This window comes from Ichthyophthirius multifiliis (assembly GCF_000220395.1).
Source record: "Ichthyophthirius multifiliis unplaced genomic scaffold scaff_1120509251330, whole genome shotgun sequence".
Classification (NCBI taxonomy): Eukaryota; Ciliophora; class Oligohymenophorea; order Hymenostomatida; genus Ichthyophthirius; species Ichthyophthirius multifiliis.
The window spans coordinates 1-104,564 of NW_004085979.1; the positions used below are offsets into that span (position 1 = coordinate 1).

The 104,564-nt window shown below is 16.1% G+C and overlaps 22 protein-coding genes and 1 non-coding gene across 23 annotated transcripts, besides 175 other annotated features; 14 read left to right on the plus strand and 9 right to left on the minus strand. All coding sequences in view use genetic code 6, as the record gives it.

The window, feature by feature from the left end:
* The first annotated feature begins 805 nt into the window (after positions 1-805).
* Positions 806-867: a microsatellite.
* A 316-nt stretch (positions 868-1,183) lies between these two features.
* Positions 1,184-1,276: a microsatellite.
* Positions 1,185-1,287: a microsatellite.
* Positions 1,186-1,222: a microsatellite.
* A 624-nt stretch (positions 1,288-1,911) lies between the features above and the next one.
* Positions 1,912-1,963: a microsatellite.
* Positions 1,963-2,005: a microsatellite.
* A 699-nt stretch (positions 2,006-2,704) lies between these two features.
* Positions 2,705-2,793: a microsatellite.
* A 131-nt stretch (positions 2,794-2,924) lies between these two features.
* Positions 2,925-2,974: a microsatellite.
* Positions 2,975-3,142: 168 nt separating this feature from the next.
* Positions 3,143-3,181: a microsatellite.
* A 345-nt stretch (positions 3,182-3,526) lies between these two features.
* On the plus strand, positions 3,527-4,910 carry IMG5_182900 (hypothetical protein; the record flags this gene model as incomplete). Its single annotated transcript, XM_004027401.1, has 6 exons — positions 3,527-3,621; positions 3,701-3,816; positions 3,870-3,985; positions 4,038-4,130; positions 4,344-4,385; positions 4,542-4,910. The coding sequence occupies 6 exons, from the start codon at positions 3,527-3,529 to the stop codon at positions 4,908-4,910; spliced, it is 831 nt and encodes a 276-aa protein (XP_004027450.1).
* Positions 4,230-4,291: a microsatellite.
* Positions 4,231-4,271: a microsatellite.
* Positions 4,231-4,279: a microsatellite.
* Positions 4,242-4,299: a microsatellite.
* Positions 4,903-4,947: a microsatellite.
* Positions 4,914-4,946: a microsatellite.
* A 194-nt stretch (positions 4,948-5,141) lies between the features above and the next one.
* Positions 5,142-5,175: a microsatellite.
* A 38-nt stretch (positions 5,176-5,213) lies between these two features.
* Positions 5,214-5,283: a microsatellite.
* Positions 5,284-5,430: 147 nt separating this feature from the next.
* Positions 5,431-7,008, plus strand: IMG5_182910 (hypothetical protein; the record flags this gene model as incomplete). Its single annotated transcript, XM_004027402.1, has 3 exons — positions 5,431-5,838; positions 5,994-6,662; positions 6,715-7,008. 3 exons carry the CDS (start codon positions 5,431-5,433, stop codon positions 7,006-7,008), a joined length of 1,371 nt encoding a protein of 456 aa, XP_004027451.1.
* Positions 5,902-5,985: a microsatellite.
* Positions 7,008-7,061: a microsatellite.
* Positions 7,062-7,077: 16 nt separating this feature from the next.
* Positions 7,078-7,146: a microsatellite.
* Positions 7,147-7,216: 70 nt separating this feature from the next.
* On the plus strand, positions 7,217-9,109 carry IMG5_182920 (hypothetical protein; the record flags this gene model as incomplete). Its single annotated transcript, XM_004027403.1, has 3 exons — positions 7,217-7,830; positions 8,136-8,248; positions 8,346-9,109. The coding sequence occupies 3 exons, from the start codon at positions 7,217-7,219 to the stop codon at positions 9,107-9,109; spliced, it is 1,491 nt and encodes a 496-aa protein (XP_004027452.1).
* Positions 8,055-8,125: a microsatellite.
* Positions 8,253-8,312: a microsatellite.
* Positions 8,253-8,324: a microsatellite.
* A 162-nt stretch (positions 9,110-9,271) lies between the features above and the next one.
* Positions 9,272-9,319: a microsatellite.
* A 6-nt stretch (positions 9,320-9,325) lies between these two features.
* Positions 9,326-9,362: a microsatellite.
* Positions 9,326-9,376: a microsatellite.
* A 1,772-nt stretch (positions 9,377-11,148) lies between these two features.
* Positions 11,149-11,207: a microsatellite.
* Positions 11,208-12,086: 879 nt separating this feature from the next.
* Positions 12,087-12,158: a microsatellite.
* A 694-nt stretch (positions 12,159-12,852) lies between these two features.
* Positions 12,853-12,893: a microsatellite.
* A 162-nt stretch (positions 12,894-13,055) lies between these two features.
* Positions 13,056-13,109: a microsatellite.
* A 109-nt stretch (positions 13,110-13,218) lies between these two features.
* Positions 13,219-13,260: a microsatellite.
* A 235-nt stretch (positions 13,261-13,495) lies between these two features.
* Positions 13,496-13,550: a microsatellite.
* Positions 13,507-13,564: a microsatellite.
* Positions 13,565-13,793: 229 nt separating this feature from the next.
* Positions 13,794-13,846: a microsatellite.
* A 1,182-nt stretch (positions 13,847-15,028) lies between these two features.
* Positions 15,029-15,067: a microsatellite.
* Positions 15,029-15,071: a microsatellite.
* A 594-nt stretch (positions 15,072-15,665) lies between these two features.
* Positions 15,666-16,347, plus strand: IMG5_182930 (tld family protein, putative; the record flags this gene model as incomplete). The annotated part of the gene is made up of 3 exons (XM_004027404.1): positions 15,666-16,090; positions 16,147-16,217; positions 16,274-16,347. The coding sequence occupies exons 1-3, from the start codon at positions 15,672-15,674 to the stop codon at positions 16,345-16,347; spliced, it is 564 nt and encodes a 187-aa protein (XP_004027453.1). The 5' UTR covers positions 15,666-15,671.
* Positions 16,348-16,833: 486 nt separating this feature from the next.
* IMG5_182940 (hypothetical protein) lies at positions 16,834-18,289 on the plus strand (the record flags this gene model as incomplete). Its single annotated transcript, XM_004027405.1, has 3 exons — positions 16,834-16,842; positions 17,692-17,758; positions 17,838-18,289. 3 exons carry the CDS (start codon positions 16,834-16,836, stop codon positions 18,287-18,289), a joined length of 528 nt encoding a protein of 175 aa, XP_004027454.1.
* Positions 17,765-17,801: a microsatellite.
* A 135-nt stretch (positions 18,290-18,424) lies between the features above and the next one.
* Positions 18,425-18,501: a microsatellite.
* Positions 18,502-18,555: 54 nt separating this feature from the next.
* Positions 18,556-18,592: a microsatellite.
* A 351-nt stretch (positions 18,593-18,943) lies between these two features.
* Positions 18,944-18,987: a microsatellite.
* Positions 18,944-18,988: a microsatellite.
* Positions 18,989-19,083: 95 nt separating this feature from the next.
* On the plus strand, positions 19,084-19,716 carry IMG5_182950 (ran binding protein 1, putative). The gene has a single exon (XM_004027406.1). It carries the CDS (start codon positions 19,087-19,089, stop codon positions 19,642-19,644), a length of 558 nt encoding a protein of 185 aa, XP_004027455.1. The 5' UTR covers positions 19,084-19,086; the 3' UTR covers positions 19,645-19,716.
* Positions 19,677-19,733: a microsatellite.
* Positions 19,682-19,732: a microsatellite.
* Positions 19,706-19,765: a microsatellite.
* Positions 19,766-20,822: 1,057 nt separating this feature from the next.
* Positions 20,823-20,867: a microsatellite.
* Positions 20,823-20,881: a microsatellite.
* A 14-nt stretch (positions 20,882-20,895) lies between these two features.
* Positions 20,896-20,955: a microsatellite.
* Positions 20,912-20,999: a microsatellite.
* Positions 20,917-21,016: a microsatellite.
* A 4-nt stretch (positions 21,017-21,020) lies between these two features.
* Positions 21,021-21,067: a microsatellite.
* Positions 21,023-21,082: a microsatellite.
* Positions 21,067-21,098: a microsatellite.
* A 48-nt stretch (positions 21,099-21,146) lies between these two features.
* Positions 21,147-21,184: a microsatellite.
* Positions 21,185-21,225: 41 nt separating this feature from the next.
* Positions 21,226-21,278: a microsatellite.
* Positions 21,279-21,772: 494 nt separating this feature from the next.
* Positions 21,773-21,829: a microsatellite.
* Positions 21,830-21,840: 11 nt separating this feature from the next.
* Positions 21,841-21,873: a microsatellite.
* A 63-nt stretch (positions 21,874-21,936) lies between these two features.
* Positions 21,937-21,979: a microsatellite.
* Positions 21,980-22,250: 271 nt separating this feature from the next.
* Positions 22,251-22,291: a microsatellite.
* Positions 22,254-22,305: a microsatellite.
* Positions 22,306-23,099: 794 nt separating this feature from the next.
* Positions 23,100-23,135: a microsatellite.
* Positions 23,112-23,155: a microsatellite.
* Positions 23,142-23,193: a microsatellite.
* Positions 23,182-23,233: a microsatellite.
* An 18-nt stretch (positions 23,234-23,251) lies between these two features.
* Positions 23,252-23,318: a microsatellite.
* Positions 23,270-23,357: a microsatellite.
* Positions 23,271-23,364: a microsatellite.
* Positions 23,306-23,359: a microsatellite.
* Positions 23,365-23,952: 588 nt separating the features above from the next.
* Positions 23,953-24,016: a microsatellite.
* A 408-nt stretch (positions 24,017-24,424) lies between these two features.
* Positions 24,425-24,471: a microsatellite.
* Positions 24,472-24,507: 36 nt separating this feature from the next.
* Positions 24,508-24,572: a microsatellite.
* A 103-nt stretch (positions 24,573-24,675) lies between these two features.
* Positions 24,676-24,712: a microsatellite.
* Positions 24,713-24,739: 27 nt separating this feature from the next.
* Positions 24,740-24,765: a microsatellite.
* An 898-nt stretch (positions 24,766-25,663) lies between these two features.
* Positions 25,664-25,727: a microsatellite.
* Positions 25,672-25,731: a microsatellite.
* Positions 25,732-25,784: 53 nt separating this feature from the next.
* Positions 25,785-25,821: a microsatellite.
* Positions 25,822-26,627: 806 nt separating this feature from the next.
* Positions 26,628-26,674: a microsatellite.
* Positions 26,629-26,684: a microsatellite.
* Positions 26,685-26,686: 2 nt separating this feature from the next.
* Positions 26,687-26,759: a microsatellite.
* Positions 26,707-26,765: a microsatellite.
* Positions 26,755-26,807: a microsatellite.
* Positions 26,808-26,842: 35 nt separating this feature from the next.
* Positions 26,843-26,881: a microsatellite.
* Positions 26,858-26,912: a microsatellite.
* Positions 26,913-26,929: 17 nt separating this feature from the next.
* Positions 26,930-28,423, minus strand: IMG5_182960 (oxysterol binding, putative; the record flags this gene model as incomplete). The annotated part of the gene is made up of 5 exons (XM_004027407.1): positions 26,930-27,388; positions 27,432-27,500; positions 27,560-27,739; positions 27,792-27,913; positions 27,985-28,423. The coding sequence occupies 5 exons, from the start codon at positions 28,421-28,423 to the stop codon at positions 26,930-26,932; spliced, it is 1,269 nt and encodes a 422-aa protein (XP_004027456.1).
* A 94-nt stretch (positions 28,424-28,517) lies between these two features.
* Positions 28,518-28,618: a microsatellite.
* Positions 28,619-28,727: 109 nt separating this feature from the next.
* Positions 28,728-28,808: a microsatellite.
* A 514-nt stretch (positions 28,809-29,322) lies between these two features.
* IMG5_182970 (hypothetical protein) lies at positions 29,323-31,174 on the minus strand (the record flags this gene model as incomplete). Its single annotated transcript, XM_004027408.1, has 7 exons — positions 29,323-29,402; positions 30,029-30,118; positions 30,232-30,259; positions 30,452-30,566; positions 30,747-30,829; positions 30,908-31,042; positions 31,100-31,174. 7 exons carry the CDS (start codon positions 31,172-31,174, stop codon positions 29,323-29,325), a joined length of 606 nt encoding a protein of 201 aa, XP_004027457.1.
* Positions 29,546-29,578: a microsatellite.
* Positions 30,378-30,434: a microsatellite.
* Positions 30,380-30,405: a microsatellite.
* Positions 30,634-30,671: a microsatellite.
* Positions 30,662-30,704: a microsatellite.
* Positions 30,690-30,734: a microsatellite.
* Positions 30,695-30,742: a microsatellite.
* Positions 31,175-31,812: 638 nt separating the features above from the next.
* Positions 31,813-31,861: a microsatellite.
* Positions 31,862-32,190: 329 nt separating this feature from the next.
* IMG5_182980 (hypothetical protein) lies at positions 32,191-34,114 on the minus strand (the record flags this gene model as incomplete). Its single annotated transcript, XM_004027409.1, has 7 exons — positions 34,024-34,114; positions 33,747-33,953; positions 33,235-33,683; positions 32,969-33,180; positions 32,668-32,800; positions 32,284-32,613; positions 32,191-32,224 (listed from the first exon to the last, which is right to left on the minus strand). Coding segments are annotated over exons 3-7 (1,066 nt in total), but the record flags the coding sequence as incomplete, so codon positions are not given.
* Positions 32,803-32,846: a microsatellite.
* Positions 32,803-32,888: a microsatellite.
* Positions 32,838-32,879: a microsatellite.
* Positions 32,838-32,887: a microsatellite.
* Positions 34,115-34,515: 401 nt separating the features above from the next.
* Positions 34,516-34,570: a microsatellite.
* Positions 34,543-34,595: a microsatellite.
* A 240-nt stretch (positions 34,596-34,835) lies between these two features.
* Positions 34,836-34,908: a microsatellite.
* A 328-nt stretch (positions 34,909-35,236) lies between these two features.
* Positions 35,237-35,281: a microsatellite.
* A 189-nt stretch (positions 35,282-35,470) lies between these two features.
* Positions 35,471-35,528: a microsatellite.
* A 351-nt stretch (positions 35,529-35,879) lies between these two features.
* On the plus strand, positions 35,880-36,573 carry IMG5_182990 (hypothetical protein). The gene has a single exon (XM_004027410.1). It carries the CDS (start codon positions 35,917-35,919, stop codon positions 36,457-36,459), a length of 543 nt encoding a protein of 180 aa, XP_004027459.1. The 5' UTR covers positions 35,880-35,916; the 3' UTR covers positions 36,460-36,573.
* A 7-nt stretch (positions 36,574-36,580) lies between these two features.
* Positions 36,581-36,634: a microsatellite.
* Positions 36,581-36,688: a microsatellite.
* Positions 36,581-36,691: a microsatellite.
* Positions 36,608-36,640: a microsatellite.
* A 749-nt stretch (positions 36,692-37,440) lies between the features above and the next one.
* Positions 37,441-37,488: a microsatellite.
* Positions 37,489-38,208: 720 nt separating this feature from the next.
* Positions 38,209-38,260: a microsatellite.
* Positions 38,261-39,183: 923 nt separating this feature from the next.
* Positions 39,184-39,224: a microsatellite.
* A 1,898-nt stretch (positions 39,225-41,122) lies between these two features.
* IMG5_183000 lies at positions 41,123-41,195 on the plus strand. Its single transcript has one exon. It is a non-coding gene; the product is annotated as a tRNA-His (tRNA).
* A 249-nt stretch (positions 41,196-41,444) lies between these two features.
* IMG5_183010 (hypothetical protein) lies at positions 41,445-42,925 on the plus strand (the record flags this gene model as incomplete). Its single annotated transcript, XM_004027411.1, has 2 exons — positions 41,445-41,786; positions 41,857-42,925. The coding sequence occupies exons 1-2, from the start codon at positions 41,596-41,598 to the stop codon at positions 42,923-42,925; spliced, it is 1,260 nt and encodes a 419-aa protein (XP_004027460.1). The 5' UTR covers positions 41,445-41,595.
* Positions 41,788-41,836: a microsatellite.
* Positions 42,926-43,415: 490 nt separating the features above from the next.
* Positions 43,416-43,479: a microsatellite.
* Positions 43,480-44,103: 624 nt separating this feature from the next.
* Positions 44,104-44,154: a microsatellite.
* A 355-nt stretch (positions 44,155-44,509) lies between these two features.
* Positions 44,510-44,538: a microsatellite.
* A 523-nt stretch (positions 44,539-45,061) lies between these two features.
* Positions 45,062-45,612, minus strand: IMG5_183020 (protein kinase domain protein; the record flags this gene model as incomplete). The annotated part of the gene is made up of 3 exons (XM_004027412.1): positions 45,062-45,174; positions 45,231-45,341; positions 45,468-45,612. 3 exons carry the CDS (start codon positions 45,610-45,612, stop codon positions 45,062-45,064), a joined length of 369 nt encoding a protein of 122 aa, XP_004027461.1.
* Positions 45,182-45,226: a microsatellite.
* Positions 45,613-45,835: 223 nt separating the features above from the next.
* Positions 45,836-45,890: a microsatellite.
* Positions 45,847-45,895: a microsatellite.
* Positions 45,896-48,356: 2,461 nt separating this feature from the next.
* On the minus strand, positions 48,357-49,692 carry IMG5_183030 (hypothetical protein; the record flags this gene model as incomplete). The annotated part of the gene is made up of 4 exons (XM_004027413.1): positions 48,357-48,707; positions 48,785-48,819; positions 48,893-49,180; positions 49,434-49,692. 4 exons carry the CDS (start codon positions 49,690-49,692, stop codon positions 48,357-48,359), a joined length of 933 nt encoding a protein of 310 aa, XP_004027462.1.
* Positions 48,368-48,420: a microsatellite.
* Positions 48,369-48,393: a microsatellite.
* Positions 48,380-48,429: a microsatellite.
* Positions 49,693-49,694: 2 nt separating the features above from the next.
* Positions 49,695-49,720: a microsatellite.
* Positions 49,721-49,746: 26 nt separating this feature from the next.
* Positions 49,747-49,794: a microsatellite.
* A 105-nt stretch (positions 49,795-49,899) lies between these two features.
* Positions 49,900-49,944: a microsatellite.
* Positions 49,900-50,008: a microsatellite.
* Positions 49,902-50,051: a microsatellite.
* Positions 49,951-50,051: a microsatellite.
* Positions 50,052-51,584: 1,533 nt separating this feature from the next.
* Positions 51,585-55,661, minus strand: IMG5_183040 (hypothetical protein; the record flags this gene model as incomplete). Its single annotated transcript, XM_004027414.1, has 2 exons — positions 51,585-52,736; positions 52,852-55,661. Coding segments are annotated over 2 exons (3,962 nt in total), but the record flags the coding sequence as incomplete, so codon positions are not given.
* Positions 52,768-52,828: a microsatellite.
* Positions 55,662-56,017: 356 nt separating the features above from the next.
* Positions 56,018-56,095: a microsatellite.
* Positions 56,019-56,081: a microsatellite.
* Positions 56,096-56,420: 325 nt separating the features above from the next.
* Positions 56,421-56,489: a microsatellite.
* Positions 56,432-56,462: a microsatellite.
* A 211-nt stretch (positions 56,490-56,700) lies between the features above and the next one.
* Positions 56,701-56,749: a microsatellite.
* A 1,061-nt stretch (positions 56,750-57,810) lies between these two features.
* Positions 57,811-57,844: a microsatellite.
* Positions 57,845-58,736: 892 nt separating this feature from the next.
* Positions 58,737-58,815: a microsatellite.
* A 33-nt stretch (positions 58,816-58,848) lies between these two features.
* Positions 58,849-58,916: a microsatellite.
* Positions 58,917-60,153: 1,237 nt separating this feature from the next.
* Positions 60,154-60,218: a microsatellite.
* A 215-nt stretch (positions 60,219-60,433) lies between these two features.
* Positions 60,434-60,486: a microsatellite.
* Positions 60,436-60,495: a microsatellite.
* Positions 60,436-60,502: a microsatellite.
* Positions 60,444-60,494: a microsatellite.
* Positions 60,460-60,519: a microsatellite.
* Positions 60,481-60,574: a microsatellite.
* Positions 60,503-60,578: a microsatellite.
* A 3,569-nt stretch (positions 60,579-64,147) lies between these two features.
* On the plus strand, positions 64,148-66,504 carry IMG5_183050 (ubiquitin carboxyl-terminal hydrolase family protein, putative; the record flags this gene model as incomplete). Its single annotated transcript, XM_004027415.1, has 2 exons — positions 64,148-64,651; positions 64,705-66,504. The coding sequence occupies 2 exons, from the start codon at positions 64,148-64,150 to the stop codon at positions 66,502-66,504; spliced, it is 2,304 nt and encodes a 767-aa protein (XP_004027464.1).
* An 830-nt stretch (positions 66,505-67,334) lies between these two features.
* Positions 67,335-67,383: a microsatellite.
* A 263-nt stretch (positions 67,384-67,646) lies between these two features.
* Positions 67,647-67,687: a microsatellite.
* Positions 67,688-68,245: 558 nt separating this feature from the next.
* Positions 68,246-68,398: a microsatellite.
* Positions 68,399-68,579: 181 nt separating this feature from the next.
* IMG5_183060 (hypothetical protein) lies at positions 68,580-69,858 on the plus strand (the record flags this gene model as incomplete). The annotated part of the gene is made up of 4 exons (XM_004027416.1): positions 68,580-68,889; positions 68,979-69,119; positions 69,247-69,419; positions 69,463-69,858. 4 exons carry the CDS (start codon positions 68,580-68,582, stop codon positions 69,856-69,858), a joined length of 1,020 nt encoding a protein of 339 aa, XP_004027465.1.
* A 39-nt stretch (positions 69,859-69,897) lies between these two features.
* Positions 69,898-69,938: a microsatellite.
* A 1,148-nt stretch (positions 69,939-71,086) lies between these two features.
* Positions 71,087-71,144: a microsatellite.
* Positions 71,097-71,143: a microsatellite.
* A 1,336-nt stretch (positions 71,145-72,480) lies between the features above and the next one.
* Positions 72,481-72,540: a microsatellite.
* A 4,071-nt stretch (positions 72,541-76,611) lies between these two features.
* Positions 76,612-76,674: a microsatellite.
* A 683-nt stretch (positions 76,675-77,357) lies between these two features.
* Positions 77,358-77,402: a microsatellite.
* Positions 77,403-86,064: 8,662 nt separating this feature from the next.
* Positions 86,065-86,142: a microsatellite.
* Positions 86,077-86,142: a microsatellite.
* Positions 86,139-86,183: a microsatellite.
* Positions 86,184-87,092: 909 nt separating this feature from the next.
* Positions 87,093-87,160: a microsatellite.
* Positions 87,102-87,141: a microsatellite.
* Positions 87,102-87,179: a microsatellite.
* A 108-nt stretch (positions 87,180-87,287) lies between these two features.
* Positions 87,288-87,878, minus strand: IMG5_183070 (hypothetical protein; the record flags this gene model as incomplete). The annotated part of the gene is made up of 1 exon (XM_004027417.1): positions 87,288-87,878. One exon carries the CDS (start codon positions 87,876-87,878, stop codon positions 87,288-87,290), a length of 591 nt encoding a protein of 196 aa, XP_004027466.1.
* Positions 87,879-88,098: 220 nt separating this feature from the next.
* Positions 88,099-88,819, plus strand: IMG5_183080 (hypothetical protein; the record flags this gene model as incomplete). Its single annotated transcript, XM_004027418.1, has 1 exon — positions 88,099-88,819. A coding segment is annotated over one exon (651 nt), but the record flags the coding sequence as incomplete, so codon positions are not given.
* Positions 88,820-90,583: 1,764 nt separating this feature from the next.
* Positions 90,584-90,642: a microsatellite.
* Positions 90,643-91,838: 1,196 nt separating this feature from the next.
* Positions 91,839-91,874: a microsatellite.
* A 190-nt stretch (positions 91,875-92,064) lies between these two features.
* Positions 92,065-92,122: a microsatellite.
* A 2,583-nt stretch (positions 92,123-94,705) lies between these two features.
* Positions 94,706-94,747: a microsatellite.
* A 492-nt stretch (positions 94,748-95,239) lies between these two features.
* Positions 95,240-95,281: a microsatellite.
* Positions 95,282-95,966: 685 nt separating this feature from the next.
* Positions 95,967-97,087, minus strand: IMG5_183090 (tRNA-splicing endonuclease positive effector-related, putative; the record flags this gene model as incomplete). Its single annotated transcript, XM_004027419.1, has 2 exons — positions 95,967-96,925; positions 97,075-97,087. The coding sequence occupies 2 exons, from the start codon at positions 97,085-97,087 to the stop codon at positions 95,967-95,969; spliced, it is 972 nt and encodes a 323-aa protein (XP_004027468.1).
* Positions 96,987-97,031: a microsatellite.
* Positions 97,088-98,061: 974 nt separating the features above from the next.
* Positions 98,062-98,111: a microsatellite.
* Positions 98,112-98,757: 646 nt separating this feature from the next.
* Positions 98,758-98,820: a microsatellite.
* A 264-nt stretch (positions 98,821-99,084) lies between these two features.
* Positions 99,085-99,114: a microsatellite.
* Positions 99,115-99,245: 131 nt separating this feature from the next.
* Positions 99,246-99,287: a microsatellite.
* Positions 99,288-99,300: 13 nt separating this feature from the next.
* On the plus strand, positions 99,301-100,584 carry IMG5_183100 (protein kinase domain protein). Its single transcript, XM_004027420.1, has 5 exons — positions 99,301-99,390; positions 99,431-99,916; positions 99,958-100,105; positions 100,154-100,321; positions 100,367-100,584. Exons 1-5 carry the CDS (start codon positions 99,330-99,332, stop codon positions 100,461-100,463), a joined length of 960 nt encoding a protein of 319 aa, XP_004027469.1. The 5' UTR covers positions 99,301-99,329; the 3' UTR covers positions 100,464-100,584.
* Positions 99,316-99,350: a microsatellite.
* An 80-nt stretch (positions 100,585-100,664) lies between the features above and the next one.
* Positions 100,665-100,723: a microsatellite.
* Positions 100,666-100,721: a microsatellite.
* Positions 100,667-100,723: a microsatellite.
* Positions 100,724-100,778: 55 nt separating this feature from the next.
* IMG5_183110 (hypothetical protein) lies at positions 100,779-101,270 on the plus strand (the record flags this gene model as incomplete). The annotated part of the gene is made up of 1 exon (XM_004027421.1): positions 100,779-101,270. The coding sequence occupies one exon, from the start codon at positions 100,779-100,781 to the stop codon at positions 101,268-101,270; it is 492 nt and encodes a 163-aa protein (XP_004027470.1).
* A 260-nt stretch (positions 101,271-101,530) lies between these two features.
* IMG5_183120 (hypothetical protein) lies at positions 101,531-102,495 on the minus strand (the record flags this gene model as incomplete). The annotated part of the gene is made up of 3 exons (XM_004027422.1): positions 101,531-102,086; positions 102,132-102,162; positions 102,231-102,495. The coding sequence occupies 3 exons, from the start codon at positions 102,493-102,495 to the stop codon at positions 101,531-101,533; spliced, it is 852 nt and encodes a 283-aa protein (XP_004027471.1).
* Positions 102,496-103,870: 1,375 nt separating this feature from the next.
* Positions 103,871-103,917: a microsatellite.
* Positions 103,915-103,977: a microsatellite.
* Positions 103,923-103,988: a microsatellite.
* Positions 103,949-103,987: a microsatellite.
* A 402-nt stretch (positions 103,989-104,390) lies between the features above and the next one.
* Positions 104,391-104,443: a microsatellite.
* The last annotated feature ends 121 nt before the right edge of the window (positions 104,444-104,564 follow it).

Here is a 104,564-nt window from a genome sequence, read left to right on the forward strand (position 1 = left end):
TTATACTATATTATTTTTTTTTATATATTTTAATCTTATTATATATTTATTTTAATAAACATTTTTATTTAATTATTTAAACAATAAATTTCTAACATATTTTTTCTAATATAATTATTTTAACATTTTATATAAAATTTAATATAATAAATATTTTTTTAATATTTATAGACCTTAAGTAATTTTTATAAACAAATTTAATATATAATCTTATTTTATATTATCTAAAATTATTTTATAAATAATATAATACACATTTTTATATTATTTACTATATTATTATCAAAAAATAATAATAATTTTTTATTTAAATTATATAGTCTTATATAGTCTATTTTTTTCTTTTTGATAATTATAAATATAATATTATTAATTAATAACTGAAAAAAATATTGTAATAAATATTAAAAAAATTTAAATGCTAGATATTAAAAAAAAGTAAAATAAAATTTAATTATTCATTTTAAAAAATAATAAGTTAACAAACATAAATAAATATATAAATAAATTCTTAAAATCACATATAAGAATCCCTTTCTTAAATATAATAACAAATAAACTGTAAAGATATATTAATCTTAAATTAAAATGAAAAAATGTATATAACTTTTTTAAAATAATTTATTAATTTTTTTTACTTAAGAGATTCATTAAATGAAATAATAGAAAATTTGAATGAAAATTATAAATAAGAAATCAATAAGTAACTTCAAAATTTTTATCAATGAATCCTTTTTTTAAAAAAAAAATAAATAAATATAAAAATAAGTTAAAATAACATTTTATAATAAAAAGAAGAAATAATAAAATAAATTAAGTAAAAATACAAAACAGAAATAAATATGTAAAAATAAAAAACAGAAAATATATAATTCGAAAATATACAAAATTCAATATAAAATGAGGATAAAAATTAAAAATAAGAACAAAAAATAAATATTTCATATGAAAATTTAATAAAAACTGAATATTAAAAAAACGAAAAATAATTTCAAAAATTAAATGAAGAAATTCAATAAAAAAATATTGAAATTAAAAAAAATAAAAGCAATTAAGTTTAATTGAAAAACAAAGAAAATTCGAAAAAGAATTATTCCTTTAAGAATGTGAAAATATATAATAAGAAAATTATAACTTACAAGAAGAAATTAATACTTTAAATGAATAAAACTTACTAAAAACTTAATAATAAGAATAATAAATATAATAATAATAAGAAATAATACAATAACTATAAGAAATAATCAAATAAAATAAAGAAAAAACACAATAATAAGATGAATAAATCCAAATTTATATATAAAAACTTAAATAATAAGAAGAAAATATATAATTAGATTAAAAAAAAATATTATTATAGGAATAAGATGCCTTAAATTTGGAAGAATAAATAAAATAGTTAAACAAATAAATAGAGCAAAAGAACATAGAAGAAGAATAATAATTCATTAATATGACTATTTTATCAGAAGAAATATAAAGAATGGAAGAAATACTAAGAAGATAAGATAAACAAATATTAGAAGAAAAACAAAAAAATATAAAATATAAAAATATAATATTTAATTTAAACTAAGAAAATAATTCCATAAAAATAAAAGTTGTTTAAAATAGCGATTTATAAATCAAAATTAGTGATTTACATGGTATATGTTTCCTTTTATTTATTGAAATTATAGCTTTAAGGAAAAATTTGGAGGAAAAATAAAAAGAAATCAAAAATTTAAGACTTAATTCACTCCTTGTATATAAAAAAGGTATATAATCTTTATAAAAAGTTGTTATTAATAATAATAAGGAGACCAGAAAATATTCTAAAACTTTAAATAAGATTGATGAAATATGAATTATATTTTTATATATTTATTTTAAATAAATTTATACTAAAGTTATTAAAAATAAAATTATTCAATTTTTTATAATTATTTTTATTTTTAATATATAAATTTTTTTTTAATAATAATATATAAATATATATATATATATATATATATATAAATATATAATTTATTATTTTATTTTTTTCTATTAAAAAAAAATCAAATAATAATAATTTTATTATTTTTATTTTTATTTTATTGAATTTATTAATTATTATAAATATTAATTAAAATTATAATTAATTAATATTAAAATATATATATATATATATATATTTTATTTTTTATTATTAAATTGTATTTTTTATTTTATTTATAGTTGGTTGGGGGGGGAGCGGGGTATTATTTTATTTTCTATTTGTGTGATTTTTAACTTATGCGAGGAATAATTTTTAACTATTAGTGTTAATTTCTTAACTTTGCGTTTATTCTTTATAATTATGGTATAGGTTTTTCTATTTAATGGATTATTACTTTATATTTCTTGAGATATTTTTTTATTCTTGGATTTTTCTATTTCACTTATGGGGTTATTATTTTAATATGCGGCTTGTATTTTTTTATTTTAATTCTATTTTACTTATTTTTAATTATGGGTTTACTATTTTTACTTGCGGGGTTGTTATAATTACTAATGGGGTTAATACAAACTCTTATATTATAAAAATATTATAACTTTTTTTTTAATTTTTTATTTTATATATTTAAAAAATAATTCTGGGGTTATTTTTTACTTCTTCAATAACTTTTTTTTGCTTATGGGGTTATTTTTTTAAATTCTGGGGTTAATATTAAATAATACATTTACATTTACATTTTATTAATTATGGGGTTATTATTTTTACTTATGGGGTTATTTATTTTTACTTGTGGGGTTATTTATTTTAACTTTTGGGGTTATATATTTTCACTTGCGTTAGCATTTTTATTTATTATTTAAATTCTGGGGTTAGAATTATATCCTGTTATATTTATTAGTTTATAGATTTTTTATAAAATAATATTGTGGTTTTTTATTTTTTGTTAATCCTTTTGATATATGTATTTTTTTTATTTCTTTTGGTGTTTTTTTTTATGTTTTTTTGTTATTTTTTGGGGTTGGTTTATTTTAAACTTATTGTTTTATTTTGGGGTTATACATATTGCCTCAAAAATTATTTTGATTCATATTTTTTTTTTTTATTTGATTTAATTTTTTTGAATAAACTTGTTAATTTTTTTGTTTATTTCTTAAAATATATATATATATATAATTATTATTATTTTTTTTATATATTTGTTTTTTTTTTTTTAATTTTTTTGTTATATTAAGTTTAGTATATATTATTAAGAATTTAATTTTTTTTTTTTTTTTTTTTTTAAGAAATATTTATTATTTGAAATATATATATTTATAAATTATTTTCATAATTAAAAAAAAAATAATAAAAGAGATAATTTATATATATATTTTTTTAAAAATAATAAATTAATAAAAATTAAATTTTATGTAAAAAAAAAAAATTATTAATTTAAAAAAATATAATAATAATGAAAATTATATTTTTTTAATAAAACAATTTAAAAAATTTATTTAAAAAAAAAAAAATAATAAAATATTTAAATAATTTTTAAATATAAAAATTAATAAATAAATAAAAATAAAAATGGATTCATTACCTAAACCAAAATATTATGCCGATGTTAATTTATTAAAAGGACAAGATTATTATGATTATGAAAAAGTGGAAATTTAATATGGGTAATAATAATTAGTCAATAAATTAAATATTAACCTATATTTTTATTTAAACAAAAAAAATTATTTTAAAACAATTAAGAAATTTGAATAATTATTAAGTAATAGCAAAACTAGGTAGAGGTAAATATTCGGAAGTATTTTAAGGAATAAATACATTGAATAATTAAAAATGTGTTATTAAAGTTTTAAAGCCAAGTATTATTTTCTTTAAAAATAATAAATAAAATAATTATTTAATTTATAAAAAGTAAGAAAGAAAAAAATAAAAAGAGAAGTCTCTATTTTAATAAATATTTGCGGCGGGAAAAATATAATTACTTTATTAGATATAGTAAGAGAACCTGAAACAAAAACAACATGCTTAGTAATTTTATAAATTTTATATTAGCCAAATTTTAAAATTTATAATGTATTAGATATTTGAATATGTAAATAGTTAAGACTATAGAACATTATATCCTTAATTAAATGATTTCGACATAAGATATTATATTTATGAAATATTGAAAGTAAAACATATAATCATGTATATTCAAAAAAAAAAAAATTAATAATAAATTAATAATAATGAGCAATATAAATTTATAAATATAAACAAAATAAAAATATTATATATATAAATATTTATATATATTTATATATTTATATATTTTTATATTTATATATTTATTTTTATTTTTATCATTTAATTTTTTATAAATATTTCTGTATTATATATATAGACACTTGATTATGCTCATAGTTAAGGAATAATGCATAGAGATGTAAAACCTCATAATATAATGATTGATCACGAAAAAAAATATTAAGATTGATAGATTGGGGATTAGCTGAATATTATATACCTGGTTAAAATTATAATGTAACTTAATTAATACATAACCTTTTTAAAGCACATTTATTTTTTAATATATATAAAGGTTAGAGTAGCTTCAAGATATTTTAAAGGGCCTGAATTATTAGTAAATTATTAATATTATGATTATAGTTTAGATATTTGGAGTTTAGGAGCTATGTTTGCAGGAATAATTTTCAAAAAAGAACCTTTTTTTTAAGGAAATGATAATTATGATTAATTGGAAAAAATAAATAGAGTCCTAGGTACTGCTGATTTAACGGAATATATAAAAAGTTATGGACTTATCCTTGATAATAATTATAAAGGAGTTTTAGGGAGATATGAAAAAAGAAGTTGGTATACTTTTGTAAATAATGAAAATTAACACATTGCAAATGAAGAAGCAATTGATTTATTAAACAAAATGTTAGTATATGATCACGTATTTTGATTTTATTATTATTATTTTTATATTATTTTTATTTTTTTTTGAAGGCAAAAAGAATAACACCAAAAGAAGCTATGTTACATCCTTATTTTATACCTGTTATAAACTAATAAAAGAAAAAATAAATAAAATGAAATATTTTATAAATTAATTAATATTATTAATAAATACAATTAAAATAACATATATAATAAAAATTATATTTAATAATTTTTTTTTTTTTTTATATGTATTAATAAAAAATTATAATAAAATAAAATATTAAATATCTTTTTATTTGTTTTTTTTTTATTAAAATAAGTTTTAATATATATATATTTAAATATATATATATATATATATAAATATATATATATATATATATATATATATATATTTATCAATCTAAAATATTTTATATTGTTTATTACATTTAATTATTATTTAATATTTATAAAAATAAACAAAAGGATAAATATTTTATTAATATATTATACTTTTTAATATTTAATTTCTATATAATAAAATTTAAAAACCAAAATAAATGTCTGATTATAATTATGATGAAGACGTTGATGGATATATCGAAGATGACAATGGATGTGAAGGAATGGAAGAAGAAGATGATTTTGAAATATAATTAGAAAACGATTTTTATACAGCCGATGGTAAATAAGAAATTAATTAAAAAAATAACAATATAAAATAAGAGGAAAAACAAACTGATCCGTAAGGGGCAATCTTAATATTTTAAGGAATTATAGAAAGAGAAGAATCTAAAGATATATAATAACGAAAATGGACATTTAAATCATTATTATAGATAATTATATTAAGTGTGAAAATAAATCAAGTATAGTAATTGATATAAAACATAAGTTAAATTTTAAAAAATATGGAAGGAGTAAGTAAAAATGATGCGACAGAAGCTATTACACAGATAATAGAAACTGTAAATAATATATATAAAAAAATAAACAAATAAATATAATTAAAATTAAATATAATTTGATAAATATATATATTTTTTATATATATATAAAAATAAATATATTAAATATATTTATATATATATATATATATATATATATATATATATTTATTTAGATAATGAATTTATAAGAAAACGATACACGATAAAAAATATTTGAAATTATATTAGATTATTTAAAACATAAATAAATGATATAATTATGGTATAATGCATCCTTAAAATTATGTAAAATATTCTTCGAATCTTAAGATAAAAATAATTTAAATTTACAGAAGCTTCTCGAAGAAATAAAACAATCATGTAGACATCCTGATGGCTCTGATGACTTTAAAAAATCAGAATATCTATTGGAAGTATATTCTTTAGAAATATAAATATTAATTCAAAAAAAATAAATTACTAAGCTCAAAGATATATACTCACGTACCAAAAAACACTAATCCACTATTTCAGATCCTAAAATTATGGGAATAATTAAAGAAACAAACGGAAAAATGCTCATGTTTGAAAAAAACTACCATGATGCTGCCCTTGAACTATTAGAATCATTTAAAAACTATTAAGAAGTTGGAAATCCTTAAGCTAAAGTTGTTCTTAAGTATGTAGTTTTAGCTTCTATTCTTTCAGGATCATCAATTAACCCTTTTGATAATCGAGAAGCGAAAGTTTACAAAGAAGATAGGGAAATAATTGCTATGTAAAACTTAAGATATGCTTATGAAAATAAAGATATTAATATGTTTAATAAAATTATAAATGATAGATATTCTCATATTATGGATGTATATATATATATAAAAATTAATAAATAATACATATTTCTTTATAATAAAGGATGAATTTATGAAATAATTTACAAATTAATTAAAAAAAGTGATTTCTTTAGAAAAAATAATAAAAATAATTAATCCTTATGAAAGAATAAAAATAAAATATATAGGAAAATAATTAAATATAGAAGAAAATATAGTCGAAAATTATCTCCAAGAACTCATTTTAGATAATAAAATTTAAGGAAATATTAATAGTGTAGAAGGATATTATGAAAATGCTTTATATAAAAAGAATATTTTAGATAAAACTAAAGAAGATGCAATTAATAAATGGATTAATACTATTTAAGTTTGATTTTTTTTTTTTTTTAATATTATTTCTTTTTTTTAATATTTTTTTTTTTTTTTTTATAAAAATAAAATAAAATAAATATTTAAAAACTATAAATTATATATTAGTAAATAAAATATTTTAAATTTATAAATATTATTATATAAAACTTAAATTTTAAATAAAAAATTAAATAAAGTAAATAATATATATATATATATATATAGAAAAAATGTACCCTAAATATAATGAAAACAATAATTAAATTAAATTACAGGAAAATCCTTTTGAATAATATAAATAATATTAAACATAAATAAAAATTCAATAATAAATTCCTTATAGTGAAGATAATTTAAACCAAATAGTTTTATCATAAAATCCTTTATAAGAATTTCAAGAATATCAAAAAAAATAAACAAAAGAAAATAAAAAAGAAAATATAATAGTTATAAAAAAATAAAAATTGTATATTTTTTTAATTTTAAACAATAAACAAACAAAAAAGATATAAAATGCTCGAAAGGCAATAAACTAAATAAACACAATTAAAAAAGACTTATAAAATGAAGATTAAAAAGGAAATAATAATTTCTAATAATAACTAATTAATCAAAAAAATAATATTAATATATGGATAAAGTTAAAAGTAGAATAATAAATAGATAATTTATTATCAAAAGCTAAATCGTTAGTAAAAAGAAAAATTAAAGATCCGCAAATGGTATTAATTTAAAAAAAAAAAAAAATAATATAAATAAAGTCTTAATGTGTAAAATAATTAATTGATGATGCTGTTGATATAGATTGGCCTGAAATAGAAGATTTGGTAAAAATAAGAATTAGGTAAAAAAATATATTAATATTTAACATTATGATTAGGATTAATAGTTTTTTTATAAATTTTTGTTAAAAAAAAAAAGATTTTTTAAAAATAATTAATTAAAATTTTTTAATGAATTATGTTATTATATATGGTATAAAAAAGAAATAAAAGATAAATTATAATACAATTAAATATAAAAAAAAATATAAAAATTTCTATAAAATATAAATATAAATAAAATTAAATATGTATATATATATTTTTTATTATATATATATATATATATATATATAAATTATTATTATATATTTATATTTAACTTTAGAATAAAAGAGAAATAATAAATAGAAAAAATTCAGGAAATAAAATAAAGTATAACTTGTTATATAAATCCTTGGTACATAATAAGATCATGGTATTTATATACAGATCAACCATGTAAATATATAATAATATATATATATATATAATTATATATATATATATATATATATATATATATTTCTATAATAATTATTTTATTAATAAACTATAGATAATAAATCTTTTTGGCTAAAAATAAGATCTTTTTCATGGTGGTTTATATTATTAGTTAAACTTTTTCCATTTTATGGCGTTTAAAGTTTTTTACACATCATTATTTTTCTTTTTATAGATAAATCTGATGAATGGTAGTTATTTAATTACATAATTTAATTTAAAAAAGTGTAATTTTTTAGCATTGGAATGTCCGGTACATTAATAGGATATGCTCTTTTTTTTAACTGTACTACTTTAAACGATTATTCGAGTCCTTAAGACTTTTATAAATGCAAAACGGAAGGACCTGGATCCAAAATAAACGTGATAATAGATCTTTTAGGTTTTCTATTATAAATTGCCTTATGTTGGTTAAGCTTTTTGATAATTCCTTTCTCTAAATCAAAAGGAATAGCTTAAAAAGAATCAAATGAATATTAAAATTGCTGCTTAAAAATAAATTTAGAAAAAGGTGGAAGATTTAAAAACTTTCTTTTTTTGGACATGATTGCATTTTTTTTTTGTATAGGAATTCTCATGCTATTTATATATACTGGAAATGATTTAAAAAAAGAAATTTGGCAATATTATTAAGCTATTTATTTGGTGAAAACTATTTACGGATTACTAAGTTTCCCTTGGCTACTTTTTTTAATAGAGAAAATTCTTAAAAGTATAACGAAAGCTGAAGAAACTGGGGTAATATTTATTTTATATTATATATATATATATAATACATTTTCTTACATATATATATTTTTATTTTTTAAGAAAGTATGATTAATACGGAAACACTTAATTATTTAAAGGAAATTAAGAAGTTGAAATTATAAAAGAAAATTAAAACAATAAAAATGAAAATCAAGAAGAAAAGCAAAGTCTATTATAAAACATAGATATTGAGGAATTTTTCAGACAAACAAATAATGAATATTTATGAAGAAAAATAAAAAATAATAAACATATATAAAAATTATTAAATAAAAATAATAATGTTATATATAATATATAATATATATATATATATATATATTTATTTAAAATATAAAATTTTATCGACAAGCAAAATTTTTTATTGTCTATTTTTATTTTTATTTAATTTTGAAAATTAAAAATTACATAAAAAATAAAATAAACTTTTTTTAAATTAATTTCTATAAAATAAAAAAAATCAAACAAAATAAACTTCGCCATATTCTTTATGCTTCCTTTCTCTTGCTAAATTATTCATAAACTCTACTAAATTACTTTTCAAAAACTTATCTTTTTATTATTCCGAGAAATCTTTAATAATCTAATATGTATAATCTTTAAATTATTACCCCTATAAATTTAAAAACTCAAAAAGTTCCAAAAGATTATCTTTACATGATTAATCAATATCCGGATCATAAGTAAAAATAATCAACTTTAAAAATAAAAGTTTAGAATCTTCCATAATTTTCTATTAAATAGTTTCAAATAAGAACATTCTTTTAATAATTTCGGAAGCCAACGCGCACATTTCCCTTTCCAAAAGTGCTAAAAAGATATAACTTTTAAGTTTATTAAATATATAAATCCACACCTAACTATCTCTATCTTATAATTAATTATGTAAACACCCAATAATGATTTCTAAATGTTCTTTATTAAACTCTTTTAGATTTTATTAATTTACATAATTATCCAAAGCCTACGCAATTCCAACACTATTCCAATTAATAGGTGCTGAAGTTAATTTATATTTAAAAGAATTACATCCTCCCACAATTTACCCTTCCTCTTCTCCTTTTTAAGGATTAGTTAAAAGTACTTACTCTCTAATAGAAGTTTAAATCCTTAAAAGAATATCTAAATACCTATCACAGAATACTGGGTAATAATTTAAGACTGGAGCTAGATAAATCAATCCAATTCTGAGAATATTTTAACTTTCATGAATATTGAAAATAGAATAAACTATATTACTTAATTTCTCTCTTCTTTCTATACATAAATTTTACTCATATTAAATTTATTATATATTTTAGTCATTCTCTTTTACCAAATCTTCGAATTATTACTCTTCTTACGCTAAATAAAGTAGTAGATTTTAACAAATAATTAATATCTAAGCTTTTATTTCCCACCAATTATCATTTATGAGTTTATTTAAATTATCAATCAAACTAAGAACTGGTTTATAATCGAAAAAACAAATCTCATTTATAATTTTTAAACAATTAACCCTACTAATGGGTGAAGGAGAGCTCAATTATTTAACTGAGTACGAAAAAAAAATACTATACAACTCATTATCGAAATCTTCTTCATAATTCTCACATATTAAAAAAGATAAAATCGATACTAAATTTTTTAAGTCGCTTTTTAGTATTTTTATTATTTGTTTTATTAAATGTAATCTTGAAAGACTATCTTTAACACAAAACTTATATAAAATATGACATAAAGACTGCTTTTTATTCCCAGATCTTATTATTATATCTATAAGAGGCTCCAAGAGGATATTTTCGAACATCATTTAGGTACCCTGAGCATCAGTGTCTATTAATTCTTAGCCTACTGTTTTAAAAAGGAATAATGTAAGAATATATTCCTCGTCTGTAAAATTAAAATATTTCAATAAAGGAATAAACATAGTAAAGAATTTCTTAAAATCCAAAAAGTTATTATTTAATGTTTCAATAATTAAAGGTAAATTATTATCAAGAAAACACTATATTAATATTTTAATACTTTTTTTCTAAATCTCATCACATCTATTAAATAAATCAACTAATAAAAAGTGTTTTTTTTCATCAATATTTAAATTTCTAAGTAAAATATAATATGATTTTTATATATAATTATATATATATATAAATATATATATATATATATATTTTAAATATATATACTTAATATCTTATGCTATAGGATCTTTTTTAAATAATGTCGATGATTAATCTTAAAGAAAATCCAAGATCCCTTTAGCTTCCATTAATTATCCTTATTATTCTTTATTTTTTTTCGATGTTGAAGAATTATAAGATTTCAATTAGATTTCTCTAACTTCCGGTTATAAGGATTCTTATAAATTCGTATTATATTTTTTTTCTTTCCATTAATTCCTATTCTTCTTTCTTTAACTAATCTTCTAATTACTATCTTTTTTTAAATGTCAAATATTCTTTAATATTTGAATTTTCTTTTTCTTTTCTCACATTATTATCATGATTTTAAATCACTAATTTAGTCCTAGCCTCTTTTTCTTCTAAATCAATTATTCTAACAAGTTCCCTTTCCCTTGCTAAAGTTGTCCCAGTAGGCTTCATATACTCAGGTATCACATTTTCTTCCTAAATCTTTGGTTTTTATCTAAATTAAGCTTCTTTTTGCTTAAAAATTCATATAATTTGCACAAAAAAATAAACGCGGCATCTTTTGCTTAATTATATATTGGCTCGTAATCTCTTGGTTGAATATTAAAGCTTTTCTTATTTAAAATTTTGGATATTTATTCCCAATTATCTCTTCTTCTATCCATTCTTTATCCGTTATCAAATGTATATATATTTACTTCTCGAGGATAATATCTACTGAGTATTTCTGCTATTGTAAAGCCGTTTGTTATGTCTCTACGTACATTTTTTACAGAATATGCTAAATCTAATGAATCTAGCCAATTTATTAAATCTCTAGGTAGTGCTTCTCCTTAATTCATATTATTTTATATTAATTTTTTTTAAAAATATAACTTTTCTTTTTAAATATGAATGAATTATTAAATAAAATAATATTTATATAAATTATGTATATATATATATATATATATATATATATATATATTTATATTTATATACATATACAAATTATTATTATTTTATTAATATTTCAAAAAAAACTTAATGAAAAAAAAATAATTATTGACACCATTTAAAATTTTAAAAAACTTAATTGGTTTTTCAAATATTTGGTTAGCTTTATTATGGTTTTTCTTATATTTTATTATATCTAATAAAGAAATACCTGAAAAAGATAAAGAATTATGCGAAAATCTTTTATTCTATTCTTAAACAGCTAAATACATATATTTTTTGATTTTTATATTAAAACTAATATTAGAAAACTTTTAAACAAAATTAGATAGACATTTAAAAAGTATAGATAATTATTTGTCTGTATTTTCTTTAATCTTAGGATTTTATAATTTTTATATAGCCTTCTATATTGAAAGACATAAATGTGGATCATTAAATTCACTTAATAGATTTCATGGAATACTATTGTTTATTTATGAGTGTTTGGGATTGCTTTTAGCTTTTATGGTCTATGCCAATAATTTTGAAAGTAAAATAAAATATAAGAGTTTAAATCATAAATTAAAATAATATTAATATTGAATATTTAATCTAATGTTATGTTTTAAAGAAATTAATAAAATTTAAAAGAAAAAAAAATAAACTTATTTATATATTAATTTTTTTTCTTTTTTAAATATTAACATTATAATTAATTTTTTATGTAAATATTAATTATTTAAAACAAAGAACATAATTGACTATAAATATATATATATATATATATATATATATATATATATTATTTATTAATTTAGTTTTTATTTATTTATTTTAATATTCCTTTTTAATATGTAAAAATTTATAATTTTTATAATAAACTAAAGCATATAAACTTTATTTAAAATAAATATATTAACTTTCCTTTTAGAATTTTGTTCTTTTTATTTTTAATTTCTTTATAATTTTAGTTATATAAATAAAGTATTTTTTTTTATTTAATTAATAATATTTTTTTTATTTAATCTTTCTTATTATCTAATATTTTAAATAATTATGTTATTTCTAAATAACTTTAACAAGTTTAAGTCTTTATTATTAAATTTTTTTTATTATTTTTAAATCACTTTTAAATTTTTATATTATTAATTTAAATTATTAAATATTAATGATTATTTCAAAAATCATATTTTCCTTTAAAATTTAAAAAATATATAAGTATTTTTATATTAGTAACTATTTTATTTATAAAGTATCAAATTTTTAACAATATATAGACTCTATTTTTTTATATATTTATAATAATAAATTTATTTAATTAAGTCCTTATTTTTGAAAATTTTTATAATATTAAAAACCAAAAGTTCTTAATAATTTATATTAAACAAATTAATTTAAGAATTAATTAATATTGTTTTTTTTTTTATATATTCTTAATATTATTATTTTTATTTATTATTTTTCTTTTATTATTGTATTTCCCTAATCTTTTTTTAGATACAATTTTATCTATTTTTACTTTAACAAAAACAAATTATTATATAAATGTATTTTTTTAACAAAAAAATAGTTAAATTATCTCCCGTTATATATTATTTCAAACAAAGAATTAATTATATAATAATTTAATTCATTTATTATAATATAATTATTATTTTTTTTTAAAAAAAAAACTTTATTTTATTTAGATTTAATTTTACAACATTTTTTTTTAATTACTATTTATTAATTTTTCTTTTAAATTATTTTTTATTAAATAATATTAAAATATATATATATATCATTTATTCATAAAAAAATATATATTAAAACAATTTTTTTTTTTCCTTAATAATAATTAGAACTATATTATATAATAATTATCTTTATTATATATATTTTATTAAATTATGAATATTTTTAATATTAATCTAATTTAATTATATAATATGTATTATTTATTAATAAATAGTTTCAAATCTTTTAGATAATAAAAATATGTATTTTTTTTTGTTTAATTATATATAATTCTGTTTTTTTTTTTTAAAAAAAAAATAAGTAAATAAAATATACTGTATTAATATAAAACAAAAAAAAACTAAAAAAATAAAATAAAACTTAAATATTATATATTATTATTATAACTAAATGTCATATAACAATAAAACAAGTTTAAAATATGGATAATAATCTTATTAATACGGAGGTTTTCCCACAACTATATGTGATTATTGTAAAAACGAATCATAATTAATAGATAATTATAAAACAGGAACTGGAACATATTTATGTTGTGTTTTATGGTGTTTTGTTGGTTGCCTTCCTGGTTTAATACCATTTATAGTTAAAAAATGTAAAGACAAAATTATTACTTGTGAAGTATGTTAAGCAGAGATTTAAAAAATTCCTTTTGAGCCATGTGATTGTAAATGAAAAAAAGTTATGCTTTTTAGTAAAAATAGTGACAGAAAAATATTACTTTTTTTAACATATATTATTAAAAAAAAAAACAAGCAAAATATATTTACATATAAATAAAAAATAAATTTTATAATATATATTATTTATTTCTTCATTATATAAGAAATAATTTTATATAGAAAAGTGTGAATATAATAAATAATATGATAATTAATTATATTATTAATTGTTTTAATTAAAAAAATCTAATTTAATAATAAATAAAACTCTACAATAATAAAAAATGGGTCAAGAAAAATCAAAACTTCCAAAAGATAGTTTTTCAGATAAAGAATATGAAGACTTAAAGCAATTATTTTTAAAATTATCGTAACATGATAATATAAAATATGCTAAAATAACATAATCAAGTTCTATAGAGAATTACTTTTAACAAAAATCATTTAAATTTGGCAAAAACATATATTTATTTATGAAAAATATGAGTGAAACATAATAAAAATCCGAAATAAATTTCGATATATTTATATCATTTTGTAAAAAATAACAAAAAATAACATAAAAAAATAACAAAAAAAATAGTTTAATTTTTATTAAAAAAACCTTCAACATTTACTTATGAAAAGTTTAATAATTATTAACTAAATTCTTTAGAATTAATTTTTATAATATTATTTTATCCCGAAAAATGGTCTATAATATAATTAGAATAACTCGAAATAACACAAGACTAAGTTAAATACCTATTATCTTACATATTTGATATGTTTAGTATATAAAACAGTGATTAATTAATAGAAAAGATGTTATTATCAACACCTGAAACCCAAAATGAATAAAAAATAGGCTTATATTAATATTTTCGACATATATTTCATTAATTATAATATTTAAATAAAACCTTAAAAGAATACTGGTATTAATAACTATTCTTTTAACAAAATACTCCAAAGTATATCCAAACAATAAAATTATAAGAAAACTCAGACATAATAAATGACGATGTAATTCCTTTATTTTACTTAAATAGCGATATTTTCTAAAACTCAAAAGGACTTTATTTATTGTATTCTACGAATAAATCCGGAATAAGCTTTAATAGACTTTCCCATGCTGTATTAGGATATAATGCCCCCACTTTAATTTTAATAAAATATAAATATTAATAAAATAATGAAAATATGACAGGAATAATAGGAGCTTTTTAAAAAAATCAATGGAATAATCAACTTGGATATTAGGGAGATTCTTAAAATTTCCTATTTACTTTACATCCTAAATTTTAGTGTTTTTATCCTTATGAAGGACAAGGTGGAACTTTTTACTCTTATATGAATAATAAAGAAATTAATAAATCTAAATATTAGGTAGGCATGGGTTTTGGAGGAGATGATAATTTTAAAAAATATAGACTTTGGATTGATAAGGAAATTACAGAAAAATCATATGTAAATTGTTTTGATTTGACATATGGAGGAGGAAATTTACTGCCAAAAAGTAGTGAAACTAAGCTTGATATTAAGATAATGGAAATTTGGGGGATAGGTAGTGAAGAGAATCTCATATTCTAATAAGAATATAGGGAAAATGAAAGAAGAGAGTAATTTATTTGTTTATTAGTTTATAATTTTTTTTTTTTCTTTTTTATTTGTTAAGACTGGAAAGAATGAGAAAAGTTGATAAAAAAGCTATGTGGGATAATGGATTTGTTTAAAATAATATGCTAGGTTATTTTATGTTTAGTTTAAAATATATATTATTTTATATACAATAAAATATATAGGTAAATTAACTTCATATAAAGATTAAATGAGGGAAGAGGTCAAAAGACCAGATTAAGATGAATAAATATAATGATAATATTATTTTATTTTATTTTTTTTAAAAAAAAGGATATATAATTATATAATTTATATATATAATATATAACAAAATTATTTAATTATTGAATAATAAAAACAATATATCTTATAAATTTAAATATATAAATATATTAATATAAATTTATTGAGTATTATTTTTTTTTTTTTTGTTAAATATAAATAAATTCTTTTAATTTTTTCTAACAAAAAATCACAATAAAATTAATTAAAAAATTAAACTTATAAAAAGCATTATACAATATAAAAAAGTACATAATTTAAAGCTACGATATCTAGATATATTATATTTAAACTGGCTAAGAATTTCTTACTCCAAAAAAGGAGATTTAATAGTTCATTAACCTGCATTTTTGATATGAATGGAATTAGAAAATGTGTAAAACTAGAATATATAAAAGGGGCTAATAAATATCAAATTTTTAAAGTATAAGGTATATTTGATTTAATTTCTTATTATAAAATGTACACTGTATGAAAAAAAAGTAAAATTCAATATTTATTATTAATAGTCTAAAATTAAGATAATTTTTCTCAGGAAATTTAATATTGCTATTGTAACTTTATACACCGCCTTCCTTTAGGAGTTTTTAATAATATTTTTTTTTTTAAACAAAAAATTCTAGAAATATGTAAACTTAAAGAATTAAATATTAAAAATTTAGCTAAAATATATAGAATGTCAAAAGCTTAAATTATGATTTATCTTTTTATAGATTTTAGATATTTTTTTTATTTATAAATACTTCTGATTTAGATAGAATAAAGGAAAATTTAGAAAGTTTAAACCTTTAAATTAAAAGAAGTAGAGATTATTAAAAAATAAAGACTCAAATAAAATTAAAGAACCGAATGTAATTTTTTAGATAAAATATATTATTTTAATAAAAATGTTTTTATATTAATTTACTTTTTTATAAATATAAATTTTATATGTTTTGCAAATTATGTATTTTTTAAAAAAATAATTGAATTCTATTTATTTTTTTTGTTATAAATAATTATTTAAAAACAAAGCAAATACAATATATTTCTTATATATATAAAATATTACTTTATAAATTATTTAAATTAAAAAAAATAAAATAAAATAAAATTTAAATACTAAAAAAATTATTATTTTTTTAAAATAAAAAAATAAATAAAGATTTAATAATTATTAATAAAAAACAAGAAAAAAAAAAAAAAAAAAAAAATTCTCAAACATTAATTCAAAATAAATAAATAAAAAACTAATATATGTCTGTAAATTTAACACTGAAAGGAAAAAAAGTAGTGAATTTATCAATTAAATAAATAAACTTAATTTTCAATCAAAAAGGACTTAGATGATGCATTAAAAATTATAAAAGAAAAATCGAACGCTCAAATAGCCAACAACAAATCAGGTTAAAAATATAATAATAATTTATAATATAAAATAAATTATAAAAATCTTTTTATTAATAATAATAAAAAAACAAACAGTTTTTGGAGAAATAGATGATGATGAAGAAGATGAAAAACTAAAAAAATTCGTCTAACACGTCCCATCGGGAATAAATTTAAGTGGCTAAAATAAACGAGAATAATTTTACAGAGGATCAAAGACTTAAAGAGGATTTACTTCAAGTAGTTACATATCTGACGAGAATAATACTAATCATTCAAGATTACATAAGCCTAGTAGCTAATATTTTGGAGATAAATTATAGAAATTACAGAAAGATGAATAAGATAATAAAAATAAATAATTGAGTGACTAAGAATTATAAATTGCAAGAAACGAATTAAATAAAATCAAAGAGTTAATCATATTAGAAAAAAGTAAGGTCAAAATTTGTATGTTATGTAAGAGAAAATTCAGTAATCCAAATACTATGGCTTAACATGAAGAAAAATCGGAAACTCATAAAAAGTTATGTGGATAATTTAAATGATAAGTTAGAGGGGGGAAAAAAAAATATATATATATGAAATATTAAAAAAAAAAATATATATTTTAATAAAATTTATATATATAATAGTCTTTAGTTAATTTTTTTTTATTTATTTTAAATATTATAAACTATATATTATTTTAATCTTAATTTTTAAATATTTAATAATAATTTTTTTTATTTTATCAATTAATTTTTTTATTATAATAATATCTATAAATAAATATTTAATTTAATTAAATATTTCTTTTAAAAAGAATTGTTAAAAATATATATTATATATATAAATATAATTATATATATTTTTTTAATTACCTTTTTTTAATATTTTCAAATATTATTATTATTTAATTTAAATAAAATATTATATTAAAAACTTTATCTTTTTTCTTTAATATAATTTGCATATTTAAATATTATTCCTATAAATTTTATTAAATCTAAAAAAATTAATATTTTTATATATAAAAAAGTAATTAATAGCTTATTATTAAATATATATATAGATAATATTCCTTTTTTTTATAAATATAAAGATTTAGATTTAATTTATTTTAGCAAAATAAAAAAAACTAAATAAATATAATATTTTCTTTTATTTTAAAAATGTTTAAAAATAAAAAGCTAAATTTATTTTTATTTTATTCATTTAGCAAAAAAAAATAAAAAATAAAATAAAAATAAAAAAAAATATAAAAACTTTTCTAATTTATAAAAAAAAAATTATAAATAATTATAAAAAAAAAACAAAACTAAATAAATTTTTTTTATACAAAAAAAAAAAAAAACATAAAAAAATGGCTGAATAACACGAACCAGAAACCCACGAAGATGTAGATGAAAATTACGATCCCGAAGCCGAATGTGCTGGAGATTTCAAACCAGTATAAGAATTACCCGAAGTAGCTGTAGTAACAGGAGAAGAAAATGAAGATGTACATGATAAATTCAGAGTAAAATTATACAGATGGAGAGAAAACGAATTAAAAGAAAGAGGTGCTGGAGATTTAAAATTCTTAAAAAATAAGGAAACTAGTAAAATTAGAATTTTAATGAGATAAGATAAAACTCATAAAATTGTTGCAAATTTCCTTGTTTAAGGCGTAGAACCAATGTGCTAATTAGTTCCTTTAAAAACTCATGATAAATCATGGGTTTGGACTTGCTATGATGCTTCAGATGAATAACCTGCTGTTGAAAAATTATGCGGAAGATTTACTAATGCAGATGAGTTTTAGAGATTCAAAAAAGTCTTTGAAGAAACAAGAGATATTAATAATAAAATGATGAAAAATGAAAAAAAGATGAAGTAAAAAAGAATGATTGAAAAATAATTTCATATTTATATTGTTTGATTGTCTGTGAGTTTTTTATTATTATTTTTTTTTTTTTTTTTTTTTAAGATTTAAATGTTTATTTTATTTAAATTTTAATGTTTTTTTTTTTTTTTTTTTTAAGTTTAGATGTGTTTTTTTTAAGTCTTTGTTTTTTTACAAAATATATATATATATTTTTTTTAGCTTTTTATTTTTATTTTATTTTTTTAGATAAATATTTAATTTATTAATTATATTATTTTATATAAAAAAATAATTAAGATTATTTGTTTTTACTATTCTTAATTGAAAATATTTATTATTAAATATTTAAATATAATAAATAAAATATTATTTTTTAAGTTATTCATATAAATATATAGTAATATAAATAATTACATTTTATATAAAAAAGTTAATATTTTATATTTATTTCTTATATTATTATAAAAATATATATATATATATATATATAGAAATTTTAATTATAAATAATGTTTATATTATTATTTAAACATGCTTTTATAAATATTCAATTAATTTTATATTTATAATCAATATAATATTTACCTCTATTAAATATCAAAAAATATAAAAAAATATTAATATATATATAAATAAAACTTATAAAAATTATATTATATTAGCACATTATTTTATTAAAAATTATTGATATTTTAAAAAAGTTTTTTATCAAACTTTTTATATTAGACTATTATATTTCAAAAATATTTATAAACTTTTAAACATTTTAACATTTAATTCATATTTACAAATAAAATAAAAATTATCAAAAAATTATAAAAAAAACATAAAAATATTACAATTAAATTAAAAATTTCTAAAAGAGTAAAATTTATACATAATAATAAAATAATGGATTATAAATTATATATATTAAAAATAAAAATAAAAATTATATGTAATAAAATATGTAATTTATAATTAAAAATTATATAATAAATTGAATTAATATTAAAAAAACTTGTTAATTTTAGTTAGGATAAATATCATAAATAATATTATACAATATATTGAAATAAAAAAAAAGAGTAGGATAAAAAATATTTAGGTTATATTTATAAATATAAATAAAATAATATTATAAAAATATAAAATATATTAATAAATTATATATTATAAAAAAAAATTAAATAACTATTTTTATTATTATTAAAAAATAAAATATATAAGGAATAAATAAAAAATATATATATATATCAATAAAATTAATATCAAAAAAAAAATATCTATAAAATTAAATAAAGAAAAAATAATTTAAATTATATGTATATAAATAAAAATGTATAAATATATAAATATATAAATATATATATATTTATATATATATTTATATTTTTATAAATAATATTAAATATATTATATTTATATATCAAAAATGATATATATATTTTATAAAATAATAATAAATATAAAAAAATAAAATAAATAAATAAAAAAATTATATATAATATAAGATTATATATAAATAAATATCATAATTATTGCTTAGATAAATTTATTATATATTTATTATTTACATTTTTAAACAAAATTTATATTTTTAAAAATATATATAATATAAACATAATTATGTATTATATTAATATATAAATAAAAATTTTATTTATATTTATATTTATATTTGATATATATTTGATAATTATTTTATAAAATAAAAATTTTAAATTTATTATTAAATAAAAATTAAAATAATATCTTATTTATTTTTTAATTTTTATTAATAAATTTTTTTAATTATGAAATCAATTTTAAACTATTATTAATAAAGTAACCCAATTTCATCTAATAATTAATTTAAATCTTAAAAGTTAACACCTTTAACATCTACTGAAACTCCTATTATATATCTTAATTAGAATACCGAAGATTAAAGGTTAGTTACATATTTTAACGAATAATTTTAACAAAAAATTGATGAGATTAATATTCTTTAATTCAAAATTTAATAATTAGAATAATATTTATAAGAAGCACTTAATAAAATAAAAATTTACGAATAAACCTGTAAAGATTACAAATAAATTAATGAAAATGAATTTTAATAATTTGAAAAAGAGAAAAAAATAATTATGTAATAATTAAACAAAGAAATATAAAAGAATTAGATTTTAGAATAAATAATACAAGTAATATTTTTTTTAATAAAAAATGTATAATCTTAATATTTTTTTGAAAAAATGTATAATCTTAACATTTTTTTTTTTTAAAATAAAATAAAATAGATAAACAAATAATAATAATAAAATCTAGAAATACACAATTATTAATCCATTTTAGATAAAAACAACAATTAAATTATATAAGATGTAAAATATAAAAAAATAAAATATTAAAAAAATAAAATAAAAAATAGAATTAAAATGGTCTTTTTTTAATCAAAAATTAAAAAGAATAAGAAGAAAAATAAATGTCAGATAGAAGACATAATTCAAATATCCAAAAGCCTTTTAAAAGTGGATAAAGCAGCTATCCAACATTATAAAGTGATTATACGAAATTAACAATACCATAAAGATTAATTTAGACAAAAAGTACATCTTCTATTCTTTAATAATTATCAACTAATTAAGGAAGTTCTTATAGATTAAATGAGGAATAATTAAAGTAAATATATATTAACGAATTAAAAAAAGAAGAAGAAAATTAAAAATAAAAAGAAGAAGATGAAGATGAAAAGGAAGAAAAATTAAAGTAAAATTAAAATCTGGAAATATAATACTAAAATTAATACCAGAAAATATAAATGCAAAATTAGAGAAAAGAAATTTAAAAGAATAACTAAAATTAATTACAGTTAATAATAAAAATAGAAAATTAGATTTTTAAAAATAATGGAGGTTCCCTTTTTTTTGATTAAAATTTAGAAAACATATATACATTTGACTTATTTGTATATTTTTATGGTCCTTCCGGTTCTGGTAAATCATCAATTATAAATTCTATAAAAAAAGAATTCTTCGATTGTAAATATATATATTAATCTTGTAGAGGAATGATATAAATAAGTGAATATAAGCAAATGCAAAAAAAATAGGGTTTATTGAAAGCCAAAGTTTTTAAGATAAAAAAATAGAACAATTTTTATTTGGAATTTCTCAAATAAACGTAATATTATTTAATTAATGGAAATCTGAAGATAAAAATAAATATATGGATTGTATTAAAATGCTGCAAGATGAAAAAAGTTATGGGTCAGAACTAATCGTTATTCATAATTTTAGTAATGAAAATGAAATTGACGAATCTATAGAAAAATTTAGTTTATTAAAAGATGGAGTTTATAGAGGTAAAGTAGAAGGAAAATATAAAAAAATAAATGTTTATCACATTTTTCTATAAAAAAATTAAAATAATAATATTTATTTTAATAATTTTGACGAAACTATTGCTATTTGTAAAGGAACTATTAATGGTAAATTGTAATCAAAACAAGAAAAATAAGATTTATTTAAATAATTAAATTTATTTTTATAAAATTATTGAAAATAATAATTATTAAAATAAAAATAATAATATAAATATAAAATATATTTATATTCATATAAATAAAAAATATATATATATATATTTATATATATATTATAAATTTCTAGATATATATATAATTATACAATAATGATTATTATTATTATTTTTTTAAATTTATATTTTATTTATATTATTAATAGTATACTTTTATTTTATTTTTTATTTTTAATATATATTTAATATTTTATATATTTTATTTTATTTTTTTTTAAAAAAAAATTAATTTTTTATATTTTTTTATGACAATAGTTTTATAATTTTAATTAATTAAATTTTTTTAAATATTTATAACATATTTTTCTAATAAAAAAAAGAAATTTTATAAAAAAAATAAAAACAATCCATTATTTATATTTATTAATAAACAAGTAATCATAAATTCTTTATATAAACGTTTTATTCTTCTGATATAGTTTTAAAATTGAACATGCATTTATTTTCTATATATTCAATTGCCTTTTTATCATTATTATCAATAAATCCATATTATTACCAATTAATTTTATACATATTTTCCAGAATTTTTAAAGGTGGATATACACCTTTTGAATGTTTAAAGATTTCTTTTTCAAGAAATTTAACAAGTTCAATAGCATAAACTCTATATCCTGTACAATTCAAAAACTAAAGTATTCTTTTAATCCTAAAATCTGCATTAGTAAAAGGTCTTAAGAAAGTTTCCTAATATCTTTCTTTGTAATTTTCTCCTCTTTCCAAACTTCCACTTTTTTAATCTAAAATTACAATTCCATAAAAATCAAGCATTAATTCATAACTTTAAAAGATTCTTTTTCCAATCTATTTTTTTTATTTTTTCTATTTATTTTAATCTAATTTTTTTTTTTTACCACTTCATTTTTCATAAACATTTCTGCTCTTTTTTTCCCTGAATCACCTTAAAAATGAGGAAATATCCAATGAAAATATGAATGATTTATATCTAATAAATGATATTAACCTTTCCTTTTTTTTTTTAATAAAAAAAGTTTAACTATAGATATTTTTAAACCATTTATGCACTTCAATTATATCTACATCTATAATAGGTGCTTTGTATTAACCTAAATAAAATTCTGTTATTAATTAATTCATAGATGGTTTTTTAGGTTTTTAATTTTAACTTTTATTTCTTTCATCTACTTTTATATTATTTTAATTTTAAACTTTTGGATCTAATGATGCTGTACGTTTTCGATCTTTTAGATTTTTACTGTCATTATTGGAATCCTTTTTATTGTCTTATTTATTATCATCTTTGTAGTCCTCATTTTTATTTGATTCTTTTTTATTTGCGTCTTTTTTATTGGAATCTTTCTACTCGTTTTTGGAATCATTTTTGGAGTCTTTTCGAGAATTTAAATTAGAATTTTAATTAGAATTTTAATTAGAATCTTATTTAGAATTCTATTTAGAATCTTCTTTTATTACTGCCTTTGATTTTTAACCTTTTTTAGCATCTTATTCCGCTTATTTTGTTTTGGATTTTGTATACATTTTATTTTATTTTTAATTGAGTAGTTTTTTTTTTTTTTTCCTTTTTTTTTTTTTTTTTTTTGTAAGCTTAAAAAAAAAAAATTAAATAATATATATATATATATATATATATATTTTTTTTTCCATTTATATTATATTCATTGATTTTATTATTTTATTAAAAAATTTAATAATTTTTTTTTTTTTTTTTTAATTTAAAAATTAATTATTATTTTTACAAAAAAATATTTCCTTTTATAAATACTTTTTGTATAAGTTTAATTTTTAAGAAATCTAATCTTATTTTTAGTATATATTTAATTAACTATATACTTTTTTTTTAGAAGAAAAAGCTTATAAAATCATAAAAAATAAATATTATATATAATATATTTATAATATTTTTATTGTTTTTCAATATATAATAAAATTATGAAATTTCTTAATCATTTTAATATATAAAACTATTAAAAAATAGACAACATTATTTAATTCTTAATTTTTGATTAACATATAAAAAATATATAAAAATACTTATGATATATAAATATTCAATAATATTTATATTTTTCATAATAAAAAAAGCAAATAATTTATAAATAAAAAACTTATAATAATATATTTATTATTATATAAAAATAATTTTAAATATTTTGAAAATTCAAAAATACTTATATAAAGTTAATTAAATGAAACAAAAAAATTTACTATCTTTAAATTTATATAACTTTGAAAAAAAATTAAGTTTGCCTTAAAAAAATAATACAATAAACTATAATTGGTTATATATATATAAGTATATTTAAATTAATAATAAAAACATATATATAATTTAAAAAAATATATTTATCCTTTTCTAAAAATACATATATATTTTTAATTGCTTGAAATATATACATTATATTGTAAATAAATAATAATTATATATATTGCATATTTTTTAATTATTAATGAAAAATTATTATAATAATAAAAAATAGAAGCAAATTAGAAAATTTAAAATAAATTTTATGTTATAAAATAAAAACCTCACAAAAAAGTAAAATAATAATAATTAAAAATAATAAAATAATTATAAGAAAAAAAAAAAAATAATATATATATATATATATATTAAAGAAAATAAATAATTAAATAAATAAAAATATTAATTTAATTAAAAAAAAAAAAAAAATTAAAAATAAAAAAAAATGAATCCCACAAATAATTATTATAATACTTAATTAACCCAAACTACATCCTATAACCCTCAACAAACTAATTAATATTCTTATCCTTAAACACAATCTATAGAAAATAATAACACATACTAATTTTCTTATAACACTCAACCTTAATCTAACTACCAATATCAATAATATAATTAAACATTCGTTAATTAATAAAATGAGCCTTATTTAGCTTATTAAAATAGTTCAGAAGATTAAGTAAAAAGAACATAGAAACTTTCTTAAATAGAAAATAGTTATAATAATGTAAATGTATCATAGACAGGTGTATAATAAAATATCAGTTTTAATCCTGTAGGAGTATAAAATATAGGAAATAATATAGATGTAAGTGGAATAAATAATAAAATAATAACAGGAAGTTAATTTTAATAATTTGCACCTGAATTAATAAATAGTCAATAATAGCCAAATAATATTTAGTTTAATTCTTAATATTTGTAAACTCCATAGAGGATTGAAGATCCTTTAAAATAAAATAATAGTGGAACAAGAATTAAATATTTAACTCCAGGAAAATCACCTTCTTAAATAAAAATTATTTATGGAAGTAGTTCTCCTAATAGAGATATGGAATATGAATTGTAAAAATCAAAAATCCTTTAATAAAGCTAAAATGATTAACGTTCAATTAATGTTTTGAAAAATACTCAAAATTTTATCATTGATAATAATTGTTCACCGGAAAAAACATTAACAGGAAAATAATTACTTGATTTCTTTGATTAACCTTTAGGAAAATGAAATTTAAATAATAAATAGGGGTAGAATAAAAATATAAATATATTAAATAAAAATATATATATATATAAATATATATATATAGATTTTTTTATTTTAAATAATGTTTTTGTTTTATGATAAATATTTTTTTTTATATTTAATAATTTTTATTTATATAAATATAAATATATATATATATATATATATATATAATATATATATATAATAAAAAAAATTACTAATATAAGTTTTGTATATAAATATTAATTTTATTTATATTTTTTTTTTTATATTATTTTAATAAATATTTTTTTTTTGATAATAATTAATTTTTTTTATTTTATATATCATCTTCTTTATTTTCTTAAATTATTATCATATCTTTATGCTTTTTCAATAATTTCTTTCTCTATTTAAGCTTATTTAATATTACCTTATTTTAAAGTTATTAAATCGTTTCTTTTTTTGTGATCACTTGATAATGTTTCATCGTTTTTTTTCATTTCAATCTTTTATTTTAATTATATTAAAAAATATATATGAATAAATAATACTGCAATAGGTGTAAATTCTCTATGATCAAAATATCTTTTATCATTAATATCAATATATCCTAAATAAGTTCCTTATATTTAGCAAATTTATTGTTTGCCTTTATTAATTGTTGATTAGAAATAATCAGATGGTTTATTCTTTACTTTTCCAAAACAAATTTCACAATTTAAATCATTTTAAATATCTTAAAATACCATTTTTCCTATACTTTCTTATTTCAATGTACCTATTAATGTTCCACTATATTATTCCTTATATAAAATTTAAAACATAAAAACCATTTTTTTAATTTACATTTGGAAAATCAAAGTCTATTTTTTACCCATCATTAAATATTATTGATCTTTATCCTTTATTATAAATCTATAATATATATATATATTTTATGATTATTAATATATAATAATAAAATTTAATATTACACTTAAAGAATTTAAACCAGCTTTTGCATCATAATCATATCTTCCATAATATTTATATGAATTATTAGGTCCAAAAATAAGGAAATAACTTATAGGAGGATGATGAGAAATTTGCTCACAATATACTTAAGTTCCATCTCTAAATTCTGCCTAAAGTGTTTCTCCTAAAACAGGATTTAACTTTATTTATATATATATAAAATAAAAAAATATTAGTACATAATATATTTACTGGTTTAAGGAAAGTATTAGTATAATAAAATGATGAAATGGTTGTAACAATTACATATTTAAATCTTTCTAAAGGATCGCTTTCAATAGCTGCTTTATTTAAATAGAATGGGAAAAGACAAGCTTTATTTTTTAAGATTAAAAATAAAATATTAAATAATTGATATTTATTTTAATAATATAAAAATGTTTACTTGCATGTACAGCTGTTTCTAAAGCAGTTTTTGGAATCATAGCTTTTATTGGGAATGATATTTTAGTTAAATTTAAAGATCCTGTTAAGATTTTCCTACCTATTTATTTAATTACTTCTTTACTTATGGATCTTAATTTTCCTTACATTACCATATCTCCACATATTCTTCCTCCTTTTTTATGCCCTAATTCATGTCTTGTATCATCTGTTTATTAATATCCATTAAAATTGGTAAATAAATTAAGTATTTATTCCTTATCTAATACTAAATATCCTGGATAATCACATGAAAAATCAGTAAGTGCCTCTTCTTTTGAAGGTATGTCTTCTATTTAATCGACTGGATCTATTCCATTTATTTCTAATTCTTTATCATCTATTACATCTTCTTAAACAGATTATTCGGGTATTTTCTTTTTGGCAAACCATCCAAACATTTTTAATTTTTATTATTTTTAAAATTAGAGTGTATAAGTTTTATAATGTATATATTTATTTAATTAATAATAATAGTATATATTTTTATTTATTTATTTTTTATAAAAAAAAAAAAAAAAATATTAATAAAATTAAATATATATTTTTTAAAATAACAAAAAAAAATTATTCATAAATATAAAATTAATATTTTTAATTTTATACTATTTATATAAATGTTTTATAATATGATATATTTATAAAAAATAATAAAAAATAAATATTATATAAGAAATATTAACTATTTCATAATTAAAATTTATTTATATATATATGATTACATATATATTTAAATATATAGAAATATATATATTTATATATATATATATATATTTATATAATATAATTTTTATTTTGTTAATATAAGTATTTATATTATTCTAATTATTAAAATATTATTAATTATTTATATAGTAAATAATAAATAAGATATTTATTTAAATATATATATATAATTCTAATTATAATTTTATTTATAAACACATAAAATTATTATATATAAGTTTAATATTTATGTTTTTTTTTTATTTTTGTATTATTAAATTTAATTATTTACTATAATAAAAAAAAAAAATTAATATATATATTAATATTAATTTAATAATATAAATTTTATATTGTCTATATATATAACATTTTTGTTTAATTATTATTTTATAGATTATTTTAAAAGTTTTATTATAAATAAACTAAAAAACTATTTTATTAAACAAATAATTTATATATTTTTTTTTAAATATAAATATATATTTTTATTTTATTTATTTTTTTTTTTTTTTTTAAATAATAAATTTATAAAAATAAATAAACTTAATAATCCATTAAAGTTTTTAGATTTTTTAAATATTTTAAATACATTTCATTCATCATTAAATTAATTATTATCTAAATTTTTTTATTCATGTACAAATTTATTGTATTTATCCCAATATTGATTAACTAATTAATTATTATTTATTTATTATTTATTTTATTCTTATTAGTTATTAATTTAATACTATTCATTGTTTTATTTTTAATTATAAATATTCAATTTATTTGAAGAAGAATTTTATATATTTGCTAATCCGACCTAAAGCTTATTAAATTATTAATTATTTAACTTATTATTATTTTCATTTTCTAAAAAATTATTATCATTGTTTTCATTTTCTTATTTTTTTATTTTTTTTTAAGGTTATTATTCGCTTTCTTCTTATTATATATTATTTTGATTTTAATCTTTATTTTGTTAATATACAAAATTTGACAAATTTTGGAGTAAATTCTAATTTTATTAATAATAATTTTCAATTAAGTCTATATTTTAATCATCTAGATTTTAATTATTACAGTTTTAAGTATTTTCCTCTTTATAACTTTTAGTTAAATTATCTATTAAATTTTATGTAAAATTGTTATTACTTTTAAATGCTCTAAATTATTAATTTTAATTTAAAGATTTTTCATTTTAATTATTTTCAACTTTATAATTTTAATTTTCATCAACAAAGAAACTAGATTTTAAATGATCTTATTAAAAATCTATTTTTTTTTTATTATTTTTCTAATTTTATATTTTTTACCATTATCATTATTTACATTATTGTATAAAAAGTTTAACTCAGGAATTTATTTTGGACCCATATAAGTTAAAAATATACTAAAAAGTTTTTCTATTTTTTTTGATTATTTTATCTTGTTTTATATAAAAAAAGAAGATAATAATATATTAAAGAACAAAAAAACGATCATAAATATAATAAAATACTTTTTTTATTAAGTTCACTCCATAATAATCTATTATCAGCGAGAATCTATGCATTTTATGCTATTAAAACACTGCAAGCTTTTTCTAAATTTTCTTATTTTGATTGTATTTTTACAACTTATATAAAAAAATTTGATTAAGAATTATATTTAAAAAAGAAATAAATATATATATATATAATATATATATATATAATTATATATTTATTTATATATTTATATTTATTTTTCATATTTACTTCTTATTGTATATGTTATGTTGCTATTTGGTTTTATTCTTTTTAAGATTATGAAAATGTTTCTACTAGAATTTGATTGTCATGAATCTTTCTTTTGATTTCACATAATAAATGCCTTTTTTAAAAATAAATAAATAATATTGACAAAAATTTAAAAATAATTATTTTTTTATTATATTACAAAAAATTAAATTTATATAAAAATATAAATATTATATAATTATTATTATTATAAATTTATTTTATATATATATATATATCTATTTTATAAATATATATATATATATATATTTACGGATATCCTTTTCTAAATAATTTATGTCTCCATTCATTTTCTTCACTATCATGTCTAACTTTATGAAAGTCATACATATTTAACTAAAATAATTATAAATAAAATATAAATATTTTTATTTTTTTTTAAATAAAATAATATATTATAATTATTAATTATACTTATCTAACAAAAGATGCAAAATTATTAGTTTTGAAATATTTTGGCAATACTTTTTCAGCTAATTCATTTGGTTATTTTATCTTGAAGGCTTTTCCATCATCATTCCAACATATAATATCATAATATTCTTAATTCTTATTTATTTATTTTTTAAAAAAAAAAATTAAAATAAAATAAATTTATTATTTTACTTCTAAAATTTTATATGTTTTTGACAAAAAACCGGGAATAGTTTGATTCGTTCTTTAAGAAATTTTTTTTCTCATATCTTGTTTTTTTTATTTTGTTTTTTTTTAACCAAAATTTAATTTTTTTTTTTTATTATGAATAAATTTATCAAATTTATTTTATTTATATATATTTTAAATCAATTTATCTTTTAAAATTTATGAATTATTTATTACTATTTTTTTTAAAATAAATAAAATTATTAATTTATATAATAAAAAAAAATTCGCAAATCAGCCAGAATGTGTATCTAAATTAGTAGTTATAAATTTGTTATACTTACTATCCCATTTAGTAATAAAAGATTCCGGAATATTAGTATCTTTCTAAAAATAAATATAAATATAAATATATAATCAAAAATAAAAATACTTGGTAATCTCCATTTTCATTTAAGGCATAAGTAAGATTAACTCCTGAACTTTTACAAGTTATAACATCACATTATTTTTCTTTCATAAAAGTGACATGAACAGAATCAGATTTATCGATTTAAATACAAGGCGATCTTTAATTTAAAAATAAAAATAAATAATTAAAAAATATACTAATATCTAACAAATATTTAACAAGATTAACAATCAACAATTTCAACACCTGAAACAAGACTCTTTGATAAAACAAAAAAATATTTAAAATATATTAAATAATACAAATAATAATGATATATACCAAAATATATATATATATATATATATATATATTTATATATTTATATATTTATACATCGAATATTAATGCTGTTTTTTTACATTTATTCAAAAAAATAGATTTAATTTTCACTGAAACATAAATTTAACAATTATCGCAATTTTCGATTATTAAAGATTATTTTACTTAAATATCATTAATTGTAAATTCTATTTTTTCTTTAGAGTAATTTTCCTTTTTTATTTGAAATATTTTTTTAAAAATAAAACAAGACTTTTAAAATACCACAAACCAATTATCTTTTTAATATTTTTTAGGTTCTTTTTTAACAATTGCTTTTTGATTAATATTTTTTATTTAATTATTTCCGTGATTTTATTTATTTTCTTGTTTTTTTTCTGGTTCATATTTTTCTCCTTTTTTAACATGCCTTAAATCTATAAATTCATATTGATTTTTATAAGTAATTTAATTTAAAATATTTCTTTTATATTACGTTATTTTATAGCATCTTCTCCTACATTTAAAGCTGCAAACAGAGCAGCTCTCGAATCTTAATCATTATTATTAGTATTTTGATTTTAAAAATCTAATTTAATACCACCAGTTATAGCTTCAAAGCAGGGAGGAGGTGGAGGAAGAACGCCCATAGGAGTAGGTGTATGATGATTATCTATAGGTTGAGTACTATTTTAAACTTAAAAAGAATTATTATTTTAAGTAGAAAAAGGCTTATCTCCTTTTAAAACTTAATATAATTCATTATAATCAGAAGAACCTTTGAAATTCCAAATAATTCCAGTTGAATAATGTTATTTTACATAAGCTATTTTTTTATTTATTTATAAAAACAAAACAAAAACAATTTTTTTTTTTTTACGAATTAATGCTTTAAGAGTTTATTTAAAAGTATTATACCAAACAGTATATTCCGGTTTTTTTTGCAATAAAACTTTATTACCATAAAATTCAGATGATTCAATAGCAACATCAATAGATTAAATTGGAATATCCTTATAAATATTATATATTGATATAAATAATATTATGTATAAATATATAAACATATATATAAATATATAAATAAATATAAATTTATATCTATTTATTTTTTATATATATATATGTAAACATGTATTTAAGTATATAATATTATTTATAATATATTTTTTAAAAAATACACTAAAAATCCAACATATAGAATTTATTCCTTAACAAACTGTTTTGAAATGATCTCCAAAATTAATTGCTGCTTTTGCTTTATTTAAAGGTTTAAAAATATATTCTTGGAATAATTTTTAAAGTTCTGTTATTTATTCGGAACTTTTTTTAATTTTTTTGAATAATGAAGTACTATTTTCATTCCTTAGAAAGCTTTATTTATTAAATTAGTCTAATTTACATATATAAATAAATTAAAGTTAATTAATAATTTTTATTTTTTAACAAGTTCTTGTAATTCAGGTTCTAGTTATTTTCCTGCTTATATAAAAGCTTCTAAATTTTTATGAAATTCATTCATTTCAGGAATACAATTATCTTAATTATTTTATTATTAAAGTGTATTTTATTAAAATTATGATTATTAAGGATTTTATAATTATTGATTTTATTCTAATTGAATTTCTCCTTTTAATGCTTACATTAAAGTTTAAAATTAAGCTTAACCTTAAATATTCCATAATAAACCTGAGGAAAAATTATCCTATATGTATTCTATTTTTTGCAATATTTAAATTAAAAAAAACTTAAATAAAAATTACATATTTAAGATTTAACTGCATTAATAAAATAAGTAGTCCATTCACTAAGTTATGGATTTTTTTATTATTTTAATTTTAATCCGTTAAATTCAGCAGATTCAACACATCCTTAAACAGATAATTTTGGCATTTCCTTTATTGACAAAAAATTAAATACATATATTTTTGTGTGTTTTTTTAATATATAAAGTTATACTGAAAAAACCCAGAATATTGAATTTATACCATCTTATATCATTTTTGAATGATAATTATATTCTATACTAAATTTTGAAAAAGATATAGTTTTTTATTATATTAAGTTCTGTATTTCTTTTATTTATTCTTAATTTAATTTCTTACTGTTTTATGAAAATTGAATTATTATTTTTAACATATTGAATATATCTAAAGATATATGTGTCTTTTATTTATCATAATATATTGATATTTTAAAAAAAAAAAAAAAAAAAAAAATATATATCTAATTTTACCAAAGATAATATTTCTTTACTATCAAATTGTGATGCTATTTCTTTAAATTTCTATAAATTTTCATTTAAAATAGTTAAAGGAGGATAAGAAAAGTTTAAACATTATTAATTTTCATATTTTTAGCCAGTTTATACTGAATTAAATAATTAATCTATAATTAATTGGATGTCTTAAGGAAGTTAGTGATTTTTAGAAACTTTAAGTAACTATTCTGATAATTAATAAATTATATTTGACATAATTTTTTTTTTATAGGCTTTTATTTATATAGTAATAAAATATTAATATAAGAAATTTGGTAACAAAAAAATCTTTAATTAAAATATTAAAAAAAATTAAAAAAAATATAATAATAATAAATAAGGATATTTCTTTTATAAAATAATAAAATATTTATTTCATTTAATTTTTAATTTTAAATGAAATATAAATGAATATTTTGATTTTATATTAAAAAAAAATATATATATAAATAAAAAAGAATAATCTATAAAAAATATATTAATAGATATATAAAAAAAATATTATTAAATAAATTATATAAAATATTATAGATAAATTATATATAATAATTTATTTTAATTAAAAAATAATTTAATAATATTTATATATTTTTAAATTAAAAAATTATTTTGATTTACATTCTATATTTTATATTTAATATTAACTAAAAAAAAAAAAATAACATTTTTTTTATTATAAAAATAGTTTTTAAAAAAACATAGTATTATATTAAAAAAAATCTAAGATAAAATTAAATAAATATAAATATATAAATATATATGTAAAAATAATTTAAAGAGAAAAAAGAATATATATATATATATATATATATATATATATATATATATATATATATTTATTTATTTATAAAATATATATATTTTTTTTTTATATTTATAATATAACCATTTATTTATTGAAACATATATTTTTTCATTCATTTATTATAAAAATATTTTACTTAACAAACTTTTTTTATTTATTATTTTTAAGATTCATATTAATAATATCTTTTTTATCTTGTATCTATTATTGCAATATTTTTACTTCTTTTTTATGAAATTTAAATTAACCAACCAAAATTAATTTTTTTTTAATATGTTTGATATTAATATTCACGTAATAATTTAAATATAAAATTATAATTATAAGTGTTTTTAAATCAGTAATAAATATTTTTTTACAAATTATTTATTATTTTTTCTAAATATAATACTTTTAATAATATAGAAAATAATATTTTTTATAAATAGATATTTATTTTTAATAAGTTTGATATTATTTATATTTATATTTATTATAACTATTTTTTTTCATATTTACAGATGATTAAAATATTTTTTTATTTTTTTTTAATTTTTATCTAAAAATTTACAATAATGATATGTTATCATATATAATAATATAAATTAAATAAATTTAATTTTTTTATAAAACATGAAATTAATTTATTTTATATTAATATTTAATTTTTTAATTATATTTTATTCATATAATTAATAAAAAAAGGAAAATTAAAATAATTTAATTATTTTTCCAAAAAAAAAATAACTTTAAAAATTAAATGTTATTATATATATATATTATCGTCATATTTTTTTTATATATTTTATATTTTAATTTAAGAAATAAGGTTGAATATAAAAAAATTTAATTCATATCCTAAAAAAAAAAAGTTAAAATTAATAAAATTTATACATAATTTAACTTATTTTTAAAAATCCAATAATATATTAATTTAATTAATAAAAAGCAATATCCTATTTTTCCTTGTGGAAAAAAAAAAAAAAAAAATTAATGAAAAAAATATACTAAAAAAGAAAAATAAATTTAATTAATAATAAAAAAAATTAAAAACAATTAAATAAAAAAAAAAAAACCTTAAAAAAATGGGTATGTAAATTTCAAAGCTTTTTGATAAGCTCTTTAGTAAAAAAGAAATGAGAATTCTTATGTTAGGACTTGACGCTGCAGGTAAAACAACAATCCTTTACAGATTGAAATTAGGAGAAGTTGTATAAAGTGTTCCTACAATTGGTTTCAATGTAGAAAGTGTTGAATACAAAAATATAAAATTCACAGTATGGGATGTAGGTGGTTAAGATAAAATTAGATTATTATGGCGTCACTATTTCTAAGGAACTTAGGGACTTATTTTCGTTGTTGATTCTTCTGATAGAGAACGTATTGATATTGCCAAAGAAGAATTATAAAGAATGCTCTCTGAAGATGAATTAAAAGACGCTGTTGTACTTGTCTTTGCCAATAAATAAGATATGGGTGTCATGAATGTTACTGATATTACTGAAAAATTAGGATTACATAACCTTAGAGGACGTGAATGGTTTATCTAAGGTACTTGTGCACTTAGTGGAGAAGGTTTATTCGAAGGTTTAGAATGGCTTTCTAAGACTGTAGCTAAAAAAAAATGATTTAATTATTTATTTATTTTTTAAAAAAAATAAAATATATATTTTATTTGAAATATATATTGATTTTGTTTTTATATAATAATATAATAAATATTTTTTAAATTTTAAAATTTTAAAGAACTTTTTTATTTTTCTATTATTTTTTTTTTTTTTTTTTCTTATATTTTTTTTTTTTATATTTGTATTTTATTTTTATGAATTATTTATTTAAATTTTTTTTTTTATTTTTTTTGGGTTTTGAGAATTAAACAAGATTTTACTATTTTTTTATTTTTCTAAATAAATGGCTCTTTTTTTCATATTAAATAATTTTGTTATTTTTAAATTATTATAATTATATATTCTCCATGAAATATATAAAGTTATTTTTCCAGTATTTTAATTTATACTTTTAAAAAATTAAAAGATATATATCTATTTTGTAGAAAGAAAGAAATAATAAACATTAGAAAATATTTTTTTTTTTATAAAATAAAAGTATTATTATATCGAAAATAATGATAAATTTATATTTTAAATGAAATATTTAAATAATTATCAAAAAACTAATAAATAATATTTATTTTAAAAACATAAAAAACAATAACTAATTTTCATAATACATATATATTAATAAAAAAATTAAAATTAGTTGTTAATTATATATTATATGAATGCAATAACATAAATATTTTACTCTTAAAGATTTAAGCTAAAACCACATTATATTCATTTAATTTATTGATTTAATCTTAGTTATATTAAAAAAAAATATTTATTTTAATATAACTTTTTAAGGCTTACTTTAAATGAAATATTTTTTAATTTAAGTTATTAGATTAAATTTAAATATTTTTTATAAAATGTAATATATATTTATTTTAAATGGCTAATCTTTATTACTGTATTATATTTAAATCTTTTTAATTTTCGAATATTTATGATATAAATTTATGTATTTTTTCTATTATTTTATTAATATTTTTTTATTGTCAATTTGATGAGTATATTTATTATTTTATAACAGAGTATATTTATTTTTTAATAACAATAAATAAAATTTAATATTATTTAAAAAAATACTTTAAACTATTAACGAATTCTTCAAAAATACAATATTTATTTCCTTTTATTATTTAAAAAATGAATAAAAAATATTATAAATGAATAAATAGAAAACACTTTATATATATATATATATATATATTTCATAATAAAAAAAAAGGGATAGTTAAAACTTTATCCAATCAATAAATTAATTAAATTAAATAATAAAATTATGTAAAACATAAAAAATAAAATTAATAAATTAAAAATTTAAACCATAACAAAACCAAAAAAAAAATGAGAAAAAACACATAAAGTTATCATATTGCAAGTACTAGTACAATAAAAAAATAAAAAGAAAACATATTACGGCATTAAAATAACTAATAATAAACCGAAAAAAAGCCAAACACATCCGAATTCGTATTTTCTCCTTCAAAAAATATTAATGATGATAAGATTCCACGTCATTTAATCGTAATAACAAAGTAATCACCAAAAATTTTCAAATTATCAAATAAACAAGAAGAAAATAAAATAATAATATAATAAATAACGATTTATTATAATAAATACATAATTTAAATGATGAAATAATACGTTTAAATTGCCAAATAAGGGAACAAATAAAAGAAATGGTTATATTAAAAGAACAAAACAATGAATGGAATGAAGAAAGATAAGAAAAAACAAAAAAATCTTAAGAAAGTAATGAACAAGAATTAAGAAATAAAATAATTTATTTAGAAGAAAAATTATTATAATAAGAAAAAAAGAAAACGAGAATTTATAAGAATAAGATTGGAACGAAAAAATAAAAAAAATAGAAAAATAAAGAAATGAAGAAATCGAAATATTAAATAAACACATAACTTTGATCCAAGAATAAAACTTTATAGAAAATGCGAATACTTTTGAGGCTGAAAGAACTGCATATTAAATATAAATAAGTTAATTATAAATAAAAATAAAAGAATTAAAGGAAATTTTAGAATTAAAATTAGAAGAAAACGAAAAAATTAAACTTAATAATATAGAGCTTATTTAATCTAAATAAGATAATAATAATTATTATAAAAATTAATAATAAGTAATGTTTATATTTTATTTTGAAAATATAAATTAAGTTTTTTTTTTTTTTAAAAAAAAATAAATAAGTATCTTGTTGATTAAAATTCAAAAAACGAATAACTTGTTGATTAATATAAACAAATGCTTAGTTTATAATAAGAATAAATTGATTCTTTATTATATAAAATTTCTAATTATGGAAAAACAAACACTGAAAATAATAATAATTTTTCTTAAAATCAAATTAATAATTTATAAGATGAAATCAAATATTTGTATATTATATTATTTATTTTATTTTTATAAATAAAAAATAAAAAAAAAAACTATTTTAACTTATTTTTTTAATAACAAAAAAAAAGGTAAATGTAAAGAGATATGTATAAGTAATAATCCGAAAATAAAAATAATGAATTAAATTAATAAAATTAAGTACTTATTTAAAAAATTGCTTAATTAGAAAATATTACTCATATATATTAAAAATCAATAGAAAATATTAAATAATTAGAAATAAAAGTATTTAAATATATATTTATTATATTTTATTATTCTTTTTATAAAAAAATAAATATAGTTAATTCAAAAATTACAATAAGGTGATGGTTAAATTTAATGAACTAAAAATAAATAAGAAAAAATTCAAATAAAATACAAATTAAATAAGATTATAAATAGATTTATAAATACATCGATTCTTATATAAATTAATTATATAATTCAAATATAAAATTTTTATATAACAAAAATAAATATAGTTTCTTTATTTTTTTAAATTACATAATTAATTTTTTTATATAAAACCACTTTTAAATAAAAATTAGACTATTATTCGAATTAAACTTAAATAATAATTTAAAATTAATTAAAATCTTTCTAACTCATTCAAAAATTCTTTTAATTATATCATTTAATACTGGTGATTTTTCTATATATGATTATCAGACACATATAAATATAAGAAAAACTTTTTTTTTTTGTAGACCAATAGAAATAAAATTAGACATTTTTAAAAGACTTAACTATTATAGACTTAAATATTTAAATTTAAAACTACCTATATATGTAATTTTGACCAAAAATTCGTTAATTTTTTGTAAATAAATTGAATGTAAAATTGCCTCTAAATTCCCTTTAAATTTTAAATAAAAAAGAGTCGCTTTTGGAATCAATTTTTTTTTTTTGAAAAAAACCACTGTTTTAATTCAAATAAATAACGGAATTTTTAAAATATGATTAAAACAAAAAACAAAAACACTTTAGAATAAATTAATTTTTTAAGAGCAATAAAATTTTAATAAAAATAATCTTATTTAGGAAACTTTTAAAGACTATATTTTTTTTGTAAATATACGTTCTTTTTATTCGATTTTTTTAAAATATGAAAATCTACTTTTATAATTAAAAAATATAGAATTAGTAGAATCAAATAAACAATATTTGATGAAAAAAATCTTTATTTAAATTCAATAATATCGAGTTTTAAAAAATAATATCAAAAATTATATTAAATGCTTAAATAGAGAAAATTCAAAAAATAATTATTTTTTAATTAGTTTTTTTATTTTTATAAGTTAAAAAAGATTTTTAGATATCCATTAATAGTTAAAAATCAATAAAATATATACAATAAAAAGAAATATGTGAATTTCTAAGGTTCTTTTAAGTAAATATTTAATTAAAAAAATATAAAAATAGTCTATGTTTTTCAACTAAAATGAATGTTATAATTTCTTCAATTTAATTTTAAGAAAATATGTTCACATTAGGACTTTAAATAAATTTAATTTTCATTATTCATTATTTTTTTCTATTGATTTTTAAACCCTTTCTTTATGTAATTTGATTACTTGAGATCTTATTTTTTTGATTTTTTATTTCTCTCTTTTGGCTTATTATTAACTTATTTATTATTTTTAGTGAAGAGAACATATATTACTTTAATTTTTTTTTAATGTTAAAATTTAATGGTAAAAAGCATATTATTTGATTAAATAAATAAAGAAAAACAGAATAAAATCTAGAATATACGACTAAAATAATAATTCTCCTCTCTTTTTTTAATAAAATATTGTCTTGTTTTTACTATATATAAAAGTTGAAATAAAGCCTCAATATTTATTAAGAGCATTTAATAAATTAGTTTAATAAAAAATTATAATGTAAGAAGATCCTTAAACAGATTTAGAACTTTATTTTATATAAAATAAAAAGTAGATATATAATTAAATTTATAAAAAATATATACTTATGTATTTTAGCTTTAGTTTTTAATACTTTAATATTTTTTTTTTCATTTATAAAATTTATATATATAGGCAATGAATAATTTTTATCTTAATTAATAATTGTTTTATATAAATAAATATAAGAATCGATTTTTTTTTTTATTATTATTAATACATAATTAATTTATTAAAATATCTATAAAAATATATATTTAAAATTTAAAATATTTATTTTTGTTATTAATAAATTAAATTAAAAATGACTTACTTATATTTGACTTCAAAATCATTAAGATTTAATTAAATATTTATTTTAATTAAGTATAAATTAATATTATGTGGTTGTAGCTCAATCGGAAGAGTGCAAGATTGTGGCTCTTGCGGTAGTGAGATCGAAACTCACCAACCACAATTTTTATATTTTTAATTAATTAATATTTATTTAATAATTAATTAAAAAAAAAAATATTAATTTAAATCAGTTTTTTTTATTTATATATTTTCAATATTTTTATTTAGTTAAAAATATTTATATTTTTTATTAAAATAAATTACATTATTTTTTTTTACAAAATAATTATAAACTTTTTTCTAGAGATCAAAAATAATTCAATTAATAAATTTAAATAAAAAAAATTAATTTTAAATAAAAAATATGCATTAAAATTAAATATAAGAAGAAAATCATTATCACTAAACCTAAACTGATAATAATTTTAATCAAAATATATAACCAGAAGATTAGCATTAAATTTAAACTCGTTTAATTCGATAATAGTCACATCTAAACATATAAAACAACATAACTTATATGTAATTAATCAAATCAATGTATAAATTTGGTTTTTAAAGTGTTGGAGGCCCAATGATGTAAGTAAATAAATTAGAAATATTAGTAGTAAAAAATTTAAAATGGATAGATAAAGAATTATTTGATGAATTATATTAAATTTCATGTGCCATACCAGGTTCAGTTATTTCTTAAATGTGTATAACTATAAGGTAAAAAAAAAAAAAAACGCAATAAAAAAAAATACAAAACAATTAAAAAAGGTTCATTAGTAACAAATAGCCCATTAGGAGGATTAATTTGTTTTTTATTATTTTCGTTACCAGGAATGATATTTATGTCAATAATGGGATATATGAATGAATATTATACATCAACAGAAAATCATTAAGTGCATTGTTTTATATCTTTAGCTTTTTACGGTTTTTAAGCAGCATCAGTAGCAATTGTAGTATAAAATTCATGGAAATACTTATAATAAATAGAAAAAGATATAAACGCATATATAATAATGTTTATTTCAACAATTTTATATATAAATTATAATTCAACACTATAAATGATTTCTTTACTTTTAACAGGCTGTTTTGTAAATTTAATAATTCCAAATTATAAAGACAAGATAAAAAAGCCTTGTAAATAATTACGAGTTTCCTATATAGACGAAAAAAATGAAAATCCATTAGAATTCCTAAAACAATCTTTCCTTAAAAAAAGTTTATAAATTTACTTCACAATTCTTTTCATACTTGCTTTCCTTTTTTTCTCAACTGAAAATAAATTCATTAACTTCTCCTTTACTTGCTTTTATACAGGCTCTATTATTGTTGGAAGTGGCCATTTTGCTATACCTATACTACTTAAAGAATCCATATAATTTAATTTAGTTAATGAATCTTAGTTTTATAATGGATTTTCTATTGTTTCCGCTATTTCAGGACCTCCCTTGAATATAGCTTCTTATATAGGAGCTATTTCACATGGATTTTTTGGGGCTGTTTTTGGTTACTTGTTTATGTTTATGCCTTCATATTTTTTCATTTAAGCTATCCTCCCCTATTGGGATGATTATAGAAGAAGTACTAACCTTTAAAAATTTCTTAAAGGAGGAACATATGTATCTATTGGTATTGTAACTGCTACAGCTATTTTATTATGGATGCATTCAGGAAAAGAAGATATGACTACATCTTCTATGTTAGTAATTATGGCCTTTTTAATGCTTAATGTTTATGAATTATAAACACCTTATACTATAATAATGTGCGGAGTTCTTATTATTTGCAGATTTATGACTTTACATAATTATAGAGGAATATAAGATGATTATAGTAATAATTGCAATGGTTGAAAATGAGTTTTTTTTTTAATTTGTTTGTTTATACATATAATTTATTATTTTAAATTATTTAATAAAAAAATATAAGTTTAATTAATTAATATATATAATTTTCTGTTCATTCAATTAAAATAGTAATTTTATCTATTAATTGTCTTTGATTTTTTTTGATTTATAAAATTTTTCTTTTTCTTTTATTGTAAATAACTTTTTCACGGATTAAAAATTCTTTAAGTTTGCGATTTTTTTGAATAAGTTTTGTCTTTTTACTTTTTTATTTTTTTATTTTTATTTCTTCTTAAATAAAATCAAAACTATTAAGTCTAATAATTCCAAAATTATCATATTTTAAAAAAGGACCTAAAATTTAATTATCTTTATTGAATATAATAAATTATTTTTCATCACAACTTATAAGAATATATTTGTTTTATAAATTATTTAATATATTTTAATTAAAAATTGATGTTATTTAATTTACTTATATTTCAGCAATTATTTATTTATTTAATTTTCTTAAATCTAAAATGTTTTTATTATTTCTTACATTAAAAGTTTTATTTTATATATTAATTTAAGCTAATTAGTAATTCCTAACAATATTAAAAATTATTTTTTCATTTTCTTATTAAATTACAGTAATTTAATTATATTTTAATATACATTTTTCAAACTCTTTTTATTTCTAGTCCAAGTTTCTTTCGCTTTCATAAAATTTAAACATTCTTAATATTGATCCTTTATATTATTATTATTAATCATATTCATAAAAAGAATTACCATTTTATTTTTAATTATTTATTTTAATAATTTATCCAAAATAATTATATAAATTTTCGCTTTTGATTTTATCTTATAAATTAGATAATATTTAATGTTTTTTTTAGCAACATTTCTACTATTAATTAACATTATTTAATGAAAGATGTAAAAAATTATTTCTACATACATTAAAAACTAAATTTTTATTTTTATGTAACTCGATACAACTCATGATATGATTATAAAATTCTTTAATATCAGTAAAATGGTGAGATTTTATTTGACATGGACAATATAAAATTTCATTATTTTATTTTAACATGTTTTTAATTTTATAAATATTGATATTTTTATAAAAAAAATTAGCATAAATCAATTAATAAAAACATGTTTAGCCTAAAAATTAGTTAAACAAATATAATGAATTTTATAAATATATATATATATATATATATATATATATATATATATATATTATACTTTTTTATTTATTATTTCTTTATAAAACTATATACCACATAAATATTTAAGTTCATAATACAATTAAATAAATAAAAAATATAAAACTTTATAAATAAAAATTAATAAACACTATAAGTTTACTTATTGTATTTTATTATTATTGTATTAATAATTATTTTTTAATTATTCCTTTTTATAAATATATTTAATAATTGTTTAATTTATTTTATTTTTTTTAGTGCACTATTTTCTCATAAAAAATCTTATTTTACATATTATTATAAGAATATCTTAATAATTAGATTATTTAACTATTAAATTTAAAATTCCTCATCATTATAATTTAAATTTCTTCTTAATCATCTAATCTTTTATTTTTTTAAAATATTTTTTTACAAATAATACAAATATTCTAATATACTTATCTATATTTTTACTACTAATTTTTTATTGATCTTCTTATAAATCATTTTAGAAGTTACTATTATTAGCTTATTTAATTAAAGTATTTCTTAGAATATTAATTTATTAAGTTTTATTTTAATTTAATTATTGATTTAAACTACTACTTTTTTATCTATTAACTAAATTATTTTACATATCATCCATAAGTTCTACTGTACTTTATTTTGCAAATTGGTTTTTAGTTTTAGGCCTCGTAGGTGGACTATCTTTTTCTTAAGTATTTTATATTGAAACAAACGAAAACTTATTAAAACTTTATAAAGTAATTGTTTATCCTCTATATTAAGGATTTACCCAATATAAATATTTGCTTATTTCTTTTGATTCCGTAGATAATTTTAATTCGTGTAAGCCATCTAAAGATTTTTATCTAATTATTAAAATTAACTTGTCTTTTTTTTAATTAAAAAAAAAAATACTTATTGATATTATTAATTAATTATTATTAAAACTAATTAGTCAAAGATAAATCCATATATAATTCTTATTTAAAAAAGAGTGATTTAAACATTCTAAAGCTGAAGGTCTATGTAAAGGATTTTTAGAGAGCATTACTCTGATTAAATTTACGTCTTTTTTTTTAGTATTTTATTATAAAAAATTTAGTTTATTTTTTATAAAAAAATACTTTCTTCCGAAATCTCGGTTCTTTCAAGAATTTCAAAGTTTATTTCACATTTTTTATTAAGTTATATTTTTACCATTATTTTACCCTTTAAAAGGTTATTATCCAGTTAGTCTTTTTTTATTTTTTTTCAGTATAAAAAAATTATATTTAATAAATATTGATAAATTTAAAATTACAAAAAGTAATAAATTACTCCTAAACTAAAAATGTCAACTTTATTATCATACAATATATTACCTTCTTTATAATATAATACTTCAGGAGCAATATATCCAGGAGTCCCGCAATGGACATAAATATAATCTTTACAAATACTTTAATCAAATGTGGCTAAACCGAAATCTGCAATTACAATATTAGTAAGATCTTCAGGATTATTCATTAATATATTATTTGGTTTTAAATCTCGATGAATAATATGGTTACTATGAATTTATTAAATAGTTTAAAGAATATTTTTCATTAATATTTTAGCGTCTTATATATTATATTACTTTTTTTGTAAAATCTTATTAATTATTTCTCCTCCTTTTATAAATTCTAATATTAAATTTATTGAATTTTCTGTTTCATATACACTTATTAATTTCAAACACTTTTATATCTTATTTAATTTTTACATTATTTAAATTTCATTTTTTAATAATTACTATTATTTAAAATTAACTTAATTTTAATAATTTTTTAAAAAATATATCTTATATATTTTAATATTTGTTTTTTTACTATTCCTTATTTTTATTTAGAAATTAATTCTTTTTCAATAATTTTAATTGCATATTTTTAATTATTACTTCGAGAAACTCCGAGAAAAACCTTTTTGTAAAAAATAAAGAATAATATACTCAATATTTTAAGTTTTTATTAAAAAAATACTCTTGAAAAAGCGCCTTTTCCAATTAACTTTTATATAGAAAACATTAATGGAAAATCAAGCATAATACAACGTTATCTTAATAAATTTTGCCATTATTAATATATAAATAAGTTATCTGTTAATAGTTCCACGTATTATTAATTTTACCTTAAACATAATATAAATGTCGCTGTATTTAATATTTATACTTTAGATTCATAAAACTCTGCATAGACTTAGTTTAGTTACAAATAATCTTTAATTATAATACTTTTTTATTACTTAGTATAAAATTAAATACAATAAAAAAAAAAAATATATATATATATATTAATATATTTGATTATGATTTATTACTTCAGAATAGTATATAGTATTTTCTTTTATATAATAGAATTTTTTTAATAATCTATTTAATTATTTAGTGCGTTTATAAAATATGCACTTTCAATTTATTCATCTTTTTATTTTATTGAACTTATTTATAATTTACATTTTTTCCATATTGAATTATTTTTAATTGGAGTCTTATCATTTAGAAAAAACCAATAATTTTTTGAAATTTTCATTAAATTAGATTTTATTTTATTTTTTAATTTTAAAAATTTGTAAATAATCTTAAATTAGTGTTTTTTTGTTTATTATTTATTTGGTATACATTTATTTATAAATATTATTATTATTACATATTATTTTAAAAGTTAAAAAAAAAAAAAAAAATATATATTATTATATACTTTAATATCTCATAAATATAGATAAATATTTATATTATATTATAATTATTGGACAATTTTATTAATACAATAATTTTAGTTTTATACTTTTATTTATTATTTAATATTATAATTTATAAATTTGTTTGTTAAAAAATATAATTATTATTTAATTTTTTTTTTTCTTTTTATTTGTTTATGATATTTAAATATTGTCATTATTAAATAATATATATGTTAATTAAAATATATATATTTATCAATTTAAAATATATATTAAATATATTATTAATAAAATATATTACATTTTAAAATTAAATTAAACGAAACAAAACATTTTATTAAATAAATAAAAAAAAAAAAAAATCTATTTAAAATTTTTATTTAATTAAATTCAAATATACCAAAAAAAATTATAAATAAAAATATGAAATATTATTTAATATTTTCTTTATTGATAAAGTATATACTTTTTTTTATCACCTTCAATCACTATTATCAATACTTATAGCGTTTGTAACTTAAACTTGAAGTTTTATATCAACTAACTCATTTTATTTTTATATTAATTTAATTAAATCATCCATATTTAATTCCTAAAGTTGTTTAATTCCAATTTTTTTCGCCTAAAAAATAAAAATAATATTTTTCTTTACCAAAAAAATATAGAAAAAAATACCTTTAAAAGTCTTATTAAACCTTTAATATTATTTTTATAATTAATATCTATACTTTAATCAAGCTCCCTTATTTTATTTTCCACTTTGATACTTAAATCATATGCAACATTTTTATTAATTTAATAATTTTCTTATATTAAAAGAAATATTTTTTTGCATATTTTTTTCCTAAAATGTTATTCTTGATCTTTTTTTTAATCATTTAATAAACAGTTTTCGATTTCAGATAATTTTTAACATTAATCATCAACTTTTTAAATTATAATATTACAAATATTATTATTTTATTAAAAGCTATTTTTATCATCTGACTAACTTTCACAAGCAGGGTATGTGTAATCTAAATATAATATAATTGTTAATATTTATATATATATTTTTCATTAAATAAAAAAATGTATTTATATAACCATTTGTACTAGCAGACCTTTTTTTCTAACTTAATTCTAATCCAGAATTAAGTCCTAAAGCTTCAGTTAAAACTTTTTATTTTATATTATCTACTATTTATTGAACTCTTTATTTAAGTTTTTCAATTTCATTCTATTTTTTTTATTTTCTTAATGTTAAATATATATTATTTTACGCATTTTATTTAGCTAAGTAATAATAATAAAGAATTAAATATTTTACCGATTTTAGTTTATATATAATCAATACAATCTATATTCATTTATTCAAATAGTTAACATTAGACGTCTAATTAATTAAAAAATTCTTTATTTTATTATACAATTAAAGAACTTAGATTATTATATATGCCTTAGAGGTTATCTTCGAATTATTATAAGTTTAATTTTTTTTCTGTTTTAGTTTACTTTTCCTTTTTTTTTCTAACAAATTCTCAGTTTTTCTTTTATTTTTTGGTTTTCTTTCAAAATTTAAATTTTTTTATTTTTTTTTATTTTTTTATCGTTTTCTGTTTTTTATTTTTTTATGGCTTTTCTTCTTATGATTATAATTTTTTTTATTCATTTTTTTCTGTTTATATTTAAGTCATTTTTTATTTTATTTTTTCAAATTTTTTGCTTTCTTTTTCCTTTTCTTTTTTTTCTTTTTTGTTTATATTTTTTTATTCATTTCCTTATTCATTTGATATTTATTTTATTTATTATTATTAAGCATTTTCATATTCTAAATAATCTTCATCATCATATTCATCTTCATCAAATTCTAAATCATCTTCATCTTCTTCATCTGTATCTGCATTATTTTATGATTTTTTCTTTTTTTTCATTTAAATTTATGTTTTTTAATTGTATTTTTAATGCAAATAATTAAGAATATTTTTATTTTTTTTACATTTTACAATTTTTTATCTGCATTTTTTTTTTCTTCTATTACAATTTTTTTATTTTTAAAAAAATTAATTTTAAAAAAAAACATTATAATAAATAAAAAATGGAATACCTTCACAAGTTGATTTTCCTTCCAATATTTTTAATCCAATTAAAGCAGCTTATTTTAATTTAGTATTATTTTGATTTGCATTTTTAATATATTTAGAATAATTTTCTTTAAAATCGCAAATCTAATCAAGCTTTATTGTTGCACTTTTAATTATAGTAAGCAAAATAAAAATATAAATTATTCCAAATTAATATTTTATTTTATTTTTTTAAACAATTATAAATAAAATTACTATGAAAAATCTCCTAAAAATACTACTGTTACATCCTTTTATGTGTAATTTTGAATCTTTTTTTATTATAGATTTAAAAAAAAAAAAAAAAAAATATTTAAAATTATTTAATATTCAATAATTGTAAATATATATAATATAAATTTGCATTTTTTATTTATTATTAATATTTTATATAATTTTAATATTTATTATTGATTGGAATGTAAAACAGATAAATTTTACACATTTATTTATTATATTTATTTTGCCACATTTAGATATTTATATAATTATTATTTTTATCTTTTTATTTTTTCTTATTTATACATATGAAGGCCACCAAGGATATCCTTTTAATTTTGCCCAAATTAACTATTATTTTTTAATTATAAAAGTTGATGCATTTAGTTTTTTTTGTTTAATCTTAACCAAATAAATTTTTTATTTGATTATAATAATATATTTAAAATATTTGAAAATAAAAATATAAATAAAAGCAATATTATTAATAAAAATTTTAGAACATTTAAAAATAAATCATATAGAAATTATAATTTTAAATTATATATATTAACAAGAATGACATTAATATATATATATATATATATATATATTTAATATTGATATATTAGTTCTTTATTTTATATTTTTAATATATATTTTTTTTTTAAATGTATATTTATATTTTTCTCTTAATTATTATTATGTATGTAGGAAATAGAGATTTTTAAAAATAATAAAAAAATATATATTATATTTTAAAATAAACATATCAATAACACGAGACGAAAAGATAAAAAAATATATATATATAAATAAAAAATTATATATAAATAAAATTTTTAAAATAACAAATAAAAATATAAATATAAATAAAAAAATAAATAAAAATAAAAATTAAAAAAAAAAAACAAAGAAATAAAATAAAATAAAATAAAAAATAAATATCAATTTTCTTCTAATGGAATATGTTTAATTTCTTAATGACTTTATTTTTCATCTGCTTCTTAATAACTTCCAAACTTCGCAATATTTCTAACATCAGTTAATTCATAATGTAATTTTTTTTGTACTTTTTTATATTTTCTAATGAAATATATTAACGCGCTTGTAATACTAATTACAACCAAAAAAACTGAAATAATAATTATTACTGGAATTTTAGTTTTTGTATCTTTATTAGTATCAAATTGTTAAAGCAAAGTCATTCCATAAACATAATCCCTATAGAATTTCTTTTCAGTGTATTACTTATAGCCAAACTAAGCTTAAGCCTTAATAAAAACTTGAATTTGATCAGTTTAAACTAACGCAATAACTTTTTCTAAGATTTTTCTATCAACAGAAAAGTTAACAGATTATTAATCTGAATTAGTTAATTCATCAGCAATGCTTCTAATAGCGGCGACTTTAGGTTTAAATGCTGATTCTTCATCATTTAAAATTACTTATTTAAACTCAGTTTAAGAGAAAGATTCTACATAATCAATACTTGAATAAAATTTAACATCATTAGTAATAATGATTGAATAAAAGATTTTTTCAAGCACAAACTAAGAATCTTAAATTTTTTAATTTTTAAGCTTATCTATTTAAAATTAATAATCTTCTTTATTATTAATAAGCTTAATATACATATTATCTGGATAACTAAGATTATTAACAGGCAAAATCGTATCATAAGGGAAATAGTTAAATTTGATTTTTCCTTAACTATATTTTACTTAGTTTTAAAGAGAAATGAAAATGTTATTATTTTCTATGTTCATTATAAAAGTACTACCCATTACTTAATTATCTAATATTTATATATCAAAATGGCCGTCAAGTGCTTTTTCATATGAAGATGCTGCTTTTGCCAATACTTTTCCTTATGTGTCTTGAATTTAGAGTATGATTGTGCTCTTTTCTATTGGAGTTACTAATTCAAAGTATTGACTCTATTCAATTTAATCAAAATAAAATATTTAAGGATGTTCGGGCGATAATAATGTGAATTTCCCAGAAGCTACTATTTTTAAGTTTTTGATATCTAATTTTTTGTGAGTATTAAAAAGATTGATGTTTATTTATTTCTATTATTTTGGTATGTTATAAACTTTTATTAGTTTAAGAAAAGTTTTAGAGGATGAGTCATATTAAAAGTCCAATAATTTAGATTACAGCTTTGCTTTTTAGGATTCGTATTCATCTTATAAAGTTAATTCGGTTACATCGGAACTTACTTCAAATTAAAATTGATATTAAATAGTTAATTCATTAGTATTCATAGATTACTTATTTTTTTAAAATAATTATTATATTAATATATATATATATATATAAATATATTTACTATTATATATTATATTTTATCTTAAGATTTTAATAATTTATTAACTAAAGGAACATCATAATTAATTTATTAAATAGTTTCGGTTCTTTTATACGAAATGTAATATTTAGATTTTTTCTTTTTTTTAAAAAAATAAATAATACATATATAGTATATTATTTAAAATAAATACTTCTAAAGATTTAATTTCTATATAATAAAGTTAATTAGTATTTTAAAGAGGTTATAATGTATAATTATATGATTATTATCCTTTGAGTTTATTCTTATATTATATTTAATGAACTGTCAAATTTTCATCATAATAGAATATACTAACTTCCAATTCTCCATATTCAATTTGTAAATGTACAGCACTTAATTACTAAACATTAAATGTATGCATAGTAACATCATTAAAATATAATTTATTTTTCTATACAATATTTTCCAATAGATGCATTTCATTTTAACTATTAGTTTCCTCAATTTATACAGTTAATAAACTTCCGGAATGTTCCAAAGCTTAAAACTCTAGTAAATAATAACAATAAGAAATACATTAGTAATCATTATCTTAAGTATCTACTTCTATAACATCTTAAGTAGTGGAAATAAAAGTATCTTTTAAAGGCAACTTTAGCTCTGATTATTAAATTTTATCGTTATATTTTTAAATTTTTAGCTTTGTTTTTCCTTAAGTTAAATTCTACATTACTATTTTGAATGGTTTTCCTTTGATTTTATTTATATATTAAAAATATTAATAATCTTCTTCGGAATTTAATTATATTTTTGTTATGTTTCCAGCCTATATATTCTTTATTTTTATTTTTCCTTTCTCTTTTTAACTATAACTTATTTAATATATAATATCCTTTTAAATATTTAATGATTTCACTTCTATTATATATTAAGTCTATATTTTATCTATTTTAAATTCCTTTAAAACTTTATGATCTATTGTTAATTCTAATGATTAAACATTAGATGATGATTTTATTAATTAGTTTTCACAGTATATATCTATTTCTAGTGTATTTACTAGATATTCAGTTCCTTATACTGTAAATGACTCTATATCTTCATTAAATATATCAATTGAGTAAAATCTGGCCCCTTTAGTTGGAAGAACATCTTTAATTTTATCACCGATGTTAATTCTAGTTTTAGATTATTAGAGAGTTAAACTAATTTAATCAATTTTATCAGAATTCGAACTTTAAATGTTACTTGTATTGTCAACTAAATAAATGGCTAATCCACATTCTCTTTTATCAAATTAACAAGAAATTTAACTATCAATTATTTCATAGCTTTTTTTTTATAAAAAATAATAAAAAATGAATATATATATATATATAAATAATATATATATATATTTATATATATATATATATATATATATTTAAAAAAAAATATTTTTTTTACAAATAATTTTCGTCTTTTTATGTTTTAAATTTAATATCATATTCACCTTCATCACATCCTTAAGGATAATCCCATTCTTACTTCGGTATTTAATTATAGACTATTTTGGCACAAATTTCAACCGAGTCTCCATAGAAGGTAGAGCTTTTAAAAAGATTAAACTTTCTTGAATATAACTCTGGATAATAAAGATATTTATGTTATTAAAAATTAAACAAAATTATATTTGGGATATCTGAAAAAATAAATTAATGTTATAAATCTTAGTCGTCAGATTATATTAATATTGAGTTCTCTTTATTTGAAATTACAGTTAAGAAAATAAAGCAACTATCCAAAATTTTATTTTAATTAAGATTAGGACAGTTTTTTTGTAATTTTTATCCATCTATAGTAGTTGGGATATAATTTTACAATTAAACCACTCCTTCTTCTATTTTATGAGGTTGTGTAATTTTTTAATCACAAGAAGCAAATACCTTCACCCCATTTTCTAATTCTATATCTCCTACCAATATTTTCTAAATAACAACTGAGTTATAAGATTTAACTGCTATTTTATAATATTGCTCTCCTTTTTTCAGTTACAATTATTATTATTATCCCATTTTTAAATTGCTATGAACTAAATTACTTGTTACAAAACTTAAAGTAAACTACAAATTTTATTACGACTTATTTTCTTTTGGTCTAACTATTCCATACATAGTTTTTTATTCATTTTCAAATTACCAGTATTTAATCTAGAAATTAATTTAATTAGAACTGGACATATATTAATGAGTATAATAAATATTATCCCCTACTTATATGTCAAAAGATCCAACAATAGGTTCCAAAATGACTTAAACACTTATAAAATCTAAATTTTCATTTTAGCTTTAATCATCATTATTTTTTTTATTAACCTAAAATTGAAAATGAATTTCTTAATATTTATCTTTATCAAAATTAATTGTTTGACTTTAGTTTTCTAACAATTTATAATTCAGAACTTAATATTGTTTAATTCCTTTAGCCAAAAGACTATAAGAGCTGAAATTCGCATCACCCTAAACTCCTAAATAGATATATTTGGCAACTTGAAAATCACACTCTGATTTATAAACAACCAAATAATTCCAAAAAGACTTCTTTTAATTATTATTAATAGAAGGTTTACTTATAAGACAAGAAGCAAATAAACTCACTTATCCTTTCACATCTGAAATCTAAAAGCTCATTTCTTCCAATTCTTGATTATCTCCTACATAAATTTTATAATAATTAATTTTTCCGAGTTCAATTCCTTCATGGATTACCTAATCTTCTTTCAAAACAGTATGTTAGGCACTTGAGCTAACTAAAAGTGTATATCCGATTTAAATTTTATCATTATTAAAGACAGCAATCACATAATTACAAACATGTAAGCTATCTCCAAATTTAGTATTTCCACATTAAGTCGGATCATTTTCATAAATATATTTCAAAACATCTTTTTCGAACTTCGCCTGAATAATCTAATCCTCAGTTTTTGAAATTTTGCACGTTCCCTTATTATCAACACTGCATTTTTTCAATAATAAAATAGGTTTTCCCATATCTGCATTAATAGTAATAGTAAAATTAGATACACTGCTTCCATATATAGCAAGTTTATACTCAATAATTTCATCTGGTAATAGTTTTCCCTTTTCCGGATAATCAAATCCTATTTTAAGCCTTCCTTATGGAAAGAAACTTTTTAAAGTAAATAACGAAGAATCTGATTTACTTTAAACGCTAATATATAAATCTTTTCCAAAAGCCTTCATTTATTTTAATTAGTCTGCAGAAATAACTAACTTATCATCCATTTCTAATTCCGATTTCCATTCATATTCTTACACTTTATCAAATGGTCTATAATCTACAAAAAGATCCGGGTCTCCTGAGAACGGTATCAAACTAATAACTAAATTATTTTATAAAAAAAATGGAACATTCTTTTCTATTTCCTTACTAATTTACAATTAATACTTCATCTCTTTCGTTCCAATCATTGTAAATCCTGATACATTTTCAAAAACATCGATTTTTCGTACTTTTCCCCATCCAAAAGCCCTTATAGCGATAATAGCACCCTCGTGAGCTTCAATCATAGCTGTATAAACTGAAGGAGAAACGATATCGAACATTTATTTAGACTAAAAAATTACTCCCATACCTGCTCCTGAACCCCAGTTCAGTCCTATGGCATTATATGAATCCCTTGAAGGCACAGTGTCGCTATAGTTCATAAAAACATCAAATGTGTTTTTGGACTCTTGAGGATTAATAAGCTCAAATTCTATAAAAATATGTTCTATTTCTTCATTTATATCTTCTTTATTTATAGAAAGTTTCACTAATTTGTTCAATATTAAATTCGGATTATCTATATTAAGTTTTTCTGTATCTTAAAATATAGCATATTTAGTATTATTTAATCTTAATTAGATAACGTTTATTTCTTCTTCGTATAAAGCCGTCAATTTAAATGAACAATTATTCGAACTGCACTTAATTGTTATATAAAAAGTCTGATCTTCTTTAATATCATTTGCATGAATGTAGCAGAAAGCAAAGCCATAAGACTTACATACATATTAAGATTTATCTAAATGCTATTGTGTTTTAGATACTTTTGATTCTGTATTTATATATATGTCAGGTTCGCTATCGTAGAAACGTCCTTCTGCTATTATTATTAAAAATGAGTCTGGAATTTTCTTTATTATGTGAATATCATAGTCGAGATGTCCATCTGAATTTTTCAAAAAACCGTTTAGAGATTAAGAGAATTCCATTTTTTAGGAAATGGAATGATTCAAAATTAAAAATATTATTAAAAATATTTATAGATTAAGTTTTGACATTTTTTATAAAGAATTATATTTTATTTAATTTAAATATATAAATAAATATTTTAATTTATGTTTTATAAAAAGAAAATATAAATTATTTTATATTATATATACGATATAAATTTATATTAAAATTTTATTTTATTTTAGTTATGATTAATTTAGATTATTATACTTATAACATGTATTATAATATTACTATTATTATTTTTTTCAAGTTATAATTAAATTGAAATAAATAATTATAATATATTAAGAAATTTAAAAAAAAAATAATAGAAAAGATAAAAATAATAATAAAAAAAATATATATATATATAAAAAATATAGGATATATAAGAAATATATGTTATTAAAAAAATAAATATAATATATAATAAGAGTTTTAAATAATTAAATTTTTAAATGTAAAATTTAAAATATATTATTTTTTATTATCAAAATTTAATTATATGTTAAAAAAAATTGCTATTTTAATATATATTAAATTAAATGAAACGGTATAAATATAAAATTTTAATTATAGATAAAACAAAAAAAATATATATGCATAAAATATATTTTTTTATTATATTTCTTTAATAAATATATATTATTTTTAATTATTTGAAATAAAAATAAAAATTAATTAAAAATAAATAAAAAATATATTTAATTAAAATAACATATATAAAAATATATTTATTTATTAATTAATTTATTTATATTTATAAATATATATATATATATTATATATATTATATAAAAAAATATATAAATATATATTTATATTTCATTTATTTAATAAATATATATTACTTTTTTAATTTTTAAATCTATTATATATATTTATTATTTATAATAATTTTAATGTATTAAATATATTAATATATCTCATATATTTAATATTTTAAATATATTATATTTATTGATATTTTTTTTTATATATTTTATTGTTTAATAATAAATAAATATTTAAAATCATTTATTTTATATCTTAAAGTTTTAATTATTTATCTGCATTTTTTTTTAATATTATCTATTTTTTTTTACAATTTTTTTAAGAATATTTATGTTATTAAAATTTTCTTATTTTCTTCTCTTATAATTTTTATTTTTTTGTAATGCTTATGTTTTATAATAATCTACTTTTTCATAATTTTAATGATAATTAATGTATTTTTTTTTCATTTATTTTCTTTAAATTAACATTCTTTATCATTTAAAAATTATTATTATTTTTGAAATCAAAACCATTTTTTCTTAAATTTATTGTTTTATAGCATCTGAATTACACTATCTATTATAATTTTCCATATCTTTTACTAATTCGAATTATTTAATTAAATTTTCATACAATTTTCTTTTTTTATAAGTCTAATCTTTTTCATTATTTTTAAATATATCTCTATAAAAAATATAATTATTCCTTTATGTCCTATATAATAAGTCTAATTCTTAGAAATTTTTTCTAAAAAATATGTTTTTATACAAGTAAATTATTATAATTTTTTTAATTATATATATATACAATCTAATTCTCATTAATTTAAAAAATATAAAACATCTTCATCCTCCCCCAATTTAACTATATAATCTCCTGATTTAATTTTTTTTCTTTCATTGAATTTATAACTATTTTACTCTATTTATCGTCTAATACTGAAAACATAAATGATAGTCATACACATGATTTTATTTTTGCGGCTTTTTGGCTTTAAGGTGAAATTAAAAAGGCTATTTTTTAATTAAATTGGCCAAATACTTCGGCAGATACAGATTTTATAACATTAGCGTATATTGCCTTGCTTTTTATATTTATTTCTAAATCATCTTTTTGATCTTCTGACCTACTTGGTTATTCTTCGATTATATTTGTTTTAGCTCACATATATTTATTTTGATTTATTTTTGTTATAAATAATTATTTATTCATAATTTTAATATAATCTTTAATTAATATTTTGTAATTTTTTTTTTTTAATACATTAAAATATTAGGTATTAAATTGAATATATAAAATATTAAATTAATAAATTGATTATAATCATATTTTTATATGAAAATTAAATTATTTATAATTATTTATATTTATATAAAAAGTTAATTGTAAATATATATATATATATATATATATATATATATATTTTTATTATAATATTTAAAAATCTATAATATTTTTTAAAAAATAAGATTTTTATTATATTTATTAATAAAAAAATAAAAATTATATTCAATATGTTATATTTGCATAATAAAAATAATTCTAAATAAAAAATAATACTTTCTTTTTTTTTTTTATTTTTATAAAAGATTATAAAACTAATCTAACTTCAAAATGAAATTTTTATAATTTCGCCTTTAAGTTTATTAATACGAGACAAAAGTGAACAATCTAGGAAATTATTTCCGGAATACATTTAAAGTCCTCCTAAAATAGTAGGATCTACCTAATAAGTAACAGTAAATTATACACCTTAATTACCTCTTTTTAATCCATCTTCAACTTTGTTTTTTATTCTTAATTTAATTCGTTTGCTGATATTATAGTAATAGATTCTTATTTATTAAGAATTCTATAATATTCGATATATTTCTCGGCAGTTTTAGGTAAGCTATCTAGTCTTTTATTTTCTATTAATGTTTCTAAAAAATTATTTGTAACATTTGTAAAACTATCTTATCCTAAACATTATAATATTTACCTTTATTCTGTTCTTTTTAAAGATACATTGTTCAAAAATGATTTAAAAACTTCACTTTCTTTATATAAATCTAAAAAGTATTTCATATCTTCAGCTACTTTATTTAATAAATTCTATGAGCTTGCACTTGAAAATAATACACCTGCATATTTTCCTTAGATACTATCTTCAACCTTATTTTTATTATTTTATTAAATAATGAATTATATTTATATTTATTTTTTACTTATGGTGGCTTGTTTCCTTCTATATTTGTTATTTCTTAATGTGATTATCCACCTGTTTAAAAGTTTTTGACTATAATATTGGAAAGATATTGATTTTTAGAAAATACTTTTCTAATAGAAATCATATTTTTTAATTAATATTGTTTTTGTATAAAAAATACTATTTTTAATAAAATATATATTTTTTTTTTCCTTTAAATATTTTATTTTATTCTATATAAATTTTAATTATTATATTTATGAATAATTATAAATAGATCTTTATCAAATTTTAATTATATTTTTATTTTTTTACTTATAGGCACATTACTAAGAAAATAATAATTAGAAATAATATTTACCAATATAATGAAAACTTAAAATTTATAAATAAAATTTTTAATATAGTAATTTAATACAAAAAAAAAAAAAAAAAAGTACAAAAATTTCTGTCCAAATAATGTTTTTTATTTTATATTAAAAATAAATAATATTTAATAATCAACATAGCCATATTGAATTATAATTTCACAAAATTTATCTAAATTTTATTAAAATATTAAACATAATTTATAATATTAATTACTTTTTATATTAAAAATTTTGTATCTAAAATATTGTTTATTTTATAAATTACATAAGAGAATAAAAAGTATAATTATTTTTATAAGTTAAATAAGAGAATAAAATATTCATTTGTTTTTTTTACACTAATTTAGATATTTAATTAAATACGATATTAAAATATGGATTAAAATTTAAAGTATTTATAAAATGGTGTACATAATAATGATGATTAAAATATATAAAAAGAGATTTTTAATTAATTACAAATAAGCCAAAAAAAATTAAAACTTTTGGATTTATCTAAATTTTATTAACCTTTTTATTATGTTGATGTTTATTCAATTGGAAAATGGCAAGTAGGAAAAGTTATTGATATTGATTAGAAAGGAAAATTAAAAATTTAAATAAATTTATCAACTTAATATTATTAAAATAGAGAAGAAGTATTTATAATAAAAGCTTCAAAAATACATAATATAAAATTTAATTATATTAAAAAATATTAAAACTTATTTTTTTATTTTAGTTTCATACTTATGATTCTAAAAATTTAGCACCTTTTAGAAAAAAAATAGAGATTAAATTATATTCGTGTTCGATTCAAACTAATAATTCAATTAAAATATTATTTAAGTAAAAAAAATAAAAAAATCCTTTTTGATAATATTAATAAAGGAAATAGAAAAAATGAATAATTTAATATAATCAGATTTATAAATTGATGATCCAAATTAAATTAACTAATATTTTAGAGGAACTTTGAATTTTATGATAGAAAAAATTCTAAACTTAAATAATTTTATAATAAATAAAGATAACTAAGAAACAATAATTTACTTTTTTAAAAAATTCATCTAATTAACGAATAAATACATTCAAATACTACCCAAATATATACCTAATGTAAAAATTTCATTTTTTATCTTAAAAATTAAAATAAGAAATTAAATTAATAACAAAAGCATTTCTATATTTACAAATATTTTTATTTTAAATAATTTATATTATTTTTTTAAAAAATATTAATATTTTTATTATTAAATTACTATAAAAATAATAATAATAATAAAAGTATATAAATGCTATGAATATTGATATAGATTTGTTTATAGTTGATAGTTAAGTTGCTTTTGTAAGTTCATATTTTTAAATTTTCGATTCATTATAAAGTTTATTCGGAGGAATATAAAGAACATAGAAATTCTTTGTATTTAAAAAATAAAAATTTTAAAAAAATATATAATATATTTTTATTTCTAAATATACAAATATACAAATATACAAATATATATATATAAATATAAAAATATATACATATATTTATATATTTATTAATATATATATTAATTTATTTTATTAATATATATAATTTAATTTATTTTTATTAATATATATAATTTAATATTCATTATTTTAAAAAATATCTAAAAAAAGTCTCAATTTAGATATGATGGATTAACCTAAACATATTTATCAACAAAAAATATTTAATATTTTTATGATATATAAGGATATGAAAATTTATTTAATTTAATATAATGTGAATACTAAGGCTATAAAACTCCATTTAATATAATTGAAAAAATAAGTTATTTAATGAAGTTTTCTTAAAATAGAATACCATTAGCAATACATGATAATTTATGTTTAGAGTACAAAAAAGTAAAATTTTTAAAAAATAAATAAAAATTAAAAAAAACAAAAACAAGATTATATTGAAAAGAATACAAAAGATTTAAGATAAAGAAATAAAAGATATAAACTTATAACAAGTATCAAATATAATAAGAAGTTTAGATTCTATAAAAATAAAAAACATAGAAGGCCTTGATTAAAATGAGAATGAAATAAACGAGGCTTTATTTTTAACTAGAGTAATAAAATCCTAATATCTTGAAAAAAAAATTGCTGCATTAATATTATTTAAAGAGCTTATAAAATCCTGCATGAATATAAAACATATATAGACATTAATAAAGGAAAATTAGTTAATTTAATATTTACTCATTGATAATTTCCATCCTGAAATTTTTAAAAGGTCAATTCCTTTATTAGTATCCACAATCGATAATCGCAATTTTTAATAAATGGATGTCCTAATAAAAATTCTCCAAAATTAATATGATGTAGACTTAGTTTTAATTTATGAAGGTATTAATACTTTGACCTAATATTTGAATAGTGATTGTTTAAGTCTAATTATAGATTATATTTATTCGATTCCTTAAAATAAATATACTTAATAAACTTTAAATTTTATAAAATATTAGCTATTTAATTTATAGAAATTACAAGCCAATAGTTCTTCTAGTAGTAAAAGGAATATTGGCTATAGTGAAAGTAATTAAGAAAATCCAGAAGCAAAAGCCTATTCTAATCTTTTGAACTTATTAACTAAGCTTTATTGGGAAATTATTTAAGATTAAAACAAGTTAAATAATAAATTAATTGATTATGCTGTCGATTCTTTCATTTAAATTATTTCTTCTTCAAATTTTGCTTATTTTAGGGATAGTTGTTAGTAATAATGTATTAAAAATATTCAATAAAATGTACAAGTTTGTTAAAGTATAAAAATTCTAATTGAAATTTTTAAAGCTTAAGGTAAATAATCATAATCATATTATTATTATACAAATAATTTTGGTTCGTAAAATTAATTTAACTTTCTAATAAAAAATGATAAAAATATAAATTACTTTGAAATAGTTGCTCAAAACTTATGCACTTTATTACAAAATACAAAAGATTAAGTTCTAATTAATGATTAAAAACTGGAATAAGTATTTTTTTTATATATATTTTATTGTTTATACAAATAAATAAAATAAGATTATTATAGGAAAATATAATTTAAAATAACATATTTAAATAAGATTTTAATTTTTAACTTTTATTCTGAATTATTCAGAAAATAAAAAAACTGTTTCTATAAACCATATAAGGAAATTATGGGAAAATATTATAACAGATAAATATGATATTTAAATAAGAAGAATATTTTTAAAATGGATATGTGTAATAAATATTATACAATATATTTATTAATATTTAAACAAACAAAAAAGTAAAAAAGAAACAATTAAAACAAAAAAATGATTTTTTCAAAACAATTAACATATTTTATTTTTGAAGAAATATTCTAAAATTAATAGTTAACAATTTTTTCTGAAATAGATTAAGATATTTTTACTTGTATTAAAAATTATTTTATAAATATAAACGAATAAGAAGATAATATTTAAATTAATTCGAAAGATAATAATATAATTTATTGCAAAAGTCAAAATCAAATAGGAAAAGAACTATTTTGGAATATATTACAATTTTCTTAAAATTAAGATGTAATAAATTAAACAACAAAGTTATTAGTATATACAAGCTGTAGAAAATACAATCAATAATAAATAGATTTATAAAAACTATGGAATAAGTTTATGAAAAAATGTATTGAAAATTTTCAAACTACAAAAAGTTCAAGTTTCAAAGAAAAGCTTTTATATTTAATTTAATTATTTCTATAAGAGATTGAAGGGAGATATTATATTGGATAATAAAATATGAAAGTAATAGTTGTAATTGAATATAATGGTAAACATAATTTTTATATGAAAAAAAAAAAAAGGTTTAAAAAGAAATTCAATTTCCCACTTAATGCCACTTTTTTATTTATTAAAAAATAAATTATTAATACATTTTAAATTACAAAAAACGATTTTTAAATTAAATTGCCTTTAATTATAGCTGATTAGGGATATTACATATACAAAAACTAATATGAAGATACTAATTTATATGAAGTTCTTTAATATTAATATGATAAAAAAGAAATTTAAATATAAGTGGTTAATAGTGATAATGGAATAAACACAGTATAAAAAATTTATTAATTATATATTAAATTAATATATCTATATAAATAATTTAAAATAAAGAATTTAAAAGAGTATTACTTAAACGAATTTAAAAATTAATTAATAAACAGTTAAGTATTTTTAGATATTTTATTTGATTCTCTTCAACAATAAACAGTAAAAAATATCAAAATATTTGAATATTCATGGAACATATTGTAAATATTACCAAAAAACAAAGATATAGTTAATAAGATATCAAATATATAAGTAATTTTTTTGAAATAAAAATAAAATAAAACATATTTTTTCTTTTTAAAAAATAAATAAATAAATTAAAGAATAATAGAAAGTTAAATTGGGAAGACTTTTTTTAAAATTAATAACTTTAAAAGTTACAATATTATTTATACATAATAAATAAAACGTTTTTGAATTAATAATAATGGTGTATAAAATTCATAAATAAAGGTGGATTTTAACATTTAGTATAAATATATGCAACCTAAGGTGATAAAATAAATGAAAATTTAATATTTTTTTAACTTCTTGCTTAATTAATGTCATTTATTATAGAAACTTATTTAAATGAAGTTAGTAAATATTTTGGATAACTTTAAAGCTTTTAAAGTTTTATAAAAGCAATAACAATATATACATTTAAATATATAAATGTAGTTTTGGAAACATAATATGAATAAGACGCACTTTATTTAAGAAAATTCATTTAATATGGATATAACTTAATTAATATTTGTTTATAATAAAATTCTGAAACTTTTTATGAACTTTAATAATAAAGCTTTATATAGACTATAATTATTAAATTGTTATTAAATAAATAAGATGAAACATTAAGATAATTATCAAGCGTATTTATAGAAAAATTAGTATATTAATTAAAAAAATAAAGGAATGTAATAGACTGTATAGAACTATAATTCAATTAATTAATATTTGAGAACAATTAACTGATTATATCTGAATACTGTGATGTCTGTTTTTTTTTTACAATGTTTATTCAAAAATAATGTAAGATTTGTAAATAAACTATGTTTAAATGTAAATGAAATTTGATAAAAGTTTGCTTTTATTTAATTAAAATCTGTTAAAAAATGATGTTTGTATTAAATGTTTTAACTTGTTTTATATTTTTAATTTTTTATTTAAAATAATAAATAGAAGCTTAGTATTTCAAAGGAATTTTACTTATCTTTAAAAAGATAATAGAAATTGAAAATTCATTTATTGAAAAGTTGGTTTCGAATAATTAAATAATCTAAAATATAATTGAAAATTATCTATTTAGTGTAATATAAATAGAAAATAGTATTTTACAACCAAAATGTAAACATCAAGATATAAGAAATTTAATGTATAATCTTTTAATAATAATCCAATAATACTAAATTAAATAAAATATATAATCATATGATATTTATGATTTTATTAAAAAATTTATTTAATAATCATTTTGGCGTATCAAATAGAAAATAAATTGGCAAATAAGAATAGAATAAGAATAATAAAACGAGTAAAATACAAATTAATTTGTTGGATTAAAAAATTTAGGAAGCACATGTTATATGAACTCATTAATATAATAATTATATATGATTAAAGTAATACTTATCATTATTTTATTTTTTAACAAAATAAAAAAAAAAAAAAATAGGAATTTTCATAAAACCTTATGAAAGTAAAAATAGAAGATGATAATCTTTAAGAAAATGTATTATTTTAATTAAACTAGCTTTTTAATAACTTAAATTATTCTTAAAAATAATACATAGAAGCAAAAGAATTTTGTTAAGCCTTCAAAGATTATTAAGGAAATCCAATAAATGTGACTTAATAAATGGATGTAGATGAATTTTTTAATACTCTAATGGATAAACTAGAAACTATTCTACAAAGAAAAAATCAAGAAAACATAATTAAAAACATTTTCGAAGGCTAACTTTCAAATGAATTAATAGGGGCTGATAATCCTTAGATAAAAACTTAACTAGAAAACAATACTTATACAAAAGACAATAGTGAATAAGGATGCTCACACAAATCTGAAAGAAAAGAAGCTTTTCTTGTTTTGAGTTTACCTATAGAAAATAAAAGAACTCTAAATGAATGTTTAGAAAGCTTTGTTTAGGGAGAAATGCTTTCTGGTGATAATTAATATAAATGTGATAAGTGTTAAAAAAAAGTAAATACTTTGAAAAGATAATCAATAAAAAAACTTCCTAATGTACTTATTATTGCCCTTAAAAGATTTAAATTTGATCTTGAAACAATGCAAAAAACTAAAGTAAATTCTTATTGTAAATTTCCAGATAAGCTTAACTTAAAATAATATACTCAATAATACATAAATGAACAAGAAAAAAGCAAAATAATAATCGACTAAGATGATTAAGAATAAGACAATAAAACAGACAAAGAAAATAATAATAATAGTATTAATGAAAATAACCAAGAAGAACAATAAAAAAACCCTGAAGAAGAAAAAAACAGTATTGAATAACAATCAAATATATAAAGTGATTATTTTATCTATGATGATGATTATTATGATTATAATTTAAGAGGTATTGTTATTCATTAAGGTAATACTGAAGCTGGACATTACTATAGTCTTATTAAACATTAAAATTAAAAGTGGTATGAATTTAATGATACTTAAGTAGTTTAGTTTGATGAAAATGAAATCCAAACTTAAGCATTTGGGTCTGACGAGAGTTAAGATAAAATTGGTTTTGGTAAAAAAAAAAAAAAAAAACATTATAGAAATAAAAGTATTTAAATAAAAAATAATTTTAAGAAGGGTCTAATAAAAACGCATATCTTTTATTTTATGAAAGAGAAAAATATATATACCCTGTTGAACAAAAGGCTGAAGATGAAAATTCAAATAATGAAGCATAAAATGTTCTTTAAGAAGTAATAAAAAATAATATATATATATATAATTATTATTATTTTTTTGGTAAAAAAAAAAAGAACACTTTATCATAAAATAATGAAATAATCTTAAATAAATATTTTTTTAGTTAAGATTTTATTGATTATAATATATAATTAATAAATATAATACCTTAATAAATTCAAAATATTTAATAGGTTGCAAATTAATTTTCTAAGCTTATAATAGTGGATTTCTTCTTTATAATTTTACGACAAATAGACAGATAAATAATTCCTTAATTTTAAACCAAAATCAAATAAGTTTTAAAAAATAATATAGAATTGTCAAATTGGCTTATTATAAACTCTACAAATGAATCTTTTATTTAAGAAATATTTGTAGATTGTTATATTGACGATTTTAAATATTTAATTGCGGGTATATTAATAGAAGCCTTAAATACACTCTTAAAAGATTAAAATTATATTTAAAATAACATTTAATAAATTAAAAATTTCACCTATTTAATTTATGGATTTCTTTTAAAACTTCCCGAAAAATCACAAAATTTGAATTAATTATATAGAATTTTAGCTTTCTTAACTGAAAATAATTAATAAGTTAAAGAATAACTTCTTAAATAAAAAATTATAGGCGCTCTATAGTCTTTGATATTAGAAATAAAACCTACTGGTCCAGGTTATTTGAGTTTCGAGAATTTTATAAATGTAAGTAATAATACAGAAAGTGAATTAAAGAACTGTTTAATTGAAAAAAATTAAACGAATAATTAAATTCAAAGTAAAATTAATAAAAATGAAGATTAATAGATAATTGAATATATTATTAATAAGGCAGATATAAATAATAAAATAATTAAGTAATATACTAAGTTTCTAAGTCATTATTAAATAAAGCTTTTTTATATGCTAATTAAAGAAGTATAATTTGATGATTCTTTAAATTTTAGAAAGTAAAAAGCTATAGATGATGATGAACTTTAATTTATTCTAAATTTTAATTATATTTAACATCTTGTTTTGATTTGTTCAAATACGAAGTTGTAAAGAAAATATTTAAGCTTAATATATTCTCATATATGCTTTAACAATAATTCAATATTTTATAGAATTATTTCATATTTCTAATCAATATTTGAAAATAAAAACATTGATTAAAATAATATTAAGATTTATTTTTGTTTAATTAAAGCTTTTATTTTAGATAAAAGTTCTGTTAAAGACAAAGTAAACTTTTATTAATTATATAGATAAAAATCCCGTATATTTTTTTTTTTTTTAAAAAAAAAAAAAAAGATTAAAAGTATAACAATAAATGCCTTAAATTTCTTACATAATAATTATAATTTTTATTTTGCATCTTCTATAGCATTCGATTAAATTTATAAAGTATTTATTTATATTTATATAAAGATATATTTATTATTAATATTTTTAGTTTTGTTCTTTAAATTATGAATTTGCTATGAATATATAAAGCTTTTTTTAATAGTACCCTTAGTTTTTATATAATATATAAGAATGGATAAAAAATACTTAAAATTTATATCAAAATTTATAAAAAGGAAATGTAAATTAAAAAAAATTCATTACATTTAAAATATACATTAATAAAAAGGTTTATTTATTTAGGAATGTTGAATAAAAATTTTTATATAACAATTAATATTTTACAAAATTTAGTTAAGAAATATAATTAAAATCATAATAAAGATATTAAAACCTAATAAAAATATGCGAAAAATAAAAAATTATTTTAGATTATGATTCAGATGAGGAAATAAATTAAAACTAATTATAAGTAGATTCTTTGATAGACGTGTAATTTTTTTTAATGTGTATATTTTAAAAAAATAAAAATTTTAAGTTTATATATAAATGAATATCAAACATGTAAAATAATATAAACAATGGGAGACATGATATATGTTCAATCATTATAAGATCAAAATTAAAAAAAATGGATTTATTTCGATGATGATACAATAGGACCAGCCTATTTAACTTCAAAAAATAATCCATTTAATACAAAAAATTTATATATTTATAATAATTAATGATTTAGAGTATTTAAAAATAAATAAATATATTAAGTTTTTCATTTAAAATATCTATATTTATTATTTTTAATTACTTACTTATAAAAGAATTATTTATATTTTGATTATTCGAAATTATAAAAAGCAATATATTTAAATACAATATTTTTACATTTTACGAAAAATAAATAAATAATTAATTTTAGTTTTAAATATTTCTTTTATAAAAATTGTTAAAATAGCAAAAATTATTATTATAAAAAATATGTTTATTAATATCTTTTGAATTCTATAATAAACTAGAATAAAATAATCTAAAAAAAATAATATATAAAATAGCTTTATAAATATCTTTTAAATTCTGTAATAAATTAGAATAAAATAATTTAAAAAAAATAAAATATAAAAATAAATAAAAAAAATGAATTAATTTAATCAAAGATTAAAATATTTACAAAAATTAGGAATAGAATAATAAAATTTATTTCATCCAAAAATAACCCAATAAAACTAAGAAATGAATTAATAAATTTCTATTAATCAATAAATAGACCCTAAAAATTTGACTTTATCAGTCTAAATACAAAGTATGGATTCATTTGAAGAAAATACAAACGAATACACGCATTAAAAAAGCGGAGAAGTATATGTCAAATATTTAGATAGTGTATTAATACCTTCAGAACAACAAAACAACGATACTTTTATTGAATAACAAGAATAAGAAACAAAAGAAGATAATGATTTAGAATTAGAATTAGAAAAGAGCTATACAAAAACTGAATGCGAAATATAATTGAACTTTTATACAAAATGTGATTAATTAAGAAACAAATATATAAATAAGCTAATAAATAATAAAATTTTAAAATAAAACTAAACATCAAAGCATTAGACAAGTACTTATTATATTATTTAAACAAATATAAAAAGATGATATAATTTTTAATTTATTATTATTTATTTATTTATAAAAAAAAAAAAAAAGTAATTATATTTGATTGGGATGATACTTTATTTTGTACAACAAGCTTACAAGCATAAAAGTTTGATTATATATCATAATAATAATCAAAGAATATATTTAATTTAGATATATCAGCAGTAAAAAATTTACTTTTAAAAATATGTAAATAAAAACGAATAATTTATTTATTTTAAATAAAAAAATATTTTTGCATTAATATAAAAGTGTGATATACTAAAATAAGCCTATGATTATGGAGATGTGTATATTATTACTAATGCAGCTTAAGGTTGGGTTGAATATAGTAGTAAAATTTTCATGCCAAATGTTTTTAATTTTATTACTGAATCTAAAATTTAAATTATTTCAGCAAGGACTAAATATGAAAGCTAATTTCCTAGTTAATCTCATTTATGGAAAATATTTTCTTTTAAAGATTTGAGAAAAAACTATGATAAATAAGTAATTTTTTGTTATTATTAGTGTTTGTTTAAATTTTATAAAGATTATAACTAATCTTATTTGTTTGGGAGATTCTTTAATTGAAATCAATGCAGCTAATATTCTTAGTAAAGAATTCGATATTGTTTTTTTAAAAACTATTAAATTCAAAGAAGCTCCAAAAATTGATGAGCTTGCAAAATAATTAGATTTAATTAAATATAAATTAGATTAGATTTATAAAGATTTTAAAAATATTACTATTAGATTAGAAAAGTATATTATTTTATTTTCTTATAACTTATATTTATATTATTTATTAATTAATTTATTTAATTAAAAAAAAAAAAAAAAAAAGAAAGCAGTAAATTTAATGATAAATTTGGCTTTCCTTTATATATTTTATAAAAAAGTCAAAAATATTATTTGTGAAAAAAAAAAAAAAAAAAAAGTTTATTGAATTTTCCAAATTATAATAAACCAAAATATTTCAAAAACAATTATTTATAATTTTTATATATTATTTATAATCATTATATAATAACTTCTTCATTTTTCAATTTTTCCAAAAGCTTTTTTTTAATAACAAATAAATTTAAAATATTAAAAAAAAACAAATTACATTTTATTCCAATTTATGAACATTAGTCAAAGCTTCTTAATAAACGAATTATGTCTTATCTAATTATTCTATTTTATCAATTAACTCTTTATTTTTTTAATTAATCTCGTAAGATTTTCTCTCAGATTATAGTTTATACATATCTCTTGATTATATACTTTTTTTAGATAAATAAAAATAATTAATATTAAATAATTTACATTTCTTCATTTGTTTTGCTTAAGATTTCTAATTTGTTTTTCAAAAGTTCATAGTCATGTTAGTAATTAGAATTAGAAGCCTAAGTTTAGCTTTAATATTTTACTGAATGCAGCTTTTTATTTTTAATACATAAAACAAATATATATTTATAAAAATTTACTTCATTAGAAATACTATTATTTTCTTATTTTAAACTCATTATTTAATTACTAAGTAATTGATTTTTATTTTCTAAATTTTCAATTTATAAAATAAGTTATTTATTTTAATTTTCCATATTTCTAATTAAATTTTGTTACTAATATAAGTCATCATTTAATTTCTATTTTTTTATATTTTTATTTACCAAAAAAGAAAAAAAAAATATAATTTAATATAATTATATGTTTTTATATATATTAAACCATATTTTATTATCTTAAATTTGTAATTTCAACATAAGAATTATTTCCTTAAATAAAATCATTTTTTTGTTTTTTAATTCTGTATTTTCTTTCATTTATTAAATATTCATAATCTAAGCATTTTATATTTCTTTATTTTTAATTTACAAACTTTCATTTAATTCAAACACTTTTATTTACAATTATTAAATTTGAGTACAAAAAGCAGTTCTTTCAGCTTCTTCTAAAGAAAAATTTCTTTGGAAATTAAGATTTTTAAAAGCATCAATGCTTTTTTACATATCTTCGATTTCCTATAATCTTTATTATTCAAATTTTTCAAATTTTTCTTTCCAAACAGAATAACCATTATTTTATAGGTCATCCTTTTATTCTAAAAATGCAATCTTTTATAATAAATTATTATTTTCGATTTATAATATTCTTTTCTCTTCTTAATTTTTACTTAAGATATCTTTTTTTATAATAAAAATATATAAATATATATATATATATATATATATATATATATATATATAACTTACAATCTTAGTTATTTTAAATCTTGTTGTTTTTTAATTATTTATCTAGTTCTTAATATGCTTATGCTAAATCTTATAGGTTTTAATCTTTAATTTAAATAAGGTTTTGTAATTTTTATATTTTCTAGTTTAACTATTAAACTAAATCTTCATTTTGATCTTATAATTTTTTATTGTCATTTCCTGCCTTTTTAATTTTTTCCATATTATCTAAGCTTTATTATTCCTAAACTATTCTAAAATTAAGTTCTTAACTTAAATAATTAATTCTTATTTAGGCTTCTTTTAATATTTACTAAAGAGCTTCTACTTATTTTTATAATTATAATTTATTTGTTAACAAACCTTCAACTATATTTGCTAATCTTTGAATTTCTGCTATAGAAATAATTAATTAACTTTCCAAAACTTTTATTTTTTCATTCAAATTTTAGTTTATATTAATATATTCTTATCCAGAATTTTCAATTTTTATTTTTAATTAATTTATTATTAAATTTTTTTCTTAAATTTCTTTTTCATAACTTTACTTTTCAATTAAAAAATCTTAGTATTACTTTTCTTACTAATTATTATTTTCATAATATAAATTTTATTTCTTTTGTTAATATTCTTAGTCTAATTCTTTCTATTTTTTCTCTATTTATATAGAATTAAATTGGTAATTTTATAAAATCTCTTAATTTTCTATTTAAATAAATGTTAACTTTTCTAAAAGATGTTCCTTTTCCATATTAGACACAACAAGTAATTCATTTAAATTTAATATTTCTTAAGTAAGCTTTTCTATTTATTATTTATTTTAATATTAAATCTCATTGTTTTATATATCATTTTATAAATGTCCTACTCTTGCATTTAAATTTTATATTTCAATATTTTTCGACCTAACTAATTCTTCATTTTCAGTCTTTAATTTCATTAAGATTTAATTCATAGATTGATTTTCTTACATTAATTATTATATATTTTACTCATATTATTTAACTTTTAATTCTACGTTCATGAATTCGTTTAATTTTTATATTAATTGTTAATTTTCATAACTTAAATAATTATTCGTTTATTAATTTGATTCTAATTATTTAACAATAATTTCCATTTTTTATAAATATTCCTTATTTTCATTTTCATATTATCTTAACTTTACCAAATGCATTTCACATTCTTTATTTAAGTTTATTATTATTAAACCTTTCTTTTCTATTTCTTATTATAAATGTTCATTATTTGAATAACTCTTATTTGTTATTGTGATTTCCGTTATTTAATTTTTTAAATTTAAATTTTCTTATTTTAATTCTTCAATAATCTTTTATTAATCATTCATTATATAATTAATTTTTATATTTTCTTAATTAAGAATTTATATTTTTTAATTAAATTATTCATATATTTATTCTTAGTTTTAGTTTTCACTTAATGTTTTTTTTAGCATATTATTTTCTTCTTTTTATTATATTATTATTTAATTAATATTTTAATTTTAATCTAAAAGTTCTTTTAATTTAGATTCCATTGAATAATATTGATTATTTTTATATTTAAGTTATTAATTTTCATTTTAAAGTTACTATATAACATTATTAAGATTTTATATTTAGATATTTAATTATTAAACTTAACTTTCAAATGAATTAATTGTTATTTAATATTATGAAGAACAATCTTTATTTTATGAAAGTCTTTTCGAATTATTAATTTCTTTTGTATTTTATTAAACCGTAGTACTTTATCTATTTTTATCTTATAAAAGAATATCTATTTAACTTTAATACTCCTAAATAAATTTCGAATCATTATTATTATTTTCCTTATATAATAATTATTACTATAAAATTTAATTTTCCTAACCAATTTAAACCAACAGTGTATTTAATTTTTCATTTTCAAAAAGTATTTCTTATATTTATTTCGAGTAATCTTTTTTTCTTTACAATTCAACTAAAAGATTATTTTTTTCAGAATTGGAAGCTTCTATCTAGCTTGAAAATTCTTTTCTAATTTTATTTTCCAATTCTCCTTATTAAAACTTTAAAACTTAATTTTCTTACAAAATCTATTCAATAGCTTAATTAAGTCTATTATTTTCATTCAAAACGGATTCCATTTTTATTTTGAAATCTTTTTTTATTTATTCTTCTTTATCATTTTCCTATAAGGATCTATATTGATTTTAAAATAGTACTTTTTCTTACTATTATTGGCTAATTATTAATTTTTATTTGTTAATTTCTTATTGTAAATATTATATTTCTTCATTTTAATTCATATTATTATTAACTTTTTATTAATATTCCTTTATTTATATTGTTATTCTTTAATATTCATCTGATATTTATTTTATAGTACTATTAAGTCTTTCATTTTCTTCTAAAAGTATCATTATTTAATTCTTCTTTTCCAATATTGCTAAACTGTCATTATTTTAAATTATATTTTCATTTTAAATTCTTGATTTTTCATCTTTTAAATTTTAAATACTTATTAAAAGTGTTTCTTTTTCTTTATAAAAACTATCAAGTTTTTATAAAAGATCATTTATTTTTAAATTTAAAGTACTATTATCACTCTAAAGTCTTTCGTTTTCTTTTTATATAATAATTAAAGAATTTTCTAATTCATTTTTATTTTAAAAGGCTATTTTTTCTTCTAAAATTTTATTAATTTATATATGTTTTTCTAATTATAATGTTAATATTGCTAATTATTCCCTATATTTTTAGTTATCTTATTGATATATATTAGATTTTTAATTATTTTAGATTTCATTTTTATACTTTTGGGTTATTTCCTCTTAAGTTAATTATTATAACTTTATGATTTCTTTTAATTGGATTATATCCTATTCTAATAATTAACAGTTTTTACACTATATTGAAGATGAATTTATTTATATTTAACTTATTTAATCGATTTAAACTATTAGTTATTAATTTCTAGCTAAAAGTTCTTGATTTTTTTATTATAAAATATACGTTTATTATTATAATTCTTTCATTTAATTATTATTTAGGCTTTCTTAAATTATTAATTTAGATTATTCTTATTATTTAAATAAACTTTCTATTTATGAAGTTTTTTAGTCATTTATTTCCGATAATTTTTATATTTCTTCTGTTAATTGATCTAAAAAAATATAAATTAATACATATAAATATAAAAAAAATTACAAGCTTTATTTTTTAATTATTCATGTTTAGTACAAGAATTGAATTTTTTAGATTATTCTTTAATACTTAACATTAAATTATTATTTTCCTTTTCTTTTACTTACTAAAGATTAGAATAACTATTTTTCCATTCATTAATTTCCAATTATAATTTTTTAATTTAATCTTCATATATCATCTTCAAAGAATTATCTTATTAAATAACTATACTTTTTTCTTATTAAAATTACTATTATTTTAATTTCTCTTCTAAAGAAAAGTTCTTTATGGTTAACTATTTTATCTCATCACTTTGTTTTAATAATATACTTGCTAACTTTTCAATTTCTCTAGTCAATTATAATGTTTAATTGGCATAATTTTTCTATTTACTACTTCTATTTACTTTTTGAGATACTAATTAACTGTATTAAATTTATATTTTATTTAATTCATCATTTTTATTTAATATTTATTATGTCAATTTTTATATTTCTGCTGTTAGCTCACATAATTATTTATCATCTTATTTATTTTTAAGCCTTCCAATTAACAAATCTTTTTCTTCTAACTATATTCTCATTTAATTAATATCAAATTCTAATTATTAAATAACTTTTGTATTAAATCCAACATTTATATTATTATTTTTCAATTAATTCATTTCTTAATCCTTTAATATTAATAATTTAGTAACTTTTTCTAATTCTTTTGAAAGTATATTCAAATCTTTTTTATAATCAGCTATTTAAATATTGATTTATTATTGATTTCTAAAATTATTTAAAAAAATATAAAAAAACAAAATATAAATGAATATTTTCTTTACTACTATTATTAATTTTCTGGTTTACATTATTATTAATGTTCTTTCCATATAATAATTTAACTTTCTAAAGAATGAAAATCATTTTAAATTTATATATATTTTTATTCTATTTTAGATTTTTCTTAATTCTAAATATTTATTTGATTTCTTAATTATTCTATTTCATTATTTCTTTAATTAATAATGACTTAAAGTGAGTTTAGATTATTTTCATCTTATAATTTTATTATTAAGGCAGTTAATTTTTCGCATTCTAAAAGTAATTTCTGATTTTAAATCTTAAGTTTTTCATTCTTTTCGACTATATATTTGTCTTAGCTTTGTACTGTTTATTTTAATTAATTTTAAAGATTGAAAATTTCAGTATTATATTTTATTTAAATATCTTAAAGATTTTTTTCCTTTTTGTTTTTTTTTTTTTTTTTTTAATTATATTATATAAAATAATATACATTATAATTGTTATTAATAGAATTTTTATCATTTTTATTCAACTCTTAAACCAAAAATTCATTTTATTTGCCTATTTCAAATAATTTACCTTGTAATAAACCATTAATTTCTAATAGTTAACTAATTTATTATTTAGAATAGTTTATTTATCCATTTAAAGTTAATTCATTTTATCTCAAAATCGATATTTCTCCATTTAGATGTTCTATTTATTGTACTAATACTATAATATCTTCATTATACTATTTTTTTTAAAAAAAAATCTCATTTTTTTTGTTATAATACATTTCCTTTATTAAATGTTGAAAGCTTCTTATTATTGTTGATTTGAGTTTGTAAAATTAAAATTTAATCATTTTAATCTTTTAATGCTTGATAAAAATAATCGTCGTTTTTATTAACATTAGTATTATTTTTATTAGGCGATACAGATATTGAGTGTCTTTTAAAGTTCATTACTCCTGAAGGTGTTTATGTGTTCATTATTTTTTCAGAAGTGGGGCCTATATCTGGAATTGGTCCTCTTATAGGATTGCTTGAAGGAAGATTTCTTCTTTAATGATATTCTTGTTTACTATTTGAAGGAAAATTCCCTAATTTAGATAAGATAGGAGATCTCATTATTTAAAACGTTTTTTTTTTTTTAAATATAAATTTTAATTAATAACTCGTTTTTTTGTTATTTTAAATTATAAATTCAGATTGTTTTAAATAATATAATTTATTTCTTTATAATTATTATTTTAATATTAATAAATAATTTTTATATAAATTATACTTACTTTTCTAAATATATTATAAATTACTTAAAAAAATATGAAATAATAATATATAAAAAATAAAACTACTGTTATATAAAAAAAAAAAAAACTTAAAATTTGAATTAAATAAAAAATATAGTAAATGAAAAATAAAAATTAAAAAATATTAAAAAAATCAATAAAATAATATTATTCAAAAAAAGAAAGAAAAAAAAATTATAATTAACATATTATAAAATTTTACATTCTTTTATTAATATGCTCAAAATATTTTTATTTATATAATTAATTTAATATATTTTTTATTTATTATAATTTTATATGATTTCTTATATTTCTTTAGTTTGTTTTGAACTTAAATAGTATTAAGTGCAATAAATTTTAAAGATAAATTTTATTTGGTAAAAATAATAAAAATATATATATTATTCAGTATTTTTTTATTAAAAATAGTTATATATATATAAAAAAATTATTTAAATCTAAATACTAAAATAAAATAAATATTATTAAAAATTTATTTAAAATAAATAAATATTCTAATTAAATATAAACATATTCCTTAAATTTATTAATTTATATGATATTTGTAATTAAAACATAAGTATTTTTTTAAAAAAGCAAATATAAAATATAATAATTTAAAAAAACAATTAAAAAGGAATAAAAATTTATTATATTATATATTATAAAGATAATTTTTTTATTTTAATTTATGTTATTCTTCTTTTTACTTTTTATTTTTTAATAATATACAAAAGAATAAGGAATATTGTTTTGTAAATAAATAAATCAAACTGATCCTTCAGAATGCTTAGAATGTGTAAATAAAAAAAAATATCTCAAAACAATTATAATAGTAACATAATTTATTTTTAAATCCATAAACCAAAAAATGTGATACAAATTGTCCTGTTTCATACTACCCAGATAATAATTTAAAATTATGTATATAATGTCCTTAAAATTGCATATAATGCATTAAAAATACATGCTTTGAATGTGTACAAAAAAATAAAAATTAAAATAAACAAAAATATAAATAAAAAAAGTAAAATAAATATTTTTTAATAAATAATAAATGCTAAAAATGTCTTCCAAATTGTTCTTAATGCGATTCTGAAAATTCTTTTATATGTTAAAAGTGTGAAAAAAATTATGTTTTAATAAAAAATGAATGCTTTACTTCTAATTAGAGTCCATTATTAAATGAATAAATAAAAACACAATAAATATAGCCTTAGAAATGCTCAAAAAATTGCTTATAATGTGATTTTTTATAAAAATGTAACATCTGTGCTTTAAATTATAAAAAATATTAATAAAAATGTATTAAAGAATGTCCAAAAAAAAGTAAAAAATGAAAATAGTTATATTTAAATAAAAAAAATTAATTTAAATTAAAAAAAAAAGCTTATTATAATAAAACATAAAATGAATGCGTTTTATTCTCTAAAAATATAATTGAACGTGAGTCTTTTACTGACAATCTTATAAAATGTGAATAAGGATTTTATTTAAATATTTAAAATCAAGAATGTATTTAAAAATGCCATTAAAACACTTATTTATATGACCAAAAATGTTTTCTATGTTCAGAAAATTGTTTAGAGTGTAAAGATGAAAATGATTGTAATTTATGCCAAAAAGACTTTTTTTTATATCAAAGATAGTGTATTTTAGAATGTCCTTTTGGCTTTTTTGCAAATTTAGAAAATTTAAAATGTTCTAAATGTGAAATGGAAGGTTGCTTAATATGTGAAAGTCTAGAAAAATGTATTTTTTGTGAAGAGAGTTACAATTTAGAATAGTTTAAATGTATTTCTTTTCAAGATAACAATAATTCTTTGATTTCGCTAAAAGAAAAAAATATCCAATCATTATAAGAATGTGAATTAGGATGTTAAAAATGTGATAAAGAAAGAAAATGTTTAATATGTGTAACAAAATTTTATTTATATATTCAAAATATATATATTTTTTTTTCATTTAAAAGACTTAATTCTATTATTTATTTAATGATTAATGTCTAAATAATTGCCCTAGTGGTTATATATAAGATGATGAATTTAATAAATGTATTTAGTGTGAAATAGATTGTTTTTTATGCCAAAAGATAGGAATTAATAAAACCTAATGTATTGAATGTGTAAATTCAAAAGTACTTACTTTAGATAAAAAATGTGAAAACTAATGTTAAGAAGGGTATTAAAAAGAGAAACAATGTCAAAAATGTGTTTTTCCATGTTTTAAATGTTAAAATGAATACCAATGCACTTAATGCTTAAATGACTATTTTCTATTTGTGGATAAATGTGTTTCCTAATGTCCTTAAGCTACTTATTTAAATTTATAAATAAAAGGTTAAAATTTCCTATGAAAAAAATAAAATATTTTTTTATTTAGAGTGTCAATATTGCAAAGAAAAAAACTGCTAATTATGTGATTAAACATAATGTTTAGTATATTGGAATGATTAAAAATGTAAAAAAAACTAGTTTTCATATTAAAACGAATGTATTTAATGTAATATTTATATATAAAATTGTTCTTAATGCTATTTTAATAATTACAATGTCATCTGTATTTAATGTGAATCTAATTATTATGTAATAAAAAAAAAAAAAAAAATTATACATTTTTTTTAATAATAAAAAGCTCTTAGTAAACTCCAAATGTACAAAAGAATGTCCTTTAACATTTTATAAAAACATAAAAATTTAAGAATGTTAAAAATGTACTAAAGGATGTTATAAATGTAAATAAATCTGTGAAAAAAATCCATTAGAATTATCTGAAAAATGTAATAAATGTGACAATTGTACTATAGGATTTTTAAAAAATGAAAAAGAAGAATGTGTTGAATTTTATGAAAAAAATCAAATAAATTTTTTGGAAAAAGATTAATATAAATGTATTTTTTGTAAAAAAATGTTTCCTTTTTGTTCGAAATGTATTTAAAATTAAATAAATAAAATAATTTGTAAAAAGTGTGAATACGGAATGTTCATTTTTTAAGGAAAATGTTAATAAAAATGTCCCAAAAAAGGTTATTTTATAAAATTAAATTCTTTTTTAGAAAAAAAATGTGTTCCTTGTTTACAAAATTGTATCCTTTGTATTTCTTAAAATTCATGTATTTAATGTATTAAAGGATTTTTTTATAATTAAAAATCTTAGAAATGCATAAGATAATAAGGTACTTTTCTAAACTTCTAAAGAATCTTAGTGGATTGTAATTAAATAAAATGTGAAGAATGTGAAAAAGATAGTATTGATATATGTATAAGATGTACATAAAAATAAGGTTTTTTATACTAAAAATAATGTAGAAATGATGAAATTGAAGGATTTTACTAAAATGCTTCTGATTTGAATAATTAAATATATTCTAAATGCCATCCTTATTGTATTTCTTATTAAAAAAAATAAAAAATTATAAAATAAAATGAAATCTTTTTTATAAAAAAAAGGCATAAAATGTACAGGATCTACCAATCAAGAATGTTAGAAGTGTAAGAATAATTATTTTTTTGATGAAAAAAATACTTGTTTAGAAATAAAGGAAATTCCAAAAGGAAAATATCCAGACTTTTAAACTTTTACAATATAAAATTGTCATAATTAATGGTAAATAATTTCATTATTAATAAAATAATTAAAATAAACAAGTTTATCATGTTTTGGCGGCAATAAATATAATAATTGTATTGAATGTAAATCTGGATTTTATTTAAATATGTCAGGTATATGTAAATAAAAATGTGATTTTGGGATTTAAAAAGATAATTATTGCCAATTCGAATAAAATGTAGCGTTTTAGAATTGCATTTAATACACACTAAGTTCATGCTAAAAATGTAATTTAGGTTATTTTTTGACTTTTTCGAAAACCGAATGTGTTTTGTAATGTCCTAATGGTTTTTTTGAAGATTTAAATACATCTGAATGCCATAAGTGCGACTTAAAATGCAAAAAATGCTTCGGAAATTTAAGTAGTTAATGCTATGAATGCTAAGAAGGTTTTTTTTTATAAGAAGAGAATGAGTGTGTAGATTAATGCAATAAAGGTCTTTTGCTTGATGTTTAATTAAAAATATGTGTTTTGAAATGCTAATATGGGACTTTTTATATTAAAAATAATAATTTTGTGTTAAAAAATGCCCTAATGACTTTCCTTTTGTTTTTGCTAACAAATGTTATTCAAAAGACAATTAAATTTCTGAAAAGTTACTTATAGACGAAGAAAATAGTACTTTTCTTTTAAAATTTTGCAAACAAGGATTCTTTGAAGATAATGGTTTTTGTAAAAAAAAATGTGATAATATTTATAATTAATATGAAAGCAAATGTGTTTCTTAATGCGGATTAGGGGGTATTTCTTTATTTTTTTAAGGCTTTCTATTATTTAAAAATGGAAATAAATGTGTTAATTAATGCCAAACTTCTAGTTTTTATCATATTGAACAATACTCATGTATAAATGAATGTCCATTAGGATATTTTATAGTAAAAAAATAAAATATAAATATAAAATAATTCATTTTTTTTAGAATTCTTTAAATAATTTTTGTATTTAAAAATGTGATTTTAATATGTTTTCTTCAGGTAATATTTGTCTTTTGCAATGTCCTTTTATTAATAATAATTAATTATTTGCAAACAAAATTAATTAATAATGTGTTTTGGCTTAAGATTGTCCTCCGGAAAATTATGCAGATACAAATACTAAAAAATGTGAAAGATGTCATGAATTTTGTTCCGAATGGTAAATAATAATAATAAATATAGAAAAATTTATAATATATAAAAAAAAAAAGTTTTGGTCAAAATTTTAATCAGTGTCAAAGTTGCAAACGAAATTATTATCTTGATGAACAAAATTCAATATGTAATATTTCTTGTCCTAAAGGGTAATTAAATATTAATAAAACAATAAAAATTAACACAAAAATAGCAAATATAAAGACAATAATACATCTAAATGTTAATAATGTGACGTTTCATGCATTGAATGTGAATAAAATTCCATTAATTGTCTTTCTTGCAAAGAATAATACTTTTTCAAGGACAATTAATGCATGTAAACATGTCCTGATGGTTTTTATGCTGATAATCATACAAAATAATGTATACATTGTCATCCTGATTGTTCTTAATGCATAAATGGTGGATATCATGTAAACTGTACAAAATGTAGAGATCCCTAAACATTTTTACTTTAAGGAAGATGTGTAAAATAATGTCCAAAAGAAGAATATTTTCCAAATACATAATTAAGAGAATGTGTTAAATGCTATGAATTATGTGTAAAAAATAAATAAAAAAAATACATAAATCAAAATAAAAAAAAAGCTTGAATGTATAAATAGTACTCTTAAAGGATGTATAAAATGTAAATAAAACTTTTTCTTTTTATAAAAAACAAATGAATGCTTTAATAGTTGTCCTTCGCCTTATGTAGGTCTAAGAGATTAATTTAAATGCTTGGAAAAGTGTCCAGGAGACTAAAAAATAGATCCAAAAAATCGAGAATGTATTCCTTTTTGTCCGGAACCATATTGGGTGAATAATAAAACTTAAGAATGCATTATTGAGTGTCCTTAAGGAACTTTTAAAAAACATGCTACTAGAGGATGTGAATAATGTGATTCTAGATGTGAAATTTGTACCGATTATACTCTTCAAAATTGTCTAAAATGTTCCTAAGGTTATTTTAGGGAAGATTCTACTTGTAAAAATGTATGTTCTGAGAATAATTTCCCAAATGAAATCACTAGAGAATGCGAAAGTTTTATTTTTTATGATTTTTAAATAATTTCTAGTGATGATAAATTCGATGTTTTTAAATTTTAGTTTACTTAAAACTTCAATAAAAATAAAATTCTTTAAAGCAAAGTTTAAATTTAGAAAAATACATAAAATTGGTCTTTTTTTGAATTCGATATATAAATTTTAAATTCTCAGTCTTTTTTATTATAAGTAGAAAAAAAAAAAAAAAAAACATATTTTTAAAAAAAATATTAAAATAGATAAATTATAAATAAACATTAATAAATGGAAACTTAATAATTGAATTTTAAGATGATATAGGAGAATAAAAAAAGAAAGTTAAACATATTTAAAAAGAAATAAAATTAAATCTCAAATTATAAATAAATGAAAAATAGAACTATTAAATACATATTCGTATACTTAATGCTTCTTTTATATTGTATATACTTCTATATTTATTCTTGAAAATATTTTCAAATAGCAATTATATGTTTTGGGATTTTATGAATATAACTCAAATGTATGGTTATATATTTTTCACAGAATTTATGAATACTTTAATAATGTTACCTTAAATGTATTTATAATAAATAAATATAATTACTACATTTAGATTTATTCCTTTAATTTATAATAAAGAAAAAGATGGAGATTTTACATTTTTCGGCTAAAAAATTATATAGTAAATACCTTCATAAAACTCATTTTATTTCAATAATTTCTCAAGCTCTTTTGTTGCAAATTCTATTTATTATTTTCTTTTTGTTGGACTACTCAAAGTTATTTAAGGAACCATATATGTTTTGTCAAAAAGATTTTCAAAAATGGAAAATCCTAAAGATTTTTTTAAATATAGATCAGTAAGATACTATTTTAATATGAGAGATTTCCAAATAAGGATACATGAAATATTTTTTCTTCATTTTTTTATATTTTTATTCTTATAATTATCTAACCTTGATTTTTAGAATGTTTTTAATATTTTCTCATTTGTATTTTTGATACTTGTTTCTATTTTTTATACATATCTTTCAGGATAATACATAAAGAAAATATCCATATTTATTAATAGTGATGAGATTTAATAATAAACACAAATTTTATATTACAAAGCTTTTTTAGGTGATAAACATTCTTTACCTTTTATAAAAGTAAATATATATTTTTTTTTTATATATATTTTTAAAAAAATAGAGAATATTCGTTTTTATTTAATATATTTTTTAAAATTTTATTTGCGAGTTTCCTTGTTTTTTTAGAGCCTTTTAAATATATATAATTTGGTTATATATTTTCTCTTTAAGTTATATATTGTATCACTCTTGTTATTTTTTAACCTTTTAAAAATAAAGTTTAACTTATAGCAAATTTAATTTCTAATATCCTTGTGATTTTTATTTACATATGCTTAATAATATCACAATTATATCTAAATAATTATTTAGAAACTGAAATAATTAATCCGATTCTTAAAATTATAGAGATATGTATATTATGTTTTATTTGGGGAATCATTTTATGCTTTTACATTTGCACTATAATCCATATATTTTAATTGTGTAATAAACTCAAAAATAATAATCATAATTGGAAATAAAAAGCCAAAGATAATATCTATTAAGCATTTTGTTGTGATAAATAATCAATTTCTTAAGAACTAAATTAAAGTAACATCTTATATGAATAAAATAGTGGAAATTAAAAATTTTAAGAAAATATGACTATATCAGCTTCTTAATTTAGTGATTAAATATGAGAAGTACATATTTATTTATTTTTTTTAAAAAAAAAAATTAAAAAATTATATATAATATTTTGAACATATACAACTATATTGATATAAATATATATATATATATATAATTATATAAAGAAATAAATAATACTCAAAATTAACAAACTTAAAAAAAAAAAAAACAATTTTTCCAATAAAAAATAGTAATAAATCAAACTTAATTTGAATAAAAATGATGATAACTCTAAGACTTTCTAGAAAAGCTAACATTATCTTATTTAAAATTTCCAAAATTATTATCACCAACACCACTCTGGAAATTATTATTATTATTAAAAGCTCCTTCCTAAAATCCAACTGAAGGAAACGCGAAATTTCCTTAACCTTAGAAATATTAACTCTAAGATCTTGATTTAATTAAAAACTAGTCTAATTAAAGTAACTAATTAAGCATTTTTTCATTATCATTTTTAATTTATCCAACAGATGTTTAAGAAATACTCTATTTAATTCCAGTACTAATTTATGAAACTTTCTAAAATTTTTCATTTCTTTACTTTTCTTGAATATTTTCGTTTTTCCCAAAGTTTCCAATAATAATATTATTTTTAGGATTATTTTCTATTTTATTTTTTTAAATGTTATTTTCTAAATAAATATTATTATTATTATTTTTTTAAGTTTTAGAGTAATTATTTTCGAACACATTTTTATCATTTAATTTTCTTATAATATCAGTAACTCCTTTATTAAAAGGAGTTTAATATATACTTTTGTTAATTTGTTTATTTTTCTTTAAAGTTTAATATGAGTTTTACAAAATTTATTATATTTACTACATTTCTAATTAATTTTTGATAATTTTACTTTTACTTTCTTTTTTATCATATTATATTTAATTTTACTTTATTTAAATATCTTTATTTATTTAATTTTTTTTTAACAAAATATTCTCTAATTCTAATTTTTTTATATTATTTTCCATTTCCTCATTTTATTTTTCCAAAATCTTGACTTTGACCTATAGAGAATCCAAATTTTATCTAAATTAATAACTAATTTCTTCATTATAACCTTTTTAATTTACATAATCTATATTTTTTTTGTATAAATCTTTCTCTAATTCTTAATTTTTTCTTATTAAATTCTCACAAATTTCATCTTTTTCTTAAATCTTTTATTTTTCTTCCATAATCGATTTTTTTTTTTCGTTAAAATATTTCTCGATTTTAATCTAAATCTTCTTTAAATTTTCGTCTTTAAAATCATTTATTTTTTCCAAAATTAAATTATTTAATTCACTAAAATAATTTTCTTTTAAAAAGTTCATCTTTTTTTATATCATTTATAATTCGAAAATTACTTTTTATTTCTTTTTATCAAATTAACTAACTTACTTTTATAATTAATTTATCTTGTTTTCATAATAAAAACTGTCATTAATTTACATTTTTCTCGCTTCTTCATATTCAACTACTTAAGTATTTAAAACTTCGATTTTATTTTGATATATAAGACAGTTTTTCTTATATTAATTTAATTCATTTAACAAATTTTGACATTAAATATTATTTTTTTGAGCTTATTCTTAAAAACTTAATTCTTTTTATTACCTAACTTCATTAATTTGATTCTAAAGTTGATGAATATCCTCTAATTTTTGACTTATTTATTATTAAAGTTATGAATTTTTTCTTTCTAAATTCAAATTCTATAATCTTAGTTTCGAATTAAATTCATTTTATTAATCCTTTTATTCCTAAAAAATTCTGACTTTATTATCTAAATCTATTATTTAATTAGAAAGCGTTTCAATGACTTTTTCTTTTTTAAGATTTTCCTAAAGTGATTTTTTTATTTAATTTTCTAAAAATGAATCATTTTTCTCATTATTTTTCTAAATTTTTAAATCTTATTTTTTTCTTGTAAAAAATCATCTTTTTAATCATGAATAGAAAAGGTGTTAATTTTTTGAGATTTTAAAATTTAAATTTTTGAATTTTATATTCTCAAATTTTACATAAGTTCTTCAATTTATTAATTTTTATTTTTTTCTAATTAAATATGTTCGTTTTTTAATAATTTCTGTTCATTTTAATGCTTTTCATTTTATTATTAAATTAATTCATTTAATTGATTGATTTCGTTCATCTAATTTTTTATTTCTTTATCTAAATTATCTTTTTCGATCTTTAATTAAGAAAAAAAAAAGTTAAAAATATAATTATATATAATAAAAATATATATAAATATATAAATATATATATATATTTATAAAAATATATATATATTTTTTAATTTAAATATTTTTTTATATAAATTCTTTTAATTTTATTTATTCTTATTATATTTAAAATTATACACAAAAAAATAACCATGCTAAAAATTAATATATATAAATATATATTTTTTTAATTTTAAAATAATATATATTACTTTAAAAGTATTTTTCAAATTTTAAATTATACCTTCATAATGTGTTTACACTGTTTCTATTTAGCTTTGAATATGTTAAATTTATTTTTAGAATTGATTTCTTTCTTCATTATCCTATAATTAATTTTCATGTATTTTATTTTTCAATAGTTCATTCATATTTATTATTTATTATTCTTTTTCTTTTAAATTTCTTATTTTATCTTTATATTTTTAGATTGTTTTTATAACAAACTTTTTTTATTTTTCTTCATTTTCCTTTTCTTATTATTCCATTAAAATCCTCTATTTATCCAAATTTAGTTTTTCTTAATTCGATTATAATTTTAAATAATTTATTTCTTATTCCATTTAATTTATTTTTTAATTTTTTATTATAATTTCCTTTTAAATTTTTTAAATTTGAGTTATCACTCGTTTATCGTTTATATTTAATTCATCATTTAAACCTATTTTTTCTTGTAATTATTCATTTTTTATTTAAAAACATGATATTTGTTTATTTAACTCATCAATTTTGTGAATTAAATCATCCTATTGCAAGTTTCTATCTTCTAAATTTTCCATAAAAAACTCATTTTCGATACATTTAGGTAATCTTTCTTCAATTTAGTGAATAAAATAATTCAATAGTTAGTCATTTTACTAGAAAAACATCATCAATTAATGGTTTCTCTCTATAATTTCATTAATTATTTATGATATATTCATTTAAATTTAGGTTTTATATTTAACTATAAATAAAAAATAATAAATAATCTATATATTTTATTTAACAACAAATATTATTATTATTTTCAGTTGTTAAATATAAAAAAATAAATCAATATAAAAATAAATATTATTAAAATAAAAATAAAAATAAAAAATATATTTAATTAAAATAATAATATTATAATTACATTTAAAAATCACACATATAAATATAATAAAAATTTATTAAATATTTATCTTTCATAAAAATAAATATATTCATTATATCAAAAAAATATAATAAAAATCAGTTTATAAACATATACCTTAAAACATCTTTTCCATAATCAGTATTTTATAATCCTGCCTCAGACAAGGCTGTACTTAATCTATATCTCATATCTTTCATTAATTAATTAACATTAAATCCATTAACTTTACTAAGTTCTACTTTATCAGCTTTATCAAGCTTAGTATTATATTTAATTTAAAGACTTTCTGTAATTTAAACTAATCTTTATGCATCTTTCTCCACTTTTGGTCTAAATCCGTAATTTTCTATTGCATTTTAAATTCTTTCTTTATTTTTAACTTCATATTCTACAAAAAGGGCTTTCTGATGTTATTTCTATTCGATTTTTACATATTCAATTTATTATCTTTACTCGACTTTGGGTTTATTTTATTAAATAATTTAAAGTTTTTTTTATTTCTCGATTTCTTTTTAGGCCTTGGAATATTCTTTATTTTTATTTTCTTTTTCTTATTTAATTTATTTATATTAAATAGAAAGAACTTTAGTATTTTTGACATGATTTTCATATAAAGCTTTTTTTTCTTCTTCTAATTTTAACATATCTTCTTTTTATTTGATAATAATAGCCTTTTAAAGCATCATTTTATCTTCAAAAACTTTTTTTTTTTCTTCATATTCTAATTAAATTCTTTACTATTCAATTTAATTAATTAATTTTTCTTAATTTTTCCTATATTTTTCCATAAATCCTTCCAATAAATTCCTTATATTAATTTCAGCTTTTTCTTTAATCCCTTCTCTTTCCAAAATATAATTTCGGCATAAAATTTTATATTTTTTCTTTTAAAATTCCCTATTTTAAATAACACTTTCAACTACATCCAGAATTATTTTTTTAACCGGAAAAAAATGCATACAAACCCTTTCCATTAAAAACTCTCTTCCTTTATTTTTTTTTGCATATAATTTCATTATATGTACAAACTATTCCAAATTTTACTTTTCTCTATTAAATATATCAGGCATTTCTTCCCTTCCCTATACCTAATAATCTTTTTCTAAAAGATCAGCTTACAAAACATATCTTTAATTTAAAAAATCTACTGCTTTTTCATATTATATTAATAGCTTATGAAATGTCTTTTTCTCTTTTTCTAAATATTCAAGTACTAGATCATTCTCTTTTAAATTTATTCTCATAATAAAAATCTCGAATTGCTTTTTTTAACATATATTTTATATTATATTCTCTTTTTCTTCAATCTTTTCTTTCTCATTATCTAACTCTATTGTTATCTTATTTGTATATTCTTTTATTTATTAACCTAATTATGCTAATTCTTCCATATTTATTTTCTCATTTTGTTTTTTATTAATTATATCATTTATTATTCCTCTATAATTTTTTACTTAATACCAAATATTTATTTCATAAATATTTCTTTATTTATCTAATTCTTTTTAGTATGTTTAAAGCTCACTTGTTTTAATGATTTCTTCATCAATTTTTTTTGAATATTCGATAATATATTGATTTAATTTTTATTCTTTTATGTTCATTCCTTAATAGTCTTTTTCCCATTCTAATTTGTGAATTGCTTTTTTATTTTTAGCTTTCATTTGTTTTGATATTGATGTAAATTTTGTTAATTTTTCTAAAAATTTTAATGAGTTTATCTCTTCTTCTTTAAAATTTATCTAATTTTTCATTTTTTTCTAAATACTCAAATATAATCAATACTTTTTTATAAATGTAATTAATTTAACTATATTTTTTTTAAAAAAAATATTATTATATTTTTGATTTTTAATGTATTAGTTAGAAAAAAATAATATAAATAGAGATAATATTAAATTTTAAACATAAATTTAGCAACTATAACAACATTTTAAAAAAAAAATGTTTTTAAAATTAAACATTTAATTTCTAAATATAAAAATATACATATTAAAAAACAAAAGAAAAAATAATTATATTTATATATAAACAGATATTAATCTTCTTTTTTGAAAACACCAATTAATTAGATTTTAAAATTTTTTAAACATAAAAAATCTAAAAGTTTATCAATTATAACATTAAGTGCCTTTAATTTTAACCTAAACAATCTAAATTATTTCTTTAATATTAAAATATCTAAAAATGATTTAAATTAAAATAACTTATTAAAAATATGTAAACTTAATAACTAATTTTATTTAATCAATTAAGTATTATTAAAAATAATTTTAATTGACTATATTTTTATAATAATTATTATTCTTTTTTTATTCGTAACTTTATAATTAATACGTATATAAAATTCATGATTTTTAAATATCAATATTTAAAATATCTTAATATTTATTAGGACGAACAATATTAAAAAAAATAAAAAAATTATACAAAATATTACTTATTGAACTAATATTTAATATAAAAAAGATTAAGCTTCGCAAGAACAATTATTATTTTTGATATGATAAAATTTTTTAGCATTTTTTTATGAATAAAAAGGGATAATTAATGCTAATATACTATTAACTAAAAATTGAAAACTTAATCAATAGACTTACTTATGGTATAATTAATTAATTTGATTATGATGATTTAAACTATAAGTAAAAAAATATTTAATAAAATTTTAAATTTTAATTTATAAAAAAAAAAAAAAGATAAATAGAAAATAATAAAAATATACAATAAATATTAATTATACTTATGTTATAACTAAAAATATATGAATATTAAATATATAATAATTATTTATAATGATATAATTTATTACTACTTTAAATTATTACTATAAATAAAAATTATGTTACATATAAATACTGTCTTGTAAATCCTTCTAAAAATAAAATTAATAAAAAAACTTTAAATATAAATGTAACACAATCTCAAAAATTTAAAAAAAGTTTAAAATTATAATCTTTTTCAATTAGAATGTTTCAGGATTTATTAATATCTTTGTAAATTAATGTATTATTATTCTAACAAAAAAAAAGTCTATTATCCATTCAATTTATTTGTTTTTCAAAAAATTCTAATCGTCTTAACATTAGTTAAAATAAATCACACATATAATTAGTGTATCTTATTGTGAATAAAAATTATTATAAATTTAAAAATAAAGTTTATTATCACAGTAAATTTACTATTTATTATTATAAAAATAATAAATAAATTTACATTTTAAATATATTAAAAATGGATGAATATTATTAATAACTATTCTTTTGCATAATAATTTTTATCAAACAAAAAATAAATAAATAAATGTAATTTGTTATTATACCAATTATTGAAAATAATATGTAAATACATATAAAAAAAAATATATATTTATAAATAAAAATATATTTATTATATTTAAATAGATATTTTTATATATATATATATATTTATATATTTATTTATAATATAATTTTATTATTTAAAAGATTTTATTATTATTTTTTCCTTAAATTTTATTTTTTTATTTTTCAAAATTTTTATTTTATATTAATTTAAATATATTTTTATATTTATTGGATTTTTAACTTTCGGATAATTTAAATATTTTCTAATTATATATATTATTTAATTTTTTTTGATATTTGCTTGCATTATAATATTTAAGTCTAATTATAATTTTAGATTTAAATATTTTTACATTAATTTTTAAACACTTTTTTCATTCTTTTCCAGCTTTCTTTATTACAATCTTATTTCATTAATATATATTTTTTTATTATTTATATTAAAACACTTATTGTAATATAATATATAAAATTAATTTTAATATAATACTAAATTTAATAAATAAATAAATATATAGGAAAATATTTTATTATATACAAAAAATTTCAACAAAAAGAGATATTAATAATTTTTTAATTTAAAAAAAATCTATTAAACATATTTTCTTTGGTTTAATCTTCAATTACTATAGTCTAGCAATTACTTTATTTTTCTAAACTATTTTCTTTTTTATTTTAATCAATTCTAATTAAATCTAAATGGTCATACTATTACATTTATTATTATTCTATCTATATACTATTTGATTTTTATTTTTAATTTATTTTCTGACCAGCTGAGTATAAGCAGAATCTTATTTAATTTAGCTAATTAACTTACCTTTATAAATTTTAAATTTTATCTTTATAAATAAATTCTTCTTTTGATTCATTTATATTTTTATTTTAAGATTATGAATTCAATTCTTCTAATATTTTTTGAAATTAATTAACCAAATAAAATATTTTTAAAAATACTTTAAAGAATATAATTTTTATTTAAATTTTAAATTTCACTAAGTAATTAAAGTTTTCTCTAACTAAAAATTTATGAAGTATTTTCTTAATTATTATTAAAATTGCTTATTTGATTCATATATTCTTAAAATGTACATTATTTTTTATTTTCTTTTTTTTTTTTTAACAAATATTTAAATGAAAATATCTATTAAATACATTTATTCCAGAAATTAAAAGTTTCTTCTAAATAAAACAAAAAATTAATTTTATTTTTTAAATAAAATAAAATAATAAAAAATACTTGCTTCTTCAAGTTAATTATAATTCTAAATTTTAAATTATTATTATTATTGTTCTTCATAAAAAGACTATATTTAGTTCTTTTCATATTCAATTTTTTTTTAATATTCTAATTTTATTTACAAAATTTCATTTTATAAATCTTATATTTCTTTTCTTAATTCAATAAGTTACTTTTCATAAAATAAGTTATTCTTTTTTAAATTCAATATTTCATTATTTTTTTATTCTAATTGAATATCGCTTTTTATTTATACTTAATTAGTCTGATTTCAAATTTACAATTTAAAATCGTTATTATCTAAATTTTATTATTATATTTATATTTATTAATTTAATAAATTATTCTATATTTATAATTTATTTATATTATCATTTAACTAACTTATTTGTAGTTCTTAATTCATATAATCATTATAGAAAGTTTTATTAATTTCTTATATTTATTATTATAAATTTTAATTTTCCAACTCTATAATATTATATTTTTAAATTTTTTATTTTATTTTACCATATAATTAGATCTGTTTTATTAATTAATCTTTTTCTTCTTCTTATTTCAATAAAACACTATTCTCCTTATTATTATTTTTATTTTCTTTTATAAATTTCTGTTTTTCTAAACTATTTTTAACAGAAAAAATATCTTATCCTTAATAATAAAATTATTATTTTAGAATTTAATTAATTTTTTTGTCATTTTTATTGTTTAAAATCTTATTTATTGGTAATTTAATTATTTTTTCTTAATCATGGGTTATTTATTATTTAAATCCAAAATTATTTATAAATTTTCTATAAATATTACACTTAGAAGATCTTTAATAACTATTATATTCTTTTCTTGTATCATTTATATTGTATTTAGTAAAAAATTATTTTTTGTTTTCGTTTATTTTTTTCCAGTCTAAATCATAGTTTAGTTTATTTATATAATTACAAAAATTTTTATTATGTTTTTATATATAATATATATTTCTTTTAAATTCTAACGATTTATTATTTTATTATTATTAAATACTACCCTATGTAATAAATTTCTAATTGCTCAATTTTTCTTAGGAATTAAGATTTTTATAATTTTTTATTATTAAAGAATTATTAATTTACTTTGCTTTTCTATTACTATTTTAGTTTATAATATTGTTTTTAAAGTTTACAATTCCTTAGTTTAATAATTTATTTAATTTTTTTATTCTATGCTTTGTTTATTTAAACTTTTTAATTTTTAATATAATTTATCAATATCAAAATCTAGTTATTTTTTATTCTTTTTATATATATATTAAGTTTTTATAAAACTATAATTATACTCTTATATAATTATCTAAATTTGTTGACGATTCATTTAAAATCGAATAGTCTATAGATTAATTAAATTAAGTCAAATATTATTTTTTAAATTATTAATTTTAGTTTGTGTCATTTGATTATGAATGCTCTATTTTTTATACATAATATAAAAATAAATTTTGAATAAGTCAGTTAAATGATATAAATTTTACTTACTTTTTTCAAATTTATATTATTTAATATCAAAAATATAATTTTAATCATATTAAACTAATGGCATAATATCATAATTTCTAAATTATTCTTTCATTTAAAAAATTTATTTGATTATATATAAATTAATATGATTTCTTTTTTTTAATTAATAAAAAACTGAATGTTAAATTTTTACTTTTAAATGTTAAAAAAATTAAACATATATTATTTAATTATATATATAAAAAAAATTAATTTTTAATTATTAATGGCAAATTATGTTTACGTTTTCATTTTTAATTTTTATATATTATTTGCATTTTCTCACATTTTTAAAATATTTTACTATTTTAAGTTTATTTATTTATTCATTTTTTTATTTTAAAAAAAAATATTATTTTTTCTATTTTCATTTGTATATTATATTAGATTTTTTCTTTTCTCGTTTATTTATTTTCTTTATTAATTCATATTTATTTTTATTAAATTTAGATGTCTTTTTATTTATTTTTATTAGTGCATTTTTTTATTTTTTCAATTAAATTTTTGACTATTTATTATATTTTTTTAATTTTTATTTTTAAATTATATATATTTTGATTTATTTATTTATATATTTTATAATTTATCATCATATTTTCAATATAAATTATTTTTATATATATTATTTTCAATATTTTTTATAGTAAAATTACTTTCCATGTTTAAGAAATTAGTTAAAATTATTGGTTACCTGCATAAAATTATAATTTTATTTCAGATATTTTTTTATTAATGAATTATTCTATTCTTCGATAGTAAGAATTTTTATGAAATTTTTTTATATTTTTTTGATGCTCTGTGTATGTTTTTTTTTTTTTCCCTTTGTTTCCTTTTAAAATCTATAATTTTTTTTTGTTTATTTTCGATTCTAATTTTAATATTTTTTTATAAAAATTATCATTTTTATTAATTTTTTTTTTTTTTTCATATTATTATTAAATAAATAATGTTTATAAATTAGTTTAAAAGTATTTTTTTAATTAAAAATACTTTGAGAAAAATAATGAAAATTCTATTTATTTTTTTCTTATTTTATTATTCGATTTATTCTTTCTAAAAAATAACTTTAGCCTTCCGAAATTCTTCTCTTATATATATTAAGGTTATTTTTCCATTTTATTAATTAATTGAATCTCAAAGAAATCAAAAAATGAGTTTTTTGTAAAAAGTTTTTCTTATTTTCTAACTTAATTTATAATATATTTTATTTAAATTTTTTTATTTTTTGTTCTAAAATTCATTTATATAAAAGCAGAAACCTATAAAATCTTTCAGGAAATTAAAAATATCATTTTTTTATTAAAAAAAAAAGCAAAAAAAATTAACAAATTTCTTCGAAAGAAAATCATTTAAATGTTGCTAAGATACCTCAAATTTTTTACCTTTTTATAAAGAATTATTTTGGTCTTTTTTAATATAAATTAATTTTCTAAAAATAAATTTGCTTAAAAATATATTTTTTCCATTTTTAAATGACTTTTTATGTAATTTCTTCTTTTTTTGCTATTTTTAGAAACAAAAATTAAATACTTTAATTTTATATAATAATAATATATATATATAATATTTTTATTTACAAATTAAACTTTTTCGACATCAAAAATATAATTATTTTTTAAATCAATTAAATAGTTGATTTATATTAGCTAAAAAATGCCATAATGATCCATAATATTGAATAAGATTATTAAAAATATATAAATAAATAAGTTTTTAATATCTTTAATTGAATTCAAATATTATAAAAGCTATTATGCATATAAATAATATTTCTAATTAAGGAAATAAAATCATTTTAATAATATATACATGCTATTGTTACATGAAACTAGTTTTTGTAAATTTTAAATATTTAAATTGAATTTTTTGTTTTCCAGTAAAATTAAATAATGTGAAATGATTAATATAAAATATTTATTATTTTTTATAATGGAAAATATATATTTATATAAATATTATTAATTTTCAATTTATATTTTATATTTCAATATTATTATGTATTGTATATTATATTAATTTCTAGTTCTTTGATAATATAAGCAATTCAAACTCATTTAATTTTATATTAAGTATTTATTCTAAATCCTTTACATATTTTTAAATATTACTAAATGAAGAGTTATGTATAAAAACACATAAAAAATATTTTTTATTTTAATTAGAAATTAAAAAATAATTAACATCCTGTACAATAAATTCTACTTGTGTTTCTTTTAGAAATAATTAAAAATATTGTAAAATAAATGTTTTATTCATGATATATTTATTAATTTTAAATAAAAAGTATATAGAAAATATTTGTTTTAACAATAATATGAAAAAAAGTTCTAAATTTTACATATATACTATATATTAATTTAATCTTCCAATATTTTAAATTTAATTTAAGTTTTTTATATGGAATAAAATTAAAACTTTGATTTTTTTTTTATTTTAATTATTTATAAATCTACTATTTATAAAATTTAGAAATAATTACTAATTGATGCTTTGTAAATCTTAATACAGTACAAAAATTCATTTAATTTTTATCAAATTTATTATATGATATAAAAAATAAATAAACAGAAAAAATAAACAATCCTACCACAAGATAGTGTTAATAATAGAAAAAGAGCTAAAATAATAACTAAAGCCTTATAAAAATTAATACTTTTTTTATATAATATATTAAAAAAATCAATTAATTAATTATTTTAAATCACATAAAGTAAAATTATGTATTTCATAATATGATAAAGCATCAACAAGACTAATTCCACTTTTTTTATCTTGATTATTTGTAATAACCTAATCTTAATTTTAATCTCCTTATTAAATAATTGATTTATCTTTGTTTTTTTTCTTATATAGGCTTCTAATTCCTTTTGAAATTAATCCTTACAAAATTAAAGCGCCTGTATTTGATAATAAATTATCTTTTTCCAAAATTTGCCCATATTTACCTTATTCAGACATAAAACCAATAAAGGAATCCCAAAAAAAATCTTTATTTAGACAATTTGAATTTCCTACTACATAAAGACAATATTTGGCCCTTGTAAGTGCTACATTAAGTCTTTTTTCGTCTTACAAAAATCCAATTCTAGAAGTTCTAACTGTGGAGAATATAATAATGTCTTTCTCTTATCCTTAGAATGAATCAATAGTTTTTATTTTAATTATTTTTCGGTAAATTAAGTACCAATTTTATTATCTAAAAAGATTTTTTAAACATTAAACCTATTAAGAATATGGTGCAATTACTCCTATTGTTAAATTATTAGAAGGAAATTAGTTTTTTTCCAAAAGAGAAATTATTTCAGATACTAATGATATACACAAGTAGGCTTCTTCAAGGTTAAAAAAAGAAGATTTATTTTGTATTTCTTTTGAAAATTAAATGTCTATAAAAAAATGTGAATAATTTTCATTTAAAAAAGATTTAAATAAAAAAGGTCTTTTTTAGACTTTTTTGGAATCTTTTAAATTTCCTTTATAAAAAATTTAGGAAGGAAATAATGATAAATAAGGCTACATTCTATACTATTTATTCAAAAAATAAGGCTCTATTTGATTTTAGCTTATTCTTTCAAATAAACTTCTTTTATATAATTAATTTTTTCCAAAAGTTGTTGCCTATAATTATTTATTATCTCCTTTTTTAATATTTTTTTGTAGGTTTTTTATTTTTGTTTAAACATATATTATATAACTAAAATTTTTTAAAAGCATATTTGTTATTATAAAGATATATTTTATTATTTTATAATTAACATATTAAAAAAGTAAATATTTATAATTTTACCTATTAATATCATTTTCCTTACATTATAATTTAAAGGAATTAAATTTGTTGGTTCTGTACATTAAGCAGCTTCATCTATAATTAAAACCTCTATATTTTCTTTTAAAAAAGCTAACTTTTCACTTAAAGAACTACTTAAAGTGCAAAAAATAATCTTTTTTTTTTTATAATTAGAAAAATTAAATAAAATTTAGAAAATAAATTACTTGTGCTCTTTATATCAAATTTTCTTGAATTCTTTTTATTTATGTATTTAAAAGTTATATATTTTAAATTTTTATTTAATTTATTTTATTTTTTAGATTTTTATATTCACTTATTAATTCTTCATTTTTTTTCATCTTTTTTTCGATTTTTTAAAGCTCAATTTATAGATCAGATACTATTTCTATTTTATTCTATTATAGTTTTTGTATTTCTATATCTATTTAATAATCTAAATCGACACTTTTAATATCTTCTGAAGATCTTTTTTTTATAGATTATTTTTGCTTTTTTATTTTTTACGTATAGTCGAGAATTCCAACTCTTAAAATATTTAATTCCTCCTTATTAAATCCAAATAAACCAAAATTTACGACTCTTGAAATTATTTCATCAACAGCAGCATTAGAAGGAGCACAAACCTTTATTTATATAATATGTTTTAAATTATTGAAAAAAAAATTGACCATAATTTTCTTATTAATTTCTTATTTTTACATATAATAAAAAATAGTTGATAAAATAGCTATTAAAGTATATGTTTTTCCACTTCCTGGCTTATATAAAATATAAATTCTTTAAAAAAAAAAAAAAAAATTAAGCTACAGGACCCTGAAGAGTGCAAATTCCTTCTTAAATTAAAGAAATTTCTTAAATTGAATTTATTTAGGATTTATTAAATAATTAAAAATGTTCTTTTTCAAAAAAAGTGCCTAATATTTAAGGATTATAAACAGGAGTTTTATTTTCAATAATTAAATTTGGTTAAATTATATATTTTGAAATATCAAAATATTTCATTTTTTTAATAGAAATATATTCTCTTTTTTTTATAATAAAAAATAATTAATTTTATTTTAAAAACTATTAACCTTATAAAAGTAGAAGCTTTTAAGTATTCATACATATAAACTTCTACTTTTTAATATGAAAATACTCTAAAAAACTAAATTATATCGATGTTGGCAAAAAGCAAAATTTTAGTATTATATGGGTTTAATTCAATAACCTAAGCATATCCAAAAAAACAAAATCTTTCACTAAAATTAGTTTCTTAGTTAAATTATTATAATGGTTGACTAGAAATTACATATATTTAATTTTTAGAAGTTAAAATTGAATTAAAGCAAAATAAAGATTATTCTATGGGAATAATTCTAGAATGATAAATTTCAAACTATACTAAATAATCTTTATTAAGTGAATTTTAGCTTAATTTTATGCAACATTATATCGTATTGTTAACATTAGGTTTGAAACTTGGAAGATTTTAGTTAAAGTTTTCTGCACAATCCTAAAAGAATTACTATTTGAATACATTTTAATATTACTTGTTGCTTTGAAAGTTTATAGGAATGTCTTAAATCATATTTTAACTATTTATTTATTGCAAATTTACCGAAAATAGAAATTTTATTAGATAAAAATAATTGTTTAATTCTGTTTCTGTTTCGGTTTCGGTTTCGTTTTCTTAAAAAATTAATTCATTATTTTTATTTGTCTTTTATTCATTTTTTTCTTCTATTTTTAATTCTTTTTTTTTAATCATTTTTATTTTATTTTTCTATATATATAAATTGTGTTTATTTTTTTTTATAATTACAAAAAAATATATTATTTTAGTTTTATATTTTATATAAACAATATTTATATTAATTAAATATAAATATTATTTATTTTTTAATAACTTAATTTATTTTAATTTAACTTTTTTTTGGATAATTATTATTATAATTTATATGATATATATTCTTTTTCAAAAGAAATTTATTTTAATTATTTAATTTTATAAATTATAATTAAATATTTAATTATAAATATTTTTAATTAAAATATGAATTTTATTTTAAGATTTTTATTCATTATATTAGAAATCATATGATTATAAATATTTAGAAATATAATAACTCTTTATAAAAATAAAATATAACTTAATAATTTTTAAATTTAAAATAAAAATCGGTAATAAACATATTAATTAAAATAAAAACATAATTAAATAAAGTAAAGCTAATATAATACAAAAAAATAAATAAAAAAAAACTAAAAAAATGGAAAAACCTAAAAAAATGAAGCTTTCTGATTATGAAATATTCCAAACATTAGGAACAGGTTATAATTAAAATAAAAAAAATAAATTAATATTAAAAAGGTTCATTCGGAAGAGTAAAATTGGCTAAAAAAAAACATACCGATTAATTTGTTGCCTTGAAGTAATTAAAAAAAGCAGAAATTATAAAACTGAAATAAGTTGATCATATAATAAACGAGAACACAATTTTATCAAATATGAATCATCCATTTATTGTAAATATGGATGGTTTTTGTTAAGACAGTAGATATATATATTTAATTCTTGAATTTGTTTCTGGAGGTGAACTGTTTACTTATTTGCGTAGCATGGGAGCTTTAGAACCTGACCACGCATGCTTATATGCTGCATAAGTAGCCTTAATGTTTGAATACTTGCATTCTAAAAATATCATTTATAGAGATTTAAAACCTGAAAACCTATTAATTGCAAACGATGGTTTTCTCAAATTAACTGACTTTGGATTTGCTAAAATAGTCGAGAGTAGAACATATACCTTATGTGGCACTCCTGAATATTTAGCCCCAGAAATTCTTTTAAATAAAGGTAATTTATATATTATTTATCAATTAATAATTAATAAAAAGGCCATGGCAAGGCTGTTGATTGGTGGACCCTTGGAATTCTTATTTATGAAATGAATGCAGGTATTGATCCTTTTACAGATGAAGATCCTATGGCTATTTATTAGAAAATATTGAAAGGAAAAGTCAAATTTCCCAGAAATTTCGATAAGTATTTTAAATTATTTATTCATAATTGTTTTTTTTTAAAAAAAATTAGAAACGCTAAATCTCTTGTCAAACATCTTCTTACTTCTGATTTATCTAAAAGATATGGAAATTTAAAAAACGGAGTTTCTGATGTCAAAAATCATAGATGGTTTGGCAATATTGATTGGAATTAATTACTTGCTAAAAAAGTTGCAGTGCCTTATAAACCTGTTGTTAAGTAATATTTTTTTATTATTTTTTTATAAATTAATTTTTTTAATAGGGCGCCTAATGATACTTCTAATTTCTCAAGTTATCCTGAAAGTGATACAAATACTCCTGCTTTAAAACCTGCTGAAGACCCTTTTTTAGATTGGTGATATATATTAGAATTTTTTTTTTTTGTATATTAAAATAGTAAAAGTAAAAATCTATTTGTTTAGTTATTTTGTAATCAAATTAAGAAAAACAATATATAAAATAAAATGTAAATTTAAAAATATGAAAAATTATTAATTTTTGTTTATTATTATATTAAATTTAACTTTATTATAAAAAAAATTCTTTATAAAGAAATTAAGAAAAAAATAAAAAAAATATATAAAAAATATATAAAAAATATAAAAATAAAATAAAAAATGTTCTAAAAATTATTTGATTGGATCAAAAATTTATTTTGGAATAAAGAGTTAGAAATGTCAATAGTAGGTTTACAAAATGCAGGGAAAAGTACATTAGTAAATACTTTTGCAACAGGTAAATTCGACGAAGATACAATTCCAACAATAGGGTTTAATTAAAGACAAATAAAAAAAGGAAAACTATAAATGAAATTATGGGATTTAGGTGGATAACCTCGTTTTCGTGAAAGTTGGGAAAAATATTGTAGAGATGCAGATGTAGTGATATTCGTAATTGATTCAGCAGATATAAGTAATATAGATATTGCAAAAACTCAATTACATTAATTGATAAGTTGGCCTTCCTTAGATGGAATTCCATTACTTTTATTAGGAAATAAAAACGATTTAGATACAGCTTTAAGTGTAGAAGAATTAATTAAGTAATTTGAATTATAAACTATTAAAGATAGAAAGGTTGCTTGTTATAGTATTTCTGCTAAAAACTAAAATAATATTGATAATGTTATGAAATGGCTAACTGATATACCTATAAGAAAAAAATGAATATATTATTTCATTTTATTTACATATTATAAACTATATATATATACATATTTAATAACGCATTGATAGATTTGTATTTTTTAAAAACAATAAATAATAACTAAATCGATTTAATATTATTTTTATTATAATATTAAAAATTAACATAATATGTATATTTATATATTTAATTATTTTTTCTTAGATAAGTAAAATAAAATAAAATAATTAATATATACATTTATTTTTATTACATAAAAAAATAGTATATAATTAATAAATCATAATTTTTAATTTTATTAAATTCCAAAAAACTTCAAAGTATTTTAAAAACAAGCATCCGCAATTACTTTTTCATCTAAATTTAAAAATCCAGCTAGTACTTCCAGCACTTATACTATTTAACAAGGTTCATTTCTTCCTCTAACCATATACTCTTTACTAAATTTTTCTTTTTTTTTTTATTCAAAAACAGTTTTAATGAATTTTTTTCCTGGATGAGTGTTTCTAATTTCACAATAAGGACAATCAGTTTCAATCATCATTTTGTCCAAAGGTATCTCTTTAATAACCTCTATACTTTTTTCATCTCTTAGGGAACATCCATTAATCCCAATATAAAGATTTAAATCAATAATTTATTTAAGTTCATATGAAGTTCCAGTAAATGAATGTACTACTCCACTAGAAAATCTATTTCTATTTTATTTCACAATGTTAAAAAAATCATCACCTGTATTTCTATTATGAAAATAAATAGGTAACTAATGTTTTTCTGCTAACGCAAAATGAGGTTCAAATTATTTTAATTAAGCTTCTTTACTTGCATATTCAAACCTTTTTTATATTTAAATTATATACATTTCTTTTATAAAAATATACCTATCATAATCCAAACCGCATTCACCTACTGCTACACATTTCCTTTATATTAAGTTATTAATTTATCTAATTCTTCAAAACAATCTTATTAACTTCTACCATTTGCTTCAACTTCAGTTGCTCTACAAGGATGAACACCTACCGTACAATAAAAATTAGGAGATTTTTACGCAATTTAAAAACTATTTATTGAATCTTATATATTTCCTCCGACAATTAAAAGATGTTCACAACCTACTGAAGTAGCTCTTTATATTACACTTTCAATATCTGATTCATGTATTTTTTTGTTATAATATATACCTTGGAAAGATTCATCTGCAAGGTTCGCGGCAATATCAAAAAATTAAAATTTTTTTTGCATTTGGACTATTTTTTGCTTATTTTAATTTCTAGATATTTGAATTACTTTTTTAATTTTAGATCGTATTAAACTAAGCATTTTATTAAAATTTTATTTATTTATTTTATTTTTAAATTATAAATGAAGAATATAAATTTATTTTATAATTGTTTATAATATTGCGAATAATAATATAATTTTATAATATTTATTTTCAATAATTCCTATATTTTTATATTATTTTTTAAAAACTTTGTTTTTAATCATGTATTTCATCTAAAATTTATTGAAAAATAAGTAATTCACAATCATCCTCTTATCCCATAAAATCTTTAATTTTTAAAGAATTTTTCCTATTGCTTTACACATGAGATTCTAAATTATCTATAAATATACTTCTACATAAATCTAACTTTAACTTTTTTAAATCTTTTTTAACTAGATTATCTTTAATAATGCAATAGTCCCTACAAAATATTTTTTTTATTAGTTTATTTTAATCAATATGCTTAACAATCGTTTCAGCATATTCTTTACTAGAAGCAGTATAAATATAAATATTATAATTTTTAGCAGCATCAGATAAAAATGTATCTAGGTATTACCTTTTATGCACAAAATAAATCTTACTTTAGTTATTATAATATATTTGTATTCTAAATGCTTCATTGTTTAATTATTTAAAGCTACAATGTATAAGTGTTTCATCTAAATCTAAAATTAAATTATTCTTCTTCTTTTTACATACTTATAATTATTTATTTCCATTTATTGATTATTTCATGTTTTTCTCGTTTTAATTTAATATTTTATTTAAAGTAGCAATTTAGGAGATTTTATTAATTTAGGAATTATGGATATAAAGGCTCTAGAGCTTTGTAATTAAATTAAGTGCTATGAACTTTATAAAATATACTAAATTATATATGAAATATTTTATCATTATATTTATATAAAATTGATCGTATTTTTATTAAATCTATTTTTTTTTTTAAATAACTTTAAATACATTTTTTTAAAAAAGCTGGTCATTTTGAGTTTATTTTTAATTTTGTAATAAAAATTAATGATAAACAAGTTCTATTTTATTTAATTTTTTATTTAAATGTAATTTTTTAAAATAATTTTATTGATAGTACAATTATATTAAAGGTTATAATTATTAAATTATTATTTTCATAATTTGATTTTTTAATTTTAGTTTAATAATTTATTTATTATTAAAATAAATAATAAGGCGTTATTTTAAAAAATAATTAGCATAAATAATAAATATAATATAATTTTATTACAACTAAGTACAAAGAAATTATAAATTTAAACTATAACTAGTGTATTAAAAATATTTAGCATTTTAATATTTTCTTTTTTAGAGTATAAAAATTATTTATTGTAAAAAATAAATATTAAATTAATATAAAATAAAAAATAAAATAAATTAAATATATTATATAGTAGAAAAATATATTTAAAAATATATATATATAAATATATATATATATATATTTATATAACAGTAATAATATTATATCTTCATAAATAAAATCATCTGAGAAACAATAAAATTAAAGTTTAATCTTCATTTTATGTAAAACAAAAAAATATTTTAAATTATTCTTATAATTTAATATATTATAGTTTTTATATAATAATGTATTTTTATTATTCTTTGTTTATAAATTATTTTAAATGTTAATCAAAAAAAAATGTATAACGCAAATATTTTTTCATTAATTTAGAATTTATGTTTAAAAAAATCCATAAAAATATAATATATGTGAATAGTTTAAAATTAGAAATAGTAAGTAGTTTTTAAAATGTTATTATAGATTTAAAATTTATGAAAAATTTCAATATTTATAAAATATAAATAAAATTTAAATTAATCACTATAATAAAATAATACAATTAAACTAAAATTAATAAAAATAATCATAAATGATAAAAAAAAATACTAAATTAAAAAAATTATATAATATTTTAGATAAATAGATATTATTTCTTTTATTGTCATATTATTTATAATTCATTAATAAATAAATAAAAATTAAATTAAAAATGATTTGTTAATATCTATATTTTTTTATATT